The 102,160-nt window shown below is 35.3% G+C and overlaps 2 protein-coding genes and 1 long non-coding RNA gene across 14 annotated transcripts; 1 reads left to right on the forward strand and 2 right to left on the reverse strand.

Annotated features, from left to right (window-relative positions):
• Positions 1 to 8,835: 8,835 nt before the first annotated feature.
• Positions 8,836 to 51,342, reverse strand: LOC105204318 (deaminated glutathione amidase). 5 transcript variants are annotated; one of them, XM_039453905.1, is made up of 7 exons: positions 51,107 to 51,222; positions 48,221 to 48,444; positions 45,861 to 46,005; positions 10,504 to 10,659; positions 9,899 to 10,102; positions 9,341 to 9,553; positions 8,836 to 9,259 (listed from the first exon to the last, which is right to left on the reverse strand). In XM_039453905.1, exons 3-7 carry the CDS (start codon positions 45,969 to 45,971, stop codon positions 9,104 to 9,106), a joined length of 840 nt encoding a protein of 279 aa, XP_039309839.1. In that variant the 5' UTR covers positions 45,972 to 46,005; positions 48,221 to 48,444; positions 51,107 to 51,222; the 3' UTR covers positions 8,836 to 9,103. The 5 variants fall into 5 exon arrangements, with proteins under 5 accessions (XP_039309839.1, XP_039309838.1, XP_025996913.1 ...); XM_039453904.1 differs by lacking the exon at positions 48,221 to 48,444 and having other exon boundaries at positions 9,341 to 9,496; positions 51,107 to 51,342; XM_026141128.2 differs by lacking the exon at positions 48,221 to 48,444 and having other exon boundaries at positions 9,362 to 9,553; positions 51,107 to 51,342.
• LOC105201602 (exocyst complex component 1) lies at positions 51,225 to 73,614 on the forward strand. 8 transcript variants are annotated; one of them, XM_039453897.1, is made up of 12 exons: positions 51,225 to 51,363; positions 52,167 to 52,793; positions 54,711 to 54,865; positions 56,091 to 56,318; positions 56,950 to 57,186; positions 61,088 to 61,331; positions 62,969 to 63,186; positions 63,253 to 63,443; positions 65,331 to 65,698; positions 68,922 to 69,067; positions 72,214 to 72,408; positions 72,525 to 73,614. In XM_039453897.1, exons 2-12 carry the CDS (start codon positions 52,346 to 52,348, stop codon positions 72,675 to 72,677), a joined length of 2,583 nt encoding a protein of 860 aa, XP_039309831.1. In that variant the 5' UTR covers positions 51,225 to 51,363; positions 52,167 to 52,345; the 3' UTR covers positions 72,678 to 73,614. The 8 variants fall into 8 exon arrangements, with proteins under 8 accessions (XP_039309831.1, XP_039309835.1, XP_039309836.1 ...); XM_039453901.1 differs by having other exon boundaries at positions 52,255 to 52,793; XM_039453902.1 differs by having other exon boundaries at positions 52,296 to 52,793.
• Positions 73,615 to 93,084: 19,470 nt separating this feature from the next.
• LOC105206922 lies at positions 93,085 to 94,769 on the reverse strand. Its single transcript, XR_005575554.1, has 3 exons — positions 94,127 to 94,769; positions 93,760 to 93,960; positions 93,085 to 93,568 (listed from the first exon to the last, which is right to left on the reverse strand). It is a non-coding gene; the product is annotated as an uncharacterized LOC105206922 (long non-coding RNA).
• Positions 94,770 to 102,160: the final 7,391 nt, after the last annotated feature.

Below are 102,160 nucleotides of genomic sequence, written 5' to 3' on the forward strand. Positions count from 1 at the left end.
AATATGTTATACTAAATAAGTTGAAGCTTTTTTTAGTAAAAAAATGGTGATAGTATCTCAAATGCATTCAATAAAAAAAATTTTTTTTAATTTTGAAATTTTTTTCAACCAGTTTTTTTTTAATTTCATAAATTTTTTCTAACACCGCAATATTGATCCCCATAACATATTTTTTTTCGTCGAAATCGGTTCAGCCATTAAAGAGAAATTTTATTTTTTTACTTTTAGTTTTACCCCCATAACTCCCATAAAAAATTTTTTTCAGATATAATCTTTTGGGAAACATAGTTTTACATGACTACCAACTTATGGTAAAAATCTCGACTAGATTCGTGCGGGGGCAGCATACACATACTTATCCAGCTATGCTCTTTATTGGAGGCTTCCAATATAATGCGGGAACAGTGTTTTACCACGCGAAAGTGTATATGGATCAAAAAGTTTAAAAGTAGACGCACAAGTGTAATACACGAAGAGGGAGCAGGATGGCTGTCAACTTCCACCGCCGAAAAGGTTCAGCAAGGTCAAGGAGTTGATACTGGCAAACCGACATATTGCATTAAAAGCCTCCGATGAATGTCAGCACCTTTCACTCCTTCCGACCAAAGAAATCGTATTACAGCTCTCTGTTCCACCTTGGTGCAAACTTCTAACGGAGCGGTCATATTTACACGCTCGTAGTAATAAACAAATTGACGCGATCAAGAACAGCTTTGATTATGGAACGCCAATAGTGACAACTTGAAGCCTGTCTGCCCGGAACGCAGTGTAACAAACTTAAAGACGTGTTCTAGCAAAAGTGCAGATAATTTTTGACTTACTCTAGTAGATAAACAGAATTAGATTCTTAATAAAACTTTCATTGCGTATTTTTACAATAATTTTATTATTGTAAAAGGTATTTCCTTCAGAGAAGCACATTGCCATTTCTGAGCGCGCGAAATTCTAGCTCTGTTATTCATAATTTTTAAACTGTACCCGTTTGAAAATTATTATAGCGTTAACATTTTGGTATTAGAATTTTTGTCTTGAAATCTTCCAAAGAATCTGTCATTAAATTATCGTGGGTTTAGGAACACCCTGTATATATAAACACCGGCTGGTAGACAATGCTGCTTCTTCCTACTCACCGCCTGCCGCGGCAGCCGGGCTTGGCGACCGACGGGCGGTCCCCGCGAAGGGAAAGGGCAAGGAAAGTACGGGCTTATTCGCCGAACTTTACTAATTTTTATTTCGGTAACTATTGCGAGTATTGAAAAATGGTAAAGGATTTTTCTTCTCAGTTTGACTTGCTCTATCAATCCACGAGGGCATAAGTAGCTTTTTTGGACACCCTGTATATATTTCTAACATATTATTATATTAGAAATTACAAATGCGTGTTCCTATGTAAAACGTGAGAACAACCATTATTGAACATCCTGTATATGCTATCTTGATCAAAAAGTTCCCGGAATTATCACCAAGCGATGCTCTGAGTTAGCTGATTTGTGTTCTATTATTTTTTTGGTTAGGTTAGGTTGCCACATTTATCATTGACATTCCAACCAAATTTTATCGCCGTAGCTTGACATTTGTAAAAGTTACGCCGTCTTGAGTACAGTGCGTTGCATTGATGCCTGGGGTACCGATTTTAAGAACCACGTTTCTGGTTTAGTTATTTGTTTATGACCAAATGCTGCCGTCAATGATCAGTGCAGCATTCAGTCATGAACATAAAAATAATCAAGAAAGAAACGTGGTCCCTAAAATTGGTACCCCAGGCTTCAATGTAACGCACTATACATCTACCTCTGCGCGTGTTTTCGATTTTTTACAGTTTAATTTCAAATATTATTACTTGAATTCAAATTCCCTTCAAATTAAATTTAAATTGAAGTTTAGAAAATGATATTAAATTAAATTTTCTATTTTAAAAATTTACATACTATATTAATATCATCAAGATAAATAAATACATTTATTTAAAAAAAAAAGAAAAAACATTGCACACATCCGGGAGCGAACCCGGATCTTACGTGAAGCAAGCACCTAACGCACAAAGCCGACTGCACTGGTTGCGAGAACAGCCCCCAAAGAATCCTCCCCAATGTTTCTTCGACATCATCGAAGAAGAAAAAGAGGGGAGGGCAGGGGGAAGGACAGGGTGGATCCGGGGTGTAACCCCGGGAGGAGCCAGCTCCCGAGGATCGGCTAAGGTGACGAAAATTAGACCGCCGACTACGGCGGCAGTGACATTTACCTGCGCCGACCCGGGAGTGTACGGGCAGGTCCTCAAGACCGCGAGGGAGAAGGTCAATCTTTCCACCCTCGGGATTGAGGACCTGCGCCCACGTCGCGTAATAACGGGTGCCCTGATACTAGAAGTCAGGGGCGTTGACAACGGCACCAACGGCGCCAACGCCCTGGCCGAGGGTATCAGGGCAGCTCTAAATGACCGGGACGACGTCAAGGTAGCTCGACCGTGTAGACGGTCGAGCTACGCTTGACTGGCCTGGACGACTCGGTCACCTCCAGCGAGGTGGCCGAGGTCCTGGGAGCCATCGGAGGATGCTCTCCCCACGATCTCAAAGTGGGGGAGATCCGTATGGCTCCCAACGGGCTGGGCACCTGCTGGGTGCGCTGCCCCGCGAAGGCTGACAAGACAGTCTTTGCCGCCCCCCGAATAAGGGTGGGCTGGTCAAGCTGTCGTGCGACACTGCTCCCTTCGCGGGGACTGCAGTGCCACAAGTGCCTGGCCACGGGACACGTCCAGGCCAAGTGCAGCAGCCGGATTGACAGATCCGGCTGCTGTTACCGATGTGGGGGCATTGGCCATTTGGCCAATGTCTGTACCGAAAAAGCGGGCTGCCCGGTCTGCAAAAACGCGGGCAAGCCCGCCGAACACCGTATCGGCACGAAGGGGTGCCTTGCCAACAAGGCTTAAAGGGCACTCCTGAGCGCGGGGTCCGGAAAGAGGGAGGATCGATCTCGATCCTGTCCCCAGCCTCGGCCCCTGAGGTAGAAGCTCCTCTCCCACAAAGGGAGAGGACAGTAAGGAGTGAGGGCGCAGGAAACTGTGTCGAGATGAGGGAAGTGGAGGAGCCTCGAGAGTAACCAAATAATGCCTCGTAGGCTCCTCCAAGCCAACCTTAACCACGTCAGGGCTGCACAAGACATGCTTGTTTAGTGCCTGGCGGAGGTGGATGGCAGGCTGGCCATCGTCGCCGATCCGTACAGCATCCCCGAGGACAACCCCAACTGGATCGGGGACTCCTCGGGAAGGGTGGCGATGATAAGCCAACATGTTGAAGGCGCTCCGCCGATGCTCCTGGTGTCGGCTGATGAGGGCTTCGTAATGGTCGAGTACGGACCCATCGATGTCCTGGGCTGTTACTTCCCCCATAGCTTGAGCAGGGGGGAGTTCGAGGCGGCTTTGGATGGCATGGAGAGCGACATTCTCAGTCGCTCTCCCAGGCCAGTCGTTGTGGGGGGAGACCTCAATGCACACGCTGTGGATTGGGGCTGCCCCCGCACCGACACTAGAGGCCGCCTGGCCCGGGACTTTGCGGCGGGGCTCGGCCTGGTACTCCTAAACCGAGGCCAGGTCAGCACCTACGTGGGGGCCGGGGGAGAGTCCATTGTCGATGTGACATGGGCCTCCCCCGGGGCCCTTAACAGGGTCAAAGGATGGACAGTGGAGGTCGGCTCCTTGGAAGAGCTGTCTGATTACAGACTTATCTCAATGGAGCTGGTCTCCCTCCCCCCTCGCGGAGGTGCGTGAGCAACGCCGCCGCAAACGAGCCGAAAAGCGATGGGTTCTGAAGAAACTCGACCCCGAAGCCCTCGAGGTCAGTCTCCTCGCCCCCACTTGGCCGGAGGGAGGAACTGACCTCGGAGCCGAGGAGGAGGCGGAGCGCCTATGCGAGACGATGTCGCGCGCTTGCGAAGCTTCCATGCCCCGCAGCAAACCAATGGCGCGTCGTGCCACCTATTGGTGGTCCGCGGAGCTCGCCGAACTGAGGCGGGTTACCGTGAGGCGGGCACACACGCGCGCCAAGCGGCGGGGCATGGAGGATGCGCTGAACAGCGCCGCAACGGTCCTCAGGGAAACCAGGAAGGCCCTGAGGACCGCCATAGCGCGGGCGAAAGCCGCGGCCTGGGACGAGCTGCTCTCTGAGCTGGACCGCGACCCATGGGGAAGGCCTTACAAAATTGTGATGAAAAGGCTCCGCCCATGGGCGTCCCCAGTCTCAAAGAAGCTGGACCCCCAGTCCCTCGAAGAGGTGGTAAACAAGTTATTCCCCACCAGGGGGAGGGACATGCCGGAGAAGACCGGCCCTCCCTTAGGATGATCCGAGGAACTGGAGGTGTCCAGACACGAAATGGTCGCGGCTTTCGCCCGCATACAAGGGAAGAAAGCCAAGGCGCCCGGGCCAGACAGAATACACGCTAAGGTCTGGGCTCGGTCGTCACTGTACATCGAGGAGGCACTTTGTGGCCTGTACACGAAGTGCCTCCGTGAACGAACTTTCCCCAGAAGGTGGAAGAGGGCCCGGCTTGTCCTCCTTAAAAAGGAGGGCAAGCCAGCGGAGAGTCCCTCCGCGTATAAGCCCCTCTATATGCTGGATGATGCGGGTAAGAGCGTATTATCGCCAACCGCATCATCCGGCATATGTCCCGGATTGGTCCCGATTTGTCCCCCGGACAATATGGATTCCGAGAGGCGAGATCGACTGTCGATGCGATAAGACAGATTCGGTCCCTCTCGGAGTCCATCACGGGGGACGGGGAGGTGGCGTTGACGATATCCTTGGATATCGCCAACGCCTTCAATAGTATCCCATGGGGCGAGGTAGTGGCGGCGCTCAGCGAGCATCTTCGCTTGCCGCCCTACCTCGTTGCCATCGTTCGGGATTACTTCCGGGACAGGCTGCTGGAGTTCCGGGACAAAACCGGACTCCAGCAGCGGAGGGACATGTCATGTGGCGTTCTGCAGGGGTCCGTGCTGGGCCCCCTGCTATGGAACGCCACATACAACAAAGTGCTCCGTGTGGCCCTCCCCCCTGGTTGCCACGTCGTCGGATACGCGGACGATACGTTCGTGGTAGCCAGGGGAGCCTCCTGGGGAAAAGCAGTTGCTATGGGCAACTGGGCAGTGGTTTGTGTCGTCGGCTCCATCAAAAGTTTGGGTTCTCTGGGTGGCCCCAGAGAAGACGGAAGCCATCTTTTTCCACGATGGCTTCTCCGAGGTACCGCCCGAGGCCTTCGTCCGGGTAGACAACACCCGTGTTCAAGTGGGGGCAACCTTTAAATACCTGGGGTTGCTATTGGACGGTCGCTGGGCCTTCGTCGAGCATTTTGACAAATTGGCCCAGCGATTGGGCAATATGAAGAACGCCCTTCTGGGGTTGATGCCCAACCTCCAAGGTCCGGGAGTCGGTGCAAGGCGCGCGTACGCCTACGCGGCCATGGCTGGGGCTCTGTATGGAGCCCCTGTCTAGTTCCGCGAAGCGCTGGCCAGCCGCCGCATGCGAGACGTGCTGCACGCAGTGCAGCGGCGGTTGGCGCGAAGGATAGTGCGCGCGTACCGCACCGCCCCTAGCGCGGCGACCATGGTACTGGCAAGATTTCCCCCGGCGGAATTCACGGCCGACGCTCTAGCCTGGTCATACGCCAGAGCGAAGGCCGTCCGCCTGCAGGGGGGAGTGGTTACTCCCAGGGTCGCCGCGCTACTACGGGAGAGGGCACGCCTCCGGGCCATGAGAGCTTGGCGAGAGAGCCTCGCTAACGATCCACCGGCGGCAAGATTCCAGATCTTGGAGGCCGTCCTACCCTACTTGGACGAATGGGTGGGCCGCCCTTGGGGCGGCTTGTCCTACCGGACAACACAGGTGCTCACCGGGCATGGCTGCTTCGGTGAGTACCTGTGCAGGTGCAGGATAAGGAAGGACCCGACGACGCAGTGTCATCACTGTGACGCCGACAGGGACTCCGCGCAGCACACGCTGGAAGACTGTCCAGCGTGGGAGGAGCTGCGCGGAGTCCTTAGAGAAGAAATTGGCGACGACCTCTCTCTGGCCATCATTAGCCAGATGGTCAGCAGGGAGAGAGCATGGTCGCGGTCTCCTTCTGCGAGCAAATAATGCGGCAGAAGGAGGAGGCCGAAACAGCAAGGAAAAGAAGGCCGGGGGGACGCATGCCCCCCGGCGTAAACAACGATGATAGGGGCGGCGGGGACGGGGGCCATGATCAACCTTGGCTCCCTCCTCGGCCGCCCCGAAGAAGAAAAAGGCCTGCCCCCGCCCCCCGGGCCCTCGTGGCCCGTCCGTTAAAAGGCGGCGGGGGGACAGAAGATTAGCTGCTGTCGCCCCCTCCCTTCCCACAATTGAGGAGGAGGGAAGTGACAGCAGCAACGTGAAGAGAAGGCGATCCCCCCTCCTCCCCTGCGGCTGCCGGCCCCGCGTTCGGAACATACAGCCGCGGAAGGAGGGGGCTTCACACTAGCGAGCCCGGCGAGGCAGACCCGACCTGACGGTCCGGGGGGAGCGACCCTGCGACATAATGCAAAGTCGCTCCCCCCACTGCCTCGCCGGAGCGTGGGGAGAAAGAAAGATTTTCTCTCTCTCCCCCAGGGTAAAAAGAAAGGCCGCGCCGCCGTCAACGCGGCGCGAAGAGGCCCGGGGTTACGGCGTGGGCTGGACATCCCGGGATTTACCCCCAAAACACCAGGGGAAGAGGCGGAGGGGAATGGTGTCCCCCTCCCCCGACCTAGGGCAGACTAGGCCCTGAAGCCCAGCCGGGTGCGTCCATGGTTAGGACGCACCTGGCGCGCCGAGTCGGCCCAGGCCGACCGGGTCCGGGGGGCTCCGGAAGTATGCTGCAAGCGTTCCCGGAGTCCCCCAGTCATGGACCAGGGCAGGACACCCGGAGAGGTTTTAGTGGGTAGGCCCTCGCCGGCGAGGGAGAGCCCCACATAACCACCAGGCCTCCCCCGGGGTCTGGGGTATGCGGTAACGCATTTCCTCTCCGTAAACAAAAAAAATGGTTGCGAGAACAGTTACCGGGAAAGCTCATATGGCGCGCCGCGGTATGGCCAATTTTCACAAATTTATTATTTCGAAACTAAGGCCTATTCGATGAAACGCTGGGAGTAAACTTTTTTTTTGTTTCCAGAATAACTAAAAAAATTGGGATCAAAATCCCAGGGTGACTCACCTGGTCCTCTTCTTGTAAGTAAATATCTAAACTAATAATAAAGTTAATTAATTCTTTTTCTTAACTTTCACTTTCCTTCCACAAAAGGACAAAAAACATTATTATTTTATTTGTAAGTTGATTTCTTCTATAGGATACTGAAATTACCAAGAATATTATGGATACTAAAAATATCAAAATTAATCAAAGAGATAGTGACGTTGCATTAATAAGACATAATAGAAACGTCATTTGACATTACCTTATTTTTTAGGATTAAATATTGCAACAATATATTGCAATGATATCACTGAAATATTTTAATGTTATTAGTACTGTGTAATATTACAGTAATATCTCTGTGATATTCCTGTGAAATCACTGGAATATTTCAATGTCATTATCACTGTGAGATATCACAGTAATATTTCTGTGATATTTCACAGTAATATGTAATATTTTTGTGATATTGCAATATTTCTGTGATATTACAGAAATATTACGTGCTATGTGAGAAGTAAATAGCTTATATTTGCAAAGTAATCAAAGAAAAATTAAAAACAAATAAATATAGATCATTTTTTATAGTACATTTTATTGTTTAATCATACAATATATCGAATATTTCAATTTATTTAATTTTTCTTAGCAGTATTAATAATGTTGCAGTTAAAATAAATTAGAATGCACATTTGAATAACTATAAATATAAATATCGCAAATGATGTTTTATGTTTGAGTCTCACATACGGTCTGACACATGGTAACAGACCAATCGAACATCTCGTATCAGGTTGAGAGCAAAGGAGACAGGGGTCATGGTGGGTGGCCAGATGCCAGGAGGACATCGGGAGCACTATGCGTAGGCTGGTAGAAACGCTTAGTTGCGTGCTGTCTTTTATATCACGCATAAGCCCCAACGGCACGACAAGACGGTTTCTTATGATGGAGACCCCTTTCCCGGTCAATTAAAACAAGGAAGGTTGGAGGGGGCCGAGGCACCCCCTCTAGACACGCTACAAGATGTTTGATTGGTCATTAATGCCTTCCCCATGCAATCTTTTACTCTATCTTTTCTATCTTTTCATATAATGCGCGTAACTTATCCTATACGAGGAAATACTATGAGTATTTATTATGGTTGCAAGAAATACAGTAGCGGTCATAAATCCCTTCCCAGTGCATATTCATATGTATGCGCATATTTCTTTACTTTATCTATATTTGATAATTTCACTTAACAATTTTTATCAATTTGAACCCAAATCCTTATGGGACAAGAAGATTCAGTCATGCATCTCTTTTTACATTTCAATTTGTTATTGCTTAAATTCCGTAAATTAGTAATTTATACTTTTTGTAATTTTAGTCATTTTTAATGTTTAACTTTTATTTTGGCAATCACTATATATACTTATATTTTTCGGAAATTTCCAAGCGGTCATCCATCCAAGAATCATTACCAACGTTGCTTGACTTCTGTACAAGAACTGCTTAAGTGATAATGCGTGAACACTTTATCTATATACACTTATATTTACTCGAATGTGCGTGCTCTATTTATTTTAACATTATTAATACTTCTGTGGAAGACTAAGTAAATCGAAACGTTCAGTGTGTTATATGACTAAAAGGAAAGAAAATTTATCGTAAAAAAAGTTACACCTTATTTTTTTGACCTTTAATGTTTTCTTAGTTGTTATATAAGTTCATTTTAAAATAGTTTACAATTATGATTATTTATTTACTTAAATCCATGCACTATACACTAATTTTCAATTAATAATCCAATGTATATTAATTTTAATCTTGGTTTACTTTTCTATTTTTTTTTTAATTTCTAAAACTTGGAAAAATAAAGTATTTTCTGAAGTTAATTTATGTTGGTTCAAGCGGATTTTATTGTTAGTAAATTCTTTGGTTACTTTTAATATTCCATTTTAGAGTACAAATCAGTGCGGCGGTGTTCTTCGCTCGGCATATTTTTCCTGATTTTTTCCAATAGCACCAGATCAATTTCCGCCACAGCTATTCCTGTTTTTTCCCCACATTGCGCTATGACGACGCCCCAAGGATCCACAATCTGAAAATAAATAAATTTCGATTCTAATTTGAGAAATGTATAAATTTATTGGTTAAATAAATATATAAACAAATTATTTACCATAGCATGACCCCAACTCACTCTTTTCTTATTATGTGCGCCGGTTTGCGCCGCGGCCACGACATAACACTGATTTTCTATTGCTCGCGCTCGCAGCAACACTTCCCAGTGTGCAGCGCCAGTTTGATACGTGAATGCTGATGGATATGTGAGAATCTGCGCACCCATGTTCCGCAAAGTTAACGATAACTCAGGAAACCGCATATCATAACACTATATTCATTGTTAAGTTGTTATATTTATAATTTATTTATATTTATAATTTATACAATGTTTGACAACAGATCGGAAAAAAGAGTGATTTTGAATAAAATAAGACAAAAATAAAGAATAATAAAATTATGATTAACATTTCGTTTTTTTAGTTATAAATGTTTAAATATTCACTTTAAAAATATACTTTAAATATATTTAAATATTTATAATTAAACAACGAGTTTTAATGCCAATTTTTTAATTTTTATCTTATTTTTTATTATTTAGAATCATTCCTTACATTATCTTCTGTCAAACACTGTATAAAAATGACAAATCAAAATTTGTTTTAATCAAAGATACAATGCTCAGCGCGAGCTTGCCGATTGGTGTGGGCACAGGTGACACGATTTCGGTCCCTTTAAGCACATAGTCCGATTCCATCAAACGTACTCCGGTATCTCTGTTATCCATGTCGAACAAGTGTACTTTTCTGTAGGCGGCTATTAGTTGTCCTTCATTATTTATCAATATATGCGTATTGTAAATCTTTTCTATATTGTTTGACTGAAATGATGAACATATTTATGGATCATTAAAAAAATAATCTTTTATCTTTTGTAGATTTGAGTCCAAGTAAACAAATTTCAATGAAATTTTAGTGTTTTGATGACATTTTGTTAAATTTTATATTTATTTTGGATTATTTTGATGAGCCAATGATTTCATCAAAAATTGATTACAACTTTAAGAACATTTTTTTACTTTTTCTTAAATATTAATATTTTTTATTAAAATTTATTATATTTTTATCGAATTTTCATTAAAATATCATCTGTTTTTCATCAAACAGAAAAAAATTTTTTTCAGCGATATATAATTAAAATTTATTCACTTTATACTCATTGAAATTTCATCAAAATTTTTTTAATGGGTGTAAATTGATGCAAAACATTTAAAGTATTTACAGTTTCATGAATTCCACCTAAGGATAACCAAATATTATTTTTGATTGCAATCTCTTTATAAAATGCCACTGTTTGTCCAGTTAAAGGTTCAGCCATAGTGACAATATCCTTTTTGTTATCTGCCAAAAAATCGCAAGCTTCAGGAAAGAATGCTATCTGCAAAATATTATAGAGATTAGAAGAGAGATGTTATCGTCATGTAATACAGAAAAATATCGAATCTACTACTAAGAAAGTGATTACTCAATTTATTGTTATATTTAATAAAAAATATTTTCTTGATAACCCATACAGCACAGAAAATTCCAGCAACATTGCAGCAACGTTGTAATGTTGCAGATTGCAATGCAATATTACGGAGACATTGTAACGCTGGTACTTTTCCGGTGCGGCGGGAGTATCGGGATATCTTTCGGTGCGTTGGGATATCGTGATCGGTTGCTTGGATGTGCTCGCCGGATGCCAGGGTTTTTCGGTAGTAATGAGAACTCCGTGTTGAGTATAATGATACAAACGTAACAATATATTTATCAGATATAGTTGAAATACACAAGTAATACTAAGGCACCGGAGTGCTCGGTTAAACGATAATCGGACCCGCGCAAAGTAAAAGAACGATGATTGGTCGGGCCGGACAAAATATAATTTGCGGCATAACTTAATATTTGAACAAATGAACGGATTCGGATAACTAAAGAAACGGACGGACTGGTATTATGCACTATGCGCTCGGAGTTAATAATCGGAATGCTCGGTTAAACAATATCACTCGGGCAACGAACAAACGGATTCGGATTACGCGCTGGACGTGCGGAATTAGTGCTTAGAGTTGCCGCGCTGCAGCGAACTCTGAGTGCCGTGAAATAGGCCATGATTGGCCCGCGCGGTCGACCGTTAGCGGTCATGGTATCGACGGCTCGCGGCGCGACGGATGGTTCCGCGCTGTGCGAGGGTCGACGATGGTGATGACCTGAGTGGCCTCATCTCGCGGGGTGAACACCCCGTGAGGTACGGTGTGCCGGACACGGGAACGGTGTCGGCGGAATCGGTCCCCGAGAATGCCCGGAGACGCACGGAACGGACGGGTCGAATTGGCTGGACGACGAGAATGCCCGTCGTCCGGCTGAATGGAACGGATAGGCCGTGCGGCGAGAATGCCCACCGCACGGCTGAGCGGATCGGATTGGCCGGACGCACGAGAATGCTCGTCGTCCGGCGGATTGGTCCAGATTGGCCGCGCGACGAGAATGCCCGTCGCGCGGCTGAGCGGATCAGATGGGGCCGAGCATACCCAGCCTCTGGGATGGCGAGATTCCCCGTCGTATGGAGGCGGAAATTGGGGTACGGGTACTCAGGGAGATGCTCGAGTATGCCCAGCGTAGGAAAGAATCCGGTGAGATCGGATGGTCTGGGAGATCTCTCGTTCGGTTGCCCACCGCCGACTTATATATGATTCCGCGCGGCTGGACGCTCCAATCAGCGCGCGCGGCCGGGCCGGCCGGAGTAGGAACGCTTACCGAACGAGGCGCGTGGCGTGTCGGTCGCGCGTGGTATCACGTGGTCGTGCTATAGTTTTGCCGAGCGTACGCACGTGCTCGGTATCGGTGCGTCGGACAGTTGGTCGGTCTTAAGTGGCGGCACGATGGAGGGGCGTAATGTTACAACATTGCAGAAACATAAATTAACAATATGCCTGCAACATCGCATGGCATATGCCAGTACTATTCCGGAAACATTGCAATATCATAATTTTTTAATAAAGTAGTGGCAATAAAGAGCCAAAGTAGAATATTCGCGTACAATAATATACTAATTTAACTCATCCATAATTATTCATTTAGCAAACTAGCATTTAGCAAACTAAGGTCGGGCGACGTTACTAAATTTTCCGCTGAGTCTCTACATTCCCTAAAAATACAATCGTCCATATATCGTCTGTAAGTCAACTCATCCAAGTCAGACTTTCAAAGTTGACTGCAAATCGACTTTGCATAGACGTCTACAGACATCCTTTAAATGTTGACTCTAAAACGTCTAGAAAAACGCATACAGTCCCGTGGTACTGTGTGCATCATATTAGGAGTATAAATAAGTTTCCGTCGTCTTTTATCAAAAATTGGGCATTTATTGTTGAAAGAACGGTAACTAATGTTTTATTCGAAGTATTGTCCATCGCTAGTCACTACTTTTTCCCATCTTTCTGGCAGCATACGGATACCCCGTCGGAAGAATGCTTCATCTTTTGAAGCTATCCACAAATCGACCCAATTTTTTGTATCTTCATATGATGTGAAGTGTTGCTCAGACAGGCTATGCGCCATCGATCGAAACAGGTAGTAATCAGAAGGAGCAATGTCTGGTGAATACGGCGGATGGGGTAGAACTTCCCAATTGAGTGTTTCCAGGTAGGTTTTGACCGGCGCCGCAACATGTGGACAAGCATTATCATGCAGAAGAATAACTTTGTCGTGTCTGGAGTAGTAGTGGGCACGTTTTTCCTTGAGTACTCGGCTCAATCTCATTAATTGTGTTCGGTAGAGAGCCCCAGTAATGGTTTCATTCGGTTTGAGCAACTCATAATACACAACAACGAGCTGATCCCACCAAATACACAACATGAGCTTTTTTCCATGAATGTTCGGCTTGGCTGTCGATGTTGAAGCATGGCCAGGTGGTCCCCATGATTTCTTCTTCTTTGGGTTATCCTAGTGGATCCATTTTTCATCACCAGTGAATATACGATGCAAAAAACCCTTTCGTTTATGCCTGGCAAGCAGCACTTCACATGTGAAAAATCGGCGTTCAACGTTTCTCGGCTTCAGTTCATATGGAACTCAGTTTCCTTGTTTTTGAATCATTCCCAATGATTTTAAGCGATGTGAAATTGCTGGTTGAGTCACTCCTAATGTAAGCGCAAGTGCTTCTTGCGTTTGGCACGAATCTTCATCTAATAATGTTTCCAATTCCGCGTCTTCGTACACTTTCGGCCTTCCGCTACGTTCTTTGTCTTCGACGTCAAATTCACCGTTCTTAAACTTGTGAAACCACTCACGGCAACTTCTCTCACTTAAGGCAGCCTCACCATATGCTTCTACAAGCAATCGATGCGCCTCGGCTGCAGATTTCTTCAAATTAAAGAAGTAAATCAAAAGCTCCCGCAAATGACTTTTATTCGGCTTAAAATTCGACATTTTCGCACGAAAAAAGGTATATGATGCTGATACAAAATCGCTAATATTTTAAGGTTATGTTGTTGCCAGATGTCCAACCTTACGATATAACGTTTTACAACAGACAATTTCAACCATAACATACTAGTGGCGCCATTTTTTGTGAAACGGCGGAAACTTATTTATACTTCTAATAAAAAAAAAAAAAAAAAGAACAGTGCCGGGGCTCGAACGCATGATCTTTGGGTTGTGAGTTCAGTGCGTTTGTCGCGCGACTAACGAAATGCTACGATTGAATCTTTAAATTTGTGCCCGGTGGTGATCCAGGCACGTCGGTAGGTATTTCGGGATTTGCTTTTGCCCAAAGAGTTAGAACTCACGGGATGGCAGCAGCTCGGACGGATTACCAATCAAGAAACACCTTTTTTGTCGCAATATAATGTAGATTTATTCTCGATACTTCTTATACAGTGGTTGCTTACACTTAGATGCCCTGTTACGACGGGCTGCGGTGCGCGTTATCTTCTTATCGCTTCACGGCTCGACGTATGAGTTACGCACGGCTGTGATGTTGCTCTGGCGGTTGTTCGAATTATTCTCCGCCGTTTCCCGATTCGGAGGCCCTTTTTATCCTCCAATATTGCTGACGCTAAAATGCAGGTCGGCTGCATGCTGAATCGGCGGCGGTGCGACATCCGGCGAAAGACTATCTTGTCTTCCGTCGTTGTCGCGTTTTCGGCACGTCTTTCGAAAGACGATCCGCGCTTTCCGTAGCTCTCGCGTTTTCTGCACGTCTTTCGAGAGGAAGTCTCAAAAGACGATCCGTTGCTTTCACGTTTAGCGAATATATGCATAGCAAAAAAATCGCTTTTTGTTACTATGCACTGGTGTTTGCTTAGGCTACAACACTCTTTCCCGCCGAGAAAGAAAAACAAGGAAAAAGAGTTTTTTGTTTTTCACAACCCTCCCTCACCGGGAAAGAAAACGGAGGCACGTAGTTTTTTACAATTATTTATGACACGAAAAATATATTAGATCGGTTTAATATTTTAATTTGTTAGGTATCTAGAAACGCGTGCTTTGTGTGCGTTTTAAAATTGATCTTGGTAATGTATTATAATGTTTGTCTTCGTATTCTAACGTTTCTCTCTTTTTGCTCCGTTTCCTTTTGACAGTATATAGTATTATCTATATTGCAACTGCTACGATTATCGACATAACGCCGCTTGTTGCCATAGGGTAAATAAAGTTTTTCGATTGAAAATACGGAGTGTCACGACCCTCATTTAGTTTTTCTAATTCTGTTTCTAAATTTTTTAATTTTGGATGGTCTTGCACTATTCTTTCTATTTTTATTTGAGACAAATTCATTTTTTCTTGTATTATTTCTTTTGGTAATGAAATATTGTAATCTGGCATGTATGCCTCAATTTTTGTCTCGTTTAATATTTTAGGTGATTGTAGTGTTACCTCGTGTGTTATTAATTTGCAATTATTTTTTAATGTGATTTTACCTGTATTTTCAATCGTTTTCTTTATTTTCCCGTGGTCTTTACATTGAATGATTATTGATTGTTTTCTTGTTGTTGAGTATAACCATGAATGCGGATTACCTAGTGGTATCCAAATTGTGTTATTGGAAGTTATGTATTTTATTTCGCAATTGTCGCTTTGCATTTTATTTTCCACGTATACTTCTCTCTCGCATGTTGGATTTGTGTTTATACGTTTTATTGAGAAGTTCCCAGATAACAATTTGTGACGGCTCACGTCACCCTCACAGCGTGATATCACGTATGCGTGCAACATCGCAGTCATATTGCCCTATCAATGTGATAGCGGCACGTGTGCGTGCATGGAAGGTGGCATTATGAAGTCATGCGTGAGAAGATATATGAGTGATCGAAAAGAATATTTTATATATTCTATCGTTGTGTATGATTGTATATTTATCATGGTGTATTTTTCATGGTGAGAATTTATATCACCCTCACACGTGCATGCACCAACGCAATCACTTTGCCTGCACAACGTGACGGAGTAAAAAATGACCAAAATATTAAATCGTTGTGCATTTTACAATTTTATATAATGTTCTTATTAATATAACAATATATAAAAAATATATATTTTAGTATCATAAGAAACATTTTATATATGATTTTTTTGTAATTTTTATTGCTAATTAATCAGAAATTATAGGACAAATACAGTTTCTTTTTTACTATAATTTTTAAATAATTTTCAATATAAAATTTATATATAACATACATAATTTATATATAATATAGTTTTATATTATATACACATAATACATATAATTTTTTATTTAATATATTAAATTATTTATCTATTTGTTTATCTATTTTAAGTATTTTCAATTTTAATTATAAATTTAAAAATATTACGTATTATGTAATTTACAAAATTGTGCTTCCTTTTTTAACTTTTAAATTTTATCCCATTTTATTGTAAGGCAATATTACAATCCAGTTTCTAAGTTTAAACTTGCGCGCACGTTTATTCTGAACGCACCGCAGTGACTGTGAAAAAAAAATTCCATTCGCCGGTTGACTGCGTGTACAGTACATACATACACTGATTGTGCTAGGATTTTGCTCATGCAATCCTATTATAATTCGTTAAGTCAACTATATTGCAGAGTGGAAGGTTGAACGAGTCCGTACCAATTAAGAAAAAGAAGAATGATGGAGGGATAATTAAATCATTTGGAAGTATGTAGATACATGTTTATTATTGTATGTTCGGGTAAATGTTAAAATATTACTCCCACCACCTCCGATTTTTAGGTTCATTCAACGCGTTTTCGCACGAAATGAACGAATCTGGCAGAAAAAAGTGTCGGACTGACCCGCGAATCGAGATATCAAGCATTAAAGTTGACGATTATTTAGGTTAGGATATCTAACCTAACTTAACGTTTGACTACGAAGATATCCGATTCACCAGTCAGATATTCGGAAGAAACGTATACTTGTAAGTCGCGCTAATAGCGATGAAGTTTGTTATATCACGTTAATAATAATAATAATAATAATATTTGTTATATACCATAATAACAATAATAAAAAATATATATATAATTAGTGTACGTTTTTTAAGATAACCCTGTGTATAATTTTAATATTTTTATTTATTATTTTATAATTTAACAATAAAATAAAATTCCTATCGCTCGCACGCGTGTGGCACTCACGTGTGTAGACGATATGAATCTCAATTGGTGCACTCATATCAGATTCATGTCGCCCGCATGCGTGCGGCATTCACACGTGCGGGCGATATGAGCCTCAAATGCGGACATATCTGCATGGTGCTGTGCAGGCACACTGCGACGATTATTACGCACACGTGCGCGCATCGTGCACTCACTATGCAGGCATTTTGTTATCTGGGTTTTCTTCGCATAAGTATTTTCTATCTATATTTTTACACGTAGTTAAGTTGTTTTGCAAGAGTGTAATGTATGAGCGTTTTTCTGTGCTAATTGCTATTACCGAGTTTTTTATTTTAATGATAGCATGTTGGTTTTCGTTTCTTGGTATAGGTAATGCAATTACGTTAAGTATGCTATATTCCGTGTGTGAGATTAACAAAAATTTTAATATTGTAAATATTCTACCGTTATTATAATATGCGTTTATTGTGGTTATTTTTTCGATTTCAAACCATTTATTTATGTTAATTCGAAATGGGAAATAAAGTCCTTCCGGTAATTGCAAGTTTGCTTCTTTTAAACTATCCATTATACTTGTTACTGGCGTCAATTGTGGGTGTAGTATTCCTTGTTTTATTAATACTAAATAATCTGCTATGTCTTTTGTGTCACGCTTTAAATTCCCTAATATCGCGTTACTTACTAAAAAGTGTTCGTGTATGTTGTTTTGTCTGTCATTGGATTTTAGTTGTTGTCTTAAGTTTTTCGTCACATTCCCGAGGAGGTCTTCGTTTTTTTGTATTGTTTCCTCGGTTTTATCTATGTGAGCTATTGTTTCTTGTAATATCCTAATTTGGTTTTTCGTTGCGTGCTGTATCGTCTGTTGTTCATTTTATAATAAAGTTAATTGTTCATTAATTAGTTTTTCGTCGTTTGCGTCCATTGTACCAAATAGTGATTTCGCGATGGTTCCTATTCCATCAATAATACCTCTTCTTTCTATCCGTGATGGTTGATACATTAATTTTATTTTTTCCATCTTTTTATTTACTTCTTCGAAATCTCTTTTTGTTATTTCGTAGAAGTTGTCGCATGTTTCTTTGTGCGCGAATGCAAGTAGTTGGCACATGTTTTTAGTTTTTTGCATGTAATCGTGTAATTGCTCTTGTCGTTTTATTAGTGTAGTAAAATTTATTTCTATAACTATTTTCTATGTTGATTCTAATGGGTGTAATTCTCCTAATTTTTCATAATATATTTCTGGTGGTGAGTAAATTCTTCCACTTTGTACGGCTCATTGCTCATTGATTCTTTTACTTCTTCTGATGGTGCGGTCTTTAGTTTCGTTCTCACGACGTTGGTCCACGCAATGCAACATCTGTAAGCATCAGGGTTTATTTTATGTTATCATCTCTCTTGATAATCATATTTTATTCAGCAAGATTTTATTCTCGGTTTGGACTATGTCGTTTTTGATCTTTTTTTGTCCAATCGTCAGTCTTTCCTCGATTGTCGGTAGTGTAATTACGTATTTAATTATGTATTTTTATTCGCCAATTTTCCCATTTTGGAAGCATGAGGGCATATGTCCTCTCCTCCTTGAGGATGACTTTGATTTCGAGGATCCCGGTCCGGTCCTGGTAATGGATTTTATTGATGACGTTGATTTTGAGCGTCGATTTCGCGCATTTTTTGGGGAGGATGGTGAGTTTTTTTTTGTTTCGCTATATTTCGTTTTTCTCTTTCCTCCTCTTCGTATCTTCCGATGTCATTTGTTTCTATACCTGGTGTCTTTTGACTTTGCTAACTCTTGCTGCCCTTGCTCGTTAATTTTTTTTTTTAGTCTTTATTTGGTCGTCAGACTGTTTGCAAAAAAAAAATGTAATTCTTAGTGCCGCCTGCTCCTGAAGAGGTTGCCGAGTCAGCGGCCACCGGCGATTTTGAGGATCTTTATGAGATCGATCCGGAGCTTTTAGAGCTTCATTTTAGTGCTGAAATTCCGAAAGAAGGTTCCGGAGGAGATGGAACTGAAAGGACTAGCTGTGGATGAGGAGATCGTCGCGATGGACGAGGTCTTCGATGAGGCCCTGGATGAGCCTTTGATGAGCTTGATTTGTTTATTCTCTCCGATGACAAATGGGAAGATATCGCTGCCCTCGATCCCTTCTTCGGTGATCCGGAGTTTGCTGCGGAGCTTCCCGAAGAGGGGGAACAGTAACATTTTTGTGGTTGCGTGGTTTTTTTTTGTATGGTAGTTTCATATTTTTAGTGTTAACGTAGTTAAGTGACTTTTGACTTTCATCTCGTTTTGGATTTTATTTGGAGTCATTGGATTATTCTCGTATATTGGTGAGTTTTTGTTTATTTTATTTTATTCTTATTTATTCTATTATTATCTATTATTTGTATATTTATATTTTTATTTGTTATTGTTTTTTTATTATTATTTTATTATATTCTTACTATTTGTTTGCGCTCATTACGCGTATACATAATTATATTTATTTTTTCATTGCTCGTGTTTGTTAATTTTCGATGAATAATTTCAGTCTGTTTGCGTGTACGCGTATTTCTTTTCGGCCCTTTTTTATCGTATAGTTTACGTCACTATGTCTTTTGATCACAGTGTACGGCCCTGTCCATTAAGAGTCGAGTTTTTTCGATCTTCCTCTTCGTAATGTTTCGTCAAATAATAGTACTTGGTCTCCTACTCGAAAATTTTCTTCATTGGTTTTCTTGTCGAATTGAAGCTTTGCTTTTTGTTTTTTGTCGTTTAATTTCTCCCTTGCCACTTGATTTGTGGCTTTTATTCGTTCTCGTATTTCTTGTCGCATAATCGTCGTATGTATATCCTTGTTTCGGCGGTTTTGTTAACGCCGTAGGCATGGTTGCCTGGTATCCATATAATAATTCAAATGGCGTGAAGCCTGTAGCTGTGTGGGGCATGGTATTGTATGTGCACATTGCGTACGGTAACCACTCGTCCCAATTTGTTTGATCTTTATTAATATAATGTCTTAGATACTCTAAGTTTCTGTGCGATTGCTCTAATGCTTCATTCGTTTCTGGGTGATAAGCGGTCGTCTGAATTTTCTCGATTTTTAAAAGTTTACACGTGTTCTTAAAAATTTCACTTGTAAAATTTGTACCCTGGTCTGTTAGGACTTTTTCGGATATTCCGTGTTCCAGCACGATTTTTGTTACAAACTCTTTTGCTATGGTATTTGCCTCTTGGTTTATTAGTGCAATTGCCTTGCTGAATTTTGTTAAGTTGTCTTGAAATGTTAGTGCGTATTTATGCCCGGATGTAGTGACCGTTAATGGTCCTACTATATCCAACGCACATTTCTCGAATGGCTTCTTAGCTGTATCCGTTATTACTAACGGCATTTTAGTTTTTTGCCTTAATTTATTTTTTTGGCAATATTCGCATTTTGCGATATATGTCTCTATATATTTTTTCATTCCGTGCCATTGATGTTTTAATTTAATTCGCTCAAGAGTTCTTTTTACTCCCTGATGTCCTCCGAGGGGGGCATTCATATAATATTTATTGAATATGATATTCATATAATATTTTCTCTTTTTCATCTTCGGAGTAATTTATTTGTTTTTTTTCATCTTCTTCATCTTCTCCTTCTTCGTCGTCGTTATCTCTTATCGTGTTTATATGCTCGTCCGCTCGGATCGGATTTCGATTCAAGACATCGGCATTCTTATTTATTTTACCAGCCTTGTGAATTATTTCGTAATCGTATTCTTCTAATTAAAGTCGCCATCTGATTAATCGTGAACCCGGATCGTTTACATTGAATAGTCATATCAGTGACTTGTGATCCGTGATAATTTTAAATTTTGTACCGTATACATATGGCCGAAAATGTTTAACAGCCCAGACTATAGCCAATAGTTCCTTTTCGATCGTATTATAGTTCTGTTCGGCTTTTGTTAACACTCGGCTTGTATATGCGATCGGCTGATCCTGGCCTATGATACCTTGCGAGAGTACGGCTCCAACGGCGTAATCTGATGCGTCCGTCGTGACGATAAACTCCGCGTTGAAATCTGGATACTTTAGTACGGGCGCCGTTATCAATTTATTTTTTAATGCATCAAATGCATTCTGTTGATCGTTCGTCCACTCAAATTTTTCCCCTTTTTTCGTCAATTTTGTAAGCGGTTTGGCGATCTTTGAAAAATTTTCTATAAATTTTCTGTAATATCCTGCTAATCCTATAAAAGCTTGAATTTCCTTTACTCGACAAGGAGTCGGAAATTTGCTTACAGCTTCGAGTTTGGACGGATCTGGTGAGATCCCCTTTTCTGTTATAATGTGTCCCAAGTATATTACTTCTTTTCTTAAAAATTCACATTTGTTAGGTTGTAATTTTAGATTACTCTTCCGTAGTCATTTAAATCCTTCAATTAATCGTTTATTATGTTCTTCTAAACTCGAACCGTATATTATGATGTCATCGAGATATACCAGACATTTTAGCCCTTGTAATCCCGTTAAAATACTATTCATTAGGCGTTGGAAGGTTGCAGGCGCATTCTTCAATCCGAACGGCATTCGATTAAATTCGTAATGTCCGTGCGCCGTTGAGAATGCTGTTTTTTGTTTATCATTTTCGGACATTGGGATTTGATGACATCCCGACGCCAAATCTAGTGTTGAGAAATATTTTGCATTGCCTAGCTGGTCCAAAATGTCAGTGATATTAAGTATTGGAAACGAATCTCCAATTGTTAAATCGTTTAATTTTCGAAAGTCGACTACGATGCGTAATTTTGGTTTGCCTGACGCATCTAATTTTTTTGGGACTACGAGTAATGGCGCATTCCATTGACTCGTGCTCGGCTGTATTATTTCTTGGTCTAGCATGTTTTTTATTTGCTTATTTACCTCGATTTTACGTTTTTCGGGTAATCGATACGGTCTGACATTTACACTTGTTGTGTCCGCGCGTGTTTTTATTTCGTGCGAAACCTTTGAGATGCATGTTAGCCGTTCTTCTTCTAAGTGAAAAATATTGCTAAATTCTTTGCAAATATTTAAGAGAGTTTTTTTCTCTTCATTTAAATAGCTTATTCTCAAGAGGTTATTTATTTGCTCTTTTCTTGAAATTTTTGGTGCGTTTCCCTTCTCGATTTTATTTATTGATTTTTCAAAAGTATCTTCACGTATTAATTCCTCGATTTTTACCTGTGGTGCTTGGATATCTATTTCCTCTTCCGTAGTATTTAATATACTCGCGGGGCACGTGAACTCATTTAGTTCTACCAAGCAGCGTTCGATATAGACTCCCGCTTTTAATTCTTCTGGTTTGATTATACCGATTTTATTTTGATTCGTTGATACTTGTACGATAGTTTCACTTCGTGGTTTTAGTATTATCCTTCGATATGGAAATAAGTTGAAGCTTGTTTTGCCAATGGTCACTTTTCTTGATCCATAATCGCATGTCATATTATTTTTCTTGACAAAGTCGGCCCCGAGTATTCCATCGTACTCTAGAGGTTCGTTATCTTTAATTACGTATACCAGGTGACTTATTTTTCCATCTTGTACATGTATATGTAGATACGTTTTCCCAAGTGTAGTAATTGAATTGCCTGTTATCCCAGTTAGTTTTATTTTTTCATCTATTATAGTCTCATCTTTTAATGTCTTCAATTTTATAATCGAGATTGTTGCTCCTGTGTCAAACAAGAAAGCAATTTGATTTCTTTGGGCCTCTCATACAGGCAGTGATATCATATCCAGCCCGGTATCTTCCCTTGACGCGTGTCGCATGTGTGACATTCGATACGCGGCGGCGTTGCACGACGTTGTCTTATTTGTCTCTTTTTTCTCTTCTTCTTCGCTGCTTTGTGCGCCCGAGTTTTTGTTTCTTTCGTTGCGGTGCCTCTTTGATTGTTTAGCCACTAACATTCCTTGCGGGTGTGCCCCTTCTTCTTGCAATGATTGCAATATTTTTCAAAAGAGTTTATGTGGGAGCGACTTTCCGGCTTCGGTAGCGAGAAGCGGTTTACATATCGGCTACTACGGCAGTTTTGTCCGTAGAGCCCGGTTTTCCCGCATTTTTTGCATTGCGGTGTTCTATATGAGGGGATCGGTTTTTGGAACTCTGATCTATTCCTTGGATAAATTCGGATTGCGATTGCCTGGGTCTTTAACTTTTTCCTCGGCCGTTGCGCCGGTTATCGCTTCAGCCAGCGTCAGATATCGCTGTGCGCGTACGAGGAGCTTGATTTCCTCGTGCAATCCGGTTTGATAATTATGGAGGACCTGTTCTCTAATGCTTTCTAAAATGGCTCGTTGTTATTCTTGAGTGTGCTCCTTGCCCTCTTCTATTGATTCGTACAGATCCATTGCCAATTTATCTACTCGACGTCCGAAATCTTGCGCGCTTTCTCCACTTTTTTGTTTTAGTGAATTAAATTCAATTTGCAAATGCGCTCTGCTTTGTTTGCTTAAATATTCGTTTTCTAGCTCTCTTTTTAATTGTTCGTAACTTCTTATATCCCGTGTTTGGAAATCCGTCATGACCTTTCCTTTAAATTTTGTGCAGATCATGGCTTCAAGCAGTGAGTGCTCTTCTGGGTGAATATTTTTAATAGCATATGAGCTAGCGTTTATAAATTCTTTTACGCGATCTTGGGAAGTTCCGTCTATATCTGGGATCATATTTCGAGTTAATTTCTTTTAACGTTAAGAAATTAACCGTTGATCCTCTTTGATTCCTGATATCGTACATGGATCGACCATAAGAAAGCTCGCGGGCGTGATTATAGAAACTCCTTGTTTCTTGGTTCGTGTAGGGACACCTAGGAAGGTGGGATACCGCGGGCTTCGGGTACGGTTCCCGTGAAAGATACCCGAAGTTCCCTTATTTCGCGTAACAACTCGTGTAAAAGGAAATTATCCGCGCCTGGCATGTAACTCGCCCTTCTATTTTGTTCAGATTCATTGTTGCACCGACTTGCACCTGGTAAGTTTTGCGTTTCGTTATCTACCGTATTATTTGATAAATTGAATGACGATCCGGCGGGAGAATTTGCCGTGGTGGCGCCGGTTTGTTGTGTCGTATCGTTTAATCCGTCTCCGTCCATATTTAAGAGACTGAAGTCGAGCGGATTTATAGGGAACTCCCTTTCTGTTATTACGTTCTCCGTGTCGCTCGTTTTTATTTATTTATTTGATCGCAAATCAATTTTAACGCAATTACCGCGATTTTATTATTTTTTTAAGGTAGATAACGTACTCACCTAATTTCAACCCTCACATTCTCGAAAACGGCTGCGTATCTACGGCTAATATTGGAGGCGTAATCTTATATTTTCCTAATCTACCACCACACCAAAGCTCATTAAAAAACTCGGTTGGTAGTTGTTATTCTCCTTGTCAGAAATATACTCAATTCTATACGAGAAAGTGTACAATGCGAGTGCTAATACAAGCTAAGAACAACAGCCAACACAATAATTTCATGGGAGACGCTAGAGCGAATGCTGTAGGATGAGTGCCAGGGACTCCAAACTGAGAGGAAAATAATTGATACGTTAATAACTTAGCGCCGCGTTGGTAGATGGCGTACTTTTTGGTTGGGTTTGGACATATCATCACATTTGGTCGTAGTCGGTTTCAACAGTTTCCAGTTTCGTTTTGTTACGCAGTTTTACGCAGTTCATTAGCATAATCAAGTTGAATTAATATTTACTAATAATATGTTATTGTTTAATAAACATGGCCCAAAAGAAGAAATGTGTAGTATCAGAATGTACTGTTTGTAATCAAGAAAAAATGTATTACTTTCCAACAAATGTAAGTCGTTGCATTGAGTTAACTGTATGTGGGAATAGTAATTTATTGAATATACCTTTTAACAAAGAAAAAATGGTATGTAGTGCTCATTTCAAAGACAAATATAAATTGTCTAAACAACTATCTCGAATAGCCATACCAACATCATATCTGCCAGGTATTTACATATTTATATATGTATTAATAGATTATATGTGTATATAACATATTTTAATGTTTTTAATATTCTCAGCGTATATATATATATATATATATACGTATATATATATATATATATACGTATATATGTATATATATATATATATATGTATGTATGTATGTATGTATGTATGTATGTTTATATATAGACAATAAAATTCCTGTAAACTTCTAATGAAATGTATCTTATTTTCTACACATATATTCAATATTATTTAAAATACATAATATTAATATTATTACAGTCTAATATAATTATTAAATACAATTGTTCTTTATAGTTGAACTGAGCTGAATGACTGATTGTATTAGTTCAGCTCAGTTCAGCTATAAAGAACATTTGTATTTAATAATTATATTAGACTGTATAGCCTATATGTATAGACTGTATAGACTATATAGACTATATCTATAATATATATAGTATAAGTAGTTTGCGCCGCGTTGGTAGAAGGCACTGCGTTTTAATGTTTCAATACATCACATGAAGAGATTGGGGTCCCTGATGAATGCCACACAGCGGACGTCGCGGGCGATTGCATAGATATCCCAAATAGCACAAAATATTTATAAAACATTTACTAAATATTTATAATATTTATTTTAATATTTTATAAACATTTATCATAAACATTTAATAAATGTTTTTATGGCCGTAGATTGGACTGATCATATATATTTATCATAAACGTTTTAAAAATATTTATGATAAATATTATGGTAAATGTTTTGAACACGTTTATTAATTATTATGATAAATATTATGATAAATATTTTAAAAATGTTTATTAATTATTATGATAAATATTATGGTAAATATTTTGAGAATGTTTATTAATTATTATGATAAAGATTTGTAAAATTTGACTTTTTTTTATTAAATTTATATAAAATTTTTTAGTATTAAAAATCGCATCAGCAAACAATATTTTTTAAATATTTATTGTTGTGTATTTTAAATATTTAAAAGAACATTGCTGATTGGGAATAGTAGAATCCAATTAAAAATTATGAATTAATTTTAATTTTATTTATTGTTTAATAATTACAATATTAATATACATAGACCATTCTTATTATTTTCGGTTAGACGTTAGCGAGGAAAGGTATTCAAAGGTTTCTTCCACATGTTCTGGGACTTAATTCGTGCGTAGATATTAATAAAAACGCCGCCGGCAGACAAAGTTCAGGCGCCACAACTCTCTTAAATTTATTTTTTTGAGGAATATATATACCCGGCATACACCGCTTATTTAATGTACTAAACCTCCTCAAGGATTACTAATGGATTATACTCAATTTACTTAAAGGTCTCAAGGGCTTTCAGATCTATTCTATAGACATAGACACACCTCGGCATGGCTCGCTCAACGTGGCTCAACAGGAACAGGAAGTAACTGCTCAGTCGCCGGTCGCCGGTCGGCCACAGACACAGATATCTATACTAAACTAGATCGCTAACCTGTGGCATTAGCATATGACAGTATTGAGGCAGGAAGGATATCCGGTTTCAGCCATGTTACCTACAACAAAATGGCCGCTCCAATGCCGCTCTAATGCCGCTCTTGCTTGTCAATGGCACGATATCGAAAAAACACACTCGATAATCGCAATTAATATGCTCAACGGTGCTCAGCGGTTAACCGGTTTAGTTGTCAAACCTGTCAAACACATACGCACTAACCCAATCTACGCGTAGACGCCATTTTCTTGTTGGGTAAGATGGCCGAATTCGGATATCCTGCCGGACACAGCTATTCAGCCGAAGATAGCGATCTAGTTGTTAGATATCTGTGGCCACAGATCGTTCACGTGACGCTGTTGGTATGTTCTTTTCAGTTTTACTTCAAATGCAGTTGAAAAGAACAGACCAGGAACTTCGATAGTAGCCTAGCTTACATCGAGCACTTGATACGCATACTATAACTCGTAACTTTCTATTAAATTCTTTCTATTAAATCTTACTTTCGACGATGCGTGTATACATGATACATATATTTAATAATCTCGATTCATATTGTACCAGTTTAGTATACTATTTTTTAAATTCATTGCTAAAATTAAGATAATTTAATAGAAAATTACTATAATAGTACGCGTATCAAGTGCTTGGTGTAAACTAGGACAGTAAAGAGGAACCGATAGTACATACATACATCGAAACAGTATAAAAAGGAATAAGAAAAGCTACGCAACGATACCACTAATTATTTTATTTGTATTTATCATAAATATTTACATAAATATTTTTGTAAATATTTATTCTTTATTTATCATAAATATTTTGGAAAATATTTAATAAATATTTTAACAATATTTTAGATAAAGATTTTTATAATCTTTTCCGTCATATATAAAATATTTATAAAATATTTCTATAATATTTATAAAAAATATTTATGATAAACGTTTATTAATATTTATCATACATATTGTGTGCTATCTGGGATAGGATCTTTAGACTGAGCCATCAAGGAGTGGGGATAAGCACGGTAGAAAAAGACGGACTGTGTCTGTGCCGTGGAGACTCCCAGACATGGTATGCTTTGTACGCATGCGCGAAGGGAGAGAGACATACACCCAAGGACTTTGATTCTGTCCATGGGAAAATTTTCCAAACTGAGAAGTCACCACTTTCTACATACTCGCAGTTCATGATTAATGAAACCACTAGAGTTTATTGGTCGTTACGTTAATCATGAACTGTAAGTATGTAGAAAGATAGCGACTTCTCAGTTTGAAAAATTTCCCCAAGGACAGAATCAAAGTCCTTGGGTGTACGGCATAGACACAGTCCGTCTTTTCTACCCGAACTTACCTCCACTCCTCAAAAACCCAGGGATCGCTCAGTCTAGAGATCCTATGTCTATGGGCCATTGACACAATCTCCTCCTGCGTTCAACGCGCGGGAATTATAGCGTTTTTCATTGGGAAATCTAGTGCGCACTGAGTGTGCACTCACCGCTGGCAATTGGACGTTTCGGTTCGCGCGATGACGGTGCCAACGGAAACGCCCAAATATCTGCAGCAAGTGCACATTTAGTGCGCACTAGTTTTCCCAATGAAAAACGCTATTACTGAAATATACTATTGAAACGCGCACGGGCGCCAAATGGCGATCCGACAAAGAGGGTTTTTAAAAGGGATCCTTGTCTCTTTTTAATACAATCTGATCAAAAGCTTCATCGTACAGTCAGAATCTCAACTCCTGTTCACTACGAGTGCACAGTCAGTTTAAAGAAGGATAAAGATACCTCTTAGGACGGTCTTTCTCAGATCACAGTCTAACACAGGATTCTATGGCCGTGCGCATTCCAATTGTATATTTTAATGGCAGAAATAGCACGAGTGGAGACAGCAATACAATACAATACAGCGAAATAGGAACAGTGATATAAAGCGAAAAAATTTTTTTACTTTAGTTAAATTAAAAATTTTTTTATAAATGTTAGAAATTTTAAAATTAATATTGAATAATATATATTTTTTGTAATTTAAAATAGCGCTAATGGCAATTTTTTGCCGATGACAAATATTTGATTCGCCATTTCTAATTTCAAAAATCTAACTTTGGATTCAGATTCAGTGACCTCAAAAACCTCAGAATTAAAATCATTACGCAGTTTTTAAACTTCAAAAACATTTCTTTTATTTTCGGCACAAAATGTTCTTGATTATACAAAGATTAACTCGGTAAAAGAAAAACGTACGAGGTTAAAAAAAATCTATTTTAAAGGTAAAATTTAACACGTTAAGATGGCATAAATAGAAGCAGAAAAAAATTTACTTTGCTAGCAAAAAAATCACAAATATGTCAAAAACGTCATTTTTGACACCTTTAACCTTACTTTTCTCAAAAACCTGACGCGATGAAGCAATTTCCCAAGTAGAACATATACGTCTCAAAAACGTTTTATAAACGTTTTGTTGAAACGTTTTATTACCGATTTTTAGAAACGTTTCTTATGCGTTAAAATGTCCACTCAGTTAAATGTTAACTAAAACGTTTCTTTTCCAATAAAATAACATTTAAGAAACCATTATAGAACTTTTTTTACAGATAAAAAATTTTTGAAATTTCTACTTTTTCATTTCTAATTAATTTTCAAAAACAGTTTTCTTAATGTTAAATAAAATAGAAATGTTATTTAAAGTAAACAAAATCGGGAATCTTTCTCAAAAATTTTTTTGAATTTTTAAGCGGCCACCCATCCAAGTCGTAACCTCACCTAATGTTGCTTGATCTATAAGACTGCTACGAACTGATGCCTGGTGATGACCTATGAACACTTTGTGTTAACACATGTATACCGAGGCAATATATGTTATTGAAAAGATAAAATATAATTAAAGCATGTTATTTATATAAACATATATAAAATTATACTCTTTTACGATTACGACTTGAATGAGTGACCGCTTGAAAATTTCCGGAAAAAATTCTTGAGAAACATTCTCGATTTTTTTGCTTCAAAAAATATTTCTATTTTATTTAATGTTAAGAAAATTGTTTTTTACAGTATTACTTTTTTCAGTATTTACAAAAAAAACGTTAAAAATACGTTTCTTAAACTATGGTTTTAAAAACGTTTTTGTTTAAACGTTTTTTAATGGTTCTTTACGGTTATGAAACCATGGATACGTTTTAAAAATGTATTTGAAACCATTATGTGCTACGTGAGTTGCTTGTCGGATTCGTGTTCAGTGCGCAAAAATACATCAGAAATGATAAAATTCATTCAAACAACAAAATCACAGAGGCCAGTGTTATAAATAAATTATTTTCTAAATTATAAAATTGTTTTCCTAAATTTTCCAAAACTATTCCCAAACTTTTTCACTAAAAAAAAATTGGAAAGTTAAATTTATTTGCTATATAAAGGTTATAACAACATGTAAGAAAACGCCCCTTCATCTCATGCGCACCGTCACTCGAATCCGCTCCAACCGTCCGACATCGCAAACCACGTGCGCGATCACGCACGCCGGCCGTGGCGTTCGGTAACGTCCCTTACTCCGGGCCAGCCGACCGAGCGCGCGGATTAGTGCGTTCAACTACGCGCTCGGATATATAATCCGGCAGTGGGAACACCGAAGTCAGATCTTCTCGGACCACCGACCTGTTCCAGTCGAGAATATTCGACACGCTACCAACTCCCTCGAAGACGAGCATATTCGCCTCCTTCCGTACTCTCGAAGAGAATCCTCGTCGTCCTGAACAGCCGAGAACTCTCAGCTAATTCGTATCCACTTCCTCGGCGAGCATTCTCCCCGCAGCCAATCGCGACAAGCATTTTCGTCGAACCTGCAGGCCAGGTATCCCTGACCAATCAGCGCCGTCCTGGAGCACACTCGTGGAACACTACATCCTCGACGCCGACCCGGCAAATTGTAAACCGAAATACTGTCAGGGCATCTGCGCCCTGACAGTACAATTGCCTCATTTACACGAAGCTGCTCGGACGAACCGCGGAACCGCTAACTGTCGCACCGGCCAATCTACGCACACCGCACCGACAACGCGTTCCGCAACTCCCTGACTTTCACCGGACGTCATGTCCACTTAACTCTGCGAAAACGCGGATACAGATATATTTCTGTTTTGTTTAATTAATTTTGAGTCAATTACACACTGCCCAGCAAAAAAAAACGATATACTAAAAATTTAGGAAAAATTTACCAAACTTCAAACGCTTGTAAAACAGGAAATATTTATGATACAGGGATGTTTCTAAAACAAAATGAAAGCTTGAAGTTTGTACTTTGAGAAACTTTTAATGCCGATTAAGTGGCATGCGACGGGTCACGATAGCGCACATCCCGATAGCACACAAACCACTCACAATGGCAGATGCCTAAAGATTTTCCGTAGGTTGGGTTAGATAAGTCAAGATGATTGGTTGGTGGGCTATCGGGATGTGCGCTATCGGAACCCTCCCAGTGGCATGATTACTTTGTTAATGGCCGATGACAACAAAAATTTGCAAAATTGAAAAATAAAACGTGAAATTTTTAGAGTTGTGTGGAGTGAAGCAGTTGACGTAATTCAATGAGATAAAAAGCGCATAAAAATTCAAAATTTTTCCTTTAAAACGCTTTTGCGGATATTAATACGGTAATTTTTCGAGAAGTTATACCAATCTGTAGAAAAATTGATTTTTACAAGATAATAATAAATTATGAATTGCAATGCCGTCATTATTAATGCAAATCATTACAATTCTGTCTAAAACATGTTATTGATTTGAAAACATATCCGTGTGTGTTTGTGTGCGTGCGTGTGCGTGCGTGTGTTTGGGAGAGAATGTATTTTTTGTCAATTCCACAGTATTTAGAGACTCCGAACCGACACACACACACGCACGCACGCACGCACACACACACACACACACATGGACACACACGCCCGCGCGCACACATGCCTGCGTGTGCATGCACACGCAGTCATCCACGGATATTTATACGTACCGATATACATACAGGGTGATTCAGAATAACCCGTTGTCTTTCAAGGGATGTATCCTGGTCGAATTCTAAGACGATTTTTCCTTTGCCAAAAATTTTTCGGACGCTTAGATTTTGAAATATCAGCCGATTAAGTTAGCGTATCACGGGTCGAATACAGATGGTATGCAAGGGCGGCGCACTCACACGCGCGGGTGTGTCGTGAGGTGCCTGCTGCGCTCAGCTGATACAACACACAAATCTTTCTCCCCTCTCACTCTCTCTCTCTTTCTCTCGCTCTCTCTCTCTCTCTCTCTCTCTCTCTCTCTCTCTCTCTCTCTCCCTCTCTCTCTGTCACATCACAATGTTTTAACTTAAAAATGTAATTAATTTTCTTCTTAATCTTAATAATTTTAATAAGAAAAGTGCCAGGAAATTCTTTGTACAGTCGAAGGATCGAACAAAAAATTGCACGAAATCTACAAAAATATTTACATCTCAAGTTTTTAGAAACAGTAGTACTTTTTTTGTCACAGAAAGAGAGAGGGGGGGGGAGAGAAAAAGAGGGAGAGAGAAAGAAAGAGAGAGAGAGCGCGCGCGCGCGCGCGAGTGCTTGCATAAACAAGTTTGGACATGTATTTACTTAGGTATTATTCTGTACAGCAATCAATTAGTTGTCTCCACGATGAGACATGCCAAAGTTTCCTTGATCCTCTCGTAAATTATCACTTTAGTATCATAATACACAATTCATTTACTTGATCGATAAAACTTGAGTAACTAATTAACGATCACTTCGAGTAACGATCACTTCGAGTAACGATCACTGCAAATAAGTATTAGTCATTTGGCGTGCGAAAATATGTAGTTCGATAAAACTCGTATTTACGCGCGACGAACAGACAACACGTGTTTACTCGACAACAGGAAAGAGCCGACTGATTTTATGGGTTACGTTATGATCGAATATGAATGCGTGATTGGTTGAACAGAAGTTAGAACACGACAATTTAAAAGTAAAGTAGTGATTAATATTGTTTTTAATAATAAAATTTATTGAAAAATATTTTTCTATTTATTTTATTAAAATTATTTTTTTATATCAAGAGATTCTACACTGAGAAAAAAAGTTATTGAATTTTAATAAATATTTGTTTGAATACTTGCAATGACATAATTTATTAAATGTAATTAAATACTTCTTTAATACAAGAATCACTAATGTAATTTAACGATCATTTTTTTACTGAATAAATATTTATTTAAATTTAATAAATTGTGTCATTGCAAGTATTCAAATAAATTTTTTTCTCAGTGTAATAATTTGTTAAAACCAAAAGATAGTTTCTCGAAATAAATTATTTGGTTGCCCTGAAAAGGGCAGATTAATTCTCTTCGAAGAGTTTTCTTTATAACAAGTGCTCAAAGTGACCACCGTCCACCGTGATGCAGGCTCTCATGCATCTTAACAGATTTTCTTGCGTCCTTTCCAAAACATCTTCTTCAATATTCCAAATTGCATCATGGAGTTTGTTGTTTAACTCTTCTACGTTTTCAGGAAGCTTCCTGTAAATGATTTCTTTGCAATGTCCCCATAAAAAGAAATCTAATGGATTAGAATCCGGATATCTAGCGAGCCAGCGTATTGGTCCATAACGACCCATCCATCTGTCAGGAAATTGTTCGTTTAAAAAATTTGTGACCACTCGGGCATTATGTGGTCCGGCACCATCTTGCTGGAATGTTATTTTGTTTCTGTCTGCTAATGGCACATCTTCCAAAAAATCGGGAAGATTTTCCGATAAAAATTTGACGTACGATGCGCCATTTAAGATGTCCGGAAGAATTACCGGACCCAATATCGTGGTGCCGAAGATTCCGGTCCAAACATTACATTTCCATCTAACTTGAAAATTCCTGAGTTGAGTAACGTGAGGATTTTCGTTATTCCACGCGTGCATGTTGTGACAATTGAAAATTCCATCTCGAGTGAACAGTGACTCATCGCTGAATATCACTCGAGAAGGAAATTCCGTATCATCCTCTACTCTCATCAGGAAATTTTTGCAAAATGCTCTTCTTCAAGGATAGTTCTCCTCTTGCAAATCTTGCACGCTAGTATAGTGATAAGCGTAAAGTTTTTTGTCTTTTAATATTCGCTGAACTGTGGAGTAAGACAATCCGTGTTTGCGAGCAATAACCCGAATGCTAGTTTCAGGTTGCTGTCCGACATCACGAAGAACTATCTCCACATTTCGCAAATTTCTTGCATTGCGATTTCTGCCACAATCTTTCTTCTGTGGTAACACGCTATCGGTTTCGTGAAACCGTTGAGCTGTTGCAAGTATAACGCTGCCCGAGGGATGTTTTGGCCTATCCGGATATAATTCTTCATATCTTCTTGAAGCCACGTAAAGTAGCCCCTGACATTCTCCAAGAACCATCATCATGTCGTAGTATTCTGCGACGGTGTATCCTGCCATATCGTCTTTTTAGCGATCTTCTTAACGCTCCTAATCTTGTATTAAAGAAATATTTAATTACATTTAATAAATTATGTCATTGCAAGTATTCAAACAAATATTTATTAAAATTCAATAACTTTTTTTCTCAGTGTAGAATCTCTTGATATAAAAAAATAATTTTAATAAAATAAATAGAAAAATATTTTTCAATAAATTTTATTATTAAAAACAATATTAATCACTACTTTACTTTTAAATTGTCGCGTTCTAACTTCTGTTCAACCAATCACGCATTCATATTCGATCATAACGTAACCCATGATGTAAGAAGAAAGGTGAAACAAGTAACCAGATGCGCAGTAGACCATACTCTAGACCAATCAGAACTGGGTCCAAATTTTGAGATTCAATCCGTTTGTTTTCTGTTCCTGAACTCTCTAAATAAGTGTACACTTAAAATGAAATAGATAGATGTTTCAAAGTTAGCGAAAGCAAGAAGGAACGTTCCAGTGCAGTCTAGTGCAGGAATAGAAAACAAGCCTAATATGGCTACGGCTCCGGTACTGGGACGTATTTATACTTGCATTTATACGTGAATCGGAGATAATCGGTGAATCGAAGAAATTCAAAGCTACTTAAAAAAAGAAGAATGTGAAGGTAAGGTTGAGACTTTGTACATTAATAAAAATTGTGATAATTGTTATTTCAAATTTTGTAAACTTGAATTAGAAGAAATTTGGAAAGTTATAAGAATGAGCTTATGTGTATGGCTAAATTGTTGTATTTCATGTTTATAACAACAGTGTTTATTGCAACAGTGATTTTTGTTAAAGATAATAAATTTCAAGTATTTTTACATTTTTATATTTATTTTTTTTAACAGCATCTACATTTTAAGTATGTGTGACTACATATGATTGTTTCGTATTTAAATTGCGCGGATATATTTGGACCCAAATTTCATTGGCTCATCACATCGAGCCACGCCTCTTACCGTGCATCGAGCCGCCGACGATGCGCGTTGTTTCACCTTGTTTTTTACATCATGACGTAACCCATAAAATCAGTCGGCTCTTTCCTCTTGTCGAGTAAACACGTGTTGTCTGTTCGTCGCGCGTAAACACGAGTTTTATCGAGCTACATATTTTTGCACGCCGAATGACTAATACTTATTTGCAGTGATCGTTACTCGAAGTGATCGTTAATTAGTTACTCAAGTTTTATCGATCAAGTAAATGAATTGTGTATTATGATACTAAAGTGATAATTTACGAGAGGATCAAGAAAACTTTGGTCTGTCTCATCGTGGAGACAACTAATTGATTGCTGTACAGAATAATACGTAAGTAAATACATATCCAAACTCGTTTATGCAAGCACGCTTTCTCTCTCTCTCTCTCTCTCTTTCTCTCTCCCTTTCCCTCTTTTTCTCTCCTCCCCTCCCCCTCTCTCTTTCTGTGACAAAAAAAGTACTAATGTTTCTAAAAACTTGAGATGTAAATACTTTTGTAGATTTCGTGCAATTCTTTGTTCGATTCTTCGACTGTACAAAGAATTTCCTGGCACTTCTCTTATTAAAATCATTAAAATTAAAAAAAAATTAATTACATTTTTAAGTTAAAGCATTGTGATGTGACAGAGAAAGAGAGAGAGAGAGTGAGAGGGAAGAAAGACTTATGTGTTGTATCAGCTGAGCGCAGCAGGCACCTCACGACACACCCGCGCGTAACGGTGAATGCGCCGCCCCTGCGTACCATCTGTATTCCCGTGATACGCTAATTTAATCGGCTGATATTTCAAAATCTAAGCGTCCGACAAATTTTTGGCAAAGGAAAAATCGTCTTAGAATTCGACCAGGAATACATCCCTTGAAAGACAACGGGTTATTCTGAATCACCCTGTATATGAGCAAGCATACAAGTTCATAACTAGTGTAGATGTACACATGAGCCGATGTTATGAAAGAGACCTTCAAATATTTTTAATTCCGAAACTAAACATAAAAATGTTTTAAAAATTGAAGTTTTTTATTAGGAATGCAAGTACTACAACATATAAAAATTCAAACAAATTGACCGAACACCGTTTTTTTCATATTTATAAATCGTGCGTGATTCTTTAATAAAACTGTCGCGTTGTGGAAACAATAAGTTGATTGCCGTATGGGAAGGTGCATGAGTAAACGTGATCAAACATGTTCGAATCCCCCTCCCCCTGTTTTTCTCTCCTATCTTCCTTTCTTGTGAGTTTTAAATGTGATACTTTTAATTTGAAAATGGGACGGAATCCGATAGCGCACGGTGCGACAGCCCACGTCCGATAGCACACGTCAAATTTAAAATAATTCCCGATAACTCAGGGTGCCGTCACATGGGGCGTAACTTGCGTAGCGTAATTTGCGTATTCTAGTAACTTACTAAAATATGTTACGCCATTTAAAAGCCTTCTTTCACATGAAGCGTATTTCGCCGATTTTTTAAGAAATGCGTATCTAATGCAACCAATTGCTGATTCGGGTTTCTCTTGTACAATGTGTTGCATTGATGCCTGGGGTACCGATTTTAAGAACTACGTTTCTTTCTTAGTTATTTTTACGTTTATGACCAAATGCAGGCGTCAACGATCACCGCAGCATTCAATCATGAACATAAAAATAATCAAGAAAGAAACGTGGTCCCTAAAATTGGTACCCCAAGCATCAATGCAACGCACTGTACTCTCTAACAGAAATGCTAAACAAATTTACGATTGGTTTTTGTAATTTACGCGTCTCGGAAAGTACGCCTCATGTGGAACTGATACTCTGCACACTAGTATGTGTGAATCATTTATGTGCGAATCTAACCTGTGCGGGCATATATTCCTGTTCCTTGTAATTTTCAAAAATTTATATATTTAAAACAATATAAATATATGTTAGGCATTTAAGAAAAAGGAAGCATTTTACATGCAAGAAATTCAAGCAACACGGACATATCTATTAATGTACAACTATAACCTTAAAATTTTGTATCAACATATCGCAAGAAGGTTGGATATGACAGAATGTTATTACAGAATAGCTATTATAAATAATAAATTTGATACTGAAAACTGTTTCTTAATTTACCCTGATTTCATTACGCATCTTTCAATTTTGTTCTGCTTATTTAAGTAATACATGTGTTACCAATACATGTATTACTATATGTACACAGCGTTTCTTACGCAGGAAATTGGATTCGACGTAACAATAATAACGTAAAAAGCGTAAAGTAACTAGGCAGAAACTGATGTTCCAGTAAAACGATATCATTGGTCGGCGCAAGTTACGCTTACGCAAGTTACGCCCCATGTGACGGCACCCTTACGTCTCTTTAGCACACGTCCCAATAACGCACGAAGTAGAATGCGCAGCTGCCCGATCACACACGTCTCTATAGTCCACGTCTCTTTAGCGAACGTCTAGATAGCCCATGTCTCTATAGCGTACGTCTCGATAGCCCACGTCTCTATAGCGCACGTCTCGATAGCCCACGTCTTTATAGCGCACGTTTCGATAGTCCACGTCTCGATAGCGCACGTCTCGATAGCCCACGTCACTTTAGCGCACATCTCGATAGTCCACAAAGTAAAACGCGCACCTGCCCGATAACGCACGTTCCAAAATAGGTTTAATTACGCGCATTCGGCCTAATTAGCTTTAGTTCATGTCCATATTCATGTACAGTTAGGAGCTAAAAGGTTGTAACACTTCTTTTTGATGGTTTTAGGAATGTAGACTCGATTAATTAAATCAAGGAACATAACCTTACACCTGTCAAACTGCATATGAATGATTACCCAGGGAGAATTGATAGGTCGAATCGACGTCAAATTGACGTCATTTTGACGGTTGAAATGAGATCAAATTTCACGTCGACATTGATGTTAAAATGTTCAAATTTTGATGCCATTTCGATGTCAATATCAACGTGTATAAAACATTTAAATGATATTAACATCCTTTCGGTACTATAACTCAACAAGAAATGACCTATATCGAATCATATTAAAATGATTGCGATGTCAAATTGATGTCAATTTGACATTGATTCCATTATCATTTCCCAGAAATCGTTTAATGGACTGGAAGGATGGAAAAAATCATGCCAAAAGTTAAAACATTTGATTAAAAAATACAATATGTAGAAAATGTGCGATTAAAACCAATTTTAAAAAAAGTAATTCAAATCGATCGGGATTTCTGAACCGAAAATATGGTATTAAGATCGATTAAAAATAAGATCGAAACCCAGATAGATTTATTAAAACAAAATACATTAATGTAAACGTAATAAATATTTAATTTACAAAAAAAGTATTTCTTGTATTCTTTTTGTTAAAAAGGATTAAAAAGAGATTAAATTTAAATTAAACCTTTAATTCATGTACAAGATTAAATAACAATACAAATTGTTATTTACATATAAAAATGTAAAATTTTATGTTGAACAGTATTGCACACACACGTCACGTATAAAAAGAACGAGAGCGAGTATTCGTCTCAAAGTTACAATAAGCAGCTTCTAAGTTTCACTGAAGTATGAGCTGGGGAGTCGGCCGCGGTGGCGCCTAGATATAAAACCTGTGGCCGCATTCGACTTACGAGAAGATCCACCGCGACGTGGCCGCCTACCGGTGACGCCAGCACTCACTTATTAAATCTATCATTTCAATCCGAAATTACAGGATTTCATAAATTATGATTAAATCGAATTTTAATGTGATGTGAGACGCTGACAATTCTTGTGTGCCATTTTTAAATAAAGAGATATTTTGATAACAACACTATAAATCACATTAACAAATTTGTAAAATTGTCCGAAGGCTATGCTTTTTTTGGCAGTTAATAAACAACTGTCAAGAAAAAAAAAGTTTTCCACCAATTTATTGTACAAATTAGTTAAAATGATTTACAATGTTATTTTATCAAAATATCTTTTTATTTAAAAATAGCACGCAAGAATTCTCATCGTCTTAGCGTATAATTTCTCGCTATTAATGTCAGTATTCCTAAATGTAGTTGCTGTGAGTGTTTAGAATTCTTAATGCAACTGATTTTAAATTTTAAAAAATTTTTATATTATGCATTACACTTAAACAATTTATAAAATTAGAAAAATAAAATCTAATAATAATTATAAAAATAAAATGTAATATATAATATATATCTATAGATTTTGAAAAATTAATATAGATAATGTAGATGTTGACGTATAAGTGTCAAATAGATTACATTACATTCTTATTTAAAACAATGCAAATAATACTTTTAAACATTAACTTTTAATTTAACTTAATTTAATTTCCTAATGCAATTTTTAATTACTTTATTTTTCATTCAATTTTTAAATTATATTAAATTTACAAATTTTTATCGGTATTACTATATAGCTCAACGAGAAATAACCTATTAAATTAATATCGAAATGATTTCGACATCAAATTGATGTCAATTTGATGTCAATTTGACATCGATTTCATTATCATTTTATTATAGTTTCTGCAACACCCCTTTTTTTCTATGCACTCAATAATGGAAAGCTAAACATTTAAATAATTTAAAGCATGTTACTATGTAAATAAGTTTTTCTATACATACAATTAAATATAATAATAATAATTTAATTTTCTGTTTTATACATAATTAAATTTTAAATTTTAATTACCGGTAAAAAATTTTTATGTAAAAGATATATGTAATTATACATAAAATATGGTCATATATGTTTTCTTATTGTTTGGTTATTTAGAATAATTTTAAAAATTTAATTTTAAAAAATTACATTTTTATTTAAAACAATACAAATAATACTTTTAAAAATTAACTTTTAATTTAATTTAATTTAATCTTTTTTAATGCAAATTTTAATTAATTTATTTTTTATTTAATTTAAAAATTTTTTTAAACTTAAATTTTTTTATCGGTATTATTTAACTAAACTTATCAAAGATTGTAAATGTTGTTGATGTTTGATTGACGTCGAAAATCGACGTCAAATTGTTGGAAAACATCGACGTCAAATTGACGTCGAAGTCTCAACTTGGAAACGTTTTAGACGCCATCAACGTCAAATTGACGTCGATTTGACCTATCCCAGTAAACACAATTATAAAACAGTTATATTACCTTAATGAAACAGAAAGTAACAGCAATATAACGTGTGCGTTACATGTAACTTATATGTTAGTTTTAATTTCCCACTCATACGAAATTGCAGTTATATAACATCCATATAACGTGTTACTAAAACGTTATATTAATTGAACCAAACATTTATATAACAATTTTATAAATTTATTTTAATGTAATATAAATGTAGTATAAGTTATTACTTTGTTATATAATTATTATATGATAATAAGGTAACTGTTGTATTTGAATTTACTAATGCCTTATTTCAGCTTACAACACATTGTTAAAAATATACACAACAATACAAAACAGCTTATAACACATTGTTAAAAATACACACAAAAATACAAAACATTGTTTCATGTAATATGTTGTTGTACCCGTTCGGCCAAGCTTGAGAAGCTGGCCGAAGGAAGTTTTATCGATGAGACAAAAGAAGCGCGGCCGGCGTTTGTGTGTTGTTGTTCTGGACGCGTAGCTGTCAAGCGACATTTGGATAATTCCGCTTCCAGTAAATTGTATATAATTACTTAATTAAAGTCAGTGTTCTTTTGTACAAAAGAGAGAGTGTAGTTATTTCGTGCTGTGTGCTCGCGCGAGTGTTTTTGTGTGCTCGTTTCGACAAGTGTAACAATATATTAGACATAGAAAAAAAATAATTATATTTATTAAATCAGAATAGAATAATATAAAAGTAATAAATGTTTAATTTACAAAAAAATATCTCTTGTGTCCTTTTTCTTTTTTGTTAAAAAAGATTTAATTTGAATTATAATTTTAATTTATGTTTAAGATTAAATAACAATACAGGCTGCGGTCCATTTAGTACTTCTGAACGCTCTGAATGCTACGCTCTAAACGCTATGCTATGATCGGTCCACTAGTGTTACCAATATTACAATCACTACACAAGTGGACCAGTTTGTAGTAGTTGTAGCACTTGAATCAACTAGCCGCGGTTTATCCAAATTTAATAATGGAATCAGTTTCAATTTTAGTAAATGTTTATAATACATTCAACGATATAATATCTTATATATATATACAGGGTGTCAGGTAACGATCGCCCGTGGTTTCGTGGATTAATAGATCAAGTAAAACTGAGCAGAAAAGTCCTTTACCATTTTTTAATATTTGCCATAGTTAAAGCAGTAGCTGTTTTTCCCTCCTCACCGCACAGCGCCGCGCCTACAGCCGCGGCTGCCTACGTCTCGGCGACCGGCGGGCGGTCCTTGCGCGCGGTGATACGCGCTTATTCGCAGACTTTATTAATTTTTATTTCGTTAACTATGGCAAATATTAAAAAGTGGTAAAGGACTTTTCTGCTCAGTTTTACTTGATTTATCAATCCACGAAACCACGGGCGATCGTTACCTGACACCCTGTATATATATATATATATATATATATATATGATGATAAGGAAGAAGAAATAGAATTTTGCTTAATGAGTTATGAATCGAAGAAAACAAAGAACGCCTAAAATTGAAGGTTATGTAGAACGTATTATCCCATCTCTCACTGCTATTGAATTCAAGAGTCATTTCAGGTAAAGTCATAATTTAAATTTATTTTTTCTCGCGTAGCAGAAACAAAGAAAGTTAATGATAATAATTCCTTTTTATTGTCAATTGATATATCATGTTTAAACACGTATGAACACAAATACGGCCCCAAACAAACTATTGATGAAGCCAACAGCGGTTTGAGCGCAAATCGAAATGCGGCTCAAGTCGTAATTTCCCGCCAAATATTGAAACGCTCCCCAGCTAACCCATCTCCCGAGGTGAGGCAGTTAGAGCGAATCGAGAGCGAAAACGATGACGTATTGATGACGTAATAAGAGCTATTGGGATCGTTCCGAAGCGTCAAATGGACCAGCCATATTAATGCTACGAATGCTCTGTAGCGTTTGAAGCGCTAAGTGGACCGAAGCCACAAAATATTATTTACATGTAAAAATATAAAATTTTATGTGAAACAGCGTTCCATACACACGTCACATTAGAAAAAGAATCAGAACGAGTATTCGTCTCCAAATTACAACAAGCAACGATTTTCCTTAAAATCTCACTGAAGTGTGAGCTAGTGAGTTGACCGCGGTGGCGTCTAGATATAACACTTGTGGTTGCATTCGACTCACGAGAAGGTCTCCAGCGGCGCAGCCATCTAGCGGTGGTGCTAGCACTCACTTGTTTGCGTGGAGTCTTATAGACACGGTGGAACCGCCGCTAGCGACTGTGCACGCGCTCGCTTGTTTCGTCGTATGTTGTGACGGTTGGTGACCGAGCCGCAACATTTTATATATAAGTACATATAATTAATGAATATTGTAAAATACCTAATTAATGATGGAATATATATAATCATATTTTTTAATAGAATTTAAAAAAAAGTAAAGTCTAAAGAAAAATTTGTTGGAAATTTAATATTTTAATTAACTTGAAAAACCTTTTACTGTGGTGTATAATAGTTTAATCAATATTATTGAATAAATTATTTTACAAAATAATGTACCGAGCAGTAAATATTAAACAAAGTAAAAATGTATATTTTTTTCAAAAATTTCTAAATATACCTTAAAACATTTATTGCCCAGCGAATAATAAATGTGTATTGACAAAACTTTTTGTAAACATTTTCTTAAAAAAAATTTTTTATGATAAAAATTTTTAAAAATTAAAATCAATTTTTGTAATTCTGTAAAAATTATAAATGGCAATAAGACAAATACAAAGGTTTTTCTGTAATTTTTTAATAAAATCATTATTGATCAAGTTGTAAAGCGATAATTAAATTGATAGATTACATAGAAGAGCGTACATTAGTTTATATATACAGTTTAGGGATAAACTAGTAAAAGTAAATACCTAAGTAAAGTAAGTAAACTAATAACAAAATTAATTTTTTCTTAACTTTTACTTTCATTCCATGGAAGGGCAAAGACATTATTATTTTATTTGTAAGTTGATTTCTTCTATAGGATACCGCAATTACCAAGAATATTATAGATACTGAAAATATCGAATTAATCAAAGAGATAGTGACGTTGCATTAATAAGACATAATAGAAACGTCATTTGACATTACCTTGTTCTTTGAAATTAAATATTGCAACAATATATTGCAATGATATCACTGGAATATTTTAATGTTATTATCACTGTGTAATATCACAGTAATATTTCTATGATATTCCTGTGATATCTAGAATACTTCAATGTTATTATCACTGTGTAATATCACAGTAATATTTCTGTGATATTTCACAGTAATATGTAATATTTCTGTGATATTGCAATATTTCTGTGATATTACAGAAATATTACGTGCTATGTGGAAAATAATGAATTACTATTTTACTAATATTTGCTTACTATTTACGTAGTAATAATATCAGGTACAAACTGCATGTCAAAACAATTATGAATGCTAATTAATACTAAAACTAATTGTTATGAACCAACTGAAATAAATTATAGTTAAATTATAGTAATTTTAAAGCATTTTTTTCTTTCATGAATAAAAACGACACTATATTAACACTATAATAACAGTATACAATTCAGTGTTTTCCAACTTTTATGTCACTTTACAGATAAAAGATTTTTACATTTATATCACTGGAACGGATGCCGTTTCTCTAGTAAACATTTTTAACCTCATTTTCTACGCGATGTTGAAAACGATGTCAAATATGATCTAAATGTATAATCTGTGGGTAAATGATATCAAATAATCGATATTTATCTGTGATAACATTATATCACACACACTCATAAACACTTTATGATTATAATATTTCATTACCTGTTTTCTCTTATCAATGCACAAAATAGGCCGGAGAGGTATGCTGGGTTCGGAAATACACTGCACTGATACACACTGAGGTTGCGATCAACTGGACACTACAAATACTTCGAAGCATTTGATTAACCAATCAGAACAAAGAATTTTACAAATTGACCAACTAAAGGATGTTAATTTGACCGCACTCTGATACATACCGACTACCGAGTACCTTAATTAATTAATTAATTATAATGGCCTTAATTAATGGCGGGAAATATCGGCAGAGAGGAACCTCTCTGGTATCGGAACCGACTGAAAATGGCATTGCTATTAGATTAGGTTGGGTTAATAAAATTTGCGTATTTCAAATTATATAATTTAATATCAAAACGTATGTAATATAACCGTTATTATATAACATGCAATATTGTAATTATATTGCTGTTCGTCTATTATAACACAATAATAACAAGCATCATAATAGTTTCATAATCTAGTTATATTGCATGTATAAAGTAATATTATATAATTATAATATAAATAATATAAATAATATAAATAGAATGTAACATCTGTTATATTACATGTTACTCCTATATTATATAACATACATATTCTGTGTTTACTGGGATCATTTCTCCCTGGGTAAGAGTGAAATATTAGATGCAGCAATATAAATAAGCAATAAAAATTAGCTGTCTGATAATCACAGCATATTTATATTGCATTCATCTAATGTTAATGTATATTTCACGCTTATTCTCATGCAGTTTGACACATGTGAGGTTATGAGGTTATGTCTCATGATTGAATTAATGAAAATAATACTAAAACCACATAAAATGAATGTGAGAGTAACTGGAACTGCTTCAGGTTTTATAATCAGTTATATTCATGATGCACGTGTTTTAAAAATGCTGAAAGTGAAATATTATATATTTTACACATATGAATACAACGCAACAAATATTCCAATTATTATGCTTGAAGTGTATGTACATGAATATAGTCATGAAATAAAGTCAATTAGGCCAAATGCGCATAAAATTTGACTTAGGACGTATGTTATCGGGACGTGCGTTATCGGGAAGAAGCATTTTTTACTTCATGGGTTATTGGGACATGCACTAAAGAGACGTGAGCTATCGAGACATGCGCTATAGAGACGTGGGCTATTGAGACGTGCGCTATAAAGACGTGGGCTATCGAGACGTGCGCTAAAGAGACGTGGGCTATAGAGACATAGGCTATCGAAACGTGCGTTATCAAGCAGACATGCGTTTTTCTTTGTGGGTTATCGGGACGTGTGCTAAAAAAACGTGGGTTGTCGGGAATTATTTTAAATTTGACGTGTGCCATCGGGACGTGCGTTATTGAGCACGTGCGCATTTTACAACATGCGTTATTGGGCAAGTGTGCATTTTATTTTGTGCGTTATCGAGCAGCTGCGCATTTTACTTTGTGCATTATCGGGACGTGTGCTAAAAAGAGAAGTAGGTCATCAGAAATTACATTAAATTTGACGTGTGCTATCGGGACGTGGGCTATCGCACCGTGCGCTATCGGGATCCTTGCAAAATGATATTTAAGTAATCCCATTTACATTAAATTTTATTATTTGCGGGCGTATATTTATTGTAATACTGTTGCGCCCATGTAACCGTAAACTTGAAGATTTCACGATCATCCTGATATTTGACGGCCGGATGACAAATCGATATTTGATAAGTTAAATATAACATAATTAAAGTGAGAGAGAGAGAGAGAGAGAGAGAGAGAGAAAGTTTAAATGGGAATGTGTTGTCCGTGTACTGTTGTCAGTCATTTGAGCACAGCTGGCGCCTCACGGAAACACCCGCGAGTTGCGCTGCCCCTGTCTACCACTTGTATCCGACCTATCATATGCTAACTATTCCTTCTTATAACTCAAAAGCTAAGCTCCGGACAAATTTTTGCTAAAGAAAAAATCGTCTCAGAATTTGTTTTTGGATATGCCACTAACGGTACCAATATGTTATTCTGAATCATCCTGTATAAACTATAACATTAGTTTTAATTTGATATTGTTTTCTTCTGCATGTGTATTATAGAATTTATAGCACTATTTGTTATAAAGTATACATACTGCTGCTGATCTGCGTTTGGCTTCAGCTGCTAGCTCGGTCACAACTTCCAAATTTTTCATTTTGTCAGCTATTGATCGCATTTGACATACTGCAATTAAAGGATGAGCCATTGTACCGATGTAACGATGTCGCACCGGTTGAATGCTAAAATGCAATAACTTAGTTATTTTATACAAACATAATCAGGATAGAAAAATTACTTTATAGAATTAAAATTGTATTAGAAAAGTCTCTAAAAAAATAAATCAAAATAAGAATTCATGTCGATAGAGCCAACACAAGTTGTTCGTGTATGAGTTAATGTAATTAGCGAACAAACGTTACATAGCAAATTACAGACGTTTTGATCCTAGTTTTGGAACATCTTCAGTGCGCAGCTACAATCTTCTATTCCACATAAAAATCCAAAAACTAACGCATGTGTAAGCCATGTGTGTTATTTTGATCCGCGTTGTTGTATGACAGATTTATATTTTTTATTCACATGGTTAAACTGAATTGACTCAATTTAACAAGTAGACAATCGTAATTGTGATGTGAATGGAACAAACGTCTTATAATCCAAAACTAGGATCGAAATGCCTGTAACTTGCTTGGAATTATGTGGTGTAATAATATAATATATTTATGCGGATATTCCTTAAATATCCTAAAATGGTCTTGAAATGTGTATGTATATCCCAAAGATTGCGAATGGACATCTTTAAGATTCCTAATGGGATGTCCACAATGTCCATGAGCAAGAATGAGGCGCTCATTTTCTAGTCCACGGGACGTACAGTGGACGTCCAGGGACTATAACAGATAATCCCCAGGATATCCTGCTCGTCCCGACAGGTCGTCCTTAGCACGTCCCGTGGACGTCCCTGTGCTTTTAGGATAGTAGATTAGGTCAATTATGTTATCGTGTTATATCAACATGTTAACATCTAATTATAATATTCGGTGTACATATAAAATTAGTAAGTAATAAAAATTCAAAAATCTACAGATTTATAAAATTATTATACTGTTGTACCCTGTACAACTACGATAATTACACGTATAGCAACAGGAAATTAAGATCCTATTGCTATGCATACGCGTAGCGGACTCGAATTCCGCATACGCTAGAAATATCGAAAAACGCTGATGGTCTGTCGGGCTTCCGGCCCGCAACACCATCGCGCTGCGCCAGCTAATGCTGAGTCGCTTTCCGGTATTCGGATTTCGGCTAAGCGTAGGAGCTGCATGCCGCAAAGAACACGATTGGCCAAACCAAACGACGAATTTCCGCATAAATATTGCGACAAAATCGGAAAACGACGGAAGAGTTTGACAAATAGCTGTCCGGTGTGTTACTCGCCGTGCGTGACTTACACGTCGAGCCTGTAACACAATCCGGAGATAACAGCCGACCTATATATACCGGGCCGTCCGGGAAAAGCAAGCAAACGAGCGACATATATAATTATACTACAAGTGTAACGAGGGCAATACTGAAGAAAATACATTATCTTAACGTTGGAACAAGCAAGTGTTTTATCTTCGACCACCGAGCGGCTCTTCCTACGAGTCCTAACTCCTAAGGCGCCAAAAAGATCCCGATATACCTACCGATATACCTACGTGCCCAGAGCCATCACCGGGGCACAACAATATCGAATATTATAATCAGATGTCAACATGTTACGCGTTAATCATCAAAGCAAAAGTCGGAAGTTACCCTGCTAAAAATGTGCAATTAAAACAGATTAAAACGGAATACTTTTTAATCGGTTTTAAGCTGTTTTAATTGATTCAATCCACAAACAGATAAAAAAGTAATCGGTTTTAATTTTATACAAATCGTAATTGATTTTAATATCACTTTCGCGAATTATTTAAGTGTAATGCATAATATAACAATTTTTTTTAAATTTGAATTTAGTTGCATTAAGCCTCCTAAATACTCTCAGCGACCACGTTTAAAAATCCTGACGTTAGTAGTGAGAAATGATATGTTGAAACGTTGAGAATTCTTGCGTGCTATTTTTTAAATAAAAAACTATTTTGATAAAACATTGTAAATCAATTTAAATAATTTGTAAAAACTATTTTTTTCTTGACGGTTAACTGTCAAAAAAAGTTTAGCTTTCGGACAATTTTACAAATTTGTTAACGTGTGTTGTCATCAAAATATATCTTTATTCTAATAGCACAAGACGTTCTAGGGATGATCTTGTATTCGTCCTGAATGTCCCGGGACAACAATGGGACAGACATAGAACACTATACTAGGATAAAAATTTCAGGACTTCTCGAGGAATGTTAAATAAACTAAAGAAATTCTATATACAGCCTACGTTATACCCACTGAATGTAATTTTAAGTCGCTTACACAGCACACTGTATCCAAAGGACGTCCTCAGGACATCTAAGTCCTAAGCCAAGCCTAAGGACGTCCTTAGGTCTTTAAAGTCCTAAGTCGATTCCAAGGACGTCCTTGGGATGTCTAAGTCCTAAGCCAAGCCTAAGGACGTTCTTAGGTCATCCAAATCCTAAGTTGATCCTAAGGACGTCCCTTGACTGTCTCTCTATGTCATATGGCACAAACTAAGAAAGCTAAGAGAAAACAAAACAATTTACGGTTATAATACTTTTCCACATTCCTACATTATCAAATAACTAACCCCTTTAATGTTAAAACTTTTATTTAATAAAAATTTGAATATGAGCAAAGAAACCCTGATAGCCATGCATGTTTTGCAAAATCGGACAATTTAATGCTGAGCATGAATTTTCGACTAGTTGCTGTGTACTTGCTGAAAACGTAACGCATTAGAGTCCTATATAAAGAGAGAAGCGACATCGAAACCCCACCACAACCTTCAGTATCCAATTGAGTCCTCCACCGCCAATTTGGGACCACTCTAACGTCATCAAACACCATTCGTATCATTCTGCAAACAGCTGTGGTCACAATATGGCTGCTCGCTTAGCCAATCAAGTATCAATCAGATTACCAATCAGAGCTTTGGACATCAATGTCGCTTCTCTCTTTATATAGGACTCTATAACGCATAGTCCTACATATTCAACAACATAAGAGCAGATTTGAGACATTTTATGTCAGCAGATTCAAAGCAAACGGAGAGCAACTGTTGCTTATTCTGTTGCCAACAAAATGACTTCTATTCATGGAAAACATTTTGCTTTGTCAATCATTTTCAACAACATAAGAGCAACGTGACGATAATAAAAAAAATAATGATGCTGTGCTTTTGTCGTGTATTTGTTAAAAACATTAAATATATTAATTATTGTCTTGTAGCCAAATAAAATGTCGAAAATGATTTGTGTGTGTGCGCGCGTGTGCGTAATGTAATAAATAAACAGGAGTAAATTAATTATTTACTTGGCTATCAGATCGGATTGAAATGGATTTAACAAGTGAGTGCTCGCGTCACGGCTAGGCGGCCACACCGCGGGAAATTTTCTCGTGAGTCGAGTGCGGCCACAGGCGTTATATCTAGGTGTCACCGCGGTGGACACCAGCTCATACTTTAAGCTTTTAGGATTTGCTTGTTGTAAGTTCGAGACGAATACTCGCTCTCATTCTTTTCAAACGTGACGTGTGTATGGAACATTGGCCCACATAAAATTTTATATTTTTATATGTAAATAACAATTTGTATTGTTATTTAATCTTGTACATAAATTAAATGTTTAATTTAAATTTAATTCTTTTTAACGAAAAGGATACAAGAAATACTTTTTTGTAAACTAAACATTTATTACGTTTACATTAATGTATTCTGTTTTAATAAATCTATCTGGATTCCGATCTTATTTTCAATCGGTCTTAATACCGTATTTTTGGTGTAGAAATCTCGATCGATTCGGATTACTTTTTTTAATTGGTTTTATCGCACATTTTTGGTAGGGTGGTAACAATTCAGCAGAAAAAAGAATTAACTTATTTTTTATATATTTGAAGAAAAGAATTAAATTATTTTTTATATATTTGAAAAAAAAGTACAAAACATATATTTAACCGTTTTCGACATGTTGAATTTTTGCTGAAATTTATGACTCAGCACATGTTGTTGGTAACTTGCTCTTATGTTGCTCTTTATGTATAGCGATAAACCGTTGACAGCAAATACGCAACATATTGGCAGCAAAACGTGCTGAATTCATATGACGTCAAACCAAAGGCAAATGAGACACACACCTTGTTCTAAATTTGCTGAAAACTAATGCCCTTTGTTTTCGGTAACATTACAGCAACTACACAGACAGGTGGCTATCAGGGATGTTTCAATGAAATCATTCTGCAATGTTCCTGCAATCTCTTTGTGCTGTATGGGACTTTATTAAAAAATTATGCTATTGCAATTATGATATTGCAATGTTTCCGGAATATTACTGGCATATGCCATGCGATGTTGCAGGCATATTGTTAATTTATATTTCTGCAATGTCTCAGTAATATTGCATTGCAGTCTGCAACATTGCAACGTTGCTGGAATTTTCTGTGCTGTATGGGTAGATAACAAATAGAACAATTTATAAAATTTTCAAGGCATTGTCAATGTTAGACGTTACCGCCAGTACATCCTTAAATAATTAAAGAAAAATTTAATGTAGAAGATTAACAGAATTTTAAACTTTATTATTCTGTACTGTTTATTTTACACATACACTGTACATGTTTTAATGTGTACGATCTTTGAAACCAAGATGCCCCCCCCCCCTACCGCGACGTGCCACGCCCCTGTAGGTTATGTACCGTCTCTCTATTCCTAAAGGGCCTCGCACATGAAATGCATAACAAAGCATAAGCGTAACACAAGGCCTCTGGACCAATGGGAATCTTATGTAAATCAATATGGCGACTTTATGTTGGATGCTTATTGGTGCATCGGTCTTATGTTGTGCTTATGTTATGTTATGCATTTTATGTGCGAGGCTCCGTGGTATGACATTTCCTAACCTAACTTAAACCTTTCACGGTTATATTAAATAGATGGTACATATGTGTACTTGGAGTCCCGAAAGAGTTAACCTGAATAGTTGTCAATTTTAACTATTAATTTTGCTTCACGAGACAGAGCAACATTTATTTCTGCTAGATTCTTTTATTTTATGCAAAAAATGCGTCGAATGATATAATTACCGTAATATCGGAGGTGAGGGGTCTAAACTAATAATTACCAATTCAAAATTAATTGACAATAGATCCAATAGATCCACTGTCAGTTTGAGATGATCGATTTCTTACCTGTGACATTTCAGAGCGAGCGACTTCGCGATAATGGGCCAGGCGCGTTTCATCCTTATCACATTCCGTTTGTTTTCTGTTCCTGAACTCCCTGAATTAGTGTACACTTAAAATAAAATAGATATATATTTGAAAGTTAGTGAAAGCAAGAAAGAATGTTCCAGTGCAGTCTAGTGCAGGAATAGAAAACAAGCCTATTGTTGACTATTCACCGTGATATCGGCGTTAAAAGAATGTGAAGTGACGTATGTATACTGGTATGTATGCACTAGTAGTACTATGGAGTGTCAATGGCGTGATGCTAGCATGTTATCTCTGACACTATAGCATGCAAGAGGTCTATTTGTCGTTATTTTCCAGTATTTAATTTGTTTCAAGTATTCAAAATTTTAGAAATTGCTACATTTACACTTGTACAGTTCCCGGTTAACAGTTCTCTACTTACCTTCACGTTAATCTAACCTATTATAGATGCTAATTTATACGTGAGTGAATTTGAGGAGATAAATATCTTGACAGTTTTATGTGACACATTTTATTACGAAAAACAATAGGTCTGCTTGATGCAAGCGGTTATTATTTCAATAATAATCGCATAAAAATCTTGAGAACACTGCGAAATGTGTGAAAAATATATATGTGTTTCTGACACTATAAACAAATCTTTTGTAATTTTTTAACATAGAGCAATCATATTTTTATTGTTCCGATACAATTTGTAAATTTTATTATATGATATTAAATGATTTATATAATTTTTCACAAGCATAGATAGTTATGTAACAATTTTGAAATATAAAATGCATAGATTAATCCCAAAATTATCATAGATTAATGAAATTTTAATTTGAAGTTAATTGTTGAATAATTAATTAAAATATAATTGCTTTAGATTTTTAATTTTATATATATTTTATATATTTTATAATTATATATATATGTGAAATATTTTTGACTGAAAAGATTTAAACAAAAGTTAAAATGTGAATTATTTTTGTTTGTTTGTTTGTTTGAAGAACCTTTTAAACTTATATATAATGTCAGTATCAAACAATAAAAGAATTGCAGATAAAGAAAAAAAAAGATGTTAAATTTTGGTCATCAGCACACAAATATACACACTGTTTCTAATATTGTTAATAATTAAGATTACGAAGAAATGGAGGATACAATATTTGAGTAATAACAGGAAACATAAGCAGAGAATATAACATATAGAATCATAAGCAAGCCTCAGCTATGGCAGCAATTCGACACACTTTGCAAAGGGAAGTGTTTACCCTCAGTGATGAGAAGCTGCTCAGTGTGTGCTATGTCAGTAAAGCCTACAAAAAGAAAAAGATGAGTTTTCTATGTTTGGCTACGACAATGGATACACCAGGATCTCTCATATTGTACCAAGTGAAGAAAAATGACAAAAATATCTATAAGAAGAAACAGTCATGGCCTCTGAGCGACATACAAATTGTAGATGGTGTGAAGCATGACTCTATGGATATAGAGATGCATATTGACAAAGTTTACAAATGGTCAGCCACTACAGCACAGGAAAGACGAACATTTATCAGTAATTTGTATACCTACTCGTGTAGCTTAACTCAGAGGCCGGAATTCAAGAATATTCCCAAAGAGTGGCTGATTGATCCAACTGCATTGAAAGAGAGTGACAGTATCACATTTACACCTGGCAAGTTTTTGTTATTCTATTTACTGAATTTGTGAGAGTCAATATCTTCTTTTTATTTAGTTACCCTGGTAAACATTTTTTTAGAATTTTTCATATAAATGTATAAAATTTGTAAGTATTTTATTTATATTACAACTTATGACAATTTATGATGTATAGTTTATTAAGTGTAAAAATTAATTTGTAAAGTTACCATGGCCAACTAATGGATTGATGCATATGACGATAAGAGAAATTTTCTTTCAATTTGTTTATAAAATATCTGGACACGATTTATTCGCATACAAGAAATGAATCAATAAAGATAGTTTTACATATGATGAATTAATTTGTTCTCTTTAACATATGATTTTTTCTGTTCTTTGCATTCCAACTTAAATTAATACCACAAAGAATCCCACACAAACCTTATGGAAAATGTGTCCTGGTAAATTTGGCTGAAACTTTAGAAATTTGTAGTTTGTATCATTCTAATGAAAAACTCTCATTGCCTCAACTTGATGTATTGAGCCATTTGGGCTCTAGGGTGACATTATTAGGTGATTTCCTACACGCAGTTGCCTAGCTATTTCCTACTTTCAACTGTTCTTGGAGCCCAAACGACTCAATGCATCAAGTTGGGGCAATGAGAGCTTTTTATTAGAATCATATAAACTACAAAATTCCAAAGTTTCAGCCAAATCCACTGGGACCCATTTTCCATAATGTTTGTGCGGGATCCTTTAATATAAGAAAGGCCAAGTCGGTCGTAGTAAGATTTTCGTGCTAAAATATGTTATATGTTTCTATTCATTTTCAACTGCGCGTCGTTACTTTTGGATTCAAACACATTTCTTGAAAATAAAACATAATTAAATTGAATATCAATTTAATAATGATGCTAACTTGCATTTCTATAATCCTCCCACCCCTGAAAAAAGTGAAATATTTTTAATGCGAAAAATATTAAATTATGTCGACATTGTTGTATCTCTCTGAGTTAATATAAAATTGTATATGTGCTGAAGAAGACTTTGTAGACTCAAACTGTCATTCCATATAGATTAAATGATAAAGGGATTTTATTTATACTGGCATCAAATGCTTGTTTTATTGGCCTTATTTACACATTATTTAATTTGTTTAAATTCATACAAGTTTTATTTTTTAGAATTTCTGTGTAATTTAACAATTTTTTAGAAAACTCGGATTTTTTAATACAAAACATTATACTCATTGGACAATTTTTCTTAGAATTTTTCATATAATTTTTACTGAATTACTGTATAAATTTCAAAAATTTTCAGAATTTTTGTATATTTTAATAGTTTTTTAGAAAGTTTCTCAAATTTTTTGTATGAATTGGAATACTTTGTATAAGATTGTATTATATAAATTATATATAATGTATATAAATGAGAAAAATTTTGGTTAAAATTTTGTATATTTTACAGTATTTCTATATAAATTTCAAATTTTATTTAATTTCTATAAGCAATGTATCAATTTGTATAAAGAATTGGAAACATATTTTTTAAAAATAATAATCATAAAATTTATTAAAGTATATGTAAATTCTAAAAAAGATCTTAAATTTATATAGAAAATCTATATTAATAATAATATACACGTTTCTAAATTTATGTATTTTTTTTTAATTTTCTATATAATTTTTTTTTTTTTTTTTTAAGAAACTTCTTAAATGTTTTATATAAATTGAAACATTTTTCATAAATACTGAAAAAATCTATATCTTATAGAGTTCTTTATATACGAAAATTCTAAAATATTTCGAAATTTCTAAATATTCTATAATTCTATTTAAAATGTAAAAATTTTTTAAAATTAAATATGAAACATGAGAATTTTTTTTACCAGAGAATTAAAAAAATTTTTTTAAATGATTTTAATGTTTTTATTTAATATAACTTTTTTCAGATCTTCTGGCATCCCCAATTAGTTCAGATTACCAACCTATTACTGAAAAGGAAGCAGCTGACTTGAAACAAATGATGGAAAATTGTGAATACGCCGTTTCCAACGCTGAGCTTTTTATGGAAACTCTTTCGAAAGATCTGTCTATTCTTGATGGAGTAAAACATTTAATTTTACTATTAACATTTATAATGTGTAATATATTATAGAGAAGAAAATGCAGGATTGTTTTTAAAAAATATATATAATTGCATATTGCAAATTATACAATGTTTTTTGAAAAGCAACAGTGTGTTTACAACTATTAATTCATTTTATTATTCTGTGCTTAAAAGATTCAAGGTAGAGATACCAAGAAATGCATATTAAAAAATAATAGTAGTAGTACCAAATATTTTAATTTCATGTCAAAACGTGCCAAAATATAATGTAAAATATCTCATAAACTAATGAATTTTCAATAATTTTATCTTGATACTTTTATACGCAGAATAAGTAGAGAAATCATACTGTATAAAGAAAACCAGACAATTGTATTTAATAATATAGCCATGACCTCTAATTACCTTTAAAGTATCAAGTTTTTCGAAAAACTGATTTTACTATTATATTTGTTCCTATTCAGACATGTAGTCTTTTGTTCGAAACAATTTTTGCTATAATGTATCTATACTTTCTATATCTATACTTTCAGAAATAACAGCTCGTCACGTTTTATGTAGGCCACCTTGTATACTATAGATTTTCAACACAGTGTTTATTAGAATGCATTCTTAGTAATTAATGTTTAAAAAAATATTTAATCTAAAATTAAATAATTTATTATTCAGGTTGTTATTAAATTAATCTATTAAACAATAAATTATTAGGTGCTCAAGAGCTTAGCTATTCTCATTATTAACCATTGTACATATTACTCGTAATGATAAATTAATGATAATTTAATCTAAATTCTTGTAAAAGTGAATATATTAAAAAATAAAAGAATTAGAAAAATTATTAGATAAGTTTAATAGAAAAGTTTGCTGTATAGACAATGGTTTAGAGAATTTCACACGCTTCAACATTAATTATTATACTTAACATTGATGATCAAATAATGTTATTTTAAAATCTAATGATTTACTGTAACATTACAAAAAAAAAACGAAAAAATTATCAATCATTACTTTTTAAGTAACGGTAACAATAACACATTACTCTTATTGTAAGGTTCCTAACCGTGATTATTGTTTACATAGATGACGCGTAAAACTATATTTTACTTTATATACATATAATATACATTATTTATATTTTATGTGTTAACACTCAATTCTATATTTAACTACAAGTTGGTATTACAAAATTCATAATATTAATATTTTCTATTCTCGTTTATAGGAAAACGTACATTCAGTTTTAGCATCAGAACAGAGAGTAACGCAACTGATGAACAGTATAGACGCGGCAATAATCGAAGCTTCCATCGTAGAAACGCGATTAGCGGCATACGATGAGGCATTAGGAAGAATAAGAGAAGTTATGGCTCGAGTTGGGCAAAAAAATCAGGCTATACATACGGCAAATAACAATGCGAGACTTTTATTGGATAAGCTAAATCTAGTCATTGTAAGTAAATAAAAACATTGTAATTGCAAAATAATTAGAGTGTTATTTTTTTATTGCTATTATAAAATAGTAAAAGCTGATGTATCTGATAGAAAATATTTCGAATGTTCCTATATACATATATTTGTAAATTGTTTTTTATAAAGTTTTTTATAAAGTTGTTTTGTGCATTTTATTTAGGATTAACAAAATTGTAATAAATGCTAATTTATTCCAATTATATATTAAATATAATTGTAATATTCTTATATTAAATAAACTTTATTCTTCACATTTATTAATTTGTAGCTTTTTAAACATTTACTTAATAATTTTCAACAAATATAAATATATCTAAGGTCATGCTACTATTGCTATTAAATGCGCTTAAAACTACAATTTTTGTATGAAACATTTTTTCAATAATATTTAGTTTTCAAGATATTAAGAAGTCCGGAACTTTTCGTATACTCTGTACAATAAACAATTTAATACAATAAAAAAAATATATAAAATATCTTTACCATAATTTTAATAAATAAAGACACATTTACGAAGATGTATAACTTTAATTAGAATTGTATTTTCTATCAGATCCGAGATTTATATCTTTTGAGATATATTGTATAATTTTTTTTTTTTTTTTTTCAAGTCACAATTAGACATTTCTGCAATGCACCAGCGTACTTTAAACGAAGCTGAGCTTCCGGGCGAGAGGGAAGACCTTGGCTTTGCTGGTGCAGCGCTCTTAAAAGCTATCACAGCACCTCTTCCTCCAGGCTTGGATAAACTGAGTGCTGTCACTGAACAGAAAAGACGGTTGGATAAACTCAAAACGAAATTTTCAGTTATTGTCGCTAGACATTTAAACAATCTTTTTATACACTTGGTAATTTCTTATTTTCAACATTTTATCTCTTCTTCTTGATAATATAACTTGATTATATACAGATATGTTCCAATATTCATTTCAGTATTGAAAATTTATAACATACAAAGTTAAATAAGAACGCTTTCACAGTCTTAGCTAGATCTTGGTGCTTTTGTATTTACTCGTGTGATTTTATATACTTTCTCAGATTCAATACAAACTGCGCGCCGTTACTTTCGGTCGTAACACAGCTATAATCGAACAAGAGTCAGTAATATCACATTTATTATTAAATTAAAATTAATAATACACGATGCTCACTAGCGTCAAATATTAACCCTCCCCCCTGAAAAAACTAAAGAATTTATTGCAAAAAATATCACCTCAGCCAGAGGGTTGGCTTCGAACCTAGGACCTCCTGAATCTCCTGAATCTGTGTTATGACCGAAAGTAATGGCGCGCAGTTTGTGTTGAATCTGAGAAAGTATATAAAATCACATGAGTAAATACAAAAGCACCAAGATCCAGCTACAACCGTGAAGGCGTTCTTATTTAGATTTGTATATTACATGAACGGTCGAATATCTTTCTACTGAAAATTTATAGTTTATGAACTGTAGTATAAATAATATGAGTTATATTTCTGTATTGACAGTGAATATTGGAATGCCACCAGAATGTTCGATAATAGGTGAAATTGAAAGAGCGATTTTAGGTGTTAAAAAAGATGTAAATCGATAATTGCGATTCATTTTTAGAAGATAAGTGGGTTTATTTTTAATATTTTACAGTTTTCCTTTAAATTTCACTTTAATTTACTGTATTTCTTATCTCAAAAATTTAGTAAACTTAGTAAATTTCTTGCAAACTAAAGTCATTTAAGTCGTTTATTTACTCATGACTTTATGGAAAAATCGCATTGAATTACACTTTTCAGGTGACTAAAATAGGTACAAAAAATGATGATTAGTTTAAAATTTGAAAAAGCATAATTTAAATATTAAAGAAATATTTAATTAAATAATTTTGATCAAGTACTGAATGATTCGAAAAATATTATGAATGTACTGCAACAAAATAGAATCATTTTCGCTACAAGATCTATTATAAATCAACTCAACCATACAACATCAGTTACGACATTTATTAATGTACCAATTGAGCACACGTCAATTATACTTATTGAAATTACAGCAAACATTTATTGTACATCATTACTTGATCACATTTGACAATTTATTGATTTTTATCAACGAACTCAAACTATTCTCATGGGGCGCCAAAAATCAGTTATGCATCCCGTTTTATACTTTAATAATTCAGCATTTATTAATCAAGCTCTGCAGACTATTAACTTTTATAATTTTTTCTGTTGACTTGTTAAGTTTTGAAGTTTTTCTTTTTATGATTTTAACACAACCGTTATATCTATTTATATATTTATTTGAATGTACGCATTCTAGTTCATTCATAATGTTATAAGTTATTAATACTGTTGAGGAATACTAATTGTAAATAAGTCAAAACGTTCAGTTTATTTAATGATTAATCGGAAATAAATTTTAATTAAAAACGTACATCTTCTTTTTGCTCGTTATCGGCCTTTCACTCTTTCTATTGTGTGAAAATACGAGCGATTGATTTAAGGCGCGTTCCATTTAATGCTCACGATGTTTATGGAATCATTTCATCCTTGTTGTTTGCCAAATATTAAACAAAGACAAGTGATGCTTGCAAACGTTGCAAGCGTTAAGTGGAACGTACAATTTATTAACATTATAAATCAAATTTTTATTGTTTTCTTCTTTGCAGCTGATTTCAAAATTCGAGTATTTTTGATCAAAATTTTTTATCATTGATTAGGAAGAAAAAGAATAAACTTAAAAAGTCTTCAGTTTTTAAATTTCGATAACTTTTAGCTCGTATTACATAGACAAAATATTCTTAAAAAAAAAGAAATGAACAATATAGTTATTACAAGTACTTTTCAGTCTTATATGTTATTTAGCTTTATATTTTGTGTATTTTGTGTGTATATGTATAATAGAGGAAAGAAGAGGGTTGCAATATCATTGTTTTTTTTTTAATTCAGTAAATATTACGTGATATAATTCTAACCAACGCCAGTTTATTAGCCATAGAATTCTATCAATCATCTTATAGATAGAAGTTTATTGAATATATAAAACAAATATAATTCATAATTTACTGAAAAGAAAAAAAAGATATGTTTGTAGAATAGCAAGGCGATCATAGAATACTAATATTTAATATCATGAAAAGCACTTTTATTTATTAAAAAAACATTAATGATCTTTTGTAGATTTTACACACAAATAAGTGTTACAAAACAAGATTTTACAAACATTTTATAAAATATATTTTATACAAAAATGTTTTTAAATCTTTTTTGGCTTAAAAGTTTTTAAATAAAACTTACAACTTTTTAAAATAATTTGTTTGATTCTACTAAACATTATACGTCTAAAATAAGATTGTAATGTCTTAAAAGAGATGCACATGGCGGACAATCATATCCACAGCCAACATATAACATGACTTTACTTGCCGAATTCATACACATTACGACATATATTAAATTTAATAATATTTGAAATTCACATTCGAGATCTTCAAGTTAGATTAAAATGAAAAAAATTAGTATGTAACTTCTTAAGATTATGTAGAGAGTATACACCTGTAAGAATTTCTGCTGTCTGCAAAACTGAAATCTTATAAAAACTTTTATAAAAACACAGTAAACATTGATGACCAGTAAGTATTCTATAATGTTTGTAACGAAGTAATTTTAACGATTGTTGTTAGAATATAATGCGAATTATATAACATCATGATATTCAACCATTTTCGATATCATGATATTCCATTATTTCACATTTTATGTTTCATATTTTAATCTATCTTCCCTCTATTGACGTTATATGTATACATATATTTAAGTTTATACCAGTATTTAATTAATTAATATTTATTTTTGTTTTTTAATTGTCTATCAACGTGTGATAAAAAAATCAGTTTTAACATTAAGGCTTCTGCCTACTCGCCGCGGCCATATATGGTAGTCTTGACATCATAAGCAAGAAACCACATCTAAAAGTTTCCGACGTGGCATTTGTAAATAAAGAGAATTTGGATAAAACAGAGTAATGAAATCACTTTAAAACACTTGTAGAAATAGGTCTCGATTCCTTTTTCCGCCTAACAGTCAGTATATAGTCGTTAAAAGCATGTAAAGTGAAGCCTATTTGGACAGGAAAACACGGATAGCTATTGAAAGGAGTGAAAAATATGCTTTTATGTATAAAATTTAAAGAAACTTTACTTGCTGTCTATTTTTACGAATTTGATAAAAATACAAGACAAGTCACATTTACATAATAACGAAATGACATGCACGACATTTTATCAAGACAAGTCACATTTACATAATAACGAAATGACATGCACGACATTTTATCATCCATCTGTCACATTTCATGTGATTCATTTTTCTATTGGTTCTAATTTTGTTCGCGATGATACGTCGCTACCATTAACGCGGAATTCTCAGCTGAGGTGCCAACAGTTTTAATTTGGCTGCTTTTTTTTAACATTATTTTGACGATAGTTTAACCCTTATTATAGGAACTCTAGTAAAGGCTAACAATAAGACTTTGTTTTTTTATTTATAAATGTTTAAATGTTCACTTTCACGCTTTAGACATTTTTTATTTTATCATTTTATTTTATTATTTAGAATCATTTTTTATTTCATTAAATACTTCATCATTTTTTATTTCATTAAATATTTTATCATTTTTTTATTTATTAAATTTTCTCTTACTTGTTACAAATACCCTGTAGATAATTAGATAAAAATAAGAAATATTTTTTAAAAATGTTCTTATCAAATTTTTAGGGTAATGACATTGGAGATACATCGATTTCCATGACAGATCTAATATTACCGACCCATCAAGGAGTTCATAACGAACTCGTACCGTATACCGAATTGATGCAGCTGGTGAGAGCATTAGATAATAAAGCTTTTGTACAGTTAACTAAAGTCTATACTGATACCATGAGCAAATTGTACAAGAGAGATCTGAAACGTTTTTTTGAAGAGGCTAAGAATAAGCTCATCAGCAAACGTAATCTGCAAGGTAGGATGGATATTTTTTGCAATAGAACTCCAATTAATATTCTTCTTTCTACTAATATCTTAATCCGTAAAAATTCTTAGAAAGAATAACACCAAAAAGACCTGTTTTTTGGACTTCGAATTTCAATTTTTTTTATGCCAAATAATACTATATAATGGAACATTAATCCCAGAGAAATTTTAAGATGAGCAAAAGCGCGGTTTTGGAGATATAAAGGGTTGAAAGTGATAGTTTCTCATAACACAGGGCGCCGTTTTTAGACTTCTTTTCTGTTGTTTGAATAAAAGTTACAATTTCTTATGTATTTTTGCGCGCTGAACACGAATCTGGTAAGCAAATTGCTCTATTACGTCAGATTTCTTAAAAAAGTGTCAAAAATGATCATTTTTACTTTACCATGGCGTTAAAAAAAAATCTATTTTGTATCTGTCTAAAAGTTTATCTATATATATATATATATATATATATATATATATATATATAAAACGAAGTGAAACATTGTTTCTTATGGATTTTTATCTCGGATTAAAATATGATCTTAGTTTTCGTCTAGTATGAAAACTCACCGAGATAGATGGAGTTGAAGTGACACGTGACACTGTCTTTCACGGATCGAGATGTTTTTTTACTAAGAGTCCCCTTGCCTCTCACAGATTGGGATGCTTTTTTAATGTGAGTCCCCTTGCTTCTCACAGATTGAAGTGTTTTTTTAATGCGAGTCCCATTGGCTCTTACAGATTGGGGTGTTTTTTTTAATGTAAGTCTCCTTGCCTTTCACAGATTGGGATGTTTTTTTAATGTGAGTCCCCTTGTCTCTTACAGTTTGGGGTGCTTTTTTAATGTGAGTGATGGATTTTTAGATAGATAGAAATAGATTTTTTTTAATGCTATGGTGAAGTAAAAATGATCACTTTTCTAAGAAATCTGACGTGATAGAGCAATTTGCTTATCAGATTTGTGTTCAGCGCGCAAAAATATATGGAAAAATAAATAGAAAATGCTAACTTTTATTCAAACAACAGAAAAAAAGTCTAAAAACGGCACCCTGTTATAAAAAATCATCACTTTTAACCCTTTATATCTCCGGAACCGCGCTTATGCTCATCTTTCTAAAATTTCTCTGGGATTAATGTTTATTATATAATACTATTTAGCATAAAAGAAAGTTTGAAATTTGAGGTCCAAGAAATGGGCCAAATTTGGTGTTACTCTTTAAAAAAAAAAAGGATTTTTTCCCGGTTTTTTTGTCATATTTCTTCAAATTTTTTCTTTTAAATGATATCTTACATTGTTTTTTATATCAATATTAAAGTATCTCTTAAAAGTTCTAGTAACTAGCATAATAAATAACATTAAATTAAGAATTCTAATAATTTATCAATAAACTTTACTGTCATTATCACAGTTTTGTTTTTTCCATATTTTTTGAGAAAAGCGAAAATTATTATTATTTTTTTTTTACTTTATTTTTCCGAAAAATTAAGGACACTAACTCGAATCAATAAGTTAACGATAAATAAAACGGTGAGCATTTAATGTCTTTAATTAGATTACAATTGCGAATTCTGCTTATTGGCGTTATGTTGCATGCATCATTCTTGTAAATTATATATATTGATAATATGATACGTCTCAAGCAAATACATCGAGGTCCAGTGGTCAGAAGGGTGAGGATTTGGTTAATCCGGCACCTATTTGTTTGTTGAGTGGTGAAGTGTGGACTCCAATAGACGAAGGGAATCTTTTAGACTCGGTCCTCGATTGCGTACTTTCGCAGATGCAGCCAGTGTGTCTTGCCGAACAAGGTTTCTGCGTCTCATTTCTTCAATTAGACTCTGTTCTCTCACCATCCAAAGTAAGTACACCAATAAACTTTTATTAACTTTTTGATTTGACTATGAACATCCGTTGTGTTATGCAGAGTAGCGAAATAGAAGAAGTGGAGAATGTAAATAACGGCGCAGCAAGTCCTGGATCGGTAACTTCGACGGCAAGCAAGAGACTGGAGCGTCAGGTAAACGAAGATGTGCGCGCGACTATGGCCGCAATATTCCCATCGTTGGAAAACGAGTTAAACAATTTTATCAGTTTCTTGGACAAAATCGACAGCTTGTGAGTTGGACTTTGAAAAAAATGACTTTTTCACTTAAAATTATTTTTTTTCTAAGCGACTTTTAATTTATCATATACAGGGTGATATTTAAATTCGTATTATTAAAGTATTTTTTTATGCTTATTTGTGTTATAAAATTTTAAATTTGAAAAAATCGTTGGCATACTAGTTTTTTCGTATAAAAGGTACCCACTTATTTATAGATCCACTCCTAATTTAATAAAAAAATATACGAACACGAAAAAAGAGTTAAGTCCTTGAAATATACGAAAACTTTTATTAAATTAATCTTAGTAGTTTTCGAAATTTTTGAGAAAAACGAAATTTTTCCTTTAATTTTGGCATTCTGTTTTTATAAAACTATAAGATGTTTTAGATATAATCTTTAACTATATACCTCTGGACTGCTAATACCCTTACTTTTCCATAAGATAGAAAGAGAGGTCCGTGAATCCAAGGTTTCAGAGCCACCGTGTCCGGAAATGACCAAATCAAGAATTAACTAGCTGCATTTCAAGTAAGAATTGATACGAATAACTCCAAATAAATAATTGAAGTGATCCAGAAGTATTGCTAAATAAAAAATTAGTTCGTTCTTATTTTGCTAAATTATTTAATAATACGAGGTACAAAGCTGTAGGAGTGATACTAAAGAATATTTTCAATAATAATAATAATAAGTATAAAATGGGTATGAATATAAGGTTAGAATTTTATGGAAGTATAATTCTTTAAATTATTATTACTTGATTAGAAAAAAGTAAATAGTGTTTGAGATGCGAGGTTCATATCTGACAAGATCTAACTTACCTATAAAATAACACATTTTTTTATTTCGATGAAGCTGCTGCTGCAGGATTGTATCTGTGTTTTTACTATTATACATTTCCACAAAACATCAACGAACCATTTTTATATTTTATATTTTCGTTTATATAACATAAATAATTTAAATAATAATAACTTTAACACACGTCCCGATTGTACTTTTGACTATATAGTCAAAGGATTGTATCGATTCTTACTTGTGCAGCTTGTTAGTTCTCGGTTTGGTCAATTTCCGGATACGGTGGCGATGAGATCTTGAGTTCTAATAATGGCTGTCATTAGCAGTCCAAAGGTATATAGTCAAAGGATATAATCGTATGAATTCGTTTTGAATTAATATGAGGAATTATCCCTTAAAAACTTTTAGATTATTTAAGGCTCCTGGCGCCAGTCGAGAACTCCGCGTTAACGGTAGTGATGGTCACGGACAAAATTAGAACTAATAGGCATGAAACGTGACAGATTGACGATAAAATGTTGTGCATACTATTTCGTTATTATGTGTTTCATTATGAAAATGTGACTTGTCTCGTATTTTTATCAAATTCGTAAAAATGAACAGCGAGTAAAGTTTCTTTGTATACATAAAAACATATTTTGCACTTCTTTTAATAGCTGTGTATTTTTCTGTCTGAAGGCTTTATTTTACGTGCTTTTTACGACTATTTACTGACTGTTAGACAGCAAAAGGATAGTCAAGGTCCACTTTTACAAATGTTTTAAAGCGATTTCATTATTATTTTATACAAATTCTCTTTATTTACAAATGCCATGACGGAAACTTTTATGTGTGATTTCTCGCTTATGACGTCACGACTTCAATAAGGCCGCGGCGAGTAGACAGGAGCTTTAAAGACTATTCACTATAATAATCTTTTTAATTTATACTATATATGGTATTTGGCAATAGATGAGAGAACATTTAAGAAATAATTCGAGATAATAAAATAGAACAAAGCTCAAGAATCATAAAAAAAAATTAAAACTTTTTTTTATTTACGAATATGTAAATATTCATGTATTTTATGCATTTATATATATATACACACTATTTGCAGTTGGTGCATGTATGTGTTAGTGCGTTTATCACAACATGTCATGTCCGCTCAAGACACCGGCTCATTTCTATCAATGACATTCGCTTCCGCTCTAATCCACGTGAAACGAGCATTTGACAAATTCATGCAGGCACAACTGCAGTCCATATTGTGCGACACGAAAGTCAATCGTCGACATAAATGCGGTATATTACCATACATAGAGAATTTTGGACCGTTTGCAAGAACTGCTGAAAAGATTTTCCGCAATTCCGACAGAAAAGTCGATCTGGAGAAGTGGTACACAAAGCTTGTAAGCACTATGTTTGAAGCTATTGTTATTCATAGCCGGGAACATCACAAGACGCCGCAAGAAGTCATAAAAATGGGTAACTAAAGAATTCACTAATTAATAAAAGTCTAAATAAGATAGAAAGAAGGCCGATATACGATTATTACAGGATTTTGTCCAAATAATATTTCTTATTTTATATACATTTTCTAATTCTTTGCATTACAAATGAACCAAAATAGTAACATCATGATATGTATATTGTCAAAAGAAAGGGTTTATTTGGCCGAACTAGAGTTAAAAAACCAATCTCAAAATTGATCGAAAAAAGTAAATCTAAGACTCCTGGCGCCTCAGCCCATAGACATATAAATATCTATGTTTCAGCCGAGAATTCCGCGTTGCCGGTAGCGATATTCCGTCGCGGACAAAATTAGAATTAATAGGCGTGTATCGTGACAGATTGACGATGAAATGTTATTATTTTGTTATGTATTTCATTGTGAAAATGTGACTTGTCTCGTATTTACCAAATTCATAAAAATGGACCGCAAGTAAAGTTTTTTTGAATATATAAAAGCACATTGTGGAGATAAATGCATTTTTCACTTTTTAGTTATATGTGTTTTTTTGTCTGAATACATAGTTTGTTCGGAAAGTAATAAAAATGATTTTGGAGTAATACTTTTATTAAAATCAGCTTCAAATACACTTAGTAGTTTTCAAAGTAGTTCCCTTGAGAGTCTATACACCGCGTCTAACGTTGCTACCACTCTCCATAACAGCGTTGGAATTCTTCAACGAAGACACTGTTCAAGGTTCTCGTCACAGCCGCAGAGAAGTCGTTCACAAGGAGTTTGTACCGATCTGACAAATATTAAACGCAGCATTTTGGTGTATAGACTCTTAAGGGGACTACTTTGAAAACTACTAAGTGTATTTGAACCTGATTTCAATAAAGGTATTTTCTCCAGAATTATTCTCATTACTTCCCGAACAAACCATGTAGGCTTCATTTTATATGCTTTTTACGACTATTTTCTGATTGTTAGGCGGAAAAAGGATAGTCGACATCCAATTTTACAAGTATTTTAAAGCCATTTCATTAGTTTATTTTATCCAAATTCTTTTTGTTTACAAATGACACATCAGACAAAATTACCTGTCATTTCATGCTTACGACTTCAATATGGCCGCGGTGAATAGACAGAATTTTTGTTCATTTTTTGTTCATTATGTAACTAATAAGTTATTTTTTTCATTGAGTAATGACAAGTTACTTGTCAAAAGTAACTATTTTTCAACTCCGGCGTTACAATTACCGTTATGAAAAATTGTAATATTATTAACAAATTGTTATTATAAAAAAAATGAAAGTAACGGTAAAGTAATATCTTCGCCATCTTTGTGATATTACTACTCGAATTCAATTTAAGAGCTGCGTTTCGAGACCGAACGGCGCGCAGTTCGAAGAATTAGAAAATGTAGGTAAATGTGCAGAAAAAGTTACACTTCACCGATTTCAATGACCTTGGTATATGTTATAGGGTAAGGGTACTGATCAACTTTTTAATTTTTAAGATATACTTAAAAAAAAACAAAAAAAGTTTTTCTTAATTATTTCAGAAAATAATCATTTTACAAAAAATTTTATCAAACAAAACATGAAGCTTATAAAAAACTCTACAAATAAGGTTTTATACATATTTTACCTAACTCCAATATTTAAGTCGTTATAATCGAAAAACTATTTTAAAATGAGTTTCTTCCATCGTTACCACTATTTTCATGAAATATCAAATTTATTGCTTTACAAGCACACTTATAGTAAATAGCCACACAAAGCAAGGTTCACCTCACTATCTCCTGTTTAGGAGTGAAACAAAGTCTATGATTGTTCTGTTCTCCATGGGTTTGCGACTTTCCACACAAAGCGAGGTTTACCTACTCCCTACTCTGCTTAGGGACAAAACGAGGTCTATAATTGTTCTGTTTTACATGAGTCTATCATATACTAAAAAATGGAAACTTTGTAAAAATTAATTTTATTGTAAAGCAGACATCTGTTGCTTGCTTTAATTTAATGTTTTATACTTATTAGTTTAGTAAGGCGAAAGATTTTAGTAATAATTTTATGAAATGTTACAAAAGCTATGTGGAATAGTGCAACTACAGATCTCGTTTCGACCCTAAGCAGAGGGAGGGGGGACTTTGTTTTGCGTGAAAGTCGTAAACCCATGTGAAACAGAACAATCATAGACCTCGTTTTGTCTCTAACCAGAAGGAGGAGTAACCTCACTTTGTGTGGAAAGTCGCAAACATATGTGGAATAGAACAAGAAAGAGCAGAGCCTTTCCCAAGCATTTACTTTGCACGCAAAAGCAAGGTCCACCTCACCCTCTCTCCTACTTAAGGATGAAACAAGGTCTATGATTGTTTAAGAATGTAAACATAGTCATAACTATTTTGCAAACAGTTGGCTTTACCTCGCTGTGCTCGTTTCTAATTTTTTTACCTTCCAACACATCTAAAGAATTGGTAAATGAAAAATTGATAAAATGTAATCTAAAATGCATATTTATTCACTACCCGTCATACACAGGGTGATTCTTAATGTTTGTACCCACTTTTTACCATAGGAGCATGACTTACGACGCATTTGTAATACATTAGAAATACATATCTGCCGGTAAATTATGCTCCTATGGTAAAAAGTGGGTACAAGCATTAAGAATCACCCTGTATAAGATGTCATATAATGAAAATAATGAAATTTTATCTAAGTGTATCTTGTAAATTATACGAGACCCCGATTATTTTATAAGAAAAAGTTGATCAGTACCTTCACCCTTATAACATGTACCAATCACAAGGTCATTGGAATCGATTAAGTGTAACCTTTTTTGCACATTTACCGAAAATATATATAAAATTACATAAGAAATATTATTTGGGTATCAAAATTCTGCTATGACTTTGGCCTTTTCTCGATTTTGATTGTGTTATACATATCGTGGTCTTATCCCCAATTATTGCCTAATCTAATTTCAATTATATCAAAGCTGGATAGTAATTTATTTAAAAAGGTAAACATATTCTAAGTTAATGTTTTCAAAATTAACTTTTAATTTAATTCAATCCGAATGCAACTTTTAATTAAGTATTCGTTTTTTATTAATGCAACTTTTAATGTAAATAATTAAATTATTTTATAAGCTATTAACTTTAACTTACTTTAATTTTAAAAAAGTTAACTTACACCTACTTACTTCTACTAATTATTATCTCATGTAATAATTAATATTTTTCACACTTTATAGAAAATTTTCATCATCTGTACGATCTCCTCTCGCAACTAAAAATCTCGGTTTTGGATCACGAGCGAAAAGAAGCCAAACAAAAATATCAAGATGCACTTCGTGCTTATGTCACACAATATTTTGGACGGCCCCTTGAGAAACTTAACGTAAATTGCTATTTATGTATAAAAATACTTTGATCGGTAAATCTTCGTAAAAGCGTCTTCCTCACAAAAATAAATAAAAATATTCAATTCCTATGTATTTTTGCCTCCTAAATACGAATATGATTAAAAATGGCGGTGGAAACCGAAAATATCGCAAAATCACAAAAAGTTCTGAAAATTTAGTGTATTTCCGAAAATATTGATTTTAGAAACAAAAGTTTGAGACAAAAAATAAATTTAAAAAACTCCACAAAAAAAGGTTGTATACATTATTTACGTAAACTCCTTTATTTTGTCATTATGTAAAAAAAATGATTTTTAACAAATTTAATACAATTCAATACACTGTATAAAGTATGTTGTGTGTTGCGTGCATGTAAGCGTGTGTCACGTTAGCATGCGCGCGCACACATTGGGGGTTGCAAAGGGGTGGGCCGTAAATCCCCTTGCACCCCACTGCCTTCGCACGCGCGCGTGCGTGCGCGCGCGCTAAAGTCATTAGATTTATAAAGTACTACAATTTATAAGACTCAATATATAAGGATTTGAAGCCACAATGGCGTCGGAAAGTGTAAACAGTACACACTTTCATAACATCTATACATTAAGTGCAATGTAAGTAACGTGAGATCTGTTGTGTAATCGTGTAATCTGAAAAATATTTATAAAATGAAACGATATTAAACGTTTGAAAACATGCTAGGTCGTTGTATAGACGGCTGTACAAATCAAAGCAAGAAAGGTTTTCGATTATTTTGTTTACCAGTAGGCAAAAATAATAGCGATCGAGAGACAAGAATGAGTAAAATTAATCGGAAAAGACACATTGTCAGCAAGAGCTGTAATTTGTGAGATATAGTAGTTAGTAAGTTATAATGGTGTGTGTAAAACATAAAAAAACACTGATTTATATAATTTATGATTTTCTTATTTATATACATTCATACACATACGAGGTGTGTTCAAAAAGTATCGCGAATTTTGAATTTTCGCGGGTTACGTATATTCGAATTTCGATCTTTTTGTGGCGTTATGTTGGTACTCATGTCTCTCACTTATGCCGACAAGCTCGGCCATTTTGAATGTTCACTTAATTGTTGACAGCTGCTTTGCTTGCACGTGTTTTGGATCGTCTTCGATTTTTACCTATTCAAAAAAATGGATCAAAGAACCTGTATCAAATTTTGTGTGAAAAACGAAATTAAGTGCGCGGATGCATTCCGAATGTTGACTGTGGCATACGGAGAAGCTACCTTGAACCGAAGCAACGTTTATCGGTGGTACAAAATGTTCTCAGAAGGCCGAGAAGATGTGAACGACGAAGAGCGTGCCGGACGCCCGAGCACTTCAACAACAGACGAAAAAATTAATGAAGTGGAGAAAATGGTATTGGCCAATCGTCGAATCACCGTTAGAGAAGTTGCTGAGGACCTAAACATATCGATTGGCTCGTGCCATTCGATTTTTATCAATGATTTGGGCATGAGACGGGTCGCCGCGAAATTCGTACCAAAATTGCTCAATTGCGACCAAAAACAGCATCGCATGAACATTGCTAATGAGATGTTGGACTCTGTCCGCGACGACCCAAATTTGCTCCAGAGGGTCATAACTGGTGACGAATCGTGGGTTTATGGTTATGACGTGGAAACCAAAGCTCAATCATCTCAATGGAAGCTGCCGTACGAACCAAGACCGAAAAAAGCGCGCCAAGTTCGGTCGAATGTGAAAGTTTTGCTGACAGTTTTCTTCGATTGCAGGGGCGTGGTGCATTATGAGTTCTTGCCACAGGGTAGAACGGTCAATAAGGAATATTACCTGCAAGTTATGCGCAATTTGCGCGAAGCAATCCGCCAGAAACGCCCGGATTTGTGGAAGAACAAAAATTGGCTTTTGCACCACGATAACGCCCCTGCTCACACATCGTTGCTTGTGCGCGACTTTTTGGCCAAAAACAACACACTAATGATGCCGCAGCCACCGTATTCCCCAGATCTGGCCCCCTGTGACTTTTTCTTGTTCCCTAAACTGAAGAGGCCCATGAAAGGACGACGTTACGCTACGCTTGACGAGATAAAGACGGCATCGAAGGAGGAGCTGAACAAGATAAAAAAAAATAATTTTTTGAAGTGCTTCGAAGATTGGAAAAACCGTTGGCACAAGTGTATAATATCTCATGGGGATTACTTTGAAGGGGACAAAATAGATATTCATGAATAAATAAATAATTTTTGAAAAAACACAAAATTCGCGATACTTTTTGAACACACCTCGTATGCACGTTTTAAATGTGCTGCGTGTTGAAGCCACAATGGTGGAATGATTGCGGTACTTTATAAATCTAGTGACTTTATGTGTGTGCTATGTGTGCATGCTAACATTTTGTAGCGGCGGCAAACAGAACTGCAGGCGTTCGTAGTATCCCGAGGTCGCAGCAGAAAAATCCTGTTTTGAAAGTTATACGATAAATTGAAGACACCTATGTGGTATAGAGAACGTGTGGGCGTAGGAGGAACTCCACCCCTCCCTCTGCTACCCCTCCCCGTATTTTTTTAACCCAACCTAACTCTATTTTAGTTGTAATTTAGCCAAGGATATCCAATTGACCACGTTGGATATTAGATTTGAAATTATGGCGAAATTGTAACTAAAATAGAGTTGAGTTGGGTTAGGAAAAATATGGAAGGGGCGGAGGCCCTCCCCCGCCCACGCGGTCTGTACCACATAGGTGTCTCAATTTATTGTGTAACATACACATACGCACGCACACACATAACATATACAGTGTATTAAATGTATTAAAAATCATTTTTTTTTACATAACGATAAAATAAAGGAGTTTACGTAAATAATGTATATAAACCTTTTTTGTAGAGCTTGTTAAATTCAATTTTTGTCTGAAACTTTTATTTCTAAAATCAATAGTTTCGGAGATACATTATAAAAATTTGAGTTTTTTAGGGTTTTTTGTGATTTTGTGGTATTTTCGCTTTCGACCGCCATTTTTAAGTGTCATATTTGTATTCAGGAAACAGAAATACATAGGAATTGAATATTTTTATTCATTTTTGCGAGGAAGACGCTTTTTCGAAGGTTTACCTTATGATCCTATAAAGATATGTTATTCAGAAGCGTTTATTTTTCAGCTTTTCTTTGAAGGTGTACAAGCTAAAGTAGGAGCCGGTGTAAAGGAATCTGAAGTTAGTTATCAGATGGCCTTTAGTAAACAGGAGCTGCGACGTGTAGTAAAGGAATATCCGGCGAGAGAAGTTAAGAAAGGCCTAGAAAATTTATATCGAAAAGTTGAGAAGCATCTATGCGAAGAGGAAAATTTATTACAAGTAGGTAGAACACAAGAGAGATAAGTATCGCACTTATGATTTGATAATTATAGTCTTTATAAATATGAAAATTATTTTGTCATCTATTATAACTGCTTTATTTCTAATAATTTTAGGTTGTTTGGCGCGAGATGCAAAATGAATTCATTGCGCAATACAGGAACATTGAAGAACTAATACAACGTTGTTATCCAGACAGTAATGTGACACTCGAATTTACTATACAAGATATTTTAGAATTTTTCTCAGAAATAGCGCGATCTCATTGAATTAAAATGCAATTTTTTTTTCATTATTACTTCACTTAACTCATCTATTAATATAACTATTATAATTTATATGTATAGAAAGAATTGTAATTTTTTGTTGTTTTATGTATATTAATTTAAAGACTTCTAAGTAGTCGATCGAGAACCCTTGTTGACAATGATGATGTATTGCGGAAAAAATTAAAACCTAAAGGTGAAAAGTGATGTGTTAACGATAAAATTTTATCTTGCATGCCATTTCGTTATTATGAGCTTTATTGTGAAAATATCAAGAGGTTACTCATTCACGAATAGAGGTTACTCATTCACTTAACCAATTTTCAATTTCTTGTAATTTCCACATGATTTTAAAGTCATTTAAATGCATTTGATTTCAAATTGATTTCAATAATGGATACTTGACTAATTTTGTAAGTAATCTGTGGAAAATGTGACTTGCTTCGTATTTATCAAATTCGTAAAAATAGGTTGCAAGTAAAATTATTTTTGCATTTTATATATTAAAGCATAGGGACTTCCGGTTGGACGGCGTTGGCGTGCATTCATGTAGACAACGCGTGTGAGAATTTGATAGCAGATTGGTGTGATTGCGGAGAGTGGAAAAAGAGAAAATAAGAGGAGAGGGTAGAGGACGAAGGAGAGGTGTCGAGACGTTGGTAGAAACAAGAAATTGAGCAGGAGTGGACCACAAGGAAGGATCCAAAAGCTGACCAAAGAACAGGTTAGGAATCAACCGGAAGGAAAGAGAAGAAAGCGAGGAGAAGGAGCAAGCACGAAGAGACTACAGAGATAGTAAACAGATGGCGCCACCGGGAAGACCGGCAGGAGGTAAGGCGAAAGAGGAAAGTAAATGCAATAGCATGGAAAAATACGTGACTGGAGGAGAAGAGATAATAATAAAAGAAATGAAAAAGATAGGAAGAGAGATTGAGGAAAATATAGGCAAGAGGATGGAGAAGATGATAATACAATTTGAACAAATTAGAGAAGAGTGGAAAGAAGAGAAACGGACAAGAGAAGAGGATAGGAAGAAAGACAAAGAAGAATGGAGAGAAGAGAAAAAGAACCTGGAGAAGAGAATAGAAATCCTGGAATGGGAGAGTGAGAAAAAAGATAGAGAGAAACGGAAAAACAACATAGTAATTAGAGGAGCATTCAAATGGGAAGATAATAAAATGGAACAGGAAACAAAGGACTTCTTAAGGGATAATCTGAGGATAGAAGCGAATATAAACAAAGCATTTAAGGTACAGAACAGAGGAGGTAAGTGCACAGTAGTAGCAGAAGTAGGAAGCTGGGAGCAAAAGAGAGAGATAATGGTTAAGAAGAAAGAGTTAAGGGCTGGAATTTTTATCGATGACGATCTGATAAGAATGGAAAGGGAAATGCAGTCGCAATTGAGGGTAAAAGCGAAGGAAGAAAGAGAAAAAGGAAAAAAGGTTAAGGTGGGATACGGAAAGATCATGATAGATGACAGATGGTACCGATGGAGCGCAAGAGAGAAGAAACTGATAGAGGAGAAAAGAAGAGGAGAAGAATGAGACGAAGGCGGCGGGGATGGAACAGAGAAGGGAGGGGGGTTAAGAATTGGTTTTTGGAATGTAGCGGGATTAGCAAACAAATGTGAGGAGGCGTGGGAATACCTGGAGAGCTTCGATATATTAGGACTAACAGAAACGTGGGTGGACGAGGAAGGATGGAAGAAGATGGCAGACAAAGTCTCAAAGGAATACATCTGGAAATGCATACCGGCAAGAAGGGAACACAAAAAAGGAAGGGCAAAAGGCGGGATCTTGAAAGCAGTAAGAAAAAGTTTGGAGGAGGTGGAGATTAACGAAATAAACGGAGAGATGGCAGAGACTAAGCTGAAATACAACGGAAACAGATAGAGGATCATTACACTCTACAGCCAAAAAATTGAAGAAACGATGAAAACACTAACGGAATGGATACCAGAAGAAGAGGAAAACTATTTACTGATAGGAGGAGATTTCAACGCGAGAACCGGCAGCGAAGGAGGCCCGATTGAAGAAGAAGAAGCAGAAAAGAGAAGCGAAATCAGACGGTCCATAGACAAAGTGAGTAATAGAGAAGGACGAATATTGCTGAATAGAATAAAAGAAAGAGGTTGGTCAATTTTAAACGGAAGTTTTGACAAAGGAGGATGGACATATATAGGAGGATCGGGGATGTCAGTCATAGATTATATAATAGGAAATGACAAGGCGTTAGGGGAAGTAAAATCGGTGGAAGAAGGAGAAAGAACAGAGTCGGACCACATGCCATTAGAAGCAGAATTAGTAGGAGCACAAACAAAGAAGAAAAACGACAGAAACAAGAAAAGGGAAATAGAGAGAAGCGTTTGGACAGAAGAAGGAATAGAAATGTACATGGAAAACTGCAAAGACTGGGCGAGCACACAGGAGGAAACGGAAGGAATATGGAAGGAGATAAGTGACAAGATAAAGAAATCCATAATAAAACAGATAAAGAAGATAATTCCATGGAAAATAGGAAAAAAACAGTGGTACAACAAAGAGTGGAAAGTAAAGAAAAGAGAATTAAGGAAGACACTGAGAAATATAAAGAAGAAAAGAATTAGCAAAGAAGACTACTTGGCAAAGAGAAAAGAATACAAAGAGTGGTGTAAAGAGCAGAAGAAGAAGCATGAACAGGCAGAAGAAGAGGAAATCCGAAGGATAAAGAGCGAGAAAGAGGCGTGGAAGTATATCAACAAATACGGAAAAAAAAGAAAGGAGGGGATATGCGACAACATAAAGATGGAAGAATGGAGAGATTATTTCATAGGACTACTCGGAAGCATACAGGAAAAAGAAACAGACATAGACGAACGAGAAAGCGATACAGGCACGACGATGGAGGAGGAACCAGGAGACATAGAAAAGGAAGAACTAAGAAAAATATTAAGGAAACTAAAAAATGCAAAAGCCCCCGGAGAAGACGGAATAGAGAACGAGGCGTGGAAATTTATGTCAGGAGAAATAGGAGAAGAATTTTGGAAACTTATCAACAAAATATGGAAAGGAGGAGGACTACCAAGAGATTGGAACAGAGGAGTAATTAGCCCAATTTACAAAAGAGGAGAGAAAAACGAGATAAAGAATTACAGAGGAATAACATTATTGGACTCGGCGTACAAAATATATGCAAGCATACTAAATGAAAGGTTAGAAAAAGAAACAGCAGATAAATTGAGAGAAACGCAGTTCGGATTCAGGAAGGGAAGAGGAACTATGGACGCAGTCTTCACGATAAACTACATCGCGAACAGAGAATTGTGCAAGAGAGGAGGAAAAATATTCGCATTTTTTGCGGATATGAAAGCAGCTTTCGATAAGGTGAATAGAAAGCAGCTGATAGAGTTGATGGAGAGGATGAATATAGAGACAAATCTGAGACGGAGGATCACGGAAATATATAAAGAGACAAGAAATGTGATAAAAATAGGAGAAGAGAAATCTCAAGAGTTTTGGACAGGTGGAGGACTCAGGCAAGGATGCCCATTAAGCCCGGCACTATTCAACATATACATAAAAGATCTGGAAGAAGAGATGGAAAAAGGACAGGCCGGAGGAATAGTAGTTGGCAAAGAAAAATTCTGGACGATAACATACGCAGATGACATCGTTTTGTTGGCAGAGAGAGAAGCGGATCTGAAAGAGATGATGGAGAGGTTCAGGAGATACCTAGAGAAAAAAGAATTGAGCCTTAGTCCGGATAAATCAAAAGTGATGGTATTCGAAAGTGGAAGGGGAAGAAAAAAGAGAAGAGAATGGAAATGGAGAGAGGAAAATGTGGAAGAGGTCAAAGAGATAAGATACCTAGGATATATGCTACAGAAAAACGGAGGTGCGGAGAAACATATAAGAGAGAGACTGAGAAGAGCAACAATAGCGATGAAGAGGACTTGGAGCATAGGGGAGAGAATATTCAAAGAAGACCATAGAAGAAGAATGAAAATGTTTGAAGCACTTGTTGGAAGCGTAGCGTTATATGGAGCGGAAGTTCCAGGGGCTGGAAAAACGAAAAAACGTTAGACGGAGTAAAGAGGAAGTACGCGAAATGGATTCTAAACTTGGACAGAGGAACACCGAATTACATATTATTGGAGGAGACAAAGATGGAAGAGATTAGAATACAGGCGATCAAAAGAGCACTAAAATACGAGGAAAAGGCGAGAAAATCAAAGAAGAAAATAATAAAAGAATGCATAAAAGATTTAGAAAAGTGGCGACCAGGTGCAGAAGAAGGAAGATGGGAAAGAAAGAGAAGAGAGGTGTTGGAGGAGGCAGGAGTAAACAAGGAACAGCTTAGAAAGGAAAGAGAAGCAGGAAACGAGGAGATGGCAGAGAACATCTTGAAGGAACTAAAAATTAAAGAGAGCAGAGAGAGACAACAGAAGATAAACGTATCCAAGTACAACACCAACTACAAGATGATTGCACAGGAAAAGAAACCAAAATACTTGGAGGGGAGGATGAAGAAAAAGGACAGATGCGGGAATGAAACGAAAGGGAGCCAGTATTGGAGAAAAGAGGAGGAAAGGAGATGCAGAGTATGCAAGAAAGCAGAAGAAAGTTTGTACCATATAATGAAAGATTGCGAAGCAACAAGAAGCGAAATGTCGATAGAAGAACTCACTGGAGAAGAAGGAAAGGGCCTACAAGTAATGAAAAAGATAGAAGAGCTGAGGAAGGAGATAAACAGGAAGGAGAAGGAAGAAGCAGAAGAGAATAAGAAGGAAGAAGTTCAAACTAACCAAAGATCTAATTGTAACGCTAATGTTAATGTTAATGTGGAGGGTGATATTGATTTGTTAGCTGTTGATGATGTTAACTGTAATTTTAAACTATTGAATTTTAAACTATTGAATTCTAAACTTTGAAGTTTAAGTTGAATTTGTAATGTAATATAAACAAAAGTGTATGTAACCGGAAGCCATCCTAAGCCGCAAGGCAAACGGATTAAGAATAATAAATAAAAATAAAAAATATATTAAAGCATATTCATCTTAAAGCTTTTGAGTAATTGTCACGACCATATTGGAATTGTGACGTCATAAGAAAGAAATTACACGGTAAAAATTTCTTGCATGCCATTATAAATAAAGAGAATTTAGATAAAACAAAATAATGAGATCGCTTTAAAACACTTATAAAAATGGGCCTCAACTTTCTTTTTCCTCTTCGACAGTCAATAAATAATAAAATTCAAAGATAACTTTACTTGCGACCTATTTCTACGAATTTGGTAAATACGAGATGTCATATTTATACATAATAACGAAATAGCATGCAAGACAAAATTTTATCGTTAATACGTCACTTCTCACATCTTTTAGTTCTACATCGTTAACGCGTTCTTTACCGACTTCTCAGGATTCTTCTTTTACACACACATATATATATATATATATATATATATATATATATATATATATATGGAGTAGAGAAGCATATATTTTTTTACATGTAAATAATATATTCCAACTATATAAATATAAATTAATCTTTATTATACTTGTGATTATTATTATGCATACTAGCTTAGTTTACACCGATTCATCACAAAATAAGATATATTTTTAATCCAAATAAAGTTTCATATTCTGGTCAAGTATCACTTTTTTCTGTTCTCAGTTTGAGAAATGTGCATGTTTTACCATTTGTACAATTTGCACCCTTTTTATGAAATATTTTCAAGATTTAAAAATTTTTAAATTTATCTTTAACTTAATAATAATGGCTAAACTGACGAGTTTAATACCAAGCGTTTACAGTGCGCTGAAATCTTTTGTTACATGTATGAGCTACGACCCCCAAGCTACTGCCGCTTTTCCCTTCTCACCGCGCCGCGCCGCCAGCCGCGGCTGTCTACGTCTCGGCGACCGGCGGGCAGTCCTTGCGCGCGGTGATACGCGCTTATTCGAAGACTTTATTAATTTTTACCTCGTTAACTATAGCGAGTATTAAAAAATGGTAAAGAATTTTTCTGCTCAGTTTTACTTGATCTATCAGTCCACGAAACCAGGGGCGGTATTTATCTGACACCCTGTATATACGCACGCACACACATACACACGCACGCACGCACGCACACACACACACACACACACACAGTGTTGCGCTTAGATAACTTAAAGTTTATGTAGATATAGATAAGATAAATTACGTATAAATGTATCTTAGATAAGATAAAGATGATTTAATTTTCATTTATCTAGATAAAAAAATAGAAAAATTTAGGTTTATTTAGATAATTTTTAGATAATACCGTTATTGAGCAAAAAAAAAACAATTTAGGATATGAAATGAGTTCATATTTTTATTTCTAAAATAATATTTTTAAAAATAAAAGTTTTTTAAGTAATTAGGGGAGACCAGGGCAAATTGTTAGACAGGGTAATTTGATAATTGGAAATATCTTTTTATGGGTACATATTAAAAATTTACTTTAAACACTGTAAACACGTTCTAATGTAATGATGTTGCTAACAATGTTTTGTTGGCAACAGCCATATTGAAGTCGTAGTAGTGAAAAATGTATTTTGCGACAGTCGAAGTAATTTCTGAGTCAGCATTTCTTTGAAATTTAAGTAAGATAATAAAATTTTTTTGAAAACTTTGAATGTATCGTGTTCAGTTGAATGTATTTGAAACATTTCATATTTACTTTTTGCTATGTGATGTCTATTTTTGTCGATCATACGCAATAATGCGCACAGTTGATGTTGGGGCTATTCGTAATATCGAGCACCGAGACGATTCGTTAATACTGATTGCAGCGTCTATGGGTAACCCTAACCTTACGTTGACTGCGTTACGAACGTTACGCAGAGTTAAGTATTGAGGTAAACTGAAGTTCTTCATTGATTTAGTTCAAACTTGGTAATTTGTGTATTTTAATAGATAGAACATGAATAGGAATATAAAATTGTAACAACCTGATTTTTCCGCGCACGGGGCGGCGTGAGTTCGGCGAACGAGGACGCGGATGAGGTCTCCAAGAGAACTAGACGTCGTGGATGGTGGATAAAATACTCTTTACTCTGCGTAGACGGTGCGGTACAAGATAGCGCCCTGCCTGCACCGGACGTAACAGAGACGTGCTGTTTTGATCACAAAGTCGCAGAAAATATGATACGTCTTGTGCACGTCGCTGCGACGTAACTAAATAATTTGAATGTTTTAATTAATTAGCTGTTTGTTGAATTTTCTTTTGTATTATGACTTATATTTTAAAGATAAATAACATTTCACTTTTTAAAAATGATGTTTTTCATTTAATGTAATTAAATTTAATACGTAATTGTGAAAACGTTACGTAGAGTAATGTACAGTTGGGAAATACTATCGCGGTATCCGGCTATCCGGTAAAAATCACTATCCGATGCATCTCTCATAATAATTTCCTTAACCATGCAATTATAGTCACAAATACTTTTTTCTCTACGTATAGTAGTACACGAAACCGTCACTAGACCCAGGCAGAAATGATTAGTCGAATCGACGTCGATTCGATGTCGATGCGTCGATAAATGGTCGATGGTCAAAAACTAGTCGATATTTTTATCATTTTCTACTTTGTCATAAAAATTGTTTATTGACTAATTGCAAATATTTTTGTAAAATTTCTATTGACTTTTATTCAATGTTACGTAGATCAACATAAATTGGAGCGCGCAGTATATATTTTACTTTTTTATTACATTGTTTTTATGCACTAAAAAGTTGAGATATTGGAATGCGATATGTGTTCTTTTGCATACACAATTAAAGCAACTTGTAACCTGTATATAATCTTGATCTGCAAATTGTGTGATGCATATATCATTTGCATGATTTAACAACTTTTTAATAGCAATAAATGGATCTTAAAAATTGTTACATTTGTTATAAAAGAATGACACTCGGAAAAAATTTTTTTTTATATATAATCATTATATAATTATGTACACATATATGTAAAATATGTCCGTATATATAATTATATTATATGTAATTATATATACAATTTTATATAATTATATGTATATTTATTTACATATAAATATACACAACACAAATATAAATTACATGTAAATATATATAATCATATATATTTATGTTTGGACATATTTTATATATAAAATATTTTTTCCCGGGCATTTACAATGAATATATCACTAAGCTGCACTAACATTTTTCATACACATGTATATTTATAATAATTTTCATATCTTATAACATTTATAATTATTATAAGAATTCATCATATTTGAAATTTTTTTAAAGGAATTTTTAAAAACCTTAAGTATTGTCAAATTTTATAAGCTTTCTATGAAAATGTAAAATGAAAAATGTAGAAAAAAGATTTTTTTATTATTATATTATTTTATTATTATATTATTATTAACTATACTCTCGAAATGCGCCCACATTGATCATTATCGTGCAAACAAAGTTAATAAATTACGACTATTACTATTATCGAACGGCAGTGTACGCTAATATAAGTATGCATCACTTACGCTACGCTTTTAGACTTGGCGCGAATTGCAATTGTGTTTCTTGAATGGTTGCGTTTTACAGTTGAGTGAGCGCTCACTGTTATTGGTGTATTTTTCAAGAGCTAAAGGTCTGTTTGAATATTTGACTATGTTGATTTGATTTTATGTTTTATGAAATAGTTTGTTCTAGTTAAATAATGTTTTTTTTTTATTTACATTATTATATTAGGTACATTGTTTTTCACAAATGAAAGTAAAAGCCAAAGAAGAATTTAAAGTGAATGATAGTGAAGTATTGTATTTAGTTATGGCTGCAGCTATTAGTAATTTTCTTGCATGTAAATACAATGTTCGAGGCGATGGCAATCAAAAGAGACCTTTTTGCAAATTACTGTTGTGAGAAGTGATTATAAGTGAATACATATTACTTTATAAATTTTAATTGTATTTTTTATAACAGTAGGAAAGTACTTTACCTTCAAATATTTCTTATTTGTGTCTATTAGTAATTTTACACAAAACATTTTATTTCTAAGCGCTATTCATAACAAGAGACCTAATGTATCTGTTACGAATTTATCATTATACATAGAACAATGGTTAAAGAATGCTCTATATCAAAAAACAATATGATGAAAGTTTTGGAAGACGTGATAAAAAGTTCAAAGAAACAGATAAGCATTTCTAATTATATTTTGTTTGGCAAATACACATATGCATTTATATTTTCACTCAACATTTTATTCACATATTAAAGTAATATATTACAGTAATAAATAGCAATTCGATATTACTCAAGTTCACGTTAATATTACCTGTTATAATCTCATCTTTAGATATTTCCAGTGAGAAATGATAACAAAATCGACGTCAATTCGACATCGATTCGACATCGAAATCATCAAAATGATATTATTTCGATGTTGATCCGATAGGTTATTTCTCGCTGGGATTTAGTATTAATTCGACATCAAATCGACTTGTCGATGACTGGTCGAAATTTGAGCCCATTTTTAAGTCGAATCGACTACACATTTCGATCGTCGATCGACCAGTGTTATCGACGTCGAATCGACGTCGATTCGACTAATCATTTCTGGCTAGGAGATGGTTGTTATGGCGTTTTCTCGTAAGAAAGAAAACACGTAAATGGTATAAAAGGCGGAGCATTATAAGATTTTTCACCGATGTTCTATTAGAGTAGAATAATTTTTCTGATGAATTCCCTTGAAAATGAAATCAAGTGGAAGATGTTTTAATTTACTATGTGATTAAAACTAACCTTTTTAAACTTCCAATATTTGGAACCATATAAACATAATAGATATAACTATACATAAAAAGTAGAATATTATAATTCAGAATTACTATAATTTATAGATCGCACCCAAAACCACTATAAATTACAGTTGAATTATGGTAATTGCAATCATTCTCTTCTCTCAGTGTAAAACTATTATACATTTTATCTAGCAAGTATTTTACGTACATAATGCAGTAAAAACCAATCTTAATTTTTCAAAATTCGTCGATAATTTTCAGGTCACAATTAGTGCATAAGTCACAAAATACACGTCATTACAACGTCGCTGTCACCAGAAATGGGGATGTTAGTTACGTCTCAACGACGTCTCAATTACGTTTCAAACACCAGTTGAGACATCGCTGAGACGTAACATGCGACGAGTTAGCACGTCACAGCGACGTGCTTGTTACGTTTGGTGCAGACAGGGCGGCGTTCTGGACGCGGCGCGCGGACGGACGAATGACGATGACGCTCGGACGGACGTAACAAAGGCTTATAGTTACGCGCGGACGGACAACGGAAAATCAGAACGCGCGGACAAACAAAGGCGGAAAGTTGAACGCGGTGATCGGAACGGTCGGATTTAAACGCGATATTTACAGGCAGTGTTTATTTACAAGTGAGGGACTCCGAGCCGAGCTTCTCGGAATTCGGAATCCCTGTTGACGTGTTGGTGCCGTGGCCTTGCCGAAGGCCGCGGCCACGGCCGGAGACGTCGTGCGCGCGGTACGACCGTACTTTCCCTCGAATCTGATCGCGACGCGCTGCGATTAGTACCGCGATGTTATACGGTGGTGGCAATCGACTCACGCCAAGATCACTTGGTGGAGGCGCGGAGCTCCACACCCCGAGTTGTGAGTCGATGCCGTGGCAGGACAGCGGATCGGGAAAGTGCCGACTACCAGGATCTCCTGGTGGAGCCCAAGGTGGACTTGAGCCCGTGAACCGGCGGTCTGGGAAGCGGATGGCTAGTTGTCAAGATCACTTGACGGAAGCTAAGTTCTCTTAACTCCGACTAGCGCTCAGGATGTACTTCTTTCTCGGACGGAAGGCGGACGGGAAAAGAAGCCTCGGCTATCGGAGCGGCGGCGCTTATATAGCCGAATCTCGAGGGCAGGGACGGAACGATACGGTTACGGAAGGGGAATCCCTGCCGCTCGAGATCGGCAGCGACCGCCACTTCGGTCGCTTTATAGAGCGCGCGCGCGCAGAGATCTCTCGACACGCGGATGCATATACGCGCGCTATGCCGGTTTTGACGTTTTTGTTGGCACTGTGCGCCGATCTCTCGCTGTCCGGCGGTTGCTCGGCCGGACAGCATGGAACGGTGGGCGGTCCGAGGGGGGTGCGAAAAGGCGGTTTGTTACAAAATCGTCGCTTTTAAGCAGGTAAAAAGTTATAAAGCGATAAAGATTGACACTTGTGAGGTTAGGAAATCTGTCACACCGATAGCATAAAAAGACATGCGAACGTGTATGTTTACATTTGTTTTTCTTTTTTATACTTATATTCTTTTTTAACCCTTAAACACACCGATCCTGTAAAATACGGAAACACATTTTTGGGTCTAGGAGACTTTTTTAACTTTAAGAAGTTATAACTTTGATTACAATCAATATTTTTTTATGATTTTTTTTTTAAACAAAAGTTCAAAATCTTAGGAGTGACTGCATAATCGGCATTGCCGAAAAATAATTTATTGTGAAGTTATAAAAGCAAAACCATTAAGCAAAAATGAGAAATTGGTCAAAAGCTAAAAAGTCACACTTTCAAAATAAAATTTGGCAAAGTCATTCCTTTTAAAAAGTATAATTATGTAATATGGAGAATATGAGGTATTTTTGGGCATCTAAAATCCACTTAAAAAAAAAAAAAAATCACATCTTTGCAATAAAAAACTTTGAAAAATTTTACAATACGGTGTTTTAAAGCTAAAGATTCATACTTTCAAAAAAAAAATATATCATTGTCATTTCTATTAAAAAATGTACTTATGTAACAAGACGAATATGAGGTATTTTTGATTAAATCATGTCTAAAATTAAAAATTGATGTGTTTCATGATATATTTCGGAAAAACTCCCTTTTCTACAGCATTTTATAATATTCCAACTTTAGACAAAGTATATGCGAGTAACATCCGCAAACCGACTTATTCGAACGTATTTTGTCCAGCTTTTTTATGTAAAATACTCACAAAAAAGTTTCACTTACACACTATATGGATCGCATTAACCCTAACAAAACTTTGCTGCCGTGCCGTTCGAATTCTAGTTGACCAAAAAAGTTGATCAACCCTTTCAATCAAAAGAGGAGATTTCAAACTTTTTTTACGTCTTGGTCCGAACTTCCTATCTCATTTCTTCACATAGCAAGCGTTCAAAACTTCATATGGGGTCTCTCAGACCTACTTACGTGTTTAAGGATTAAATAAAAGAAAGTCTTAACAACAGTTTTTTATAGTCTTTCAACTTAAAACACAAATTTCGGTATATTCCCGCACTAGTTACGAATTACCCCGCGCTTGAAGCTATTCGTAAATCTTGACATTGGTCGACATTTTTATATGTACTTCAAAGCAAGCAACACTTTCATGTTCTATCTATACCGGCATTGTGAAGGGGAAAGTTTAACCTTTCAAACTGTCCTGTTTTTTTTTTTTTTTTTTTTTTTTAACGAATATATGTAGAACTCAGGAGACACAAAAGAAAAGAAGGTAACGAATAGGCCCGGTCTCCCTTATAAAAGTCCTACAATAATTATACTAACAAAATATATTTCTCGTTAAATTTAATCATTGCTCAAATAAAAATAAAAATTAAAAATAGAAAATATATATAAATATAAATCACATTATATAATAACTGATAAATTTGTTTGAAAGTTTTCGAATTTATAGTTTTGGGGAAATTTTTATATTGCACTACTGTTGATCTGAACTTTTGATATATATTGCCAGTAAAAGTCTATAGTTTACATTATGTATTTACAGATTTTCAATACTGGTTATAAATTTTGCAATTCGTGAAAAAATCTGTTAGGATAAATGGTAACTTGAAGGGTGAGGCTAAAAACAATACTTCATTTTTGTTAATTGCATTATCTCAGATAATTTAAAAAATATAACGTTTTTTTTATCTAACAAGGAGTAGGCAAAAACTGTAAAATGCCAAATGAGATGAATCATAGCTCATTCGAAAGGGGGGAACAAGTATATTAAAAGTGTAAAAGGGTTAGCGTGAATGGATCTTACTTTTTAAAAAAATTGCAATTAAATTTTAACATTCGGACGTTTGTACGTTAAGTACTGGAATCTTGAACCACTATTCAATAGAGTCTAGTGGCTGAGAAGGCTAAGTGCTAGTGTTACATTTTTCTCTCCGTGGTGGATCGGGTTCAAATCTCCACAGCTTCAAATAGTTTATTTTTCTTTTGCTATTATATTTTACAATTGCATTATTTTTAGTATTTTTTAACTTAATTAATAATAATGTACTTACACATACTAATAAAATTAAGCAACTTTTTATTAATAAAAAATTAATAAAAATATTTAATAAATTATTTATTATAATAAAATTATTTTAAAATTATAATAAAATTATTATATATAAAAGTTAAATTAATAATTAGGCCTTAACGAGCAGATTTATTCCAAAAAATAATATATTTTGAGAGTTTCTATAATATTATAAATTATAAGACATTGTAAATTATAAAAAGTTATAAATTATAAAATGTCATAAATTTATAAAATGTTATAAATTAAAGTGTATTATTTTTCGGAATAAATCTGCTCGTTATGGCCTAATTATTAATCTTTATAAATAATTTTATTATAATAAATAATTTATTAAATATTTTTATTAATTTTTTATTAATAAAAAGTTGCTTAATTTTATTAGTATGTGTAAATACATTATTATTATAAATTTTAAAAAATACTACAAATAATGCAATTGTAAAATATAATAGTAAAAAGTTTATAAAAATATTTAAAAAAATTTGAAGTTGTGGAGATTCGAATCCGATCCACCACGGAGGGAAAATGTAACACTAGCACTTAATCTTCTTAGCCACGACGCTCTATTGGACAGTGGTTCAAGATTCCAGTACTTAACGTACAAACGTCCAAATGTTAAACTTTAATTGCAATTTTCTTAAAAAGTAAGGCCCATTCACGGGCCCAACCCTTTTACACTTTTAATATACTTGTTTCCCCCTTTCGAAGGAGCCATGATTTATCTCATTTGGCATTTTACAGTTCTTGCCTACTCCTTGTAAGATAAAGATAAAGATAACGTACAGTATGATAATCTAGATAAAGATGAATTGAGGCTATTTCTTTATCTAGATAATTATCTAAATGATTTTATATAAATAATGGTAAACACTGCATATATATATAATATATTCACAATTATCCCGATATTTGACGGTCGGATGACAGAGACTGATATTTGAAAAGTTAAATGTAACATAATTAAAGTGTCAGAGAGAGAGAGAGAACGTTTAAATGTGTTGTCCGTGTACTATTGTCAATCATTTGAATGCAGCAGACGCCTCACGGAAACATCCACGTGTAATAGTGAGTCGCGCCGCCCCTGTCTACCACTTGTATCCGACCCGTCATACGCTAATTCTTCTTATAATTTGAAAACTAAGCTCCGGACGAATTTTTGCCAAAGGAAAAATCATCTCAGAATTTGATTACGAATATGCTAGTAACGGGACCAATATGTTATTTTAAATCACCCTGTATATACAGAGTGTCTGATAATTAATACGGCAACTCTCGCATCTAAGTAGAATGGTTTAACCCGAGTCAAAAAGTCCTATACCACTTTGCGATTTTCGCAATAGTTAACGAGTTATAAATTAATAAAAATAGCGGATTTAGTCCTGCGCGCCACCAAATCCAATCGCGCGATCGTAGTTGCCAAGCGTGCGAAGAGTTGTTTTCTAACAGCGATGGCTGCGCAATATTATTTAATGTTAAATAATATTTTAATTAATTTACTATAATGTAAAATTATTTAAATTAAGATTATATGAAATAGTATTTTTGAAATATTAATGTAAATAAGTACTTTCTTAAAATAAAATTAAATTTACGTACAAAATAGAGTAGGTAAAATTTCGGACCACACAAAGAATGAGTTTAAATGTATCATTTATTATTATCATAATAATTGTATAAAGAAATATTTATTACTTTAAATCTCAAAACTATAAGAATATTTTTATAATATTACATGAATATTAAAGTAACACATCAAGAATATGTAAATGAACATTGTACAAACTTGTAGAGTGATAATTGAAGGAACGATGTAGATTTGAAAATCGATGTATGTATCAAACTGCGCATGACAATTCCCAAGCAGGTGGGAACAAGGATCCTCGGTCGAAGGAATCCGGCGTACGTTAGTAGAGACATTCGCGATTGTATTGCCGAAGGAGAGCATAATTCTTGTGACGACGTTGTACAACGAATTATATATTATGTTCGAATCGTAATAAAGTGACTCATTCGTAATACATTAAACCGTCTTCAATTATTAGATCAAGTCATTCAATCTAAGCTCAATATTTTAAATGAACGCTCCAATTTTTACATTATGGTCCTTCGAGTCGGATCACGCGTGTGCGCGTGATCATCAAGTGATACAATACAAGTGACGATCAAGTGACAATTATAACAATTAGAAACGCTATTAACAACGGTTGTATACCACTCGATCGATTCCGGGGTGTTATTCGGTGATCGCGCGGAGCCGCATTCCATTGGCACGCGTTAGTTGCGTGTTCGAAGTTTCGTGCCGCGCGAAATTCTTTTGCTGAAAGGTGAATTCGAGTGAGCGATTGTGACTATTAAGTAATAACGAAGAAACAAGATGAGCATAGACGGACTTAGAAGACAGCGAGGGTGTCTGAAGGCGAAGTTGACGACAATGGAGTCTTTTATGACTCGCATTGAGGACGATTTGAATATTACGACAACGAAGGAGATTGAGACACGTCTACAATATTTAGACGAAACATATAATAAATTTCAAGTCATATCACAGCAATTAGTATCCCTGATGCCTGAAGAAGAATCTAAGAGAGATGCAGACGAGGAGTTAGAATTTGACGAACGATATGTCACTTTAAAGTCGATGCTATTACATTACATGGAGCGGCTTAAACCATCATTGCCTACTTCGAGTTCGGATACTGGGGGTTGTTTGGCAGATTGGCGGCGATTCTGGAGCAGCAAATCGCGCTCCTTGAGCGGTTATCGAAGCGATTGAGTGAGACAGGCGGCGATGCGTTGTTACAATTGTTAGCACAGCAGACTCAGGTGTTGGAAAGAGTAAGCGTACAGTCGAGAGCGTCGCGGGAGCCTCATGTCAAGCTGCCGATCATCAGATTGCCCGCATTCAGCGGGAACATCGAAGACTGGAAGAGATACTCAGATACGTTTAAAACATTAATACACGATAGCGAATTATCGAACGTACAAAAGCACCAATATTTAGTTGGATCTTTAAGCGGTCCAGCAGCACGAATAATAGAATCGATTGAAATCTCGGAACAGAATTATGCGATTGCTTGGGAGCTATTAAAGGGGCGATACGAGGATGAGAAAGCCATTAAAAAGTGGCACATCCAGTGCCTGTTTAAGATGCCGCGGGTGCATCGAGAATCCGCTGGCGCAATTCAGAGTTTTGTGGATCACGTTCAAAAACATTTAAAAATTTTGCAGTTGATGAAACTTTTCACGGAGTTCGGGGGAGAGCTCATGATCTTTCTGATTGAAAGAAATCAAGAGGCACGGTCGCGTCTCGTGCCAATTAAAAAAAAAACAAAAAAAAGCGAGAAAGACTGACGCCTCTTTTACGCGAGTCAGCGAGTTCAAGCATAACAAGATTATCAGATCTCAGCAACGGCTGAACCGATCAAGTTCAAAGTCGTCTCATTCGATAGCTTGGGAAAAATTGCATATATAAAAGTGTTTTTATTTTTTCTCTCGGTGCCGTAGCAGAGATATCGCGATGCAAATTCTAATCTCTCTACATTTTTCTGTAAGATACGTCTCCTTGGTCGTCGCCCTCAGGAATTCTCCTGTTACGTCCCGACCGAGAGCGGTCGCCGTTGAGCGGAATACGCGCGTTTCGGCGAAACTGGCTGTTTCGAAGCCTAAGCTTCGGGGGCTCCACAGCCCAGGAGCGGATCGCGTGGCCGGATTTACCGGCGGACGGGCCCGATTTTCCGCGACCGATGGCCTAGTGAGGGGAGTTTTATAACTTTAGAAGGGGTGCCGCGAGAGCGCGAGTATGGTGGCGTCGGAATCGTTCCAAGGGCTTGGATTGAAAAATACGCGTTATGTGACATGCCTTATTGGACGTTGCGACTTAGCTTTAGAATGGCGGTTGCTGTTCAAACTGTTGCCTATGCCTTAGTAGCCGCTCTGGTCAGGTGATGATCGTCTTCGTCCTTCTCGGCAGTCCGGTTGTCTTGGGACCTCGACCGTGGCACTTCTGGCTAGGCACTACACTCGCGTCGCGGTGTTGCGTGCATGGAAGCGGGGGAGGTTAAGCGAAAGCGTATGTGTATAAACTACCCTTTTATTACTAAGATATAAAGGGTAAAAGAAGTGAGTTACAGTGGTACAATTTAAGCTACGATTACATTAAAATTAAGCTTACAGTAAAAATTTAAAATAACGATGGATTTAGAGTTAGGCTTAGAATTAGAATTGGAATTGGAATTAGAATGTGTCTCGATTTAGGATTTGAGTTAGAGTTTGAAGTAGAATGGATTTTAGAATTAAAATTGGAATTAGAATGTGTCTCGATTTAGGATTTGAGTTAGAGTTTGAAGTAGAATGGATTTTAGAGTTAAAATTGGAATTAGAGTGACTCGCTTAGCTTAGCGCGAACTAGTAGCTCAGGGGAACTCGGTCGCTACAATTGCGACACGGAACCGTCCTAGCCACACTAGCCCTGATCTCTACTCTCGAGTTCGAACTGCGCTGCGTCGCGGGCTGCATCTCTATTTATACGATTTTTGAGACAAAGCTCTAAAAAAAGCGCGGCAAGTCGGTACCCTTAGTGGGGGTTGCTGCTGATGCAACCACCACTCAGATTTCTTAAATGAGAAAACTCAAGTTCAAGTGCCGTGCGAGCGGACTTCTCCGCCGCGACCATCCGGCACTGAGAAATGTCAGGGAAATGTCAGTTCACGATTTTATGACTTTAACGGTCGCGCGACAGATTTCTCTGTCGCGGTGTCTTTCAAGTGCCGTGCGAGCGGACTTCTCCGCCGCGACCATCCGGCGCTGGAAAATGTTGGATTGAGATTTTATTACTTTTCGAGTGTCGTAGGCGCAGTTTTCCTCTAGCAACCTTCCGTCACTAGAAAATGTTAAATATGATTTTACGACTTACTGGCCGTGCGTGCAGATCGCTCTGCCGCGACTATCCGGCGCTGGGAAATGTTAAATAGACATTAGTCTATGATTTTATGACTTACTGGCCATGCGTGCAGATCATTCTGCCGCGACTATCCGGCGCTGGAAAATGTTAAGAACAGGATGCGACCTGGGCCCCGATTCTCTAACTCACTCGTAAGAGAAACGTATGCGCAAACTCAGAGTTGCGAGCGCTTTTATTTGAAAACCTATTCTCGAACCTCAGATACGTGCACGCATTGAAACGTACACGCAAATTTTCATACGCAGCGCTGCGAGTGGTCTGGAGCATTCGCATCCTGATTTCGAGCACGTTTGCGAATGTCTATTGGCCTATTTAGTGTAAAACTTTCTGTAACCTATAAGCGCATAATATTATTTAATATATTATTATAAATAATAATATTAAATAATATTTAATATTAAATAATATTCGTAGGTATATTTATAGAATATTAAATGTAATACTCTATAAGTTAATATTATATTAATACAATATAATATTAAATAATATTAAAATAATGTTTCTAAATTAATATAAATATTAATGTAAATATTCTTTTATTAAAATAAAATAAAATTTACGTAAAAAATAGCGTATATAAAATGTATTACGCAAAAAACAGAGTTTTAATGTGCCATTTATTAATAATTTTATATATTTCAAGAAATGTTTATTCCTTCAAATCTCAAAACTGTATGAACATTTTTATATTTTACGTATATTAAAGTAATAACTAAGAATATTATGTAAAGACATATAACATTAACAGAATATTTTCATGTATAAAATATATTATTAAATAATATTCTTTGAGAATTCATAGTAATATTTTAATTGTTAATATTTGTGTAATATTCTAAAAATACTTATTATGTATTTACAGAGAAATAAAAATGAATATTATTAATAATATTGTGGTTGCACAAGAAGTTGAAGCCGCTGAAGTTGCATTTAATGCACACGTCATGCGGAGAAATCATCGTCGGATAAGACATGTTGCAGCTGACGCTTTCAACTTGAGTGACCCAAAATTTTTAAAATTATTTCGATTAACAAAACCATTAGTGCGTAATTTAATTAGAGATTTAACACCATACTTGAAACAAAAGAAGCGAAAATCCATGTTGGATTCCAAAATAAAAGTAAACACATAGAAATTATAAATATACATAAATAACTTTAGGTTGCCGCCACCCATAGGTATGGAGTACCCTATGCGATTTTTTACATTGCTGTAACTTTTTCATTATATAATTTGAGGATTTGAATTGATGTTCAAAAAATTTTAAACTATCCATAAATTCAATGAGCCTGTATAAACATTTCTTTTGCATTATTTTTTTGTGAAAGTGCACAAAAGTTTAAAAAAATACCTGATTCCTATGGGCGATTAATTTGTAAGTTTTCAGCATTATGGATGCTTCTTTATTTTTGATTAAATATATGTTTACTCGGTTTTAGACAGATAGTATAAAAGTGCATAAAATTAAATAAAAAAAAATTATTTTAGTGTAATGTATACGCATTATTACATGCAATGTAATATTCTTTTGCCTTTTGCGAACTAATGTGCGCAAAAACTATGAAATTTTTAAGATTTTTCTTCCCGTCCGTGCTTATTATTATATATACATACAATGATTTTTATTCATTACAACCCTTCATTAACTATTTTATATAGCTCAAATAATAAAATTTTACTTATTAATTATAAAATCATGTTTTTTTAAATGTCGCTTTTCGATACTTTAAATAATTTAACATTTTGGAGCGATTTATATCTTATTTTTTTTTTTTGTTAGTCCAAGAGTCAACTACAAAATTCCATTGTTGTTTTGCTTCAAGTTAAAATTTTAAGATTTTTTTAATTGAAGTATTTGTAGGTAAAATCTTTTTGCCAATTTTTGCAATATAATTTCTCTAAACAATTGTAATTATTTTAAAATATCAGAACAAAGTTTTTCTTATTTAGATCTCATTTATCGTCTTTAACTGACTCTGAGGTATTAATTTCACATATGAGCTAAAAAATATGCTTTATGTTTAGAGATGTATGTAATGTAACAAAGTTACAGGGTTCCACAGACTTATAGGTGGAGGGGAAGGTAACTAAAAAATAAGGGTGACGTATTAGGAATAATACAGAATTTATTTATATATATGTCGTAAATTACATAATGTTATTAATACATATATGTTTACAATAAAAGACATTATATTATGAAGGATTGCACTTTTCAACTGTACTAACTAATCTTTCTTTAAGTTTTAATTCTTGTTTCCTTAATAACAACTTATTTTCGTAATAAGTATTTTGCATATCATATGTTTTTTGTGCTATATTTGCAAGATCCTGTGTTGGCTGTTGTGTTGCTTGAAGTTTTTGAGACAGTGACATTCTTTTTCTTTTTTTTGTTATTGGTGTAGTTGAACTATCATTACTATTACCGTTTTCATCTGAATTGCCTGCAGCATTGTCGATTAATGTATTCTCCTTATCATCTTTGGTTTCTGCATTTCCCATATTAAAGTAGACTGCACTGTTTATACCAATTTGTTTCAAATCTTCTATATCTTCATCAAGATATTCCACTTCATCAGTTTCAAAATTTATCTAAAAATAAAGAATCAAGATAAGTTTACGTATAGAATATTCTATAATATTATAAGGAATAAATCTAATAAAAGTGAAAAAAAAGAACTAAGTGAAATAATAAAAAGTTAAAAAAACTTGATATAAAAAATTTATAATACTATTATAAAGAAAAAATCTACATTAATTATAAAGTTCTTGTAAAATTTTACCTCAGTATCTGATTCTATTTGTACTTCGCTTTCTTTAACTTCTGTGTGTCCATCGATACGTATAGGAGAAATTAAATTTAATGTTGCTTCTTCCGTTTTACTTAATTTAAGATTAGATTCATTTCCTCCACCAGTTTTCCTTCGTTCTGCATTTATTTTGCTTTGTTTTGATTTACTACGTGATCGCAAATCTTGCCAGCACTAAAACATATATTATTACAAATTCAATTAATAAGTTATAAAAATAAATAAATTATAGCCAAATAACCAGATTAAGATAAAAATAATGTCATCTTAACCTTATCGTTACTTAGGTATTAAAAAAATTATTTTATATTTTTCTATATGTACGCAGATATATATTTACCTTTCGCCAAGATTTCCTTGCTTACACCATTGCAACTATTTAAGATATCTGCAAGCTTTTGCCACAAAATAGTTGCATCTTTAAATGTAAAATCAGCAAAAAATTTACCGGACATCAAACGCGGATTTTTTTCCATAAATTGTAATAATAGTATTTTTTGTTCTTCTGTTACATTCGCACCACGTTTTCTTGCATCCATTTTCGTTTTTTTTTTTTTAATCAACATACAAAATTATTACGCAAAATAAGCGTTGAAAAATAAAGCACGTGTTACTGGCAACTACGCCATGTTTTTAATAAAGATAGTACTGGATAGTACACCAATCCAGTGTTGCCGCGTATTGCATTCGTACAAAAGATACGTACACGTATCTAAATACGAACGACCGTAAATTGTGTTACAGAATACGCATCGGTGATCGAATAGTAAACGTATACGCATTTCAACCACTCGTAAGTTGCGTATACGCAAAGTTACGAGTGAGTTAGAGAATCGGGGCCCTGACAGTTAGATTTGTTAGCGAATGCCGGCTTGCCCGTCTGTTTTATACCGGTGTCGAAAAAATTTATACTCGCAACGTCGCGGACGTGACACTCCCTTTTACATTTTCGACACAGTGTGGCGCTCGCTACTACACTATCAGCATTTATGCGACCATGTGATGTGCATCACGTGATCGCGGTCATGATTGCGCGTATGACAGGTTTCCTAACCTGTAACCTGAATCGTCAATAATATCTCGGTTCGCGGGGCAAACGACACATTTTTCTCCCGAATTCTTTCGCGTGGTGCAAAAATGCGTTGAATAAGCCTATTATTAATGAATATGTGCAGTTAAAAATATATATTTTGCATTAACTAGAGTTAATATTATTATATTATACTCCTACGAGTATAAAATTTTTCGAGTGTCGTAAGAAGATATGATTTAAGTGCACATGAATATGGTAATGAAACGAGGTTAATTAGATCGGATGCACCTTATTAAATCTATTTTTATCTTTCTATCTTTTTCCAATGCATATTTACCTTTCTCAGCAAAAATGTAGTTCGCTTTCTCAGGTCTGCCTCTAAGTCATACCTTTTTTAATTCTAGCGTTAATGTAAATGTATATTTTTAATGAATTGACGTTTGAAACAAGTGTTAAATAATTGAATAAAGATATAAAAATGATTCCAATGCCTGGTGTACGTGTAATTTTACAAGTTGAGTCTCAGAGGCTTCAACGTTGCGTGTACTTTCTGGTTTCAAAAATTTGTAATTGGATTAATTAATAAGTAAGGTAAGTACATTTTGAATTCTGTTTATTAAAAAAGTTAATAAAGTAAGGGTAACTTTTACAATGTATATAGAATTTACTGAAAACTAGTTAAAATAATATATGATATTAAATATGCTCGCTGTGTTACAAAATGAATTATCTTTTATAAGAAAAAATATCTTTTATAAGACGCTCAGAAATATTATTATAAATATCAGGTAACAGCGAGATTAACACATATTTACTTGCAATTAACATTTATTTTGTAACACAGCGAGCATATTTAATATCATGTATTATTTTAACTAGTTTAGTGAACTCAATATATATTGTAAGAACTACACTTAACTTTGTTAACTTTAATAAACAGGATTCAAAATGTACTTACCATACTTATTAATTAATCTAGTTACAAATTTCTAAAACCAGAGAGAATACGCAGCGTTGAGTCTCTGAGACTCAACTTGTAAAATTACACATATTTTTATATCTTTATTCAATCATTTGACACTTGTTTCAAATGTCAATTCGTTCAAAATATACATTTACATTATGCTAGAGTTAAAAAAGTATGACTTAGAGGTAGACCTGAGAAAGCAAACCATATTTTTGCTGGGAAAAATATGCATTGGAGAAAGATAGAAAGATAAAAATAAATTTAATAAGGCTCATGCAATCTAATTAGCTATGTTTCATTATCATATTCATATGCACTTTGTCAATCATATCTTATGACACTTGAAAAATTTTATACGTAGCATTCATAGGAGTATAATATAATATTGACTCTAGGCAAAATATATATTTTTAACTGCACATATTTATTAATAATACATATATTTATTAATAATACATTATTCAACACGTTTTTGTACAAGACAAACGAATTTGGCTGAAAAAAGTGCATAATATATAATCTTGTCTATACAAGAGACATATTATTTATTGTGGATGGGAGTTGAGGTTAATTATATTCACGTAAGCAGTTTTTGATTTGCTTGATGTATATATATATATACACACACACACACACACACACACACACACACACACACACACACACACACACACACACACACATTATAATCTTACTTGTAAGTTGAAATCATGACATCACAAAAAATAAATATATTGCTTAACACAACAAAAACACGTGCTATCAGTACAAAATTACCTTTTCAAAAAAAGGTAAAAAAAAGGTGCCAATTTATGTGTGCGCGCGCGCACCTTATCTTTAATTTTTTTTTTAAAACTCAAGTGATACTATTTTTTAATCCAACCTAAATGTATTTTTTCCAAAAAATGTATGAAATCTTTAAATTGCGCCAATTATAAAGAGAATATATTGCTGTTTGAAATAACTGTTGTGCTACTTTTAACGAATAAAATGCAAGTGATAGTATTGTTGTGCCCGTTCGGCCGAGCTTGAGAAGCTGGCCGAAGGAAGATCTATCGATCGGACAAAAGAAGCGCGGCCGGCTTTTGTTCTGTTCTGGACGCGTAGCTGTCAAGCAACATTTAGATAATTCCGCTTCCAGTAAATTGTATATAATTACTTAATTAAAGTCAGTGTTCTTTTGTACAAAAGAGAGAGTGTAGTTATTTCGTGCTGTGTGCTCGCGCGAGTGTTTTTGTATGCTCGTCTGGTTGAGCATAACAGTATATTTATTTTTTAAGTAAAACCCAAGTAGCGGTATCTTTAATTCCTTTTTAAATAAAATTCAAGTGATACTATCTGTGTATTTTTATTGAAACATTTTTCTGTTCCAACCTAAGTGGATGTACTTAATTTAAAAAAGTTTCAATGAAATATGTAACATTTAATCTCAAAGAATTAAACAGAAATGAGAATGTTTTATTAAAATAAAAAAATTTTTAATTACAAAAAATTGGCGCTGTTAAATGTCTAACTATAATCTAAATAAAAACAACAGCGCCAATTTTTTGTAGTTTTCTGGATAACGTCACGAGAAAGTCTTGAGAAGAACATATTGAACAACAGAAAAATATAACAACTAGTGTTATCCTGGACTTTTTCAGCGTTGATGCCAAGGACTAGAGCGGGCATCCTTAAACGGAGACTCGAGAGACCACGTCGATAAATCAAGGACGGACTCAAAGCAGGACGGAAAACGACAACAGCCGTATTCAAATCTGCGGAACAAAACATCGCTATCTACAATGGTCCAGGGAGGACGATGCAACTTCTGCCAGGGACCACATCTTATTTATTCATGCAGTCAATTTTTGAGGCTTCCGCCTGACGACAGGATGCGAGAGGTCAAGCGATTAAAATTGTGCCTCAATTGTCTAAAAGCCAATCATTTTGCTGGTGAATGCAGATCGAGCGGATGTCGGCGGTGCGGAGAGAGGCATAATACTCTCTGTCACTCTGCGGCAGAGGCAGGGGGCTCTTTGGCTGGGGCTAGAGGAGGATCGGCCGCGGCGGAAGAGGAGTCATCAAGGACCGAGGCGTCGGGCTCGGCGGCGGGGTCAACTCGGGACGCGGCAGTGAGGGCCGGGGGAGCGGTGAGCGGCGGTTCGGTATATCACGTGGCAGGTGAACTCGAGCGTAGGCAGGTCTTAATGTCCACGGCGATTGTAAGTGGGAGCGGCGGTTGCGATTATCAATTAAGACTGCTGTTAGATAGTGCGAGTGAAATAAATTTTGTAACTTTGGCAGCATGTAAGCAATTGGGAGTCAAACTAGACGACGTTCATCAAATTATAAACGGTTTGAATAATATGAATTGCATCATAAGACATAGCTATCAATTGCAAGTAAGGTCACGCGTATCGAAATTCGAATTAAATTTGCAATGCTTAGTGGTTCCGAGAATAGCAAAAGAATTACCGCCTTTTACCATTGAGATCTAAAAATTAGCAATTCCGGGGAATTTAAAATTGGCAGACCCAATTTTTTACAATCCTGGTAAAATCGACGCGCTAATCGGCAGTGAGTTCTTTCTGCAATTATTGCACGCCGGGAGGATTGAACTCGGCGAAAATTTGCCGACTCTGCAAAATAGTAAGCTCGGCTGGGTGATAACGGGTTCGATTCCGAGTCATCTAATTGTGAGTCGATCGACCAACCGTCCTTATTCAAATGCTTATACATGTTTATTTGTAAGATAAGATTTGTAAGATTCTATTAACAACAAATTAGCTAGGTTTTGGGAATTGGAGGAATACGAAATAAAGGACAATACAAGGTTATCAACAGAGGATCAGGCATGCGAAGACTATTTTGTAAATACGGTAACGCAAAACATCTCAGGACGGTTTGTCGTTCGACTGCTTTTCCGAGGAAACATGGCACAGTTGGGCGAATCTCGACAAATAGCAGAAAAACGGCTAAACTCTTTAGAACGGAAATTTCAGCACGACCCTGAGTTCCACGCGCGGTATTCGGAATTTATGCGGGAATACATTCGATTGAACCACATGTCGCAAGTCGACAAAGATGACGATACGAAATTTGCGGTGTATTTGCCGTATCATGGTGTCGTTCGTGAGTCAAGCACTATCACTAAATTGCGCGTGGTATTCGACGAGTCCGCGAAAACTGAGTCGGAAGTTTAAATGATACGTTGATGGTGGGAGCAGGTTTGCAGGATAATATCATCGACTTACTTTTGCGATTTAGATTGCATGTCATAGCGATTACAGCGGATCTCCAAAAAATGTACAGGCAGGTTATAGTACACGAACAAGATCGAAATTATCAGCGGATCCTCTGGCGATTTTCTTCAAGCGATTCGATACAGGAGTATAATTTAAACACCGTAACATACGAATTAGCGTGCGCACCATTTTTAGCTATACACTGCGTCAGACAATTAGTGATCGATTCGAGCGGTCAATTCGGCGAGACATCCAGAGTCTTACTGAATGATTTGTATGTCGATGATATCTTGACTGGTGTCAGTTGTGAATTTGAGGCAATCAGGTTAATTTCGCAATTAAAGACACTGTTGAATAGCAGCGGCTCCGAACTTCACAAGTGGCATTCGAATTGTGATGAAGTCATGAATGAATTGAAGCCGGCTGACCGGGTCGGGGAATCGTCATCAATCGCGATTAACGTAGACGTAGTAAAAACCTTAGGATTAAATTGGCACTATAGGCAAGATCCCACACAACACGAAGGCGACTATGAGCCGACTTTAAGCTGACTGTAAAAGGCAAGAGTTGACTTTTAAGTCAATCTGTCAGTCGACTGCAAGACTTGCAGTCGACTGACAGTAGACGAATGTCCCAAAAGTAGTTGACTGTCAGTCGACTTTTCAAGTTGACAATAAGTTGACTGTGAGTCGACTATTTGTCGACTATTAGTCACTACAATTTATATAGTCGTATAAAATACGATTAATAAATCAATAATTTAAACGTAATAAATTATAGTTTCCAAAAAAATATTTCTTCCTTTTGGTTCAAAAGGATTAAATAAAGATTAAATTTGAATTAAACATTTATATACAAGATTTAATAACAATACAAATTGTTATTTACACGTAAAAATATAAAATTTTATGTGGAACAGCGAACCACATACACATCACATTTGAAAAGAACGAAAGCGAATTTCGTCTCGAGATTACAACAATTAATTCCCAAAAGTTTTACTGAAGTGCGATTTAGAAAAACAGTCGCGGTAGCGCCTAGATATAATGCTTGTGGCCGCACTCGACTCACGAGAAAATCTTCCGCGGCGTGGCCACCTAGTGGAAGCCGCGAAGACGCGAAGACTGGCGTCGCGAAAAAGCTTTGAGACCATAGACATAGTACAAAGTCTATGTTTGAGACTCAAAACCAAAGCAAATCGCTCGATTTTTGAGAGCACCGTAATATGTTTTTACGTGTAAAATAACTATTAATAATTGAATGTCTTGGATTTTAACCATATTCGATATTTCTAAAATGATTTATAAATGTTTTTCATTTCATAAATAATATAAAGGTTTTCAATAAACCTTTAATTAGTTATACCGAATGTGTATAAAATACGTTTATTATTCGTTTAAATATTGCTGCAATGAAAACATATAAATATAATTTACGTTTAAACTTTTATTAACATATTTACATTAAAAAGTATATTATACCTGGATATTAAATTCTATTTTTGATAGGTTATTTAAAGGGACAACTTTTACAAATCATAAACGTATTTAAGAAATGTTTATTTAATTAGTATATAATTGTATTTGATAGTATTTTTATACGTGTTATAAATATTTCTGGCATTTTATAAACCATTTTTCAACGTATAAAATACGTTCCGTATTATATATATGTGATAAGAACGATTATTATAAACGTATATTGCACTAACGTATAAAAACCGTTTTACCTATATACGTATCTGCCACATATCTATACCTGTTTTATACCATACTTGCGTTTAATAAACGTATAAAACAATCCAGTTCTTATTGGGTTTATTGTGAATAGTCGACTAATAATCATTTATATATTAACTATTAAAAGTACTGTGCTGGTGATTATTGCAAATAACCTGATTATGAAATCAATAATCATTTCATAAAAGAACTATTGGGGAATGATTATTGCAAATAATCTCATTATGAAATCAATAATCACTCATTCAAAAACTATTAGGAAATGATTATTGCGAATAACCCAATTATTAGATGCTACATAATCACTATTAGAGAATGAATAATCACTATTGTAAGTCAATAGTGATTATTAGCTTTCCAATAGTTCATTTCCGTAAGGGACGCTAACGAGCTACGAGCAAATTAAAACTAAGATTTCTTTTTATGTTATCTTTTTGGCTAGATAAAATATCTATCATTTATATCTTTTCGCTTTGTCGAAAAGATATAAATAACTTAAAAGAGTATAAGATCTTTTGTCATAAAAAGAACAAAGTTTTCGTCGACTTTGAGTTATATTTCAGTCGACTATTTATTAACCATTTGTCGACTTTCAAAAATCGACAAATAGTCAACAAACAGTTAATTGCTGTCGAGTTATAGTCAACTATTGAAAGTCGTCTTTAAGTCAACTGAGAAAAGTCGGCTACTAGTCGACTAACAGTCACGCGTGTTGTGTGGGATGTCTTCCAGTTCACTGTCCAACCAATTAGCGATTCCATTAAAACGAAACGTCAAGTATTGTTAACTATTTCACAATTGTTCGATCCTTTAGAATTAATAAGCCCTATATTAATTCGCGCAAAACTGATTACGCAACGTGGTCCACGAATTTGAAGTGGGATGATCCACTGACCGGCAAACTTCAGAGGGCGTGGACGGAGTACGTGAATGATTTGAGGGAGATACATTCGATTAAGATTCTGCGTAGAATAGTTCCCGACTCCGCAACTCGTTTGAATGTACATGCATTTTGTGACGCGTCAATGAAAGCATATGGTGCATGCATCTATTTACAGACTATTGACAATAACGGCCATTGCAATTCCAGATTGATTTGTTCAAAGTCGCATGTAGCTCCTGTTAAAAGTAAAACCGTCACACTGCCAAAGCTGGAGTTATGTGGAGCTGTAGTTTTGGTCCGCTTACTTAAAAATGTAAAGAAAGCCCTTGGAGTTGAATTGGACAATATCTACGCATGGAGTGATTCCACGATAACGTTAACGTGGATTTCCAGCGATCCGTCACGGCAAAAGGTATTTGTATCGAATCGAGTTGCCGAGATCCAATCCTTGCTTTCCGCTGATCATTGGTGTCATTTTTGGTGGTTAAAAGCGCTGACAATCTCACGCGGCACAAGTCTGTATGA

This window comes from Solenopsis invicta, chromosome 9 (genome assembly GCF_016802725.1).
Source record: "Solenopsis invicta isolate M01_SB chromosome 9, UNIL_Sinv_3.0, whole genome shotgun sequence".
In the NCBI taxonomy this organism is placed as follows: domain Eukaryota; kingdom Metazoa; phylum Arthropoda; class Insecta; order Hymenoptera; family Formicidae; genus Solenopsis; species Solenopsis invicta.

What these genes read in the sequence shown, in the direction of transcription:
- LOC105201602 (XM_039453897.1), top strand. Translation starts at nt 52,346, where the DNA reads ATGGCAGCAATTCGACACACTTTGCAAAGGGAAGTGTTTACCCTCAGT. An exon ending in ATAAGCTAAATCTAGTCATT is followed by an intron (nt 56,319 to 56,949) that starts GTAAGTAAATAA and finishes TTTTTTTTCAAG; the next exon opens with TCACAATTAGACATTTCTGC. An exon ending in CAGCAAACGTAATCTGCAAG is followed by an intron (nt 61,332 to 62,968) that starts GTAGGATGGATA and finishes ATACGTCTCAAG; the next exon opens with CAAATACATCGAGGTCCAGT.
- LOC105204318 (XM_026141127.2), bottom strand. Translation starts at nt 51,159, where the DNA reads ATGAAACGCGCCTGGCCCATTATCGCGAAGTCGCTCGCTCTGAAATGT. An exon ending in CCAAACGCAGATCAGCAGCA is followed by an intron (nt 10,660 to 45,860) that starts GTATGTATACTT and finishes AATATTTTGCAG; the next exon opens with ATAGCATTCTTTCCTGAAGC. An exon ending in TAGGTGGAATTCATGAAACT is followed by an intron (nt 10,103 to 10,503) that starts GTAAATACTTTA and finishes TCATCATTTCAG; the next exon opens with TCAAACAATATAGAAAAGAT.